Raw genomic sequence first — 115,915 nt, forward strand, 5'->3', positions numbered from 1 at the left:
AGAACGCTTGGACGAAAATCAAAAAATAAAAAGAGCGGACTTGTTTTGATACAGTGTGTCAGCCGCTGATATGATGAATGCCTCTCGCTGCACATGAAGGTGACTGGCGTCAATCCAGAGCGGTGAAACCCATGGGTGGGCACTGCAAATAGTGGGATGAAATTACCATGAAGGCTGCTTTGGGCGGCTGCTTGTCTGCATTGTGTCCTGTTTCTGTATAAGTAGAGGAGATTTTAAAAAAAAAGAAAAAAAAAAAATTTTATGGGCGCTCATTTGTTCGGGACCCTTGGCCTTCAGGGTCTCTCATTCCTCAGACAAGCCAAGAAATTTCACAGCTATGGAGAAGAGAGGGGGCGGGGATAATAACCCCATCACCATCTTTAACTAAACCAAAAACACACCCAGTATTTAGTAACGCCGAGCCTGCCTTCAAAACTAACTTCACTAACTTTAACCCTATGACATGATACTTGGGGTTGAAAACTGAGTCATGAGCAAAAAAAATGTGTATTTTGTGCGCACAAACTACAAATTCGTGTGCACGTGCGAAATTGCAAAAATTAGCGGTTTGTGTGGCCAAATTTGTCTGCAAAAATAACTAATTACGAACTGAGTAACGTCACGTTGAAAATACTCATAGGCACATATTCTTTATCCTCTGCATAGAAAAACAATATGACAGCAGCTTGCTCAGTGGCTGTGACAGTCTTTTTCGTGTATATCGTATGTACGTATACATATTATACTGCCCCCTGATGGATAAGGCACACAAACACAATCATGATGCTTCATTCTTTACGCTATTTATTTTCTTATCAGTCTTCAATCAATCTTCTTATGAAGCAAAATGCGGCCACACCGCTGTATTTTTATAAGCATTATTTCCTATGGCGGGGGGGGGAAACAAACGACTTAACAAGCCAGTGGATGGTGGTCAACCTTCGAGATTACATAACACATGTTTGTGCGTGTTGTTAAATGCATGCGAATCAAGATCTCAATGAAGTCAACTTTATTTTTTGGGGGGGGCGCGTTCACACATTCGTCAACCACGAGCCTCCTTCTGTGCGGGAGGAACATTTACACCAGGACATGCATTCTAAATCAGCTAATTAGGCAGACTTTACCCATGCACACATCCGGTCTTGATACCGTGTGTGTCATAAATTCTATATTTCATGTATGACAGCCTGATTAGACGCTGTGTGCATTTGAAAATGTCACATCACTACGTCTGTTCTCTTTCTTTTGTGTCTGTGCTTCATTAACTGTCATCCACACGCTGAGGATCTGCCTCGTGTCTTTTTTGTTCAGCTTTTTAAACCGCATCGCCGCTTAATTAGATACAACTTCAAAGTAACGCTCCACGCGCAGATGAAGCAGATATTTATATCTTACAGCGGCACCTTAAGGTCCTGGATATGCAATGAGAAGATAGCGGGGACGATTTAAGGGAACGGGAATCAATTGGGTGCCATCGGGTGGACATTTTGAGGCCACCAAAATATTTATTTCTCTCCCTTGCGTGGTGGAAAGACATGCATTTTAGTTTCACTCAGTCATTTATTTTCTACAAGTAATGCATTTTGGTTCATCTTTTAGCCAAGCCTTTACATCTGCTAGCTTAATGCTAACACGTAATGGGAAACACCGTAGACAGGCTAACGAATAGCACCAACGTGACGGTGTTTTAAGCAACAGATATATGAACACAAACCAGCCAATTGTAGACAAATAATAAAACAGCAATGACGCAGGCTTTTCTTTATCCTCTGCAAAGAATCATTAAAAATGAGTGACTACCTCCATGCATATACAAAAGTCTATTATGAAAATAAGAATGAATGGCATTTCCAATGATTTGATTTGGCAAATTTGGTTTAAATTCGTCGAGGGACCACTGTCATTATTTTAATCAACCAACACTGCTTGCAATTCATTGATTGTAATCTACACAAAGAAAAAAAAAACGCTGCTCAAGAATAACACTTTCAATGTGCAATGCATGGAAATCTGCTTTTTCTCTGCAGTTTTCATACATACAAAAGACCACATAAACACTTCCTCCTTATGCATCACCTCCCAACTTTTCCCTCGACCCGCCCGTGACTGCATATGCACGAGTTTGAAAAGCTGGCGCTCTACACACCCAACGTCTATGCATAGCGGTGCGCTATATTTACAAATGGAATACAATTGACCACACAAACCCAACATTTTTCAAGAGTGGCTATATAATGAATACATGTCAGTGTTTAACTTCTTGTTGACTTTTCCTAAACGTGTACAAAAAATGCTGCATTTTGAATAATCTTAATATGTAGCGCCGACCTCTCAAAAATAATCTTTAAACTTCAGCATACAACCGTGGTTTAAGGGGACTATTTTATAGAAAATTGACTGCTTGTTGAAAAATTGTTATGTCTCTGGAGTGCCTTTTTCTTGGTACACAAAAGGCCTATTTTGTGTTAAATATTGCTTACAAGTCCTAAATATGTGGGAGTGAGCACTTCTCCTTTGCCGAGATAATCCATTCACCTGATGGGTGTGGCATAAAAATGCTGTAGACAGCATGACGTGGGTGCCATAGTCTGCCCACAATAAAAGGCCGTAAATGGGCAGTTTTAGGAAATTATATACAATGCTATTTTGCAATACTAAGCTAGCATTAGCACAGTAAACAAGCTGACATTAGCCCTGGCGGCTACATTGGTAGCGTGACATATTCAAAATGAGGTAAGAACCCCTGTTTGTTTTTTTTTTTAAACATTTGACAGGTGGATATTCCAACATAGTTTCAGCAAAGCTCCAGAAGCCCAAAGTAGCAGGTCAATATGATTGTCTCCGATCGCTCGTTTTTCTCGGGCCTCGTGAGATTGTGCAAAAATTGCAAAACTTCCCTTTTAGCTTTTACTAAGAAATAAAAATGTCCTTAATCAGCTGTAGTAAAAGTTGCAGTTGTGACAAAAACACCTAATCCACTCTAATTGTATAACCTCCCTTGACCTTTTGATCCTGACCCCGTCGCTGTGTATTTTCAGCACTTGCCAATGCCGCATTCCATATTATGCAGGCCTCTAAAATGTTCTAACTGCTCAGCCCGGCATTTGCATTTTAAAAAGTTCTACTCTCTTAATAAGAAATATCAAAAGGCCAAGCGGGTCACACAAACAAATAAATGTACACAGTTTAATCTCTGCCGACTCTTGCAGCCAGCTGACTCGTCTTCATATGTTTCAATCAGTGGCTGAGCATGGCTGGGGTCAGCAGATTGCTTATGCTGATCCCAGTGATTGGAGTGCAGGTGATTACCATAAGCAATTTAAATTTTATTGATTTAACCTCTTGAGTGCAGTAATTGAAAAGCAAGGTCTCTGGTTTCCACTCCGTTTCCGAGCCGCCGCCGCCTCCTCGCGCCACGCAACTCTCTTTCCAAGTATTTCTCCGGCTCGCAGTTTGTCATGTCGTTTCGTCGCCCTTTTTGTTCGGTTAAGTCCGAGGAAGCGGTGGACGCGCCAATAACCGATCAGTCCACGGCTCGCCTCGGCAACAATGGCACTGTTCAATTAACAACGCGGTGTGGATAATTTACAGTCTCGCCGTCGTCGCCGGGTGGCAGAGGTCGCACGGAATGTCCGTGTTTTCTCCCTTTCATGAGAATAATTTTCTGATAATTCTTCCCGTGAATAGACTGTCATTACTAATCACCATCGCTAACACAAAAGCCCAATTTCTTACTTAATTACAGTTTTTATTTTAGATAACAAGGACGGCCTAATTGTAAATTACCAAGCGGAATTGACAAAAAAAAAAAAATGATATTGCCGTTTGCTCATTAAAATATTCCCGAATGTGCGGCGTATCTCCTTCATTATACTGAGCCATAATGGATGACTAGATTCCGCCGTCAGATCAATTAATAAATGTAGAAAACTCCACCTGGGAGAGACACTTGTGCTTTCTCCATTTTTCATCAAGCGCCCGCCATTCCTCACAGGGGATCACAATTTCTTGTTTTAATATTTTAGTGCTCTAACTTAAGCTTCCGCATTCTCTCCAGGTAGGACCACTAGATCATCTTGACATTTCAAAGTACTGAAACCTTTGGAGTAAAGCGATTTTTATTAAAATCTATTAACATAATTTATGCTTGTCAGGCGCCCCCTCCGCCGTGGGAGAGACTCATTCACCATATTTCACCCTCTTTTCCCGTCCGACGGGGACGCGAAGTGGCTCGGACACATTTGACATGATAGTGGTGATTATGGCGGGAAAGCAGTTGCACAATATCCGGTGACATCACTCACTTCCTGTTTCAACAGGATGGCCATTAACGCTGGTCAGACATTCCATTGGTTAAACTGTCCTCGAAACCAAGAGAGCATAAGTCACGCTATTTTAAAATTTCCCAATTATTTTTTTTTGAATAAGCGCACGGAAGCCTTGACCTTTGCTTTAATGGTGTCTTGAATTCCATCCAAACGAAGTAATTGAAGCACTGCATGCAATTTATGACCGGCTCAAAATCCAGTAAAATAAGCATCAATGGGCAGCATTATGAAGTAAACTCCGACCGTTCCTTTCAGACGCACGTTTGGAGTTAATGAGTTCTGCGGGAGAATAATCAATAACCTGGAGGGTGGCTAATTAACTGCTAATCATCTGGACCCATTTTGGTGAGGCACAAATGCGGCCATTATAAGTAGCCATGTTAATAATAGATAAATCTGACAGTTTTTTATTAGTGAAATAAAAGCCAGCTTATCAGCTGACAGGTCCAAAATTGCTCCGGGGAATAAGTGTTTACCCTTCAAAAAGATTCCCAATGCGAAAGCACGATGCTTTTGTTAAGTAGTTGTTTGAAGTAACTATGGTACAAGTACACATTTTCCGCAACATTTCTCCATCGGGACTGAGGAGACAACGGTTCTTCTGCTGCAAGACAAAGCAGTCTTCACTTGGCCTACTTTGCACGACCAGGTACTTGAAATAGTACCGGCTTTTGCCAACGGATAGCAAAAAATGTCAGGCCAACTGCTGCTGAAACCTGGCACAGCTTTATGTATTAACAAAAGCACGAGGCAGTAGAATGGCGAATCAGAGTATTAGAACACTCCAAGCGTGAAAACTAAGCTGTGCTTTTGCAGCGCTCACCCTGGATTGTGAGCTGAGACCTATTCAGCGCATTTTTGAGCTGCGTCAGAATCATTCACACTTGTACTTTACGTGCTCTATATGGGAATAACAGGCACTTGGACTTTTGTTTCCAACCCTCTGGCCATGCGGATGCGCCCTCACTCTCGTGCAGTGGTTGTTTCTGTCCACTGGAAAAACAATTCCCGTGCAACACCTTGTCGTCCTTACGAGGAAAGTTATTCGGATGTAAGTAACATTGACGATATCATCTTGCCAGGATTGTGGTGTGAAAAGATGCCTTAAAAGATGCTTGGACATGTTTCGTTAATATGAGGGCAGCTTGTTAAAGTATAACCACCTGGATCTTTGAAGCAGCGGTGCATGAAATCACCATGCATTTGGCCGCAAACAGATCGCCAAAGGGATTTTTATTTGGTCGGAGTAAGCCGCGCACAAGGTATTCAGCTTCGAGCTAGCTGCCTCTGTTTTGAAGATTCCCCATTTGTCATAATTTCAAGGAAATAGGCTTTCCATTGGTCAGAAGATTGTCAACACGGGAATTAATCTACCAATACACAAATGTCCCATTTTTAGCTAGCAAGAGTGGCGAACCATGCCCAAAGCACAAGAGCTAACAGTCGAATGAAATTTCAAACACTGCCTTGACGCTAGCGGCACCCTAATTGCAACATGGACATTGGTATCATGGAAGTAAGTTAGAACGCGAACGTGCAACCAAGGCTTTTTTGGCCTCAACATCCCCAAAAACTCACAAAGTTTTGGGCTACCCAACAAGACCCACAAAAATTGACGCGCTTAGCCTCAATTCCAGTTTGATTGGTTGAAATCTCAACAGGATGAATCCAAAATTTCAAGCACCCATGCCTTAAATTAATCACAAAGGGTCATTTTTGGGCGAATTCCAGGGCTTATACTTGGGTGGGACCAGCTAGGCTGACTGAGGACTTGGTTTTGAGAACGTGCTGCCAAGAAGCAAGTTCTAGGGCCGGTTTCATTTTCATTATGTTTCGGATGTTTATTTCAGTAGTATTACATCATGATCCACCTTTTAATGACTTGCCTGTGGACTCCTGAAGACAGCTCTGGCTGAAAACTTGACTTACAGTCCGTAATTGATGGCGTAATGACAGTTGGGGCTGCGTCTCATTGCAACAATGACGTAACGCATTATTATAGCAGTTCGTGTGTGATCATTTCAAAATGACTCTAGGCTGAATCGGCTCAGACAAATCTGCTCCCCCGTGCTGAGCGAAGACCGAGTGCAGAATGATGTCAATGTGTTAGCGGTGTTGCCAGCCCTCTGACATATCAGATTGGGGGTGGATGAGGGGAGGAATCCGTCAAGGAAACATCCCTCATACGCCGTGGAGATGTCAACGATGCCGCCGCTGCTGAGAGGGCGGGACTGCGATTGTGCACCTGGGGAAAAACTGCGCAACCCGCCGACAAAACTGCGACGCGAGCACAGCGAAGATACAGTATGTGATGGCGCAAACACATTTATTTGGCCCGGGAGTAGTGTGCTCTGGCTTTCACCTGGCGGAACTCGCAAAATCAATAATTGAACATAGCAAGGATAATAGCTACTACACGCGCTGTGCACTCTTTGAGCATGATGATGGAAACGTATTTGCTGGCAAAATAAATTGCGGCGGGTGGTCACTTGTCTGCACACTCAATGAAGAGTCATGATGCCCACGCAGAACAAAGCATGTTGCTAGTCTGTCACTGATGTCGATGCCTGGCAACATCAAAGGAGAGTCAGGAAAAGTTCCAAGAGAAGAAAAATAGAATGATTCTTCCTTGTCTTGAAAATGCCCCCGTGATGACCCTCGTAAGCTTTTCAAAGAGGAAGTCAGACAAATACCAATATGTCGGGTGAGTGGAGAAGTTGTAGCGCTGCAAAGTTTGTCCCTGTCAGGAACTGTCAGATGCTCATGCCAATGTGAGCAGGCGTGTTGTAATGGTGAGGCAGACACGAGTTGTCCTGCCACAGGATCTTTTTGTGGATAAGCAGTTTGATTCCCGTCAATAACTCTTAATCTGAAACTATATTGGGAGTAGGGTGTTACCAAAGTAACCATCTAAAGTCCCTGGCCACTCCACTGGTGCTTCAGCAGTTTTAAGATCATGGACGGATGGCAGCCTTGATGGTTACTGAGTTGTTCCTGAACATACCAACCAATTTCCTTTCATCGGAGGCTGACACTTTTAGCTCTTTTTCCAGGCCTGTGTATTTTGACTTGGTATCTGCTATGACTAGAGGAGCTATTAGAAGGGATCTGGTGGACATTTAGGTGAAAGGGACAAGACAAGAAAGCAAGAATCACAGGGCATTGAGGCCACCTATAGGGTGTTGAAAAGCCTTTCCTCTATAATATGACGGTATTTCCTTTAGCGAGTTTGGGTGCACCTGCATGAAATGCTGATGCCTCTGCCTTCCCTCAGGTCTTTCTTCTCCATCTTTTCCCTGTGGCAATGGATTCAATTTCCACAGCAGAAATCATTATTTGGCATCATTACCATTCCTAACTCTTTTGTCTACAGTCCCTTGTTTCCTCTCTCCATTGCCTGATTAAGTTTGAAGAGGGGAGAATGAATACCCTGCTACGCCAACCCTAATAAGCCTTGGAGTAGTCTCTATCATATTTTAAAGGTTCCAGTGTGGCGGCTGTCTAAAGGGATAAATCATGATAGTAACATAAAACTATTCAATGTTTCCAACAAGAGCCAGTTTTAATTATTGGTGGAAACTAGCTGCAGCAGATGTTCCAATTCCAACTTTATTAGCAATGGTAATGAATGTAGTAGGATGCTGACTGTGCCCCATATGTTTGCTGTAGTGAAACCGAAGTTTTAATACAGGACTGGTGAATTAACCCTTCAGGCCATTCCTAATTTATTGTTGTAAGACCGATACATCCGAGTAGAAGGTTAGTAGTATGGCTTGCTGTCACCAAAACCTCAAATATTTGCATACACTAAAACCATTGATGAAAGCTGCACACGCTCTGCAATCTGGAAAAGGAAGATTGAGGCTTTTGTGCTGAAATTCTGAAGGTCCCGTACACCGCAGATAGAACCAACAAATACATCAAACATCTTCAAATGGTGAAAGAGTGAAAACTTTGCTGGCTTCGCTGTGTTACAAGATCAGCACCAAGCCTTTCGCAAACCATCCTTCAAGGTGCTGTGGAAGGAAACCAAAGACGAGGTCGTCCCAGGCGAATTGGAGGCGTAACATAATAATGTAATGTACTGTACTTCCTCTACTACGCTCCTATGACCCTATACTAGATCATGGACAACTGGAACTTGACCTAGGTAGCCATGGGGCTTACTCTACCAACCCAATATTCATCTCTTTTTGACCTTATACTTCTAGATCAATGCAGATATAAACTAAAGAAAATCAGAATTGGAGTGTCGAAGAAGGCAAATCGTGTTGTTTATGCGATATCACCACAACACTGGGAAGCCTCAAGAGCTGTTTTCTAGTTTACTCCTTGTAAGTAAGAAGTTCTGGCCTCCAGTGCCATTGAACATTACACTGAATAGTCTGGTTACCTTTATGCATCTCAGTTTTTGAAAATGTCTGTATATGCGTTCGCAAGATTTGATATATTCCTGAAAATCCATTGCACTACAAGGTTAGTTGTACCAAGGAAAGTTTGGGCCTGACATATTCCATTAGTCTGCTTTTGGAGCCTTACCGGTGGCATTTAATGCATGGCAACATCTTGTGGTCACTAACGCGGACTCTTATCCGCGGTTTCTGTGTAACATATTAATTAAAGTTGAATCTCACTCCCTGTAGCATTGGGTTATTGTTAAGCAGTATCTCCCAGTGCAAAATGTATTATTCATGCTCGCTGTTTTGGTTTCTTTGTTGTCCCTGCAGGCAGGTCCCAGGTAAGTCCCGATGCCTCAGTAGTGCTTCATGCGGCTGGGAGGCCCTGGGGTAGAGCCTCTGGCGATGGCTTTAGCCTAGCTGCTCCCCGGAGACCCTCCTGCTCAAGCGCTCCGTTCCGTCTTCAAAGACAAATACAAACACTGCAGTCTCCCCATCTCCAGCTCCTGCGTCTCTCTTGTGCTTGCAAGAGCTCATACTGTATATTGTTCCCCTCCTGCTCTGCCCACATATTCAATCCAGAGTGAGTTACACCATGGCAAATTTTGTACGTGGGCGCCTTCTTTCAAATTGTGCAAGTGCGGTCAAGGGTTCAGCGGCGGAGGCGGCCAAAAGAAAGTCTTTTGTGACTTTACAGATGCAGAATTATCTCTGCAAACAAACACACGGTGTGGTGGGGACATTGAGTTTGTTGATGAAACATACCTGTAAGCTTGAAAAGTGGCACTGAGTTTATAGTTTCTGTCGAAGAATGTCAAAGTGGAGCTAGTGGAGTTATAACTAAGGCCTTGCCGTGGTTTCATTTTGCCTTTCAAAATACTTGGGGTTGGCGTAGCAGATTTCAAAATATGAATTTATTTTCCTTATTTTTCTCAAGCTATCGCTCCAGCCTGAAGCCAGTCAGACACTAGACACGATTTCAGCATGAAACTCTAAAACACGATCTCAGAACAGGCTTCTGGTGTCTCTTCCTCTAATAAACCCCACACTGTGACGGGTTTTGTTATATTCATGACTTTCAGAAGATACTCGGCGCTCCACCTTGGCCTTTAAGGCTATAGTTTGGCGGAGAATTAGCAGTGTCAGGTTCCGTAACGGGATGGTGAAGAGTAATTACAGCAAGGCCGCGGCCCCATCAAGATCCCCCCGCGTTGTCAGTTGGTCAGCGCTGGATTGGCAGCAGGCGCTCCTGCCTGAGAGTCTCCAGAGTACCCATTAGGATGGAGGCCCGGCGTCCTTATCAAGCCAACCCCTGTGCTCTTCCAGTGCACAATTACAGCATGGTCTGCACATTTGTGGAGCTCACTGTTGTTGTTAGCGTCACCTTAGTCTACAGCCTCCTTAATAACCGTAAGTCAGTAGTGAGAGCTAGCAGGGCCGCAGTTGGCAGGGTGAGACGTGCGCGGCGAGTTAATGACGAGAGTTATGGCTGTTGTGTGATGTTACATGGGAGCTGATTGGGAGAGAGACCGTGACCTTGTGTTCTGCAAGCTTTATAATTGTTCTAGGTTCACACGGATCAGAGGATAGCATTATATTCAGAACGTGTTTTGGTTAGGTAGTCTTTTCCCGAATTTTGGTCACAGCATACATTTGCTGATTGTCAAATCCTGTCAATATGTCAGTTTTATACAATAAAATAAGAAAGCAAAAGAAAAGCTTCTCCTCATCTTTCCATAGGGTTTTGCAAACCTCACTGTAACTTTTGCCGCTAGCTTACAAATATCTTAAGTGCAGTATATTCACTGCCACAATATTTCAAACTGCTATATCAATATCTACCAGTTGCAAAAGCTTAAACCAATTTCTCACTGTTCTAATCGGCAATTACTTTGAGGAGACAAAATGCCACTCCGTATGACCATTTTCCATTTATTTACATTTTATGTACCGTGATATCTGAGAGTCATCTCATTCTCTTACCTCAGGTGTTTATTTTTGCATAATTGGCACTTTAATTTCACAGTTGGAGATGGAAATTTGAATCACATCATTACCTAGTATGATGTATATAAATGCATTCACGGTGGTGATTCATTCCTTTCACCGTAACCTGCTCTGACAAGCTTGTTTCCACCCAAAAAGGAAGACAAATAGACAATATTATTTTTTTTTAAATGAAACTCAAATTACAAACCCCAATTCCAATGAAATTGGGACATTGTGTAAAAGGTCAATCAACTGAACTCAGCTTTCAATACAGACATCTGCGATATCCTGGTCAGAAAAGCTGTCTGTGTTGGGACTCCTCCCCGCTCACCGACTACTGGATAAAGACTTTCTTTTCAACCCACCTCAGTCCGTCAAAAATCAGTCCCCATCTCTTGGCCTCTCAAACACTGAGAACTAGCACTATACACCAACTGCAGACCCTCCCACTGCAACACCATCAGGAAAATTTGCAGTCGACAACAGTGGTATGGCTGATCAAGGGGGGGGGGGGGGGGGGGGCGAGTCTGACCACAGGGATGAGGTCTTGCAACGTCAGAGTGGTGCTCAGTTAACAACCTTAACTCTGAATACCACAAAGTCCACCTCCTGAGGGTGTCCAAGAAAAACATCTGCCAAAAACTTGTGAGCTTCCTCCGCTTGACCATCGAGAGCATTCCGACAAACTGAATCGCAGCGAGCTTCTCTCACTGCTCTGAGGCAAAAAGGAAGAGGATCCAGAGAGCGGTCAAGACGGCGTAGAGGATCATCGGCTGAGGTCATCACGGGTGACAATACCAACCCTGCCCACCATTTCCTTGGCCTGCTGCCGTCTGGCAACATTTCAGAGAAAGACACATATGAATATTAATATGAAGAACGCAGAGTGCGGTCTCGTGAACTTGTCAAGTATCATCTTCTTAAGAATGTTCTTCCTAAGAACGAGAGTGTCTTTGTAAATTGGAACGGTTGTGTAGTAACTACCCTCGACTCTGACATATTTCCGCGATAGCAGCACGAAACGCGTCTTTGGATATTTTGCGAGCCAAGTATCCAACCGATACAACCTTGGTTTAAAATAGCTGACAAGAACATCCGGATATTCTGTGCGTTCTTGGTTGATTGGAACAGTACTTGGGCCATGACTGAGGACGTGTCACTTCAGGACACTCAAGAATACAAATTGAGAAGTGGCAAGAGACAGAACTCAAAAGTTCACACACTAATGACATTTCCAAAATCAAAATTAGCGCAATAACCTCCAAGTTTTTTTAGAAGCCGTTTTGCTTTCTGTATTTTCTGCACTTCTTAATGCCGATACTGAAAGTTCTTCAGATCCTCCATCTGCCGTGTTTGATTACTCTCATCCTCTCGAGAGAAGTGGGGGAGAGAGGGAGAATCGCCTTTTGAGTCTCTTCCACCATTTGCCCGCAACAAAATAAGACGTTTCATTGCATCTAACCAAACGAGCTGGGTGGGAAAATTGCCTTTTCAATAATCTGGCCTGAACTCTCCCTACCCCCCCCCCACCCCCCCCCACTGCCTTTTTCATCCTGAAAGGTTTTCTGAAGGTTATTGTTAGGAATAAGGCAGCTCCTATACCCCCCGCAGATAACAATCATCTTTCCAATTTGTTTGAGATTAGGTCATACGGAAACAGCGCTTCATAAACACACAGGGTCGGCATCAACAGCCATGAAGGATGGCAGGGTGGGATCGCCGTTGCGCTGGCGAACCAGGAGGAAAACAAACAAAATTACACAGATCTCCATCACTAACAGGGGAAAAAAAAGAAGACTCCCGCCCCTCCTTCATTTCCAAAACAGCATGACCTGGCTAGAAGTTTGATTTGGATCACTAAACCCATTTTTCAACATAATTAATATCTGAGTGAACAAGTGAGAGCTTGAAATACGGCTCTATTGACTTTGGCGCCGCTGTTAGTGGTGGCCCGAGCGCGCGATGCGACAGCCCTCGTGAAATTACTTTGTTTCTTCCGCGTGATTTTATTCAGGCCTAGTATACAGACTTTTCGAGGGCTTTCCCATACTCTAATATGGATTTAAAAGAATGTTAATCCTGGCGTCAGGCTTAATTTGGGCATTTCCCAGACCCAAGTAATTAAATGCCCAAATCTCAAAACAATTATCCCGTGGTGTGGGGTGTGTACACAAGACAGTTTAGAAGTCACAAGACGGTCACAGCCGACGATAGCAAATGTTAAACGTGTTCAATAATTTCCAGTCACATTTTTTTTGTGTGGCCCACAACAAAGTTGACCGAGTTACAGAGTGTGTGATTTTGACATGAGAGGGACTGATTGGGAACAAGTCTGTAGTGTGCAACTGGTTGCGGTGAGTCTTCCTATCACGTGTGTTCCAAATTCATTCACCATAATTAAAATGATGAGAACATTTGAAGGGTTTGCATCCGCAACACAATTGCCAGATAAGTCAACAATTAGCCTAGCTTCTTGTGATTTTTCTCCCCCCCCCCCTCCCACTACTACATCTACACTACTACACAAAACTACAGCCACACACAAATTCAGAGCGTCAACTGATGGTGTTGACTATCTGGAGACATACGACCAACTGAGGGGAAAAGGAAAGCCCTTCCTTTTATAACCTCAGCAAGTCTGATTGCCACCAGGTGTGGGGGGGTGAACCCAGGTGCACTCACTATCCCCTGATGAGTTGTGTGACGCAACCTCAGGTTTAGGAACATAACAGTACTGACAGACAGCTAATTTTGGAGGACTTATGAGTAGACACATTCTGACTGTGTCAGAACATGGCATTTGTTAGTTGTTAAAATAAAAAATAAAAAACGTGACGAATTGAAAGGTTAGTAATTGCAGTTAAAGGATGACACCAGTCACTTTATATTATATTATCATAATTGTGTAATTGTGTGCCTAGTGTGAGTGCCTTACTTGACCGCCACATTTGTCACAGAGGATAAAGAATATATGCCTGTCAGTATCATTACATTGCCCGTTTCCATTTGTTTCAAATGTTCATGTTCAAATATAAGTTGTTTAAAGAATTATAATTACTGCAAAATCGATGCTAGCGATCCTAGCTTGTCGATGGCGTTTACAATTAAATATTAGCGTTAGCAAAAGGCAAATTGCGGTTGAATACACAACGTCTGATTCTGTATTTTATATTTAGTTGGACAGTAAACATCATTTAGGAGTGGCGTTAAATAGCCTGAAGTGATATTTGTGGCGTAGACACTGTAGAAACTTCACTTTTTAATTGTTTGATTTGAATAGTTGGGTCTCTGGAGTGCCTGCCCACCCGTGCAATTGAATCTTTATGGCCTCACGTTTTATGTGGGGTGGGCTGGCGATGTGGCTAAATGAGCACCATTCATTTGCAGTCTGGGTCAGTCGGTGTCTCCAAAAGGCTCCAATGAAGCCACAAAAAAATACTCAATATGCCTCCTTGAAGAGATTCATAGGTGCCCTCTGCTGGCATAAATCTGTCGATGATGATTCTACAAACCTTCCAAACTATTGCACGCCTGGAAAGCTTGTGGGGAGTGACGACCTGTTTAATTAATTGTATTTGTGACCACCAAACCACGTAAGCGCTGCAATCTTTTGAATATTTGAAATCACTTTTGCTGCTCAGGTGAGCGTTTGCGTGGGAGTGCTGTGATTTTCCTTGCATGGTTGACCTCCTGGACCGGGTCCTGAATCTGGCATCTGGTAGGAGTTATCCCGCTACTTCAAAAGAACGGAGTTCACAGACCTAAACGCTGCAATGAATCCCGATGGCCATGCGGCAGATCAGTTGACGGGGTCAGATTTGTGGTGGGACATTAATGCAATCAATGAGGCGCTAATTGCGTGTCTCGCTGACGTTCTTTCCATCCCGATTGTCAATACTCTGCCGGGTAAGGTTGTGACTCCATATTAAAAGCTTTTAATTGCCCTAACCTTCACTAATCCACAATGTTATTGCATGGCTATTTGCATGATTATGAAAGGTTTAAACAATGGAACAAATGCAAATATCACAGAGGATTAATTTAAAATGAAAGCGCAGTCTGCGGTGGGTTAACGACGGAAACGCAAACAGCCCGTGGACTTACGACAGATGGAGCAGCACAATGTCAACTGAAGTGACGCAAAGTGAAGCACTGGCCAACTACTTATTTACCAGCATTTAAAAAGTCCCCTACACTGTTTTGAACAACACTTTGGTTTTTATTGCCTTGTATTAATATCTAGTTCCGGAGACAGTTGAATAACCGCAGTCGTTTGGGAAAGCTAAATTATTAGCCATAGCATGGCATCCAAACAGCCTGAACAAGATTGTGCTGGAGACATTTCCATTTTTATTTGAACTCCAAGCGAATCATCGTTTGACTGACCCCAGTGCCGTGTACTCTTCCTGGGAGCTGACTAATTGTTCAAAGAGTCAAATTCGCTCGGGTCTTACACTCAAATCAGACCCAAAAATACAAAATCCATTATCACCGCAATAAAGAGCTAATGACCCAACAACTGGAATTTATTTGCCAGGGCGCCCATCTCCTTGAAAGGGCCAAAGGATAAGGAGTCATTAAAGCAGCGTTATCTGGTCCAGATAGCATTGGCATGTCTGTAAAGATCATTATTTTTGCCCCTGGAGCCGTTTGGCAAAGGAGAGCAGCGCTAACTCCAGGGTCAGCATTAACACAGGGATGAAGACGCTAACGATACACAGCCTGGCAGCTAATACTTTTTCTAAACGCTCTTAATGACTGTAGATTTGGATGTGGGAGAGTTTGTGTTTTTCTTTGTGCTCAAGCAGCTCACTTTGGCTGTGAGCGAGGAGGCACGGTTCTTGAAACGTTCTTTCTCTTCTCAAGGTTCCATCTCAGTTTTTTCTTTTTTTTCTTTCTTACCCTCTATCGCTGTGGCGAGAGGGGATGTGTGTGTGTTTTTCCAGAAGGACCTCGCGAGCTGTGAGTGTCTGATCATTATTTACAAGTTTTGATTTAAAGCATATATCATTTTTACCTGGGTTTTGACCAAAGTCATTTTTGGGCTCTCGTGACACACTCCTGGAACATGCTTTCTGGGGACCACCCCTCATTAAGTATACTGTATTTGGAAAAATCCCCCCCAAAAATGCACAGTATTTTGTTTTATTTAGATTTCATCTCAGTTTGCAATTTTTTGAAGTACATATTACATTTCCTCTGGTCACTGTAAGCATGCGCTGCTTCGCCACACGTAAAAAAGTAAGGACATAAATCAATTCGGTGTGACAAAACAACACTGATGCGGTATTCTATTTATCTGCGGGGCAAACATATATGACAAAGTGAGTGTGTGTGTGTGTGTGTGTGTGTGTAGTTCCCACACAAACTCCTCCTTTATTCAACCGCACGTCTTGTAATGGTGCAAATGGCCATCGCGCCGCAATGTATCATCGCTGTCACAAAAGACAACACGGCACTAATGATGCCAGGCTATCAGCGGTTGGATTCGGGGAGGGCGGGGGGTGCGGTGGGGGGGAGAGGGGGGGGGTGTCTAACATCTGACTCCGGAACAGCCGAGGCAAAATAACACATGACACATGTCTGCCATTACTGCGAATCCTCCCCGCGGTTGCCACACTTTCTTTTAATTTCGCTTGGCTGTAATCTCCCATCGACTCGAGTGTTTTCATCTACTAAAGGACTTTCAACAGCTTGAGCCTAATCAAAGAAATTCTCTCTTTTTTTCCCCGTGTCTCTGGATAAGGAAATTCAATTAGCTTAATTGGGCTGGATATTATCCTCTGTAATGTGATGGAAGCATCGCTTTCACCAAAACTACACAGGGCACTTTGGAAGCACCTTGCTAATTAGCGCAATAACTTTAATCCAAATGTTTTACCTCAACATTCCAGATGATTCCAAATTGAAATCCAGGTAATTAGTCGAAATAACCCCCACGCACGAGGAGATCACTCGACTCCATCTCGAAGGCTGCTGACGGCAAAGTATAAATGAAGCGTTCTGTTTCCTCATGTTCACGCTTGGCACACATTGGGACCAAAATAGACAGTACTGTTTTTTTTTTTTTGCTTTGTATTTTACAGCAAAAAAAAAAGGATTTTTTTTTCAGAAATGCACTGGTTACAAAAAGTTTAAACATTCCTGTTTAACTCGTTCACTGCCAGACATTTTCAGACCCTCTTTTCCCCTAACGTTTGAAAAAAAAAAAATATATATATATATATATATATATAAATACATTCCTGGAATGGCTGGACTGGGAAACGACAAATAAATTCATCAATGGCAGTGAATGAGTTAATTACCGGTATTTGTGATATACATTAAAAAAAAAAAAAAAAGGTAAATAATTTCAAAACTTCCAAAAGTTCAGATGACCTAGGGTTAGGATTTAGTAGATGCCTGGTGCTTTACCTGACCCCGACTGCTATTTTGAACTGTTCATAATTCCCTCCTCGCTTGAAGGTGACCTCAGTTCCAGCTGAAAATTCCAAAACATATGTTTGACGTCAACACGAACTCGCTTTTGGGACTGTTTTTCTTTAGCTGGAACTGGGGCCTTATAGAAGGAGGTGGGAATTATGAACAGTTCAAAAATAGCAATCAATACTAACACAAAATATTTTAGGCTTCTGCTAGTTCCTCAATTTTTTTCGATTAAGTAGCACAGGTCGGTCACATTAATGCTGGAAAAATGTTTTACATGATTCCTCTTGGTCTACTTTTGCGTCCCAAAAAAAAAAAAAAACGCATCCGCGCAAGGGTGCGTCGATTTTTAAAAATGTATTTGAAGCGCGCATATAAATAGGGGGGAGATTTGGATCCCCGCAACCAAGCATCTTAACTTTGAGATTTCATTGGGTTCCTTCCATCTAAGCAAGGCTGAATTTTTTTTTTTTTTTTTCACCCCTAGCCCCAAGCAGCAGAGACAACAAACTGAGGAAATTATTGCACTTCAAATCAGTCATATATCATAAGCTGCAACATGCTCTGTTGGTTAGGGTAATAGACAGAGAAAACTGGCTTTTTTTTTTTTGTTGTTTTTTTTTTTTCTGATGGCTGGTTTGCATCTAATGCTGTGCCCTTGAGCTAGATACTTAACCTTAGCAGCTCCAGCAAACACAAGGCCTTCTAAATGGCTTTCAAAGTGTAAACCTATCTTCAGATATAAATTTCTCCTGTCAACTGGTTGAACATTTTGCCCCCTATGAAATGACAGGGAAAAAAAAAAAAAAAAAAAAGACACCAAACTCTGTGTAACACAATAAAACTGTATTACATTTGTGCTTAAAATTATTACAATTACAGTATTTACAAGCGTTGTCCTAAAAAATAAACATCTCATGCTGGATGACACATAAAATGAAAGAATTGTACAATAGGCAAGCAAAAGGAAAATATTCTTTTTTTTTTTTCGTTTTTTTTTTTTTTTATGTACACCTACATTTTACAGAAGACATTTTGAAGTCAAGAATGAACGCCGAGCGCAGCTGGACAGTTTACTCGGGACGAGGAGGTCAAGATGATGAGGCCGCGAGTGGCGAGCGGAGTGGCGCATCCGCCATCGATTGCATTCAAGTATCAACGTGTTGAACGAAGCCAAATTCAGGACGAGAACTGCTTAAATAAATAAAGCGACTGAAAGTTAACCAAACCCCTTAAAGTCATTTCATACACCTGTACAACTGCTACAACAACAACAACCAGCCTCCTTGAGCGTATCTCCAGATTCCCAAAAGTTAATAAATACACTTCCCGTTTAAAAAAAACAAAAAAAAATGAGACTCCAAATACAGGTGGTCAAATACTGCTAAAATTTGATGGGAATTTAAGGAATGGAATCAAGACTAGTCCAGGCCGGTGATTTTACGAGTGTGAGGCCCGGCAGACTTTGTAAACCAATGCGCTACTCTGGCCCATAAGGCCCTGTCCCATTTATCGTTATTATTGGCTGTTAACTCATTCACTGCCATTGATGAATTTACACATCTTTTCACAGTCCAGCCATTCAATGCCAGGAATTTATTCATTTCCATTTTTTTTTTTTCCATTTTTTTTTGGTTCAAATGTTAGGGAAAACGAGGGTCTGAAAATGTCCGGCAGTGAGTGAGTTAAATTCAAACTGCTGTGCAAAAGTCTTGGGCAATTTGTTGTGGTTGGCTGCGACACTCGATATCGAATTGACCTTTTGAAAATGGAGGGATTCCGTTTTTGGGGCTAGGGTTAGTTGTTGTCAAGCTGCTTCGCGCCAGTCTGATTCTTGAAGTTGGGGTGTTCCCTTGATGCCGTAGTTTAAGAGCATCAACGTTTTAATACATTCTTCCTTGTCTAGTTAAACCCTGACATCGCATCTGGATTTTGGCCTGTATTAGCGCCAGTTCTCCCCCCGCCCCTCCTGCTAGGTGGCGATGATTGAAGGGAGGAGGATGGGAGTATACCGACAAACTTGACGTTCCGCTTACAGAAAATGTTTGTGGGGATGTCCGCTATGTATCCAATTTTTTTATAAAAACTAGAATGAACACAACAACGCCGAGGCCTTTTGCACAGAACCGTATACCAATCGCCTTGTCAGTAAAAACGAATACATTGGAAAAACACGACAAACCGATCAACCCGATGTTGACTCCACAGACCAAACCAAGACTGCATGAGAAAAACTCCTCCAAAAAAACGAAGAGCGATTTACACACGCGCACCCACGCACCCACACAAGTATTAAATTAGCATTTTTTTTTTTTTTTTCCCGAGCTCCTCTGTTGACACTTTACAACATCCAGTAAAAAGGTGTTTATCCCAAAGACACACTGATTGACAATACCTCTGCGTGTTTTCGATTCAAGTCGTCGGAACGCGCAGTCCTCGTCATAAAAGGTGACACGTGCGAATATCTGTCCAGCAACTTGCTTTGGGTTGTTCTGAGGCCAGTGTCTTTGTTTGCCGAGAGGAAAGAGGCAGCGCTTGTCAGTCACAAACAAACAAAAGGTTATTTTACTTCAGAGTCCGCTTCCGGGGGCCGCCGCCTGCCATGTCGCAGTCTTTATGGCTATTCTGTACAGTCGGGTATCTCCCGTTCCAGATGAGGCTTCGTTTATGTACACGTGGGGGACAGGAGCTGGACAGGAAGCGATAGGAAGTGCTTTTTGTTGTGTGATTGCAAGCGTTCCATCAGTCTTCTCCCACTCTTCTGTCTTCCTCACTACCCCCCACACCGCCCCCTCATACGAGGGTCAGCGGACCTGGGGGGCGTAGCCTTCCTTCATCAGGCCCTCTTCGTAGTCCGTCTGGCACAGGATCATGTTGTTCTTCAGGAAGAACTTGTCCCCCACGCAAAACCTGGGCGACAGGAGGGGAGAAGAGCGGTGAAAAAAAGACAACAACAAAAAAAAGCTGTAAGCTAGCAAGGGGACGCTGCTAGCTAGCGCTGTGCCAAACTCCTTCAGCTAGCTAGCGTTGTGCCAAACTCCTTCAGCTAGCTAGCTAGCGCTGTGGGGAAAACATTTGTAACCGTGCGGTTGGTGGCGGGGCGTTTCTTTGTTTAGTTCCCTTCCACCGTTAGCGAACCCCGTTCATCCCCAGCAGCCACACATCCTCACAAGTGGGGGTCTACCGTTATTTTTGACCTTTCAGCGCGGCGCCAAGTGGAGATTATGTCGAACGAGAGGAAACTCTCACCGAATTGTCCTGAGGGTCGCTTATCTCCCTTCAGGTTGGACAAGGTCGGCGAACACCGGTGCCAGTGTTTACCAGAGGGTACGGGGGCGGGTTTGTGTGTGTGTGTGTGGGGGGGGGGGGGGTGTTTCGGCGGCAGTTTCTCCTCTTGTTTGACTTTCAACGGATACTAAGAATACAAGAATTCATAGCTGCGAGCTGCGCGGTAGCTTGTGTACCTGACATGCTCGTCGTGTTTATTCAGCGCTGGAGGGCAGATCGAGCGCATGATTTGTTACATCCGTTTGGGACCAATTAACAGATAGAGCATAAAAGGTGAGACCGGTGCATTTTGGGAAAGAAAGCAAAAGGCATGCTCCGAGGAAGGGATTACGATTACTTAGGAAAACATTCGATGAAGCTCGACGCTCAGAACTGATCCAACATAAATCACCCGTCACGCTACCCGGCTCACAAGTGTGGACGAACCACCTTATAGACCACTAGGGGCACTAAAGTAGCTGGAATTGGGTTTCGGTGGCAATGACGACAACTAGTTATTTAATAATATGTTAAGTGGCGTACTCACATATTGACAAGTGGGCTAAATTTGAGCAGCAAAGGCCTTATTCTCCGAACTCTGAAGTGCACAGGCAGCTGGCTGACTCCAAAATATTGTGCATCGGAGAAATCCGAAGTCTGATTATCCTGTGTGCTTTGAGTGACTTTACCCTCCCCGATCCCAAAAAGTTGGCGCCGACTATCGTAAAGCGCGCAGCATTTACGAGAGGGAATCCTGATGTGCGTGGTCAACAGCTGCAATCGACGTGCAGCAAATCGGCGGTAGGGATCGTTATACGTGCGATGTGCTGTCTTGGTCGCCTGAAGTTCGCCGCACGCGATTTATTTCACGCTTTAACTCAAATTTCTACATATTGCTACTTGAAAATAAACGCCTCTAAACTCTATTATTTTTCTGCTTACACTGTGTCCACTCTCATAATGACCTCATGTCAACCTGTTTTTTTTTTTGTTTTTTTTTTGCACTCCTTCTCTCCTCCAGTCAAATTGTTTCTCCCCCTTTTCACCTCCCCGCGCTCGTTTCCTCTCCCCTATTTCACACAGACAAATTGTTTCTGCCCGGTGAAATGTCAACAGCATATGTGACATCTGTGCGCCAATTTTGATGAGGATATTACACTGGGGCCCATCACAGGCGTGTCTAATAAAGGACGTTTTGCCGCCTCCGACTATTTCCAGTTCCTGGAACAAACAATAGCCGAGTGTATTTTCTGCGGTTCTATTAGGTCAGGCTTGGAAAGTGGTTTGCTGTTACCGCAACTTCAAATATAAATAACAGCCAATTAGGGTGGAACTAGATTTATGACTAGCGGATCGTGATTTATGACTCGGACGCAGTTATTTGGAAGGAAAGTTCCAAATCCAGTAAAAATGGATAAAATACTCAAAGCGTTATTTGCTCACCATATTATCAGCCTTTACTAATGACGCTCATTTAAAGGAGTCCCTTGACATCATTAACACAATTCCACGCCGAGTTGTATTCCGATTATGGTCCATAGTCATACAGATGCTTAGCGTGCATGCAGTCATCGTCCTCTGACGCTGTCTTCATCCCTCCCTTTCGCTTTCTTCCCTCTCTTTACCGAGAGGTGAGTGTGACTAATGAGTCTTTAGAGACCTCTTGTTGTAGGGGGGGGGGGGGGGGGGGGGGGGAAATGGCTTCCACAGGCTCACACTTAAAAGATGCATTGCGATGCCAGCTATATGCCCCGGAGGCACGTGTTAACTCGAGTAGTCGCTTTCCACTCAAATGAGGAAACGGGAGAAAAAGTGAGCCGTGCCACATGTAGTTAGTGTTCGCAAACACTCAGCATTATGAATGGGAGCGCATCTCTCCGTTGTCGTCAGACAGCGCAAGGACAATCGTAGAACGTGCCTTGGAAAACTCTTGTTTTCGCAGTATGTTGAGGGTCATTAGTCATCTGTACTGTGAAGCGTGGTTCTATCACTTTTTGTATGCGAGCAGAGTAGCTCCTTGAAATTCATCTTGTTCCTTCAGTCAGCAATAACATGCCCACGCCGCAGCCCTGCCTCCAACCGCGTTATGTGGTACGCCTTGGTGAGGTCTTTCCAGCCCCGTATAACCATGTCCGTTGCAGTCGTTTTTACATTTTTTAATTGATTCTTTTGAAACTTTGCTCGTGTCCTGTTTAGTCTTTCTCAGGCCGTCTAATGGTTAGTTGTGCTTCTCGTTGCGGGCAAAAATCGGTTGGAACTCGGGATGTAACCATTGGCTCAAGCACCGATTCGATTTTCATACCCCGATTTTCGATTCGATTCGAGTTTTACAAAAATTGCTACCGTGCTTGTCTCCGTGCACTAGTGCGGTTCTGCGGCCATCCACAAACGCAATACGCAATGATGTTTGGCGCAAAAGCATCATTTGATCCACACATTCATAATGTGCTATGCATCTGGAATGAAAAAAACGTTCCAAGACGTCATTTTCTAGATGAATGATTCGATTAATCGAATCGATTAATCCTGATGCACAAGAGTGGAAAAATGACCATGACGCATTATAATAAACGGATAAGGAATTTCCGCACTCATTTACAGTTACTAGGGATGTAACGACTAATCGATTAAACCGCGCATATTCGCCCCGATTCGATTAATCGATTAATCGGGGCGAACCTCTTTCAAATCGATTTTCGATGAATCGTTACATCCCTAGTAACTGTAAATGAGTGCGGAAATTCCTTATCCGTATATTATAATGCGTCACGGTCATTTTTCCACTCTTGTACATCAGGACGAGGAAGGACGATTGTGTTCCCCGAGTAGTCTTCCCCGCGCAGGCTCCGGGTTTTCGACACCAATCATACACAAAGTGACAACTATGTCCCTTATTGCCTATTAGGCCGCTGTCTAACAAGCCCGACTCATGACATACAAGGCATCCGTGGCTGGAGCTTCCAATTGGCGTCAGTCTCTCCTTCCAAGGCTCGAGTATGGAAACCCACAGCCCCCCCCTACAACCCCACCCCCTTATCAGCACTGACCTTCGCCTGCACTGTCACCCATGCTGCTCCTCTCCGCTCTAACCTTCCTCCAGCCTCCCCAGACTGTGGCCTCCAGCTCATCAGGGGGAAATTGGGCCAGCACTGGATAGATGATGAGGCTGGACGACAGCCTCATCGATTAGCTGTCCCCCACGGCTGATCTGTGGCTAACTGCTTGCTAGATGGAGGCTCATATCTCCTTCCTTATTCCCAACACCTCTTTTCGGAAACAGTCGCCTGTTCCTTTTCGGGGTTTGGGCTTGCTCGCTGCCGCTCAGGTGGGGAGAATAACAAGGGTGGCGATTGGGAAGGTCACGACGGTAGATTTATGTTTGGTTTAACGGAGTGAGGCCGCATCGGCCGCAGACGCGAGGAACCAAGGCTGACGTAGGAGTCGACGTTTTCACTGGTGGACCACGGGCAAGAGGGTAGTCACCCCTCTTTACTTGATAACATTTCGGAGTGGAAAAAAGTGGGAGGCAAAAACAAAAACAAAAAAAAACAAAAACAGTTAAGCGTCAGATAAGCGGTGATGCTTATCAATTCATCACACTCGTCGTTGCTTTGCCTGGCAATACATAGATTACTGTCAATTTGACAGTGATGGTGACAAAAGAACAAAGGTCATGGTCACTCGCTCCCGTGCACTAATTGGCCCATCACTTAACCGAGGCCTTTAATAGCAGAGCACGGCGATGACTATTAGAGCCGTACAGTGATGGAATCAGAATAATCACCGGCCTCCGAGTTCTCTTCGGTTAGTTTGAATGCGCCCACAAAGAAACGGAAGACACGGGGGTTGATAAACGGGAGACTAAGGGGGGGGAGTCGGCTGGATGTTCATACGTGATTGTAGCAATTCAACCTTCAAACGCCAATTTGCGCGGCGGCTGACCTGGAGGAGCGACGGATAATTACAGCGCCTGACCCCTGCCGACCCGCCGATCGCCTGCTCTGTTTATCAGATTTCACATTTTCTGACGACGTTCCGCAGAGAAATCTCTGGGCCATTTGCGAGATGGATTAGATTGCTTTATTGAAGGGCCTGTCGGGGGAGCGGGTCAATGGAAGGGGAGGCGAGGGGTGGGATGGCTGGCGTGGGGTGGGGGGGGGGTGTCTTTCGTGTTTGTTTGAGGCCGGGGAAATGAGAGGGGACATAGCCGGTGCCAGTGAACAAGGCAAGCGGCGGGATCGGTATGCCAGACAAAGCGCAGGAGCCCATTTTCAGGCCATCCGAAAACAAGGCCGATAAACTATTCAGGAAAAGTGAGATCCCGAGAGAGCTGGGAGCAATTTGCTGAAGGTCAATCTATTAATCACACGATAAATGTTGAGCATTTTACCTAACCTAAACGTATTACTCTCCGCAAAGGCGTATTAAGGCAACGCAAACAACAGAGATAAGTTGGACCATTGGAACGATGAAGTAGCAAATTAGTGAGAATAAAGTTTTAAAATAAGGAGAATGAATGCATCACTTCTCAGACTGCTATGGGTAGAATCGTGATGGGATTTCACAAGATTTCCAATCTTTTATTTTTGGTTTCTTTTAACATGAACTTCTTTGTTGTAGTTTCATTTTCATGTGTATGTACTGTGGGTATCTGCACCTGCCAAGAATGCTGCCCGGATACGTCTGTGGGAATTTTTGACGTTCACTCTTTAAAACGATTTTGTTTTGACAAACGCGACTTTAATTTTCAATTAATAATCATTAATTGGAGTGTAGCATGGGCTAGGGTGGACCCACAGACGATTTTGATGATATCAATGATGGATGATTGGAGTTTCGATTCTCAGTTCCCGATTTTCAATTCGATTTATTAAAAACTGCTACCGTGCTGGTCTCTGCGGACTAGTGTGGTTCTGCAGCCATCCGCAAACGCAATGATGATTGGCGCAAAAGCATCATTTGATCTACACATTCAAAATGTGCTATGCACCTGGAATGAAGAAAGGTTTCCAGATGAAGTTAATCAACTCGATTTTTCGATTAATCGATTAATGGGGGCGAATCAATTTTAATTCGATTTTCGATAATCATTACATCCCTAGTCAAGATTATTACTTTATGATAGGCCTCAAGAAGTAAACAATTATGTATGGACTATAAAAAAAAAAAAATACATTTTTAAAAAAAAGAGAAAATAATGAATCGTCATGCTTATTGGAATGTGAAAAATACGTTCAAAATATTGTCAAAAAGCCATTATCTGTAAGTGTCCAAATATTTATGTCCATATACCGGCTGCAAAAAGCCAGTAACAAACTGGCAAACAAAAAGTCAAAGCTGACGAACAGCTTCAATTAAATCCGGTGCCACACCATAAACCGTGGCCAGACTCCGGCAAAAATTGTGATGGGCATCTAAATGGTGCCTGCGAGGCCGCGGTGGAGCGTGCGAAACACACAAACGTCAATTTTATTCAACAGTTCATCAGCCGCCTTAATGTAAAAAGAAAGATTTGCCCGCGCTTAAGTGGGTTTTAATGTGGGAGAGCAGGCTTGGCCTGCCTGGCTCTAGCTGATGAAGATTAGCTGACTTCTTCTATTAGGAAAGGCTGTCTGGTGCAGCCGGCTGAAGTGGCAAGACAATAACCAAGTGCTAATTGTGCGTAACCAGGTCTCCCGCCTTTTAGTATGCGCCGTGTGTCTGGCGAGTGCGGATGCTGGCAACAGAGAGAGTAATGTTCTTTGTGTCTGATTGTGCTTCTCGTAACCTTCGCAAATGCAAACTCAATTGCGGTCACCTACCGCAGCAGAGATAGCTTACGTTTCCTTGCATTGAATTACAAGATGCGGGCGCGGTGCACGGAACCAAATGTTATCTATAACCCCATGTCGGCATTCCGCATTACGACCACTTGCGCAATCAATTGAGAACAAATAAAGAGGGTCTTCCTTCACAAATATAGCAATCGACTTTTATTGAGACTGTCAGGGGGATATTGATACTGTATATCAATACGCTTACAATGATAAATATTTTGACACTGGAACCTCTTGAAATCCCACTAGCGCCTTCATAAAACCTTCGGTAACTCAACGAGTGCTTTTTAGATCACATTTTCAAGTTCTGAAGGGTCGGGCAAGTTTGAAATAAAGTCAACTATTGCGATTGAAAGATCCGCACGTTAACATTTTTAATCATCAAGCTAGTGTGAAAAAGCTAACCATTGCGCTCAAAATAGTTTGAGCAGCCTTGTCAGGGTTCTCAGATGGTGTTGTTTTAAGTTGAGACTTTGGTATTTTGATTATATCTTGACAACAGGCGCGTCTTGAGAATTTTCTCACGAGGCTAAGTTGTTAGCATCTAGGATAACTCCAAAGTAAAAGCCCGAGCCAAATCATTTTGTAATTGACGTTTTACGGTCTCGGTGAGCCGCGGCCGTTGTCGTTTCTCGGGAAAGTCGCACGGGTGTGAAAATGACACGAAGTTTCGACTTCAGAAAATGTGATGGAAGAATATGTACGGACAGCGAAAGGGGCCCCTCTAGCTTGGCCCTGCCTCAAACTCGACTGTCGTCGAACAAGATCATCATCTCCGGGTCCATCCGGGGTATCTCTCTGGTCACTTGTTAGAGTGATAAATCTCCCAATGTTCAACTATCATCGGCAGGGTTAGTACGCCTCGATCGTTCTTCCCCGAGCAGCCATTTGGCCGGATACAGGTAGCGGCGGGTAAGAGACGGCAAGTTCGGCCCGGTTCAATCACTCACCTCTGATTGCAGAGCTGGCACGCGAAGCAGTCCAGGTGGTAGACGTTCTCTTTGGCTCTCATCACCATCTCGAAGGCTGGAATTAGCTTGCTGCAGGCCGCGCAGTTCCCCGTCACGCCAAACAACCTGCGCCACATAGAACGGCTAATATTAGCGTCTGTAAAACGGCAACTTGGGGAGGCCTGCGCTTTCCGGGGCAGACGGGCACTTTTTCCAAAAAGAAATACGCCACCGATGAAATGACTGGGACTCCTATACAAAGGAATAATAACTCAATTACTATATACAAGGTATAATGATTCATTTCTGCTCCGCTTCTGACATTCAAGAATGAGGAAAAATCGAGACGTGTGAGGCACATATAACTTTAATCACTTTTTAGTGCCGTTCCGAATTCATACTAACAGTGGTTAACTTGTTTTTTTTTTTTTATGGCCTTATGAAAAAGCCCTGATTAAACAGATTGAAATGTTCCAAAAAAAAAAAAAAAAAAAACAAGAGCGCACCTTCGCATTTATAGAGTGATGCTGCATATATTACAGTTTTATTATGTCCATTTTCTATCTCACTTATTTTGTTCAGGGTCGTCATCAAGAGTGGGAGCTGAATTCGCAATCAAGTCAAGCGAATTCAACCGCTACCGCTTTATATGCAGGGTCATGATGGGGATCTAACAAAAAGGCGGACTTTGGAAATCATTTTTTAAAAGCCGCTTCCCTAATACAATTACAGTGGTGCCTTGAGATAGATCGCTCTGTGACCTTGTTTGTAACTCAAAACATCTTTTTCCCATTAATCTGTTCCACCATAAAAATTCTTTGTAATGTGTTTTTTTCCTAATAGGGAAAACAGCCTTCTATAATATTTTTGCATAATCAATCAGAATTGAAAGAAAACCTTTTAGTCCGCGTACACTTTGGCCAACTCGGCGCAGTACACAGACGCATGTAAAGAAGACGGTCACCGAGATTAAACCGTTAGCGGGGGGGACGACAAGCGATCCTGTTTAAGCTAGTAAGATAAACTACTTACTTTTGAGTTTAGGTTGACTTTGTGGTTCAAACTTAAAGCCCCAAAAAAAAAGAAAACTGTTATGCTGCTGCGTCAACACACCGCCGTACACTCCGGTTCTTCAAATAAATGAATGAATAGGGTTTTGTGAAGCACTTTGGACACCGCGTGGTGTCGATAAAGAGCTATATAAGTGCACGCTACAGGTTTTTTAAAAACCTATTAAGGCCTAAAGCGCCCGGCGAAACATCTCTCTAAAACCCAAGGGCGACTTTAGAATCACCCTCTAAAAACCTGAAGTTTTCCCGGAAATGGGACACCGCCAAAATAATTGATATCTCAGCCCCTGTAGCAGATAGAAACATACTTCCAAAATCATTTGAGAGCTTTCACACAGGCCTGAGTTTATTATCATTCACGGTTTCAATCAAAAATGTTCAAATAATGAGTCAGCGCAAGAGAAGCACTATTTTTTATGATAAAAAAAAAAATCAAGTGGACCATCATCTATTCTGTTGCAAAGCCTGTCGATATCGTCATCTACAAACATATACCACATATATATATATATATATAAAATATAATAATACACAATCGCGTCGTCAATATCAGAGTAGCGTCGCTTATTTCAGAGATTCCGCGATCGTCTGCGTCCGCCATTACTGCTCCAAAAAATCCTACAGGGCTCACGACACCGTCACGTGTATATTCCGATGCCTTTCATTGGCTAAGAGACCGGAGAATTGGTTAAAAAAAAAACAAAAAAAAAAAAAAAAAAGGAAAATTACTTATACACTTTCCCGGCTGTAAAAGTAGGAACACGCAACGTAGGAACGCGCTCCCGGCCTATAAGGTTGAAACGCTCGCTAACGTGAACTCGAATAGCAAACAGATACTTCCTGTGAGTCCTGTCTGCATGTATCAAAAATATCACTTGCTCATAGCGTCAGACCACCGCCACACAGATGCTATTCATTAGCCCATCCATGATGTTTTGTTAGCATTTAGCTAAACGGACTTAACTAGAATAAAGTGCTGGTTAAGTCTGACAAAACAGACAAACTGAGAGTTGGCAAATGGGTAAAACTACCTGACATGCTGATGCAGACTAGTATAGGTCGTAAAAAAAACTGGATTGGGCCTGGCCAAAGCATTAAAAAAAAAAAAAAAAAAATACAGGGCCACAGCTTGTGCCATTGAAATAGATGGAACATGGCTTCCACTACTGCCCAGGGAGGACCCTATTATTTCTCTGCCTGCTCCAGGGACTTTAATGGGAGTATTCATTAGGGATTCAGGGCTGTTACTACACAGCGACCTAGAGCAGGCTACAAGGGAGAAAAGGAATCTGATAACGAAATCATATAACAAAATAACCTATTAAGCAGACTTCTTGGGGCACTTTTAGCCATCGTTGTTAAAATGATAAAACGGCACGCCACTCTCGGAGTCTGTAAGAGATCGCAATCTGATAAATGATCTCGGGGCTTGGGATATGCGGCGTTGTTTATTAACCTTCAGAAAGTATGTTTCCCAGAGGCACAGGAAGCAGATAGATTGCGCCCTCATGAATACCTCCAGAATTAAGGGCCACTGTCAACACACCTTGAGACAGTGAAGGATATTGCTTGTAACGCCGTAGCGAGGTGAAAACAAAAGAAGGCCTCTTCCACGGATTATTACTGACTTAATTAAAAGAATTATGCCTCCTCCTTTGAGCCCTCTAAATTTAGATTTGTCTGCGTTTTTGTTTTTTTTTTCCTTTCCTGCACAAACGCGTATCGCCAAAAGGCGCTCGTACGAAATGGATGAAATGATGACTTCTCTCCTTACAAAGAACGGTAATTGATCTAAAAAAAAAAAAAAAACAAGAAAGAGCCAGAGATGATAGATTTAGTGCGAGATAATGAGCACGTGTGCTGGAGCCTAACAGCGGCACTTTGTGTTGCGGCGTACGACAAAGTCGCAGCGAGGCGCCGCTTACTCTGCAGGGGTGAATGTCCTTGTCTTCCACTAACCCGAATCATTTTCAGATAGCATGCTCTCAAGGCTCCCAGATTATAAATGATGGAAGGTATCGGCGTCCAAAAAGGGAGGTTAGAGTCTTTCGGCCTGTCGGATTGTATCAAAACGCTGTTCCGTTTCACCGTTTCATCGGCGGTGTCGGTCCTGAAATGCGTCCGGCTCGCTCTGTTTAAAAAGTCTGTCACGCTACTTTGCTTCCAAAGATCCTCGATAGACGTCCTTGTGCCCTGTTACTATTCCCCCGTTGCGTCCAGCGCTTGCAATCGATAACAAAAGACTCCTACTTTCCGCCGGGATCAGTCGATGTTGAAGTTAAAGCCTTAAAGGACACGGAGGAAACTTTGCTCGGAGGTCAGATTGGGAGAAAACGATTTGAAAATCGCTCGGTGATACAAAACGACATCACATGTGCCGTATTTACTCAAAGGCCAACACAGACGCATCTGCTGCGTTGGGAAGCCGCGCCTCAGTCGACTTTGCCTCAGGGTCAAGTGGCCCTCTGACTTTACACATCAAGTACCACCTGAAAAATACTTGGTTCTCCGCGTACCACCGTCACAACGAAAAAAGAGTTCATAAAATGCGACAGAGGTTTTATTCCTGAAGCGTATTCAATATTCGGTAAGCCGCCAAAACATTATGCACGGTTGGAACGTTAATATAGGAAAATAAAGACTGTACTTATATCACGATTCAATTCAAGGTAGTAATATTGATGTGCATTTAATGTGCTTAAATGCTTTGAAGGAAACGGTGCTTAAAGTTGAAACGCAACTGGATTGCGCTTGACTTTAAAAGTTAAACACGACTGAACTGTACTTCAGGAAAAAAAAAAAAACGGTCTCGTACTTGAGGCAGTGTCACAGCTCATTGCGTTACTGTCGTGGTTTTAATGTTGTCAATTTGATTTGTAGTTCATTCATTGATTCTTGAGCCTACTCTCACTTTAAAATATTACTGTACGGAAAGTTTTAGAATGGCAACAGTTTGACCCTGGGACTTATTTTCTGTTGCCGTATATTTTCCTTTGGGATAGACTGTCTTCTGAAAAAAAAAAAGAAAAAAAAAGAGAGGTTCAGATTAAAGTTCTAATTTCATTCCAAGAGGACACTATTTTTTTTTTTTTTTTTTTAAAGCCATCATTCTAGACTTTGACTTCAGCAGAAAAAATTAAATCTTTGATAATGTTTTCCAGCCTGTGAGCGGCATTTTTCTCGCGTCGGTGATGGATGTGCTTATTGGGGGGGGACTCATTGAAAAGAAAATGAGAAGCCAAAAGACCCCCCAGGTTCCTAAACAGACCTCCTGGCTGCTTCTCATCCACTTGTTTGCTGCATAATTCATTTGCTACCTATGTGCTACATTAACCACTGCGTTAAATGATTCAACGTCGCCTTCCGGCGTGCGCTCGCTTCCGGGGACAACACATCCGTTTGCTTCTCGAATCAAACCATATTCCCCCCCCCCCCCCCACCTCTCCCAACAAGCTGAGCGGCGGCAATACGAGAGCCCGATGACCATCTTTTGGACGGCGGTGGCAGCTCCGGTGTGGCGTACGCACTTCAAAGCGGCGGGCCGGCCTGCCTCGCCCTGTGGGGGGGGGGGGGGGGGGAAGATGGATGGAGCGTACCTGCCACTCGTCTTTCGCCGCTCCGCCAGTTTGATGTCACCGACGCTAATGGCTCTCAGGGGAGGAGGCAAATTAAGCGTGCTTTTGCTTGTAATGAATTCAAAGGCGCAAGCTCGCACGCAATCGGAGGATGACGGCTTAGAGGCCTTGCGCAACCCGGGACCCAAACCCTGCCATTCAATACATTTAGCTGCGCATTATAATTGCTAATAAATAAATACGTTTCTCATGGCCTTCTCTCTTATTCTAACAGCTGCCTGTTATGTCTCCAGGGCTGCCGGATAACAATGTAAAACAGCAGGCTTGACATACACTTAATATCCACGGCTGACAAGACAGCATGTATATTTAAAGGGGTTGGCGATACAGCCTGAAATTAAAATTCATGCCTTGCGCAAATCTGAATTTGAAAGGGTATTGATGCAGTCAGTGCTCAATACCTTGTATTGTCGGTCAGAAGGCGTTCACTGTGTATTAGAGCCCGGTACGGCTCAGTGGTACCTATTTGATGAGTGGAGAGAGAGAGAGAGAGAGAGAGAGAAAAAAAATAGATACCAATTAAATTATTCCACAAGGCTTTAGCCCAGTGGACCCCAAAACCCGATCGCAATCTACGAGGCACTCGTCTCCTTTGGCGAATGCACAAGCGGTGTCATGCCAAATGGATTGTTTCAGCTTTGGCGAACTAAGTGTGTCAAAAATACGACTCCCTGCTCATTACTGGAGTGTTGGGAATGACGTACCCTACGATGGAATATATTTATCCATTGGATTTGACTTGAAACACAAAAGTTCTGCCTTCAAACTCCGCCAAGGTGTAAAGATTGAATTCTGCATGTCGACGCAAAGGATTCCTGCCAAAAAAAGGCGTTCGAATCATTACGTATAGAACTGAAAGTACCGTATATTTACTTTTGATAAAATGTATAGAATCATTCTCTCAAGGCAAGTTATGAAACAACCCACAATTATTCACATCAACAGCAAAGCACAAACCACCCAACGAGGTGAAAACATCACTGATCACCTTCGATCCAGTGCTTCCAGCCAAAATTAAACAAACTGAAATCAAACATAAAAGAAAGACGATTACACATATACTTAAAGCAACTACATAACTATGCCTCAAAGTCTGCTAGCTTAAGGCTAACACACAATGGGCTAATAGCATCCGTGTATTTGAACGCCAACAATGGCGCAACACGTAAACAGACAATTAAAAAAAAAAAAAAAAAAATATATATATATATATATATATATATATATATATATATATATATATATATATATATATATATATATATATATGGTTTACATTTTGTAAAAAAAATAGATAAACCTGGCCACTGGTGTGTTTCATCGGACAACCTTACTATTAGTATTATTATGAATTATTATGACGGGTTGAGTTCCCGTAGCCATTTAAAATTCCAGCCGCAGCGTTCCTGCTCTTCCTCCTCCCCCCGATCTCCATCTTTGCCGTCCCTCCCACCACTTGAATTGCCCCGGCCCCTGCATGCATTCATCAGCTGCCGGATTAGAATTTGTTTCCTCACAAACCATTGATCATCGGCCTATTACTAGGCAAATGACAGTTAATTACCCACTACATTAACCACTGGGACCCGGGGACCGACTCTCCGTGCCATCAGTCAACATGATGAATGTGGCAAGTTCAGTAATGCATGGCCATTCCCTCGTCCGCCTGCCACGCCGAGAACAACCCCGGGATCTCACTTCCAGGCACCCAAGGAAAATCTATGGTAATCTGCATAATTACAGGCTCAGGGTTAATAACAGACAAATGATTTGTTGCATCTCAACATGGACTTTTTTTTTTTTTTTTTTTTTTTTAATGGGATTGCGCTTAGTCCATTTGCTGATGCGGCCTGTCCGTAACTATGAATTTACTCACGGGGAGTTTGTTGAATGAATTCCAATGATACCACGGTGCCCGGGTTTTTATAATATAGCCGCAAAGTAAAGAAAGTCAAAACAGGGCGGGTAGGAAGGGGGAAGGGAGACAGTTAAAAGTGGCAGATGTAATCAGACTCTCGCGTTCTTCAATTTAATACCCCCAGCCTGTGTGATTGTCAGTGATTAAACAACGTTTCGGGGCAAAATTATTTCAATTACCGTGGCCATGACCTGGGAATTGTCCGCGGGATAAGATTTTCTTCCTCGAGTGCCCCGACTTGCTTGGCTGCCAGCCTCTATCAGTTCTCATCTGCACCTGGACTCTGATATCCTAATGATGAATTATGGCCCGCTTTCCGGGAGTATACAACGCAACGTTCCCCCAGTAACTGTCAGCTCGGCGAGACGCCACAGAGCGCCACCTAATTAGCTCCCGTATAACCTCTACCGAGAGGTTTAACAACATCTGCTTTTCTACATTAAGCAACTTTCAGGAGATAAGCCATACGCGCAAGGTCATGTTCTTTGCTACTTTGAGCAAGTATTCCGAGTAGGGCCGTGCACGAATCGATGGTGAGTCGAACTGAGTAGCGGAAAGGCTGTTGAAACGATCACGGAATTTTGACTCAGAACACGTCATAACATATTGTCGGAGAGGAATGTTTGGATGACATGTCCCATTTTCCCATGTCTTCCCTATCTATGTGGGGAGTTCACATGCTATGTACGCACTACACTCAATCCGACGCCAGGAAGTACAGTAGTTATGGGAATATTTGGCTGGCTAACGTCTCGGCTGTTGGCCTGCTAACGCCATGCTAGCAACAAAAAACAAATGAAAGGGAGTTTTCAAGCTTGGTTGCCGGACCTGAGAGATGAACTAGCTTAGCGCTAGCTAGGATGAAGCTGGTAGCAACAAACAAGTTTAAAATGAACCAAAGAGAAAAAACATCCTTTGTTCTGCAGTTGGCCAGGATACGATGCAAGATTTTTCGTGCGCGTCCAAGCTCTAATTCATAGTGAGGATCATTGTTTCCAAATGTGTCCATAATTTCACTTACTAAAGCAACAAAGTGGCTTAACATCACTGACCCCGCTTTTGTAAACTAGTTTCACTTTGCAGCCATGCCGCTAGTGCAAGCAGTGCACATCGCATTTGGAACTACGGAAGCCCCCCAAAAATTCATCTTGACAAATTTTTAACAGAATTGATTAAATCACCCACCCCTACTTTGCATTACCATTTTTTATGCACAATAAGCATTATTGTGAGCAAAAGTCTCTCCTATCAATAGTGTCCGAAATGGGAAACAACTCAGCTCAAATCAAACGGAAAAACATTTTTTTGGCAAAGGCTCTGCCCGGATCCATTTTGAGGACGGCTAAATAAAAGATTCCGACCAGATGTGTTGCTCGATAGGCACTCTCCCAGTGCCTGCCCACCTGCTATACCATGTCGGGTGCCAGATAGTGGCACACACAAGCCCCGCAATTATCTGCACCAAACATGCACAGTCCCATGAGTCATTGCTCTTCACAGCTAATTTAACTAATCTCCACTGGAGGGGATGATCCAAAAGAATAATGCATCCAGGGGACTGAACAAGTAAGCATTTTAGTCCAATTGGAAATATCGGCAGCGGGGCCCACACAAAGACAAAAGGTGAAGAAAAGTGGCAAGATTATAAAGGCAGTTTTAGACTGACAGTTTTGAAGAGCATAACTCCATTGTATCGATGAACTAAAGTCGTGTAGTCTGGGTGTTTTGTAAACAATAAAGAGAGGAAATGTTTACAATAGATAGATTTAAGTAAGCCTGTTGTTTTAGAAATGGATCGCCGTAATGTCCTGGTGCAGAAGGAACTGGTCAGCCACAAAGTTAAGTTGCATACCGATTCATATTCTTACAATGTGTGACGAAGCCTGAGATTCAATCCAGAAACAACCGAATTGTAAACATTTTTGGTGAATAAAGTCTAATGTCGTGAATGGTTTTCGTACGGGGGAAAACATTTACGGGAACGCGTAGACTGAATCCAGCTTTTCAGTGGGGCAACTCCGTTAATGGGAAATTGCAAACGACAAAAACTTCCCTAAGAGCTTCAGTGAATGGCTTTCCCCTCAAATTAATTACGGCCGCACTTCAAACGCACCCTAAATGATATTGCCGTTGAGGGCCTGTCATTTTATTCCATCGGATGGCATTCCTTCCGCGCTTTTGGGAACCAAAACAAAGGAGCCACTCTTGACCTCTGCGAAACAAAACGTAGCCCCCTCTCATCGGGACAATTAAACCGGGGTGAAAACAGACCCTCCAATGTGTGTGTGCGTGACCCTCCTTCAGACACAATCACCGGCGCCCAGTTGACCCCTCAGCACTTTCAGATTACACGTGAAAAGCCCTCAGTAATTACAGGAAATTCACATTCGCACATTTGTGAGCTCGGTGCATTATTGGCGAGGTAATTGCTTGGCGTGTGAAGTGAGTGGTGACGTAGGGGAGGGGTTAATGGTAGCCAAGTTGTAAAGATACAGCATATAAAGAGTACTTTGCTTGGGGTTTAACAAGTAGAAAGCATCTCATTAAAAGTGTGAGTCAGAAACAGCGCAAGGAAATGTATTTTCATTTGATTATAAGACAAACCTGAATATAAATGAAATGGTTGGAATATTATTTGAAGCCAGAGGTCGGCATTCCGTCGGTCAGCCCGTCATGTTTTGCTGACGACTTGACGCATGACGGGACCCCTTTTTAAAACGACGGACCAACGAATGACGGAAGCGGGTTTTCATCCGTCATTGTAATCGTCACTAATCGCGTCCATCGGTGTTTTTCCGATGTTTTTTTGGGCCGCCGCCTGACGGACCAGCGGACTTCTAACGGACCAACTGACGGACGATTACAATTCAGTTCATCACAAAAAATGACGGACCGACGAACGATGGACCGGCAAATTGTAGTAAAATTAATAAGGTGGCTAAACAACGTGCTGTTTAAAGCGCTTAAAAAGTTGCAGAGAACCAGAAGGAAACATGTTCATTTGCAGCCTGCCCTGCGCCTTCATTGGAAAGTCGGTCGGGACTTTCTTGAAACCGGAAAAATGTATCATTTCTATATACGTAAAAGTAACTTTTTAGCAGATGGCCCAATGTTGTAGCTCGCACACATCTAATGTGGAGGATACATTCTCCCCGGCTGCATCTCGGCTAACTGACACCTTGTTGAAATGTTAACATGCATCAGAATGCATAAATATTCCCACCGGTCCCTTCAACCGAATTGTCATAGCTGTCCGTAGCAATCTCTTTACGTTCATTCAATTCTGTAATCATCCCTTCGGCAACTCTCCACGGGGAGGTACCCGAGTATGGTGTGTCGAAAAGGTCAACTTTTTTTTTTCTCACAATGTTCAAGCAATCGTCCCCATTTGACATGACGTCATTTGAGGTTGGTTCCTCTTTTGGAAGAAATCAAAGCCATGTGTACAAAGTGGAATGTTAAACTATGGACATGATGACATCGACAGATATGTTAGAGTGACTCATTACCGTCGTGTTTTTCACCGTAATGTGACAGTGAAACATTATGGCTGCCCCAAAGCGCACCTTTCCAATAGCGTAATGGCTTATTATTTCGAAGGAAAAATCTACCGATAAGGCAACAATGTGTGAAAGCCAGGCAAGCTGCGAAACAAAGGCAATATTGCCAATGAATAGACACGGCGCAATGCCAATTAAATTAATGAGATCATAGAAAGCCTCGCAGGTTTGGCCGAAAAACGGGAAGCCATTAAAGTCTAGGGGGGCTCTCGAGAGATCTGAGGTAGACCGGCTTTTAATTGTTTGTCTTAGGATAAGTGTTCGTCCTTTTGGAAAAAGTGAAGGGCAAATAGCGCTTTGGTGCGAATTGATTGACAATGACTTTCTGTGCATTTCTTTTGTCAAACATACGGAACAGAATACAAGAATAGAGAATTAGCCAAGCTTCTGGGTGACGTCGCCCATGTCACCGGCCAATCACAGGGCACAGAAAGGTAAACAACTATTCACACTCTCTTCGTAATATACAAATTAACATTCGTGTTCGTGGCTGGTTGATGTTCAAAGTGTTGACATGGAAGAATAGTTTCGAAGGATCAAAATCTTTGCAAGTCCTGTCTGTCCCACCCATTGATCAAGCCATCACCGGGGGTGGCTGAGAAATCACAGGACCGACATTTGGTACACTGCTGCGCATCCCTCTGATTGCCTATTTATCATTTTGCAGATTAAAAGCGCCCGGAAAACTGGCATAGGGCGCAATCAATTCGGCGGTAGCCGCTCTGCAGTCGCCGGCGTGCCCCCCCCCCCCAGCCTCTAAACACAACCCTTATACGAGCGGCATTGATTCCTTTAAACCCGCCCAAAACCAATAAACTTTGGACACCAATAATGAATCTTTGAATTATTTTCACTTGAATGATTCGCGCCGTTTCATTTCCAACGAGTTTGCCTGGGCAAACATTTCCGGATTGAAACCGGATCGCGTCGACACGTTATATCAACTCCGCATTCAGCAACACGTGCGGTAATAGACAGGTCCTGTATCGAGTGACGCAAGGTAGGACGTGCCAATGTTGTCAGGTGACCTAATGAAGTTGTTAATTCCTTTGTCGAGTGACTTGTTTGTCGATGTGGCCCAGCCAAGGGCACAGCAGTGTGTAGCATTAGCATTCTTGTCTTTCTTTTGGCATCCTCATGAATAAATCAGGCTGTTAAAATTGCCACATTTACATCTCATTTCACACAAGCGTAGCGCGGCAACGGGGACCGGCTCGACTCGGTAAGGCAAAGCGGACTCCTCCATTGTGGAGTGCGTTATCTGCCATATTCAGGTTTTACAAAGCCTCACGCGACTCCAATCCGGAGAGCGCCGTTATCGTGGAAGAAAGAGCAACATCAAAAACATCATAGTGCGTCCTCAAAGCCGCCACGATCAAAACAAAAATGGCCCGATAAGGTTGCTTCCCAACAAGTCGGCGTAGAATAACTCACCAAGTGCCTGATCGCTGGATCTGGCAAACATGCGGCTTGGAAGGTTGAGCGGGATGACGGTCGGGCATCGGGGGATGCACAATGGTGTCTGGCAGTTCCGCTAGGCCGCCCACTAATTGAGAAGTCGCTCAGGGGTTCAGCACAGGTCTCGCAGCCCTGCCTAAACCATTCAAATAACGCCTGTAAGTGGGGCTGACACCGACCAATCAGCAATTTGCAATGCTGTTTTCCACAGTTCTGCACCCGTCTCCCCGCTTTCACCCCGGCGCCGTTTTAACAGCTGCAACCGGCTACCATCGCCGCGGCCGGCGCTCGTCTCAGTGTCTTCCCCTGCCCACACCCCTACTTCATCTCCATAAAGGCCTCATTAACCAGCGGTGGCACACAAGGCCTCGCCACATCCACACACACACACACACACACCACGGTGTCGACACACATTACCACACTAATTGCCGGCAAACCCGAACCGACTGACTCGCGGATCAGGTTCCACCTCTCCCACACTTCCATAATGGGGCTTGACTCCCGCTCGCACACTTGCGCTAACAATACGAGACCTGGGGTTCACGTGACCTTTCTAGTGTAGAACATCACCTCTGATACCGGCATGGCTGTTCGAATGGACATGCAAAACAAAAGAGGGAAGAATAGTAGGTGTAAAGGATATGTATCATTTGGGTGTGAAATGCGTTGGTTTTTTTCGCAATCATTTATCGTTTTTTACCAGTTCCCGACCGATTCATCGACCAGCCGATATTAGTTCTTTTAAAATGATCAAAAATCGGCCAATTTTTTGCGACAGCAGAAAGTGCTTTGTTGAAATGCGCTATGTAAATAAAATTGTATTGTATTGTATCTTCATCAACAATGTCAAGGGCACGTCTGCTTTTTGTCACTGGCAGCGAATCAACATCAATGGGCGCAGGTTCGCAAGGGAGACGTCGGGCTCTCTCGGACGGGTTTAGGACAGCGCGAGGGCACATTTCCGATGCTTCCAAAACACACGGCCGTGAAACAAAATAAGAGCAGCCTATGCCAAAACTTGTGGGGATGGAGGCGGGGGGGAGGAATGCTGCGCCGCCGTGAGAGGTAAACACCAAGCCTGTTATCATCCTCTCACACGCTCGCAAAACAGACGGAGAAGCCAAATATGCGGTGGCGCTGCGTTACCGCCAAGGCTTGAGGCCCGTGACTGCAGACATGAGCCCAATTTCCACAAAGCAGTACAGTTGAGTTTGCTGCGGTATGCTTTGGAACTGCAAACTCTCATCTTGATGGGTTTCTTTTACAAAGGAGGTTGGCGATAGCTTTATCAGCTACTTCAGTAGGGTTACAAAACTGTCTGAGTTACCAACACACTTACACAGATTTCTACAGAAACATATATTGTTAGGCATATATTGAAACGGTAAGAGTCCAAGTTATCTACCGTGGTACCTCAACTTATAAGGGAACCGAGTTAGGCTTCCGTGATATAAGCCGATGCAGCAATTTTAGTTCCAAGCGCTAAATGTTGGTCGCCAACCTCAAAATAAGCCGAAGTTTCAGCATGAGGATAACACGTCGTGTATTTACCTAAACCATAACTTGGGAAAGTCGGCTAGCTTGCCATAGACAGTCGAAGGAACCTCAGCAGTACACATAAACAGATAATATAACAATACATTTTTTTTATCGTCAAAAGCGATTAAAATGGTGACTTTCTGAGTCAGGACCAAACTTTCATCTCTGGTGTTATTTAAACCAACTAGCATGTAAGATTTACATCTAAAAAAAAAAAACAAAAAAAAAAACTTAAACATTGTTTTTCCTCTCTATCAAAGAATTTACCATGTAACATAGTCCCCCAAAAAATGGGAAATAGACAAGACTTAAAACCCCACTTAATCTGTAAAGCATTGCCCAAGAGGAAACGGGATATTAATATATGCATGGAAATGACCTGCGGCACTGCCAGTAAAGAGGGGCCAGCAGAGGTCAAATAGCCGCCAAACTGCGCTTGAGTTTAATTAAAAAGACAAAGGGGGGCATAATTTTGGAGTGGACAGCGAAGATTACTGTTCAATGAGAAGGGGAGCTCAGCTCCAGCGCTTTCAGCGGGCCCGCGTCCCCCTTTCCCATAAGGCCTTGCGCCATCTTCTCATCCCTTTGATGTGAATATAGACCATTTATTAGGGCCAGAAAGGTTAATCCGGGAAGGAGAGAGGATCTCACATAGTCGGCACGGGCGGAAGAATCGGCACGAGTTGCCGCTGTGGAGGAAAGTTCAAATTCAGTTATCAGGTAATCAACTTCTCCCGTGTTTAATGAAAAACCTTGAAAGAGCAAAGTGGGACATGGTGGGCTTTGAGTGTTTAAAAACTTGATTTGCTTGAATGAGTTTAACACAATGGGAGTCAATATTCATTACGGGGAGGTCTGCTCGGTCAGAGGGGGTTCATGATTGGGACGGCCGCATGATTTACTATATTACAAAGTAACACAAGATGATGGATGTGTTCAATTGCACAAAGTAACTGACTCAATGAATTTTTCATTACCCTGGTTGATGTGTTTGGGACAGAGAATTAGATAAGGCCGCTGATGAAACAGAGCTGTGGCTGTGTATTAAAAGGCCCTGAGGGCGTCGCTTTCAGATGTGTTCATTTGGCACACTTCTGTCCAAATTTAAACAACCCCTGCTACATAATCCGACTGTAATTACCACCGTTTGGGTGGAAGGAGCGTACATACATAACTGGGAAATATCTTATTTAATAAAAGCGTATAGCACTGAAGGGAGCACGGTGGTTAGCTTGTCTACGGTCGAGTGTGGGTTTTCTCCTGATACCTTGGCTTCCTCCCGCGTTTCCAAAACATGCATGTGGGGTTCATTGAGGACTACATTTTCCATAGGTGTGAATGGTTTCACGATACGAATGAATATCAGTCATAAAATAAATCAAATAAAGGAAAAAGTGACAATATTCGACATTCTACATCTTGAAACCAGTGACTTTTACTTACAAAGTAGTTTACTTTTTCAGTATATTTTCAGTAACTTCCCCCCCTCAACCTCTCTCCCTTACACTATTATGGCGCACCTGCATGGGATGTGGTGGCACCCTGATGGCTGCAAAGTCTGGGTTGTTTCTGTTCCATTTTGTTGCACCCTGTGGTACCATGACAATAAAGCTAATCTGATTCTGATCACAAAAATACAATTGAGCCACTGAGAACTACAGTGGGCTAACTCCATTTTGAAGTAAAATAAGGTTTAATTCCATTTTAAATAAATAGTCGACAATCCAGTAGTGTACTCAGCAGTTTTTCCCGATTTATTAATGTAACACTGGGCCAACTCCCATTTACAGAATGGCCACACCTATGAAACCAGCAAATGGCAGTTTACATGACAGATTTGATGGCTGTTTGGAAAGGACAAAAATCTATGATTTCGGTCAAAACAAGTATTCTTAAATAATTATTCCCAAAAACTTAAACACTTCACCTCATATTCATCAGTTATGATCGATGCCTCGAGGTGGTGTCATCACCGCACAAAAGCCTGCGATAGATAGCAGTGAGACGGCGAGTGGGAACAAGCCAACCTGAAGATGCGAGCGGGGGGAAAAAAAAAAAAAAAAAAAAAAAAAAAGGAAAAACCTTGGAGAATTATATAAGTCTACCAAGAATACGTGACGGTGGGAAATCAATAGAGCAACAATAACAACACATAAAGGCGCGGGCGGCACAAGTGGACCATTACAGTAAACACCGTGTTCGGCTAGAGTGAGCCGTCTATTCACCGGTGAGTAATCATCTCACTGTCTAATACGCAACAGGAGGATCGGAAGGGAAAATAGTAGCCAAACAACTTCAGACTATAAGAAAGTTTGTGCTTATCACATGGATTCATTGCCGTCTGACCTAATTGACCACTTCAATTGTACGGATCACGGAAGTGCTGGTTAGGACGGATTTGGGATTTTGATCTGTTATGGGCGGGCCTTGATCATATGTACCGGTACGTCATTTTCTCAAATAGTGAGCCTTTATCAGTGTGTACCTCGCAGAAAAAAAATGAAAGCCTTCCTCAAATAGCGCCTCTCTTTTCCCATCAGAAAGCAGACAACAGCAACACCTTGATGTCTTGACTCCGCTACAAGGCCGGCAACATGACCAACCGTTTTGAGGCATTTGTGACCTTTAACGGAGCAGTATGAGAAAGCCGTTTGCAATTTTGTCACATTCAGCTCTATTAGAAACATTTGAGTATAAGGTAGGCTTCTATTCACCGCATTATTTCGATAAACGATAGGCCTGCATGACTTTTTCCCTTCGACAATCTTTCAGATCGCACCTCTCACTTTAACAGCCCACACTGCCAGATTCTCCTCTCAAGATGTGTGGGTGGAATCACGCAGCGGCATCTCGGGTGCCTTCAAATCCCGAACGCAAACAGGGGAGCGCTTTTTAGGGCTTTTGCACTCAGCCGTTAGGACATAAAGCTAATAGCTGTAATTGCCGTTTTACTGCATTCTGTCCTCAATCTTAACATGCAGCAATCAGAGCACCTTGATTGACCTTACAAAAATGTTGCAGGAACTCCCATAAAAGTTGTCATATCATTTCGCAACAATGGATGCCCATTACTGATAATATCTTCCGCATTTGTGTGCCGTGACCTGAAAATTCGTATTTAATCCAACCGGAAAAGAATCCGGGCCGTCAGCGCGGAAGCAGCGATTCCTATTATACTATTTACAGTTCGGCCATGCTTTCACAACCTTAATTATTTCCAGTGTAATCTCAAAGAGACGAGCTAATTATGCGGCGCCGCTAAAATGGTTATAAACCCTCATGAATTGCGCTAACAAGAGATATCCCATAATGTGTCTGTGATTAGCATTGCTCCCATTTTTATGTGCGCCGCTGCCACTGGCTCTGCACACATTTGAATGCTGCCATCAGAAAAGTAGCTTGGAGTGACCAAGCAGCCTTTTTCCATTGGAAAAAAAAAAAAAGAAAAAGCAATTTGCAAGTCAATCACTACCAAGGATATTATTGTTAACGGAAATTAATTAAATAAGCTAAAATCGAAAACGAAAATGCCAACACTGATTATTTTTTGCATTGCTGTGCGTACGTACAGAAGACGAAAGTTCAGTTCATGAAAATTGTGGTGAACACAGTAATTACTGACCTCTTGTTTTTTTTTTTTATCTTGCAAATGAAAAACTCATTTAAAAAAACAAAAAAAAATTACCAAACATCCAATGCAGATGCAGTGATTTGTCATGATTTCATTGCGTTGTGGAATATGTATATTCCTTCTTCTGAGAGACGATATGCAATCCGTTGGACGATATGTTCCCCCTTGTTTAGCAACAATGGCGAAAGTACAAAGAAAATGGAAAAGAGGCTTCCGAAAGTTTCTGGAAAGGTTTGCTTAAAAGCACCAGGTGGTGACATCTTCATTTTTCACAGCCCAAAAGTGAGGCTGCGCGGCTCTCCTCGCACTCCCCTATGCATTATTCTTGCTTTAAGCAGCACGTCTCCTCAGGGGGATGGCGGGGGGGGGGGGCGGCGGGGGTATTGTTTTACAACACACCCAGCTGCGGCCTACTTGCCTGGCCTGGGGTTCTTTTTCAAGGAGTTGTCTTCGCTGACCCTTCTCTCTGGCAGTTATTAATAATAACACGTGCCGGGGAATAGTTCACCTTGTAGCGCTGAGGCCGTTGCATGTATGTCTAGCCTCATACGGGGGGGGGGTCTCCAGGGGGGGGGGAGCAGAGCAAGAACGAGAAGGGGGTGGGGGCCGTTTGGGGGGGGGGGGGTCGCGGGGCTTTGAAAGGTAAAGCAAGCCAAGCTGAGATTGCACACAAAAGACATCAAACAAAGTTCCCCCCCCTTTGCATGTAATTAGAATCAGGTATCATCTACGGTCCCGCTAAAGCGATGGAGAGTCTGATTAGCGGCATCAAAGAAGGCCAAGAGGGCCGAGACTTCTGATGGAGGGCTCGGCGAGCGCGCCGAACGGGTGGGGTGAAAAAGATGAAGGCTAAAGACGCTGGAGTGCCGAGGCTGACAGACTGAGTGCTGCATTCTCCACCTCCAAGTCCCCATTAAAAGCTCGAGCAGGCGAAGCCTTTTGTGCATGCTGAGTGCTCCATTGTAATAACAAGCAGCCCAGATAGGATTCAATCTGGAGCCTCAATGAGGCTTTCCTGACAAAATTCTGCCGCTAAAGTGTTCAAAGCGCTCGACAAATTGAAGGCTCCCTTTTCTTTCCGAGCGCAAGAGAAAATATTTTAAGTTTCCCAGGAAGGCATTGTCGCGTCGAGGTTTTTTTTTTTTTTCTTCTTCTTCTTTCTTTTCAGCGGGAATTTTGCGCAGCTTGACATCCTAATTGATTACGCGGAATCCAAGCCGCAGCTGGTTTCATCTAAATATGGCCGCGGTGCGAGGACCGGTGTAAGTAATACCGCTGGCATTCACGGGCACAGCGGGCATCGTGACCTTTCGCAGAGCCGCGTTCGTCAAGACACAGATGGCTACCCTCCCAAAAAAGGGCAGAAAGAATATAAGAATGACTGTGTAGGTAGACGCAGAAGGAGGTAATGCGGCCAATCAAAAATGCCGCGTCGAGTCACGTGACCTCTCATGTCCGCGTACCAAACGAGATCTGCCACCAATACAGTAAATACTGGACATGGGGTTTTACAAATAATACTTAGCTATATTTATTCATTCATGTTATGTACCTGTGGCTGCAAAGCAAAGTGTGGAGAGTCTCAGTGCAGTAAATGAATGAGGAGATCGTCCTTCATTCTTGCCTGTTTCCTCTACGCATGTATTCTAAAAAAAAAAAAAAAAAAAAAAATAGGGAATAGATTGGTTTGCTTCTACAAGGGAGGGGCACAGTATGGGAATGGAAAAAAACAGCCACGTAATTAGAAGACATAAACGACAACGACTCAAATACTTATGAGAGGGGAGGTGGTGCCAAGCCGGGTCGGATGTGTGACGATGTGAGTGTCAGAATGTCAGGAAAAGCCTACTAGAACATCCGGACTTTATTTGAGGCTAGTCAGAGGCACTTTAAATGGTGGCAAGTGTGTGCTGACTCCCTTAACACAGGTTTTGTGAAAGGGTGTGTCGACTTTTCCTATTCACTGTCCGGAAGGATCTATTGCTTTTGATTGCAAAACGCAGCCTTCAACGCTAATTCAAATGCGTTTGACTCGGAAAACTACGTTTGTGAGTAATCACACGCCGCCGCCAACGGAATATCCCTTTTCTTATTAAAGCGATGACACATGTTCACGAGCGGGAATGTATCTAAATGAGATTTCCGAGGAGAATAGATGGCTTTGAGACAGGCTAAGCTTCTTTTTTTTTTTTTTTCTCTCTTCTCTGCCTGCCACTCCGTGGCGATAAAGGTTGACGTGATGTCACATTCACGCCTGACGCCGACATACAAATGCGTAATAAGCTTGATGCCAGATATAAAAAAAGCTATTTTGTACTTTTTTTTTTATTCTGAAGGAGAGGCATGTAAAAAAAAAAAAAAAAAAAAAAATATTACTTTAAACCATGCTCTACATTTGGTTATCGCTCAGCTTTCTAAAAAACGGAATAAATCCAGCTGTGTTGACTGGTGTGCGCGTTTGCTCGCGTTCACAATCTTAGTAAAACCACTGTAGAGGAAAATTGGAAGTTGGGGCGGGCGGAAATGAATGAATACATAGATAAATAAATAAAGCCTTCTCCTGGCGCCGTCTTCAAAATGGATGCTCGGAATTTACAGTTTTCCATTAACTGATGCCCAACAGCTTTTTTTTTTTTTTTTTTTTTTTTTCCCCCCCGCACGGCCTGGCCCTCCTGGCCTCGGTGGCGCTCGGATGTGCGCGGGAAGGCGTTAGCCGTTAGCGCCCTGCCTCGCCTGGCCTGAAAACAGCGCGTCGGCATAAACAAAGTGGCGCTATTACCTGGAATCGCCGACGGAAAGCCTGCAAAGGGATCGTTTATGGATACGGTATCCTCCATATTCATAGGGAGCAAAGTACAAATCAAGCTCTAGGAGATAATACCTGTAATTTTCTTTGCATTCCTCGCTGTGCGTCATATTCAATCGCACCGGGGGGACTGCAGAAGCCATAAGTATTATTCCCACTGTTTCTTTCTTTTCATTTTGGGGGGATTATTACTTCTCTGCTGGTTTTGGACCCCTGTAGAATTCTATTAACCCTTGTTATGTCAAGCTTAATAACATACAAACCTGCTAAACAGAACAGGAGCACCTGTGTCAGAATATAAAAATGGACAGAGTCTCAAATTGTGATTTCCCCCCCACCCCGCCCCCTCTCGCGTCTAACCCCGGGCTGACACAAGCGAGATAAACACAAGTCCAAATAATATACAGAAAGCGCTTTTTTACGAGCGCAAGCGCGTGTGTGAGGTTGCGGGGGGTCATGAATCTGTTGCGAGTCCTGATAACATAAATCATTCCATTTTAAGGCAAGGTGAGGCCGAGTCAATGTCGTGTCCTCCGCGAGTGATGGAAAAGTCTAAAAATTGCGGCATTCTTGTAATATCGCCGTCATTGATTGCCTCTGCGATGGAGCCTGACATTTTGTGCGACTCCGCGGATCAGATGGGGAGTGCTGCCGTTTGCCGGATTTGCCGCTCATTAGTGCGTGTTGGGGAGATGTCGCGACGGCCAACGTGGAATCAATTCAGTCACCTTGAAGATGGAACAATAACGTGACGGAATTGGCCGCAATACCTTGGGAAATGACGCACGTGTGGAAAATGACAGAAATTGTAAGCTGGCGGCTAAAAACATGTTACAAGACAGAACTATTTTTACAATTACAACTTATAAGTCACACTTTGCCTACAATTGGAGAACTTGAGCTGACCGGTGATGCGGTTAGCTTACAAGCTAGCCGATGGCTAGCACCTCCCGTTGCATAGATTCATTCCGGCGTCTTAAATTATTTTATTTGTAAAGGCCTTTAAATGTTGAATTTTTAATTCCGTGAAGCACATTAAGTTACATTGTGTATGAAATGCACAATAAAAAAATGCCTTAAAAGTTAAATACAACTGAAGTGTTTTGACCGAACTTCAGGTGCCAAGTGAGCCAGGGCAGTGTAAGTTCACAATTGATTGGGCCAATGTTATTTTGGCTTCCAGTATTAAAAAAAAAATAAAAAAAAAAAAGACAGAGTGGGCAAAAACAGCCCCTGATAAAACTGCTGCTACTTTAGCATCCACGCTAATCTTTTTGTGGTTTCCTCGCATGCTGTTGCTTTGGGTTTTTGACATCAACTAAACTACAACCTCTCAATGTGTCACTAAGACATATATATAGAATGCCATCAAGTATTTCCCCCAAATTGTAGCTGCCACAGTAAGAGCTCCAGGGTAATGCAGCAAGAGCTAAAGGTGTTTTATTCTTTCGATCACAGAATTCAAACTCAAGGCGACATCCTCTTATGTGGCCCGTGAAGGAAAATCGTGTGTGTTCACTTCATGTTTCTTTCAAATCGTCTTCACTTTTAACAAAACTGAGATTTTGGTTACGTATCCCTCCCCCTTTTAGATCATTGAAAAAAACGTTTTACTCGTCATTGATTTGAAAAAGTAGTTACCCGTCAATGAGTTTTGTATATGTGATGGTACAGTATAAGGCGATCGTACATTTATATAGGTTCACAGTCATAATGGCCCTCCAAGGGGAAACCATAAGTATGCCAAAAATGAGTCTGACACCCCTGCTTTAAATAAACCAAACCATGACAACCGGACGACTAAAACGCCAGTAAGATTGATTCGAATAGAAAACGCCGCAGTGTTTGTTCGACGCCCGGGCCGGAGGAGCGTCTCTTACCGTAGGTAGTCTCTCCGGCAGAGGATGAGGTTGGCTTTGGTGTAGAGCGTGGAGCCCACCTCGCCCAGCCTGCAGTCGCAGCAGGCGCACTTGAGGCAGTCTTCGTGCCAGTACTTATCGAGGGCCTTCAGTAGGTAGCGGTCCTTGATCTTCCGGTTGCAGCCGGCACAGCCTTTTGGCTTCGTGTCCGGCTGGACGGAAAGCATTTGTATACCTGCGACAGGGCCAGACACGAAAGCAAGATTCAGTGGCAAAATCACGACTTTTTTCCTTATAGTCGCCGTTCTAAAACCTGCCATCGCCAAGACGGTAAACCCCCGAGTCATAGCACGGCGAAATAATTCATGCCGACTAAGCTGAAGAATTTTTCATATCCGTTCGGTTGAATTTCCATTCAACTTCGAAATTGCTCATCTGTTGCTTTCCGAGAAACCGCCACCAACCAATCGGAGACGCGTCACGCTTTCCGCCTGTGATTTGGTTGTTTTTCTCAGGCGCTGCGGTTTCTTTGATCCAGATGGCATTTATCAGGTAAACTTCAAGTTACCAAATGTGTTTTTCCTGCCCGGTAAAGAGCAAAAGCAAAACGCGTGCACTGACAAAAGACAAAGAAACATCAATTCGACACTGTTTTGGAGCTCTTTAAGCGCAACGTGTGCCCGGTAACACCAAACGTACAATCGCAGCGATATGAAAAGATGTGGAAATCGGAGTGTGCGTCATCTTTCTAAATGTCAGACAAACAGAGCGGCAAACTCACACGGACAGAAAAGTAAAGCCGAACGCTTGAAATGGAAGGCCCACTTTGTTGCTTGTGTGCGAGGGAGATTGCGAAATATTGCTGAGGCAGCTAAAAAGAAATGTTAAAGTGATGTTTATCTGGGGGATGGCGTTCATAAATCCTGCTCTGTGTCATCACTTAAGTAAAGGACACCATGATGGAATATTAAGATTTCTCCCGACTTTTTACTGGTTTAACACTAAAACGTGGAACATTTTTACTCATATTTTCCACTCGCGCGTGTCTCGATGGATTGGGCCACATAGACGGCACATTTTTGGAGACTTGGTTTTTTTTTCTCGACTCTTTTTAAACGCGCTGACCTCCTCCGTATTTAAAGGGGCGTGGCTACAGACGAGAAGGCTTTGCTGCCCGTCTGCATTGTTTGGCCTGAGCTGACTGGGGAGAGCCTTTGTTGGTCCGCTGGGGACTTAAAGAAGAGGTGGGGAAGGGGAGGGGATGTGGGGGGCGCACCGGGCTGGAATTAGTATTCTCCCACTATTCCCCGAGGAGAGGCGTACCCCCGTTCCCCTTTGTCCAACATTCACCACACGCACACGCACTAGTGCTCAGTTGAGTTTGAAATGACGCCTTTTATGGGCAGTGCTTCCAGTATCACTAAGTGAAAGGAAAAGTTGTTCTTTTCTAGACTGACATTTTTTAGGGGGGGGGGGGGGGTCTACTTTTTTTTTTTTTTAACTTGAAATAATGTGTAAATTCAGGAAACTGTCACAAACTTTGTCTGGAAAGAGATGGAAATGTCAAATTGCATGTATTTGTATTCATTGGTTGTTATTGGCAAAGCAAATTCTACAGGATAGCTTTATGTAAATGTAATTTATAACTTCAAATATGAAGTCATTTTCACGACGAAACTTTATTGGACTTGCACTTTTAAGTGGAGATAAACCAAACTTATTCATTTCGGGGATGGCCATTTTAGTTTCCAGGCTTTTTTTTTTTTTTTTTTGCATTTTCAGCTCTGACAAACAGACAGAGAATCACTTAAAGTTCATAACATGCACCTAATGAAGGTGTATTTTCCGTGTCCTTGATGAGGCCAATTTATCGTAATAAACTTGTGCATTTGTAATCCCCCTGACAACATGCTACCACCCATCCATTTAGATTGAGTTTGTTTTGTTTTCAATGTTTTTGCCCTTACGAAATCGGTGCACCTTAGACCTTCGACATATGGTTTTAACCCCACCAACTTGTCTTGTTGACATTTTGAACAAGTTAAATGTGCATCTATTTTTGGCCGTGAGGTAATAAAAGGCCATTTTTATGAAAAGCAATAACATGCTACACTTAGTCTGTTAAGGACCATGCTATACAATATACAGTGTCACACATTTCTACTACAACTTCCAAGTAGTGTTTCTGTTCATATTCGTGTTTTGCTGCCCTGAATAACTTGCGCATAAAGACTTTTGCTGATAACCAAGTTAACTGTCCATATCTGTTTAAGCCTTATAAATAAGGTGGCAGCATCCATATAATTTTCTACTTCAGCTTCTGCGTTTGAGCCCTCAGGGAAAAGTCCGTCTTCTCTATTTCTACTCAAACTTGCGTGTGTTGCGGGTGGCTTGAAAAGCGTGCGCGCATAGTCGCTACCAAGCCGGGCTGCGGTGCGCCGGCGAGCTCAGCTCATTTGTTCCACCGAGTTGCGGCTGTTGATTTGTTAATTGGCTGGATTTAGAGAGCGCGCGGGCTTGCTCGCCCCCCGGTTCCTCTCGGCCGCTCCTGTTCAGCTGCACTGATCCGTCCTGCAGCCTCGTTAACACTACAAAGTCCCCGCTGCTCATTACCAAAGCCAGAAGAAGAAAAAGGGGGAGCCGGTTTCGACTCCCCCTGCAATCAAGGAGAAGGAGAACGGGAGAAGCATGGCAGGAATTCGACCACTTGGCTCTTCCGATTGCCGGTGGAAGTGCAGGGTGGGGGGGGGAGGGGGGGGGGCGCCTGAACAAAAGCGTCATTTTCCCATAAGGGGGTGGAATCACCGCTGCTTGGAGCTTTAATGATATCTATTTTATTTGCTTGCTGGCTAGCTGGGCTGCGCGTCCCCCGCGGTCACATGCATCATCACCGGATGGAGGACGTCGGAGGAGACGAGCACCCCCCACCCCCCAACCCCTCTATCTAAACCTCCCACTATTTGCTGACATTTCACCCGATCACTTTAATTACCGTTGCCATGGCAGCGGAGTGATAACGAATCCGATATTCGAACATCACGTTAACGCCTCGCGGGGAGGTTATTGGAGGGGAAATCGAGGCGAATTTGCAAATCAGACAACAAAGCTATGAAAAAGCCTTCTTACCGAAACTTTTCTCCCTTTTCTGCATTTGTTGAGCCGCTTCAGCAGCATGCAACCCGGTCCAGTCGAGCAGCTGGCTTTGTTTTACACGCACACATACACACGCGCGCGCGCGCGCGCGCACTCACACAGAGGAAAGGGGAGGGGGGCAATCCAGCCGATGAAAAGGGATGAGAAGCAGCAAAAAAAAAAAAAAAAAAAAAAAAATGAGGTTCCGATCAGTAAAACGCGGGATTGAAGCAAAGGTCGTCGAGCGTGGTGTTGGCGCGCAGGTTTTTGCCACCAGAGTGTGGAGCTGTGTGTGTGTGTAAGAGAGAGAGCGACAGAGAGAGGGAGGGGGGAGAGAGAGAGAGAGAGAGAGACAGAGAGAGAGGGACAGAGAGAGAGAGAGGGAGAGGGAGAGAGAGGGAGGCAAGTGACAGCACGACAAAGAGATGCTTCTCCTCCGCGGCGCAGCCACTATAATCCAACTGGCCACGGAACGTCTTGCGTGCGCAAAAGAGCGACGACGCACGCGTCGCGATCCACTCACCTTTCCCAACAAGTTGATTCCACGCAAATTCACTTAGTTATTCTCCATGCGCACCAGAGCCGGGCTACAGGTGCTCGCTCGCCTGCGCAGTTTTGCAAAGTGCGTGAGGTGTGTGGCCGACTTGTCCATATTATACATCAGTCAACACCACCCTCCCCCCCCCCCTCTCTCCCGCCTCCTTCCCACTTAGCCCCCACCATCACAATGAGACCGAACACGATAAGGTCATACTCGACTGCCCCACGCATGCTTTCAAAGTTCTGAGAAACTAAATGGCTGCACAAAGACGCAGTTTGGGTACAACTCGATGCTCGATTTAGCGTCCTGCCACGTTCATTAGCACCCAGACGACAATTTATGTTTCCCTCTTTTCGCGATGTTCTGACGCTGGATTACTGTTTCGGAAACTATAAACTCCAAATGCGTGACGAAATTACGCTCGCTATACGTACATGAGACGTGAGATTTACGTCTCGTCGATTTTGGATTCGGCATCCTGGCAACTTTATTAATGAGTGCCAGTTTTCATTCACACATCTTCCCATGTTTTTTTTTTATTTAATTTAAACCCTCACTTTTAAACTACGATAATAACTTTACATATATTCAACGTCTAAGTTATTGTCTTGGAAATTGCGCCAGGCATGGAGACAGAATGGCACTCGGATTTGAGGCTGAAAAGGCGCCGATAATGAGATGGGTCATAAAACGCTCTCCGCGCGCCATTATGAGTGATGAGATGCATTAAAGCTGACAGGGGTATTACCTGGCCGTAATTAGGTTTTGTCATGGATTGAATTATTTCAAGGCGGCCTATCTTGGTAATCATGCAATTTGCGGCGGAGCCGGTGCCCTCCCACCCGCCTTTCACTCACCGCGTTTGGCAAAATGATCACCCTTCGGAGCGACTGCAGAATGGACGAGGGTTTTAGTCAGCAAATATGTGACTATTTTAGATTTCCGGACGCACGTTGGCAAGTTTACGCGCATTTTACGCGCAGCCCAAAAAGGGGCGTTAAACTCACTCACGAGCGCTTGCGGTGTCCAAAATGAATCCGCACCTAAACGGCTCCACGGTTTGAGATATTTTACACTCATTGTTGCTGGTTTTAGCGCGAATTTTACGCGCAGCCTCCAAAAGGGGGAGTCAACTCCAAAAACACACACTCGCGTACCTTGAAGTGAAGCCAGCGGCGTCCAAAATCAAACCGAATCTCGTCACCGTCCAACTTTGTGACTTCCCAATGGGCGCGCGTCCTCGAGTTGTCCCGTTGTCCGTAAAAAAATTAAAAAAACTCCTCTCTCCGATCTCTTCCACCGTCTGGTTTCTCTCGAAGTGGAGCCGGCGCTCTCCTATTTAAGCCCCTCCGCCAGGTCCCCAGTCAGCAGCACACTCCAGCTCATCCAAGAAGCTGACAAGCACCGTTAGGGAAGGCAGCGCATGTTGCTCTAATGGACCTCATTAAGCTCTACTTACAGATGTTCTCTTAACATAATTGATCTGCAGCGAGTTGAGAGGACGGCAACCCTATTCCCCAGCCCCCAATTATGGCCCGGTAATTAGATCCCCAACCTCCAGTTCTCCACATTCACCCTCCTTACATTCCGAAATATCAAAGTATCTCTTTCTCTCAAAGCGCAGCTCCCCCCCCCACCCCACCCCCCACACACACCTCCGCCCCCCCCCACACAACCAAACCCCCTCCCACCTCACCTCCAATGTCTCCTCCTACCCACCCACAAGACTTTACTATATTGACAGTCAGATGTGCTAACCTTTTGTAGTGTGAAGCCAGACTAACTCCAGCTGACGGTGCTCACTCACCCCCCCCCCCCCCCACTCCCCCCTTGTCTCCCTGCCCGTAGGGAGTCAATGTGAGTGACACAGGAAGTAAAAAAAAAAAAAAAAAAAAAAAAAAAAATCGCATAAAGGGTTGTAATGATAATATCTGTCAGGGGAGACTTCCATAATGTCTTTTATCTGAAATAATTCCTCTGATGGCAACTTTGAGAGGAGAAGCTGGGCGCCGCACTGAAGATTTAAAAAAAAAAAAAAAAAAAAAAAAAAAGTGATCATGCAGCTTTTTTGTAATGCCAATCAGTGCCACTCCTATCGCCCGTCTAATTAGCCGCTGCGCTAAAACAAGAAATCACAAGGGAGATGCTAATGTCACGCGTTTGCACTTTTGAAAAAGCGAAGGAACTTTCCATAACGGTGATTTAGTGTGATGAAGATTTTTTTTTTTTTTTTTTTAGGAATAATGGCAAAGTCTGCACATGAGCATGGTGGATGAGAGCATGACTAAGCCCCAAATGATATTCATATTAGTTGCTGAAATGCAACCCTGTGATACCCCACATATCGCACATGCCAGAAACGATCAATATTATTGCACACTTTTTTACACTGTAAAAAACACAACTTACAAACACCGTCATGCGATTGTTTGTTGACAGCTATGTATGACACGTGGCACCTCGAAATAACCAGAGTGGTGGATTAGTTTTGATTCCCAAAAATGTGGTGCCTGGGCTCCCTACACAAGAGAATCACCGAATTACTCCAGTTCCAGTGCAGTTCAGTTGTATTTAACTTTTAAGTCAAATGCATCGAATCAATTGCAAATGCTTACAATGGAGCCATGAAATAAATCAGTCTTTAGTTTGAACTTATTTGACCTTATTGTTCGCCTCTATGATCAAATAATCCCAATCTTCCTTTCCGCAATCGTTTTCCTCACTCGAGACTCTTTTCAGGTCGTTTAGGATCTTAAGGACCGGACCCTGGTCCTTCAGGGCGCACACACGCGACCCGCTATTCCCTTGAGAGATAACCCAAGGGACCGTCTTCCGCTAACGACCGGCAAAGGCTCCCCTTAAAGACACGCTAAATAATTGCTACGACCTTGAAGTGGGGGTCAAGGGATCGGTAATTTTAATGACAATTTTCCCTCTTCCCCTCCCCCCCCCCGCAGGCCAATTTTGTCTTGAGACAGACTGAAGTTCCAGAGCCAATTCTTCACACACAAAAAGTCCCGAGAATTACCTTCCTTCAGTAATAGGTCAGAAGGGAACTGTGCAAATCCAAAGAGAGACGTGGGCCAAAGAGTACTGACCCTTCTTATTACTCCGCAGAGAGTTAGTGGCGATTACTTAATTCAAACGTCTATTCATTTAGTCGGAATATAAAACCGGAGAACATCAGCAGTCGGAAGAGCCGGCGCTGGCGTTCTAGGCCGTTTCATTCATCCATTTGACTCGGAACAGCAAATAAAATCCAGAGGCCGGAGGATGATTGAAACGGCACTTAAAATTCATACATGAGATGTGTTATTTCAATTAAATCCATCGGCTCAAATCAAATGGAATGTCATGAGATTTTACGATGGAAAATGATCCCTGTGACAAGACTCATCCAGAGTGCCTACAAAAAAAAAATTTAAAAAAATCTAATAGTAGCTAATGCAGTGGTTTTACATCTTTAGTTTTTATTAAATTGACATGACTCATCAATAGAGTGCTATAAAAATTGCCCCCCCCAAAAAAACACAACAACAATAACCTTTTGGCATTTTGACCATTTTTCATTGTCTGCAAATAAATGCTCAGAATATTTATATTTGGTAGTTCTCAGTAGTTTATACACTCAACCAAAATAGAAACAACCCTTTGTTTTTCCAGCTCAAACCCTGCAAGCGACAGCTACATGAGCACAAACGGTGCAGCAAAACGTAGACAGACAACATAATACTTGCAGGGCTATATTCTTTATCCTCTGCGAAAAAGGACTGCAGCTTCCTGAGCAATTGTGACCGTTTTCTTCATGCATATATGTATAATACTGCCCCCTGGTGGCCAATGCAAACATACATACACACACTATAAGGAGCAACACGGTGCCCCTCAAGCCTCCCTATTTAATTATGTTCTTATCTTATGTTTCATGAAGTAAAATATTGTAGAGTACTTTTTTTTTTTAAATGAAAAAAAACAAGTTGATTTTTTAAATTTTTTTTTATGGGGTTGATACAGATCCATTGTATAGTGAAAAGTTTGCTTGATCCACAAAGTTGAAGGCATTTTCATTCCTGTCCTACACAGGCTTTTTCCAAGGTAATGGCACTTTGATCCCCCAAAAGTGTTGATGTTGTCATTAACACATGCTACACTCCTGGATTTCATCTAAACATGCCAACGCGGATATTTCCCTTTGAATAATATATCTTCAAGCCTTTAATGATGATAACCTTGAACTGCGCAGTGCTGGTAACTGCTACATAATATCTATCGATTCCATCCGCTACGATTTCCTTGAGTAGCCCGGGCTGAAATTACTTGTGTGTTCCGAAACTGAACATCTCAAACAGACTGCTGTATACCTCAGCAGCAATCAATCAGCCTTAATCCAAAACCAATTTACTCCGCCTGAAGAGGAAAATATCTTTTAATCTCTCGCCGACAATCCCTGATTGCAGTCGGTTGACAGTCAAAGTGCGGCGCCGAGAATGGGACATTTATATTGGATTTGCGCTCGCCGCCGCGACACACACATGAATGAATAGTCAATTTAATACCTATGAGAAGTGTTCTCCCCTCGCTGAAGATGGGATATTGCTTCCCAGACGCCTTCTCCATAATCATTTGCCTTTCCTGTAAGACACTGTGACAAAAGAGACAAAGGTCATCACGGGAAAACAAACTCAAGGCAGAAAACCAAGCTATCAAACTGAAGATGACTGCACCTGAGTTTGGATTAGTGTCATCAAACAGCGTCTCATTAAAATCGAAATGACATGCTCAGCAAAATGCTAAATCTGTAAAAACAATTAGCATTGTTGATCTCGTGCGAACAATCTGCCTCGATTATGAGTTTGGGCCAATTTTTTTCTTCCTACCTCAAAGCTACTTTTCCCAAACTTGAGCTGTAGACCAAATTGGGTCACAGACCTGTTTTTTTTTTTTTCCTCCCGTTTGCTAATTGGCCCACTAAAATTCAAACCACTGCAAAAAGAGGTGATTTAATTTTGGCAATTAGATTCATAGATCGTTTGGTTGGTTCAGTTTGATCACAAGGTGCAGGATTGCAGATGATTGCTTTTCTATAGTGACCGTTAAACCCAATAACTCTCTTACATTACACATTTCATAGATTTGGGCTAGCGACCGAGGACGTCAACTCACGAGATGAACGATTAATGGTTATCATCAAGGGGCAAAGTCATTTTAAGTCTTGACGTTTTCTGAAGAACGGCGCAAAACAACCACACAGATTTGCCTGAGAAAAGCTATCAAATGCTAACAAAACGCCATAGACGGGCTACCAAGTAGCATCAGGTGTCGCGATGTACCAACCCCTCACGCAATGGACAATTGAACACAAACTGGAGCCAAACATGTCGGCAGATTATATTACAACACGCACATTCATATATTATTTATCCTCTGTGAAGAACGACCAATATTACTGCAGCTGCAACCATCTACGGTAAAAATAGTCAACATCCACAAAGCAGTTTGACACTTTTATCTATCGATCCTACAAAATGGCAGCAAAGCACTCTATTAGACAAGGTTATGGCCTGACATAAAGCTCCTGCCCTGACCTCAACATAGTTGCCACAAAAGGGCGTCAAAATCACATTGTTGTCCGACGCGGCAGGGATTCGCTGCGCTCGGTTTATTACTCTCAAAACAATAGTATATCAATCGATCATTTTAATCAATCACCTATACAAAATAAACGACCCCTGCTTCCCCTTGCTTCACCGGCATCCGATGATGCCGATGAAGCAAGTGCACCGTGACCTCCACCCCGTAAGGCCCGCCTCCTTTTTCCAACCTGAAGCTTTTAAGCACAAGCAATGCTTGATTAAGAGGAGCCTTGTGGGTGGCTGTTGTTTTACTCCATATTGATCCTCGAAGAACAACTTTCCATCATGCAGAGAAGGCCAGGGCCAAAGACGACAGCTAATTAAGATGGCTAATCACTTCATTTCACAAGGCTGCAGGCTCTGTCACTCTTCTTCCCTATAGCACCTGTTGTTTGGTATCTGTGAAATGATAAAAAAAAAAGCAAGATGGATTTCTTTCCCCCCCCCCCCCCTTTTTACATTCCTTATCAGCAGAGACGCTGAGAAACGGAGGTTTGTGGTCAGAAAGTTACATCCACTTGTCATGAAGTTTGGCGTTTAATTACTTGAGCTTTTTTGCAGGGTGGAATGATTTTACAGAGTAGATTGAAGGAAAACATAATTGGGCGTGGGTTTGAATTTTTTTTCCAGTCCGTAGGGTCAAAATTGTACACACAGGCTCAAACAGAAAGGAAATTGCTTTGGATGCTCTCCTAAGAAAATGATGGAAATTTGTATATTCAAAATCTACATAACAGATAGAGACAAATACTCAATAAATAAACAGCTGGATTTGCACAAAACAAAGATACCATCATAGAATTTTTACAATTAATACACCAATCGTGTTAACCAAGCAACAAGACATCAGTTCGTCATGTGTTCTATATTTTCTATGAGTAACAAAATAGAACTCAAAATTCCAGTTGTAAATTCTATTTAAATGTCTAAGGAATTGAACAGAAATAGGCCTAGCAATAACATTTATGGTGGACCGATTTTTCAAGAAGTGAAGTTCTACACCACTGTAAATTACAGCCATAATAGCGTAATTTTACGTAAAAAAAAAAAAATCACAATAAAACATTTTATCAAGTGTTATATGTGCCTTTCATATTCACGTGTCATCCACGTCACTTCTCAAAAAGCCCTCAAAATAAAGAAGTAAAGTGGAGGACTGAAGTCATGGGCAGAGGATACTGTCCGGAACAGTATGTAAAAGCTCAAAGGTAAGCAGAGCTGCATCGAGCTTTGTGCGCTGCACAGATTAGCATTAGCTAACAGTGTAAGCTTCTGTTGTCAACATACTGTAGTAGGGGGTTATATAAGTAAAATACATTTCCATTTAATCTTTCATAACAGTTTACAAAAATCTATTTCGCTGCCAATTTGAATGACTTTTATGTGCTGTATGTATTTTAACCGAATCATTAAGTACAGTTTCTTAATATTCATGTTCAAACTGTGTATAATGTTACAGTGGCTTACGATAATATCCAACATATTTTTTATGAATAAAATCGAATTTTTGGGGGAACACTCATCCTATGCTGCTGCGTTTATATTTTACATATCTGCAACCTGTGCACCTCAATTGGAGAAATCAAAAGATTTTTTTTAGAGGTTGAGGTTGAGGTGACTGTGCTCAGAATTAACCAATCACAATCTCTAACTCATCAGTCAGCGCACCTGCCACCGTTTAAAGTGCCTCTGATTAACTCCAAATAAAGTTCAGCTGTTCCAGTAGGCTTTGTGGTGACTTTTGATATCCATTTTACACTCAAGCAGACAAATATAAATTCACAGTTACACAAAGCAGCAGTCACGGCGAAAAGTATGATAAAACCGCTTTTAGGAAGTGTCAGTGAGCGCCGAAACATTTTACAGCTTTTCATGTGGCGCGTGTAGCAGACCTGAAAGGTTTGGGCGCGAAATCCATTGTGTCGTCAAACTGTAAATTAGGCGTGTAGATTATGCTCCTTTGGGGTTCAGAGCCCCTTAGGGATGGGAAAGGGGGGCGGGGGGGGGGGAACGGGGGTGTCATCTCAGTCACAGCGGAGGCTGACGCGGTTGATGTACAAAAAAACTCTGGGATCTTTTTACATCTCTTTCGATGTTCTTTTTATATATATATTTTTTTGAACAAGTCGTCCTGTTTTAATTGACTGCTGTCAGAGTGTTAGGTCGGTAGGGGGGGCTTTTGGGGCGGGGGGGGGGGGGGACCCTTGCACAACATCCCGCTAATCCCCATGTGATCATCAGCCGCGCACGGAACGCCGGCGAAAAACCTGGATCACCTTCCATTACATCGGCGTATGTCGTTTGAGATGCCATCTCCGGCGGTAACAAGCGCCTCGGAATACCTTGCGAGAGGGCGGGCTTGTTATAAAGTGAGAATTCCGCAGCAGGCGAGTCACCCCGGTCCTTTTCACAATCACTCCGGCTGAGGTATTGGATGCTGCTCTTCATGTCAAGTGGACTTATTCTGGTTGTTATGAGAAAAGGGGGATAAACATTACTCAAGACGCTGCGAGTGGGTTTTATGCACGGCGAGGCACAAAATTACAGCTTTCCACTTTTTTTTTTTTTTTTTTTGCCTCAATGTAATCGTATTGATAACCGCCAACGCCATCTGGGAAACCTCAGCCATCATTTATTTTGTTCTCTGACCATTCGGTAAAGTGATTTGTGGGCTGGGATAAACACAGCGGAGCTAAGCCCCGAACGGTACTTATGAAAGGAAACTGTTAGAGAATGATTTCCCTTCAGGATTGAGTCGGAATAAGACACTTTTGACTGCATTATTGAGTGTGTGAGCTGCGTGTGCGCTAGGCCGCAATATTGCACCGCTCCTTCGCTCGGCTCGACTCGGGAGAAAAAGGGGCCGTGCGTTTCTTAGCGCCCTAAGAAAAGAGTGTGGGAAGTTGAGTTAAACCGTGCCAAGTCGTACAACACACAAACTTAGCGAGAGATTAGAGTTGGAGTCACTTCACATCAGGCAGATCCGCCGGGGAGCTAATGGAGACAGGAGAAACAGGAAGAGCTGTCTCACTCTTATCCATCCGAGGGATTGATATGCTGCCGGGAAAAAAAAAAAAAAAAAAAAGGGAATCACAAAGGATCAAGCGTCGAGATCCAGGCTCGGCAACACATTGGGCCTGTCATCTTCTGTAGCCATTTTGAGATCCCACCCCCATCTCCTTCCCTTCTCTCTCGTCTTAGACTCCTTTAAGCTTGGCTAAGGGCTGTTTTCAAATACGTTCTTCTGATCAGTCGTGGGGGAGGATGAGCGATGGAAATCCGCCAAGGTTTTGGAAATCCAAAATAGTTGGGCGATGAAAAAGGAAAATGTGCTATTTAATGTCCTTACATGTCAGGTGTCGCTTGTCAACTCGCTACAGCTCTTTGTCTTGGGATGAGGATTTATTTTGGCGACGCATCCAATAAGTGGTTAGCGACCATTTGAGTGCAGGGTGGAAAATACGATCAGAAATGACGATCATTTCTGGATGGAAAAACTGTATTTGAAGACATTTTATAGACTTTTTCACCAAGAAACAACATTACAGAAACTAAGACTTTTGCAAACATTATGAAGCCATCTACTAGTTGCAAGTGCTTAGACCAGACATCCTTTTGGCATGGAAAAACTTTCAATGAGATCTTGTCTTGCAAGACAGGCTAAACTATACTGAAAATGGAGAAAACCTCCACCGGAAAACGCAGACACCTGAAAGTCTTTATTCAGTTCCGTTTCATTTGATGTATTTTTCGGATCAGTTAGGGTAGGAATGTCCAAATCCAGTCATGGATCACGATCGTTATCAGGCTTCTGCAGAGCTTGCTGATGAGCAGATCATTTAATTCAGGTGTGTTGGAGGAGGTTAAGATCCAAACCATGCAAGATAGTGCCCGTCAAGGACCTGATTTGGACAGACCGTGTGTTAGTGCCTCTTTCTCATGTGAGCCAAAGAAATACTGCTTGGTGCGTTTAAAAAGCCACATCATACAATGCCAAACATGAATCTGAGACAGACAAATTTCCCTGTTCCCACAGAACCCACAAACTCTTTTAAACTGACACATGAACAAAGCAAGTGGACCTTGAACCAAACGAAAACTCAACTTGGAAGTCAGTATAAAAGGAGTGGGACAATGCTTCAACTTGGAAGTTAAACGAACACTCAATGTCTTCATGACCACAAATACACAGCCAAAAACACACGAGGGTGCCAACTGATGGTGTTGACTCCCTGTAGACAAACTCCCAAAGTGAGGAGAAAGCACCCGCCTCATACCTTCAGCTATTCTGATTGCCATCAGGTGAGGGACGAACCCAGGTGCATTCAATAGCTCCTGATTAGGTGTGTGAAGCAAGTCTTCAGGACCATACCTAGAGACATTAAACTTCTTGCTTTTAGGGGTCTTTAACATGCTTAAAAGGATGCGGGCGGAGCTTTTGATTCATCCACCATGCAACGCGAATTGCAAATAACTGCGTGTTTACTTTTTTTTTCCCCTCCGCAAAAAATGCCGCGCCTGGGGTGTCCTCACCCTAACTGCGACGGCGTCGTGGAGAAGGCTATGAGACACCGGGATAATTGGACTCTAATGGATGTGAAAACAGCAGGATGCGCTGAATCCGAGTGATGAGCCCCATGTCATGATGTTTTCAACCGCCTTAGGTCATCTGTAATGATGCCCTTGTGGCATCCATGTTGATTTTGATGCGGTTTTAGGGGCCTTTACAATCTTCCTTTCGATTTAAGGCATCGGACACCGAAGGGAGTCTTTCTGCTGACTCACGGCCGATTCTCTCTCTCGCACTTGAAAGCTCCTCGGGTTGATCCCCTCACCACCTCTGCATCCACACAATATCAACAGATGGCTTCCCCCAGTCTTTTTCTTTTCTTCATTAGGACGCTTCAAAGGAAAATGTCCTGATGCCTTTCAGTCACTCTGTAAGGCACGGCGCGAGTAATCTGCGCCGTCTGAGAGGAAACTTCACTGACGAAGTTGCCGCGGAATAATTGCTTCAAACAAATGAGCTCTTGCGGGTCCATTAGGCAAGTATAGCGCTCGTCAAACAGTGTGCGATACCGCCGCCTGCTCTGGGGGTCTGAGTGAAACAGATGGGGGCACATTTTAAAGGCGAATTCCATCCTTTCCTGGGCTGCTATTGATTGTCTCAATTTACACCAACAATATGTTGATACTGAACAACAGCTTCAATATCAAGTTGATACTATACTGGCTTGTAATAAAGAAAAGGTGATTGGAAATAAATAAGAGTCCCTTCCAAATAACCTAACAATAGTTGAAATTGATATGTGAGCGTGTAGCCATGCTTGCTAATCATTTTGAGAGTTTCCCGTACTTGTTGTTCAGAAGCTGTGCCAGAATCCCGAGCTTCGATTATGTATCCTCTTTTATTCAATCATCGCATAGCTCTGCGGCTGACATTGGGTCAATATTGCAATTTCCTAGTAATAAGGATATGCCAGACAATCTGCACCAAAAGCTTCCAATAGTGCTGCCTTTCACTTACCGCATTTAATCCAGATATTGAGTGGACGTAACAATTACGTTACACTCTTTCTGTTTTGTTATTGTTTTCCATCGTTATACAGTATACGCCACTATGTCCCAATCATTGTTTAAAGAGTGCGCAGAAATGCATTTTTTAATCTAAAAAGATATTTGGACATACCTGTTTGCCGTTAGATTCATTGTCTTGACTTTTTTGAATCACTGTTATGTGCTTGGTGTTAACATGCTATTAGCATAAATGTTATGTTGCTATATTTAACACGTCTGCGAATTCTATCCTAAAAACTGACTTTCAGTCCTGTCATTCAAACAAGGAGTACCGATACTGTAAAAGAAAGTTGCCTTAAATGGGCCAATACGCATTTTGAGTCATACGGTAAGTGTATTATCAGATTTTGAGTTGGAGAGCGAATGGCACCGATTCAATTTAATGGAATGGCCCAAAAACAATTTATGCAGTCATTGGCGGGTCTACATGTCCATCATTCCGGGCAATGCCCACCATGCTGATTTAATTCACTCACTACGTGCATTCACATATGTCGCTGATTATTTTTGACTTATTTAATAATTAACCACTCTAGGTCTGTTTCCTTTGGCAGCATGTCGCCTCATCTATTCCTCTCGAGACGCAACGCTTGTCTCCGTGGATTACCACATTGTGCATATTTAAAGGCAACACCATGAATTAATCAATGCCCTACAACTAGACGTACTTATCAGCAGCCAGAGCTTGTGACAGACAACTGGATCAAACCCAAACAGCCCCTGGTCGGGTTGAATCAAACAAGTTTATGTGCTATGGAAATCCTGGCGCGATCAGCCTCTTTATGGGGGTTTTGGAAACTAATAATACAACTTTTCAAATTTGTTGTATGAGCAGTCAATCATTTGTTTTTATGACAAATCCTGCGCAGGAAAGTATCATAAATATGGAGTGGAATACCAGTTCCAGCCTGTGCCAAGATAGCTTCAAGGTACAATATAGCTTGTTACAGTTGATGTCTTTCCACTTCCACTGTGTTTATTTTGTAGTCTTATTCATAATTTGCCCGAGCATCAGAGAGTCGACCCAGCCTAGAGGAAGCAGAATTAAGATGACCGGTGCTAATGAGCAAACAGCGTGCGGTGACATGTGTGCTGGCAGCCCAAACTTACCATGGAGTCACGTCTAGGGAAGTTTTCCAGTCTGGCAATAAAGCGTCATAAACAGAAAAGTCTCCCTGTAATTCTGTTATATGTTTGTGTAATTCTGCTAAGATTCGGAGTGAGTGAGTTGGGCAAGCGCTATTCATTTGCAGTCTGGACGCACAGGGGGTGAACATCTCCTGATTTTGGAGCTAATTTAAGATCCAGGATTTTAGCTCTGTTTGCTCGTTCTCGAGTTTTGGTTTGGTTTTGTATTCGGGTTCCTGTCTGTCACGTTGGGAAGCTCTTCTTTGCAAAGTATAAGAGAAAAGTAGATTCTCCATAGGACTCCTCAGCCCAATTCTATGTGACATGGAGTGCATCTTCCACTTCAACAGTGATTCAACCTTTAAATTGGCGGGCTAAGAAGAAGTGCCGCAAACGGAATTATAATTACTGTTCTAATTTGGCTTTAAGAAAATCATGGTTTATGCGAGCGGGGGAAAGTTGCATGGAACTGCAAAAATGTAATGGAAGTCAAAAGAAAGGGCAGAGTCCGATTTCTCAAACATACATTATGTGTGCTGTCTATGCGGATCTAATAATGAAGGAACACTCGCTTCTGCCAGTATTGCCTCCGTGACAATCCCACTGTATCAATTGAGGCAATCAGAGTTTATTCCATAGGCCAGGCTAGGACACCAGGACCTTATTTCCAGATAGAGGCTCAGCATTATCATTCATATTAAACAATAACCCATTGGCACTTGCTCTCGGGGGAAACAATATCAAGGGGCAATCAATAATGCATCCTAAGTTCAATTTGAAATTGATATTTTGCTTGCAGTTAATATAATGTGGCCGCTCCGCCTCAGCAGTGTGAGTGTGGAAAAATTAGCCTAGCTGGCTAAATAATCAACCGCATAGCAGATACAGCATTTACCTCCTGAGAGGCTCGCTTAATATTTCAGGAAACATTAATTATAAGAGGAGGATAAGCAAATCCTTGTGAAGATAAGACGACGGCTATCGAGGAACTAAACGATTTTGGACCATCACATGTCAATAATGGGCAAGCGTATGCATTAGTTAAAATTCTGCTTTATTAGCCATTTACATAGAAATTGCCTTATTTTCAACCTGCTAAGGACTTCTTTGATGTACTTGGCTGGAAAAGGATGTGATATTGATTTGAAAGAGTGTAAGCTGTACTCACTATTGTGGCTTTTTTGACCTTATCAGAAAGTGTATGTGTGTGTTTGGGGGGGGGGCAGGATTTAGGGTAGTTGACTACAACTATGCTACCTTAAGCCCATATACCACTGAGGGGCGAACAATTGCGACTGTTGGCGAAGGTAGCGAAATGCGCGTCCACGTCAGAGTTCATCAGGGTTCGTTTGAGTTTGCAAATGTCCGCCAAACATTCGCCAGCCGTTTTAGTGTTTTCATTTGTGTATGTATATATATATATATATATAATTGTATAAAACTGAATGTTTAAAAAGTATCGATGTTAAATATTCATATCATCGTTGAGGTAGCATTATTTTTTTGTGTTGCGTTTTACATTTACGTGACCCGCAGGCCACGCCTTTTATATTTCCAAAATACATGTACCAATCCAACAGGCAGATCTTGTTTACTATTGATTTGGTTTAGCAAAAAAAAAAAAAAAAAAAAAAAAAGATATAACATAGTATTGAAATGTTTTCTAAATCAATAATGACAAGCAGATGCACATGCCGCTTTACCAAGCATCTATTCCCCATTAGTTCTCTTGTAGCTATTTTAAACCTGCTTGCAGTGTAAAAAGAATTCAAACATTCCCCGGGCGGTAAAAAAAAAAAAAAAAAGTGAGTTATAATGTGGCCCATCAGGAAGTCGCAAGGTAAATGAGCATGTGGCTGGAGATGTGTTAGCCATGTAAACAGTCGGACTGTTGACATGCAAGAAATCCAGCTGCCTCCACAGACCTCCTCAAACGCTTATTGATGAAAACATAATGGTGGATTTTGCTCTCCCTCTGTGGCTCAGTGTTGGCACACAAAGACCATAGGAATAATTATTATTTCAGGAGAACAAATATTACCCCTTGGGCTCCAATTATTTTCATGCATTGGCTCCTTCAGTGTCTATGGTTTTAAAAAAGAGTTTTTGCGTCAACCCTGTTTGTACAAAACAGCACATGGCGTATAATGGAGCAAAGTCACGGAGATGCATATGAAAGGGGACAGGAGGTGCTGCTGGGTTGGATTTTGGAATTTTGACAATTTGGAGTCTTTGTTTATCTGCCAGCTGAAATTAAGCATGATAAAAAATATTACACTTAAATTCCAACCACGTCGATGGTTTTATGACTTAGCCCTTAAGTAATTAACTTTGCACATTTGTTGCTCACTGCGGATGGTGTTATTGTGACACCAAAGCGGCAGGTCCTGAAATATCCCGGAACGTGTGTGTAGGGGTGTGCGTGTGTGTGCGTGTGTACTCAATACTTTAATATAAGGCTGGTATTGGCCAGATACCGATACCTGGTATCGGTACTCGCCCGTCCCTAGTTATGACGTGTATTTTTTCCCACACATTACATATTCTTTCAGCTGCATCCGAATCAGCGATCGACCCATTTAATGGGAGATATCAGCGTTGCAAAAACTCAAGCCAACTTACTTTTTTTTTTTTTTTGCACTGCGCAAAGACTGGTATCATCAAAGACAGTGTAAAGTTTATTCCAGCTAATTGGCAGCAACATAAAAGGGATATTGAGCAGTTTTGGAAAATACAGACCGAGAGAGAGAGAGAGAGAGAGAGAGGGAGAGAGAAAATAAATCACTCTTGTTTTTTTGTATATATTTTTAATCTGTTTTCTTTAAATGGCAAAAACAAAGCATTTGCTCATTAATGATGAAGGCGCTCCCATAACTCCCCTGTTGATTGACGATCACTGAGATGTATGACACCTCTCAACTTGTCATCGAGGAGTTATTTGTACTCTGCTGCGATCCATTCTGTGAGGAAAGACCAGATGTCCCGTCTTAATTAGGCCGGCAGTGATGTTTTTAATGACTTCTAGCCCATTACGTGCGAAGCAAGACTTTTCAGATCCTCCTCCTGTCACTCCTGCGGGCCTGCTGCTCTTTGTCTCGCGGCTCCGATGCAATTTTTGACACGTTTTGAAATCCTCCGAAGAAGCCCGGAGAGATGCGCGTGGGTAAAACCGAAAGACAAAGAATCCATTGTCGAAGAATGAGAGCCGGTCTCCCCAATGTCTCCGATGTTGTTCGTGCAGGCTTCATTTATCCAAATGTAGGCCCGCGTTGTACAATATATTTAATTCATGGTATATAAAGTTGAAAAAGTAGGCCATCATAGTTGATGCAGGATCTGCTGTGTGTGCTTCTTAAATAATAGTGCAGGAAAGGGAGGGAAAACGCCCTCCAAGGAATCTCTGTGGTTCTCTCTCTAAGGTTTCAAATCAGACAACACCTTCTTTTCCCTCTTTCTTCCCTCAACTCCCATCCCTCTGTTGGTTATTCTTCAGTTCCACTCCCTGACATGTTTCTTCTTCTTCTCCTTTTTCTTGGCAGCCAACGCGCGATAATATTGTCAGGCAACGTCTTCCCCTCTCATTCATTTTAACGGGATCACGGCTCCCGAAAAACGCTCACAATGAAATAAGCATCACAGAAGGCGGCTGGATTTCCCAGCCCCCGGATCAAATATGAATATATTTGCAATGATATCCCACCCTCTGGTGTGTCAATGAGTTACATCTTCGCAGCCGTGTCGGAGGAAGGCTGAGGTGAAAAGGCGAAACAATTCAATCCCAAAAAGAAGAAAACAACAAAAAAACAAAATGTGTGGCACCGCAAGGTAAAGACACAAGCAAGTTTCTGAACAAATGTTATTGCTCGCTATAATGAGGGTATAAAATGTTATTAATATTTTAGAACAAGCCCTATTTTTCATTTCTGAAACCCACTGTGGGGCTTCTTTTCAAAGGGTTTCAGTCAAAACCCAATGGGAGATTCAATTGACTTTAATCTTGCATTCGTTTGAAAATTTGAGCCCATTAGTTAACTTTGCCTTCTCGCCGCAGTTTTCATTGCATTTCAATGAAGCCGCTTTCCTGTGGTGTTAAAACACTAATAGTTGCTTCAAATAGCAAATGAGAGGGAGAGAGTGAATGGGAGCACGAGGGTGGAAAGGAAGTGGGAGATGGAAGGAGGCGAGGCGATGGTTAAGTTGTGCGGAAAAGTTCTGTTTGATGTGGACACTTCATTAGGTACACCTGCACGGAATGGTATCTGCCATAGAACGATTAATAGTGTAAATAGGGATGAATGGTTTTGAAAAATAAAGGAATTGTAATTTTTTTCCTCAGTATTGCACTTGCCAGTCATATATATAGATATATAGAAATATTTATTTATTTATTTGCAGCCTTCATGATTAGAAAATTACATGAATCGTTCCATTGAATTCGATGAACTGTTCAGCCCTAATAATATCAGAATTGCCACCATTTTGAAAACGGACCTATTCCTTGTCTACCAGTGCCTAATGTCGTGGCCGGTGAATGTATAAATATATGCGCTGTGCATATGTACAGTATACACACGATAATTGGGAATGGTGGCACACTATATGCACTCAAACTTCTAAGGAGCGTTGACATAACAAGGCTAATTGCTGAAACATATTATGGCTGGAACCCTGAGCGGTCAGAATGGTAATAATAATCAAATAAAGAATAAAAAGTGGGGACCTGAATTATTCTCTCTGATGTCAGGTAGACTTGGGAAATGAGAGTCTCTAATTGCCTCTAATAATCTGCTTCTCTGTTCCATTTCTTTCTGGACCCTGTCTAACCTGCTCTACTTTTATTAAAGTAGACGTGTGATTTTTTTTTTCCCCCCATGATTTAAAAAAGTTCCCAGGTGTCTTGATGACATATCTGTGATGAGCTTTTGTCAAGTACCTCAATATAAAAATATATAAATACAGAACACGAGAATTGGCACATTTCACTACATTTTTCCAGGGTTGCTAAAATGATTCGATTGTGAGCGGGCGGTACTATATAATGCATATGAGTCACACCAACAGCGGAGCCAATGCTGAGTACGGCTTTTGTTCCCATGACGACCAGGGGAGGAGCTAGGGACGGAGTCCTGCCGCAAATAGCGAAACTCCGTGGGTGATTGATGCCCTCAAAAGTAATTGCCTATAGATGCCACACCACAGCACGGCAATGCACTACTTGTCTAAATGAAGCTCCTCAACTCACCTCAACATAGTTCAATGTCATGAAAATTCTGCAAAGCACTACCTTTGTCCAAATGAAACTTCTCAAACTTATTTCAACATAATCCCTTGGCGTCAAGATGACCTGCTCCCCTGCAAAAATACAAATGATTGGCAAATACTATGTGCAGTAGAAGAAATAGAGGAAATGGCCACCAGTATGCTTGTGTAGTACTACTCATCCCTCGCTCGGGATAATCTTTCAGACACATCCGAGAATCAGGCTTTTGCTGTCTTTGATCACAAGGGAAAGTATACGTTGAAATTTGTACCCCGCTTTGCAAACTGCATGCTTGTAGGCTTTGAAAGCTTCCCTGCTGTAAACATTTCTCCAAAAGCTGTTATGCACGCTTTTCTAGTGTATCACACACACACACACACGTCACAATAGGTGTGATGCCTCATGGGGGTCAACAGATTGGAAGTCATCCATTCCATCTCTTGCCGTTTTACCAAATGTCATTATGGCTTTCATTACAGGCTAAACAGCTTTTTTGGGGGTAATGCATCCCAATTAATTAAAAAGTAGGTCAAGTGCCGAGCGCCAAAAGGAATGCCAAAACCCGCCTACCGTCATCCCAACTGCTTGCAAGACCTCCTAGAAAAAAAGGTGCAGGCAGGACGACTCTATCCGGTGATTTGTCACGCTTCTCAGCCCTAGCGCTGGCTGGCGTTTTATATGTAAGAAAGGAAATGATGAGAATGGCTCTTTGCACTGTGAGCTTCCTTAAAATGCTTCTCCCGCTACTGGGGAGCAAGGTTGCGTCAAAGCAAAAAATGAGTCAACAGATTTTTTTTTTTTTTTAAGCCAGAGTGTCCCATGTATTCGAAACGCTTTAGTGTCCCTGTGGGAGCCCTCTGCCTCGTTGCAGGTCCTCCATAAATGAAACCTCATTGTTTTTTTCCCTATGTTTAATCAAGCAGTCGCCCCCACTCTGTCCCCCATCCTCCCCAGCAAGCATCATCACAAGCCACTGACACAATGCCTGACTAATCCTACGCCCAGCTTTGGGATATGGCACCCACACAGTCAAATGAGCAAACAAAGAAGCTTAAGTCCGCTATACTGGATTAAGGAGTTATAGGAATAATGGCGGGCTATAGATACCCAGTCTTTGAGCATGGCTGCTTTTGGGGAACCCCGGGCACCCGGTCCCATCAAGCCAAGTGTCTCAGACTGTCTGAGCCCAGTCAAGCTGAGCCCATCTGTCATGACACTGACCTTTTAGCAGCACACGGCTTGATTATCGTTGCTTTCCGTACAGTCATCATTTGAAGAATCCTACAGTCAGAAGAGTGACATCAGGTTTTTCTGCTAGAGTGAGCAGCAAAAGCGCATTTGGATCAAGTAGCTTTCACTATTTCAAGTAGGCCTATTCAGTTACCTGAGTCACACTCCATACGTCAGTAAAAGTACAGATACGTATGGAAAAATACTCTGGTAATAACAGACCGTACTGATTCAACTTCTTTACTTGAGTAAAAGTCAAAAGGTACATGACAAGTACAGTAGAAGTAGAATCCGATTGAGTTGAATCAATTAAACAACTAGAAAGTCTTTTTTTTTTTTTCAAACACTTATGTGCAGTAAATTTCATTAGAATCGTTATTTCATTGCCTGTGTTTAGGCACAGTGTTATTCAAGCTTTACACGGTCAGGATTTTTGGAGCCGATCACAGGTCAGTGAGTTTTTAAAAAACGATAACTTCTCACCAATCAGAAAATGGACCAATCTATTCAATCTATTTGAACAACATTATTTACTGTACAGTCGACGCCCACTATTTGTAGGGGATTGGGATGGGCTCGGCCTACGACTAGCCAAAATTCCCGCGTAAGTGACGCCCACTGAAATGCAGGGGGAAAAAATAATAACAATAAAAACCCTAAAGAATGTCCCCAAAAATGCTGATACACATTCAATACACAGAAAATGTATGGAAAACAGCTTCATATAGCTGCCTTAATAAAGGCCGTTCAACTTAATGCCAAGAAACAATGCAAAATGTCATAGGTGGTCACGGCGTTACAGTAATCCTTGAAGCAACGGATATTTGAACCAAATATGTAGACAGACAATATAACAAACACTGGGCAACCAGTGTGGTGGGCACCCATCACAACAAAGTGTGGACGATGCAGCAGGTGGGATTTAATATGGACTTTTCAAAAGAGGCACTTTTTGAGGGAGTGTGCATATTCCGTACTGCGTACGTGCCAGAACTATTTCTGTTTGTATATCCGTCCATCATTTTATGAGTCTTTAAAGGCTCAGTCACAAGACCCTAGGGGAAGGGGAAAAAATGAAGGCGAAGGCACAGGGCAAAGTTGCAGTGCGGGGGGTCTGTATCGAACCCGGGCCATCTACCCACCATCCCCGCTGCATCCAATTTCAGCACCAACGTTTCCTGTTAAACCCCATCAAACAGACACACGGCAGCACAAAGGAAAACCTCATCTCCACGGGAAACTAATCCGCCGGTGTGCGCTGTAAGCCTGTCAGTTTTTTTCCCCTCTTTTTTTTATTGAAAGAAGTCATCACTCATTTCGCCAAAGATTAAAAGTATAGCTAAATTGAGAAAATCCGCTTAGGAATTCTGAATTTAAATACCGAGTTGGAGGGGCAGCCAGGAGAGATGCCAAGCCTTGTGGGGAACAGACAGGTATGTGAGGTGAGATAAATTGAAAATATACATATTTGTTTTTGTAGTTGGATTTTTCATAACCATCAGGCTGTTTTTTTTTTTTTTTTTTAGAGAAAGCAGAGGGTGGAGAGGGTGGGGGGAGCTGGAGGCAGGAGGGCTCCACATATGGCAGTTGTGGGAAGCAAAGAGAGCCTCACCTCACAGGCAGGTTCCTGATTGGAGATTTCGGCTGCAGACACACGCATGTGAAATGACTTCCTGTGACTTTAATTGCCTTGCTGTTGGCAACAAGGTGTTTGAGCAGAGGGATGCCAGTGGCTTACCAGCTTGGCCTCGCAGGGCAGGGGAAATGTGGAATCTCTATGATCGGCAGCACACTGTGGCGCAGTTTCGCCGAGGTTCAAGACTCTATTCTGGAGCAGAATAATCTTCGATTGCAGATTGAAGACAGAAACATACAATGTCATGTGGCGTCATTTTGGGCTTGTTTTTCATAGAAGAGACAATGCAAAGTACAGGTGCATCAACCCATCCATTTTCTATAACATTTGTCAGGGCTGGAATCAGGTGTGTTGGAGCATGGAAACATCTAAAACAGGGTGGATAGGGGTTCCCGAAGACCTGATTTGGAGACCACTGATTTAGACTCACATTCACATCTAGAGTATTCAACATGGTTTGTGGAATGCTGGAGGAAACATAATTATTCCAAGAAAATTCAGGCAATCACAGTGAGATTTGAATCTAGAACGTCAGAAATCCGAGGCGGACGATCTACCCACTAGTAGACCTTGTTGCCAAGTCACGTCCAAAAGGTAAGTCATTATTAGAGTCCAAAGACGGAGCTGAAATTACTTCACTGGCCCTCTTTGTTGGTTTTGTTTCTAATGTTATTCTCCTTAGGCCAAATGGCAATTTTTAGGGATTTTTGAGATTGAGAAATTTACCAAATATTAAGCCCATCTTCCAGCAAGACATGTAGACTGCCCATTGATTGCCTGAACAGTGACGGAAAAGCCAGCCAACAACTGTGCAGTCACCTTACGGTATGATACATAAGCCACAGTGGACATGCCGATTGAGGATTATTTCAACATCTTTTTTAGGTCCCAAAAACAACATCTGAAGCTAATCATTTAGATTAGGGTTTACAATAACAACTCTGTATGTCTTTGTGTTAGTAGCATGCTTGCAACATGCAAACGAACGATCTGGCTTCACCCCTCACGTGTGCGCAGCGCTATCCAAACAGACTGACATCATTCGGTCTGAGATATTTCATGTAGTATCCACAGAGCCGGCGTCTTAGGCGATAATTATGTCAGCTCCCAGACCAAATGATGTATTATTTATTTTTCAGTAACTGGCTGCTCCCTCTCCCTCTAACGACTGGCTGAGATGTGTGCCCCTGGAGTGGTCATTAATCTGATATCTGGTCAGCCCGGGCGCAGCCCCTATGATCCCGACCCAATCTCAGATCCTAATCCAAGGAGGAAGAGGGCTGCAGGCCAGGATTTGGAGACCCTGGCTATCTCTCTCTCTATAATTGATAGGTTTTAGGCGATTATACCCTTCACATGATTATGATCTATAACGATGTATTGATTGGAGTGTTGTGGTATCTAACCAGGCTGCCTTTCACACCACAGACAGATATCCTTTTCTCCCTGATCATCTAGTATCTAACTACTGTGTACATAATGGTTTGGAGCTATTTGGGGTCAGCGGAATGCCCAAAGTCAGGGTTGCTGGTCACTTTTCAAGAAAATGCCATAATAATAAAAACAACTGTGCCCTTAATACATTCATGGCCTTATTTCAGAGAATTATTTGATGCTGTAAGACACCAGAATGATTTGTGGCGAATATTTTGCGTCTTGCGCCAGCCTAACCGTCATTTTAAGAGACAGATGTTGACCTTCTAATCTCCTTGGTATTTAGGTGGGTCAGTATCATTAAGGCGCGCTATAATGCACCTTCCTCTCTGAAATGCTTTCGAGAAGCAGACATGACATTTCTCAGAGAGTATGATGATTTGCAGGTAAGGTAACATTTATGCTGCTACATATTCAGGTTAAACCAGGTAACACAGTGTGTCACATTTGTCTGAATGCATGGACATTGCAAAGGACATTGTTATTTGGAATAAGTAAGTATATGTATCAAAATAGATTGAAAGAGCAAATTTTGTGCCTTCACTTGCCTCACAACCGGGTATGGCTTTCAGTGTTGCTGTTCTTACTAACATCCCCACTTTCTCAAGACTACAACATTCTCTCTCGCAATTCATAACCTATCCAACACATATTTTCCCCCCTTCTCCTTGTCACTTGTTCTTCATCTGCCAACGCAGCTGCTCCTTATCTTCCCCAACAATGCTCCCAGTTTAATGGCCCAATCCATCATAACTTGGACTTTAGTAACTCAGAGTTGGTATTTCCAACGGCCAATCTAAACGTGTCCCAGTGCATCTGCTTGGGGAAACAAGGGAGGCGGCAGCCAACTGACTTGCCAGTCTCTGAGCACAGTTCCATTCCAGAATGGGAATAACAAAGGCAAATCAAGATGGATCTAGTTTACTGTTGGAAGTGTCTGGGTTTTGAGTGCTGAATTTTTGCCATGACAGATAATTTTCTTAAATTTTCACAGTGTAATGGATTCTAGAGATCAGTTCCTGCTCTGCCTTGTCTTGCCGGTGGATGTTTGCCTGTGTCATGCTAAGAGATTCTCCATTACGCTTACAGCAAAAAATGGAAATCAGTCCTTTACCTAAATGCCCCGTAACCATGCAGATTATGCTAACTCCATTGTACTCCGCCCACAAAATGGTCTAATTGAGGCGAAAATTAACTAGGGCAATTAAGTTGGCTTGTTTGCCAGCAAAGCAATTTTTGTACTCCTTCAAAAGATAGCAATCGTCCCTATGTTAAGGGGGGTTACACCCATCCATCCATCCATTTTCCAATCCGCTTATCCCCACAAGGGTCGCGGTGGGTTACATATAGTACATACCAATTCTGAACACCTTTTGACACCTTTTGTCTGTCATAGTATTAAGATTAAGCAGTGAACGGTAGCACGGTGCCACAAGGCCATTAATACAGTTTGTAAAAAAAAAGAAAGAAAGAAGAAGAAAAAAAGAAAAAGTAGTAGTAGTAGTAATAGTAGAGTAAATAATATAGACTAGGCTAACTGTTAGCTCTGGTAACCACACTGCGGTGGCAAACCCATTATGTCAACCCCAAACCCAGAGCCTATCAAAAGCGTTTCACATAACATGTAAGCATTAATACAGCTAGCTTTGTTAAACAAACTTAGATGGAAAAACATTTTGGCGTCTAAATATATAACGTTGAATTCAGTCAGTTTTACAGTAAACATCAACTGGGAGTAACAATTACAGTAAGCAAGAGAATCTGACAAAACTATTTGATACAATATCGAGATAAAAGGCCTCAAATAAATATTTTGTTTTAAATAGTTTGTGTGTTATAACAAAAGTTAAATGTGTTTAGAGCATGTGAGAGAAGTAAGCAAATTCTAAAATATTTTCATATGGTCTCTCTATATGTATTCTTTCTTTGCGCTACGGCACAGATAGGAAGAGAAGGAAGAAACTTTTTACCGTCTACGTGTGGAACAGGCAGCTCAAATGAGTCAGGTCACTTCAGTCTTCATGCATCTATTGTTTAGACGAGTTGACTATTTTCATCTCCAGAAAGCATCACCCCAACAAAACTAGTTACACCAGCCTATTATGGCCCTTCTGTAGCATCATGTCTTGGATTTCTCCTCACAAAATGCATCCCTTCTAGCGGTGAAGGCAGGAAAAAAAAGGGAATTAAAGAAAAGCAGACAGAAGCACTTCGAGTTCATGCCAGCATTATGGCACATTTCCATTTTTCGCCTCCGTCTTAATCTTCATTGAGTGACTGTCATCACCCTCCGGCAGTAATTAGGCATGGGCTCTGGACAACAACAGACGAGCGGGTCTAGCTCTCCTTGAGAAGCAAATTACCTTTAGCTTATGGTAAGCAATATTCCGTGCCAGGCAACTTTTACTGCTGATTAGCAATTAGCCCAAACTAGCGGCAGCCGAAGCGCTAATGTTTAATTTGCTCCTCTAATGATATACGGCGTCAGGGTTGCATGAGGTGGGGGTTGGATGGAGGTAGTCTCGGAAACGTATGGATTTCTACTTAATTCCTTTTCATTTATGACCTGACAGGCCCCGCAGGTAGGAAAGGGAGGAAATTTCTTAGCGATTAGTAATGGCTGCTCCTCAAAGGGGAGGCAGCAGGCGAATGCTAAGAAGGTACACACACACGTACAGAATTACTGTCTCATTTCTGGGCCCTTCCCAGCACATTCACTTGCTCAATTATTCACAGTGAAGTTTGAATAATAACGCCGTTTTCTCTGCGAAAACAGAGTGATTACTGTGCGCATCTCCTCCTTCTGTTCGGGGGAAGCAGTTGTTGCGAATATGAGCGTACCTGGAGAGCTATTACAGAGAGCCCTCTGGTAAATGGATTGCAGCACACTGTCATGATGATAATGTTGTTTCACTTACGAAAGCCTGCGGTCGGCGCGTGTACCAGGATGAAATAAATAAAGTGACATTAATGGGCATCTAAGTGTCTTAATGAAGTGATCCGGTAACGCACGGCAATAAAGGTGATTTGTTATCTGTAGAGGCAGTTATTACCGCTGCAAAACATGCAAGTGCAACGGCGGCAGGCATTGTTTTCACAACAGTTTGTTAGCTGAATTACCCTAAAATTACATTACTGATTTCCATGCATGTTTGTGGACAGATGGCACACATACATACAGTAGAAAGAAATAATTCAGTGTTGATGTATGTCAGACAACAAATTGGATAGGGGAATTGACTTTCACTGTCTCTATGCGATTGACCCGTGCCCAGTCCAGGGTGAATGACCAACCTCTGCTGTTCAAGGCTTAAACTGTCCCGCAGCACTAATGAGGATAAGTGGTGTAGAAAATGGATGGATGGATGAAATCTGAGACATGCTGCTACAAAAAGGCGACAACAGGTGTGTGGAACTCTAGATTTACTAGTGTAATTACACTCAGATTTTCCCATAGAGTTGACACTTACTGAAGATGATAGTCAACTAGATTAACTGTTTGAAGATTGGCTGGTGGAATCAACCAATCACTTCCCCTGCCTATAAGACAAGTAGGTAGGACAATGATAGCCAATCAAGCACTACCGAAAAATGGACGGATGGAATCTTTGGTACACTCTTACTCCCATTCAACCACCATGACTCGAGGGAAATCCATGCACAATTGGTACAGTACATTTTGATTCAACATCGAGGACAAACTAAAGTCAACCGCGATTTCACATCACTTGTGTTCCAGGTTTTTTTCCATTCATCGTACCTTAACGTTTGTTATGAATGGTATTTGGCAGCGTGCCGTTTTATTGTTTTTGGCTTATTCAATCCATTTTATGAACAAAAAAGATGCGTTCCTTTGCCAGGTATTTTGCAAACCGCAGTCTTTCCATGTCGGTGGAGGTCTGTACTCTTCTAGGTGTTTGTCATTACGTTTAAGTTTTAACCATCTGGTGCAAATGCATGTTGTCTTTCAGTGGTAAAGGCGCAGACACGGCAGTTAAAATAAGCTCTTGATTTCGAGTGATGTTCTGTAAGAGACTGCTGCTCCTAATACCTTGTTTACTGCAAAGACTCTGGCCATGTTTGCAAACACAAGTAGGCAGTGTCAGAGGAGGCTCCAGCAGCTCCCGCGGGGCCACCATAATCTAGGGCGGGTTCCTCTTTAAACTAAAATGTGCTGGGAGGCTGGACTCGACAAATCAGGTGCACTGGACTAATCTCCGGTGGGCTGTGTCTGGAACAGGGGCTTGTTAAAAAGTGCAATGGGCGCAGTGGGAATAGCCCCTCTCCCCTCGGGGTTAGGGACTCCTCCTCTCTAATGAAGGTGCAGGATGAGGCTCGTTATGTGCTGTTGCCTGTTATTCTGTTGGCTCGCCCTCGACTTTCTCACTCTCGCGCTACCGACGGTCGTGCGGCAACAATCAGAGCGCCATTCTGGGCCCTCTGTTGTGTTTCAGTGTTATAGATGTTTCAGAGGGGAGTGATTTAGAGGGGTTGAGACAAATGGAGGGAGTCGGGACTGCTGGTGAACATCCACTGTTTGGACAGCTGCAGTGTTACATAGGGGCGATAACAATAAGACTAGCCTAGCGGGTCATTAGGGCTCTAACGGTGACAATCACTCACCGACTGCCCTCGGACCTGTTGGAGGATATTTTGGAACAGTGGACCATGGGAAATCAGTAGAGTCTGTACAGATTCTTTGTTTATGCACTTGACAAATTAGGGATGGGCTTGATAAAATTGCTCTTCGCTACTACTTGGCAGTAGCCAGCAGAGGGCACAATAAATTCTGTCCCAACTAGTTTGCTGCCTCAGTAGCCTGCTGCGAGAAAGTGAAATGTAAAGAACCAGGACGAAAGCTAAGTATGATGCAGGACCATTAGACTAATAAAGGAGGGACTATATCAAACTGTCATAAATTTCACCCTTGGGGTAGCTTGGCGAAGCTGCGAGTATCATGACAGCCTCACAGAGGTCCTGGGTTCGAAGCTTGGTTAAATATTACAAACAAGAAAGTCCATGATGGAGCTGATGCGAGTAAAACGGTAGAAACTGTGAGAAGAATGCTTGCTTACAGTACTGTCATCGATTGTTTACTTTGGTGCATTGTATCCCTATTCAGACTCTGGAAATCTCTGTTAAATTTCCACTACTGTGTATGGAGCTGTTGTGCAAGCGTTTCTTCTCCATCCCCTTTCAGAGTCAAGAGACACAAACTTTCTCCAACCCATGCATCGAGTTTGCCCAGGCTCTGGGGAAAGACAACATGGAGGAAGCCCTCATCTCACACACAGAAAAAAAAGACTGACAGGTAACTGGTTCAAAGCGTTCTACATCTTTCCTCTAGTGCAGAATTTCAATGCTACATTTTTGTTTTGTTTTTTTTCAAAGGCCGTTTTTTTCTACGATTCCGTGTAAGCCCCTCAAAAGATTCCACTGCCCATTTGTGAATTGAGATAAACATAAAAACATGGCAGCAACACCATGCTCGCAGAATTTTACTGGGACTGCAAGAGTGTTTCCTTTGTTCCATCCTTAGAAAGCATGCATGGAAAAAATATTAATTTGCTGCACACATGGGAATTACAAGGAAATATTCCTCACCATATACGCAGGTGTATTCCTGCATATCACAGGTTTATAAAGGTGTTGCGAAAAAGCCACTGGTGGCTTTGTTATTGACATAGTAAGACAAGTAGGATAGATACAGTTGGCTGGATTACACAAAGAATTCCAGTCCAAACTTTGTAGAGAAGTGGTGTGCAAGTCTAAACAGAATATATTACATTTTGGTAAGGATCTCAAAAAAGGTGCAGGTACAAGAGTTCATTCTTACTATTTCCCATCACAATAGCATTATTAGAACAGTCGCCAAAATCTTAATGTCACTGCCCACTTAGATCTTTTCTGAATCAGGAAGGTGCTTGTTCCCATGAATAAAAACTGTGCTTTAGAAGCAATAGCATAACCTGTGTCAGAAAATGTGGTAGTCGACCATTAGCCTATGCTCGTGAAGTAGTTTAATTTACAGTAAATATTTGTGGTACAGACGTTTTGAGGATCCGAAAGAAGACTCAACACCTAAAGGACAATAAAATACAGTAGGATTTGATCAAATAAGGGTGCACATATAACATGACTTAACCTTACTGGTAGAAATTGTGCAACAGGATTTGTAACTGTCATTGAGCACAAAAGCCTCAGAGAAAAAGTTTCTCTCTTAGACCCTTCCATCCATCCATTATCTATACCGCTTATCCTCCACAAGGGTCGCTGGCGTGCTGGAGCCTATCCCAGCTGTCTTCGGTCAGGACAACCTGAATTGGTTGCCAGTCAGTCGCAAGGCACACAGAGACAAACAAACATCCGCACTCACAATCACACCTAGGGGCAATTTGAAGTGTCCAATTAACCTACCATGCATGTTTTTGGAATGTGGGAGTAAACCGGAGGACCCGGAGAAAACCCACGTAGGCACGGGGAGAACATGCAAACTCCACACAGGTAGGCCAGAGCCGAGGTCGAACCCACGACCTCTGAACTGTGAGGCGGACATGCTAAACAATCGACCACCGTGCCGCCGACTCTCTTAGACCTCTGAGCCCAATTCTACAGCCTGTAACATTGTCTTGAAAGTGTTCTGTGTATGGAATTAGTGGATTGTGTCTTTTACAGGACTGATGGACTTAGGTCAAAAGAATGTTACTTCCACAATGTCAAAATGACAAAGAAATAATGTAGAACAAACGATGGAAGCTACGGCTATATCTGTTCTCAAAGCAGGTGGTGAACTACCGCATCACCTTCCGATCGATATTAAGGACCAACACTGCTCCTGTAAAGCTAACTAAGTCTGTGTGTCCTATTCCAATCATGAAAAAGCCAAAAAGCAATAGGCCTTTACAAACATTTGATGATGCTGGAGTTGCAGGAAGCACAGAATGACCTTGTATGTGTGTGTTAATGTATCCTGATGCACTCATCAAATCCACTTTGCTGCACCAACAGGAGTAACCATCTCCTCACCTCAGGTTCAATCCACCCAGAGCTGTGTTTGACTTCAGGGGTCAAAGCTGTGGGGGCCATCTTTGTTATCAGCTGCTCAATACCCACTGGCTGCACCTACAGAAGCTCGGGATAGGGGTACGAAGTGATAAGGAAAGGTCAGTCTGCTAGAGCCATCTGCATGCCGGGGTTGAGTCAATATGTCTGTTAGGCAATAAGTTGAACATGAACTGAGACAGATATATGACTTTGAGTGGTTTACCCAATAATTCAACTGTAGAAGCCTTTATTCTTGAGCCACAGTCTAATTTTGCTCAGTAAAATTACCCAAAAATGGCCGCTTCACTGTGTTAGGTCTACAAAATTCAAGAGGGCCTTTGCACCATATGTTCAGTCCCTAATAATAAATAAATACACATGAAAAATAAACTAAGTAAAATGATAGAAAACCCTCCAAAATGGTTAATGTAACAAATAAGTGTAGATGTATTTCAACATGAGATGAATACATCAAATCATAAAAATATTCTAGGTCCAAACTTTGCATTTAAATTGATGTAGTTATCATATTTCATCATAACGCTCAGTGTGTTTGTGGAATGTAGATGTTTAACGGCCCAAAACAAAGTGCTCACTCCCCCAGGTCTATGAATCAACATTAACATAAGATTTACTCCTGTCTGTGCAAGTCCAACCATAAACACCAGTTTCCAGTATCCGTAGTATCAGTTCGTTGGTATTTTAGTGAATCTGTGCTGTGTGAATGTACCAATGGGAATTAGCGTGGATCTTATGGTAATTAGAAACCAAACAACTGCTACTTTACACACAAAGCGGCAACACAACCAAAATAGCTTAAAACAAAGGACAATAAAACTGTAACTGTTCAACCAAATTATGCAATAACAGATATCCACTATCTTAATGCTAACATACAATGCAAAACAGGTAGGCCTAAATGATGATTAGCATAGATGTAGTACGGTAAATATAATTCTTAACCCGCTACTTTATACACAAAGCAGCAACACTTAAAAACAGAGAGTGCAAGAGAAACATTATATATTAAACCGCCAAACCACCTGTTAGCATAATGCTAACACGTAATGAGAAAAGCTATAGACGGGCTAATGAAGTAACATAGGTGGGGGTTCGTAAGTATTGATTTATTTATCCATCTTAATGAAACAGAGCTAGCTTCTGCTAATGAAATATCTTAGCAAATTCCAACAGGCTGACGTCACTACTTTTCCACAAGAACCCCCCCACCCCACACAGACCGATGTACCCCCAGCCCCTCCCCCACACGCTGTGTTATTCCTGATTAACCGTAAACGAGCAAATATTTTCCCAGTGTTCGCCAGGTTAGATCCCCATTTAATTAAACTGGCTCATTATGTTGCTCTCTGATTAGTGGAGGAGAATCAATTATTCAATTCACAAACACGAGGCTGCGAGGAGCTGGAGGTGCACAACGAGCTGCTCATTTAATTCCAAGGACACTAATTAGCTACAAAGCAAGCAGTAACTTTCCCTCTATCCCCCCTACCCTCTTCCTTCTTTTCCAATTATCACGCAGGCAGGACACTTAAAGCATGCGAGGGAGAATCACAGGCCCTGGCCTTGGGTGGTGCTTTGTAGGAGGGAACAGCGACGCAAGATGGGCGTGGCGGGTCAATCTCAGCCTTATTTACCAGGATTCTCCTGGAGTTAGAGAGGTGAAGATGGAAAAGCAGGCAGCGGGGAGCATATTTGCCGATATGTAGATCACGGTGCCCAAGCTTTCAGGGAACCACCCTGGGGGATACGCCGAGGGCCGCTTTACTTTTGTTCTCTGCAATCAAACGGCGGGCAATTATCCGAATTATTGACAGCAGATTTCTCATTTCAACTGCAAATTAAGGCTATCAATAAAGCTTTCTGATGCAAAAGTGACTAATTAACCAACAGAGTGGAGCCTCTGAAGCCTTGATATAAATAAATAAATAAAAATCTGCAGTCGGCTGCACGTTGTGGAAACACAGGGGAACTAATTAGTTTAATTATCAAAACAGCTAATTAAAATTACACAGTTGCCTAATTAGTTCTGTGCCTCTTGCTGTCTCCTTCTCCCCCCTTCTTTTTTTCTTAGTTGCCCTCTCACTCTTTAATTGACAGGTTGAAGTTAAATATAAAATAAGAGGAAATAAGGGAGGCGAATGTGTGTGTGAGAGAGCGAGAGAAGTTTGACTGTAGGCGGCTACAAACAGCTCCTGCTGAATATCTCCTCCCGTGGCAGAATCCCTAACAACCGAATAGATGGCTGTCGTTCCCCTTTCAGTGAGCCCGTCCAAATTCTCCTCCCATTAATCTGTCTCGGATTGAAGATGCACAGGGTGGGTTGAAAAATGAGAGGTCAAAGCCAAACAGCAGGGTCCCCAGAAAGTCCCAGTTTACAGCTTTAATGCGACTTTCAAATGACACATAAAACGACGGATTGACTGGAGACGTCGCAGGTCTGGCTGCCACGGCGCGAGGTGATATGCGCCGTTTTAATGATTGCCAGCCAAGCGCCAAATACTGTATGGATGCCTGATTTGTATTCATTTGTAGAGCTCAATCAGCCACACAATAACAAGACTCCTTTTTGTTCACAATAGGCAGCAGGGTACAGTGATGCCTTGGGATACGAGTTTAATTCGTGCCGTGACCACGCCCGTCTCTAATCATCTTTTTTCACTGGAAAGAATGGAAATGCCAGTTAATCTCTTTTTGCGAGGAAAATAGCACTAAAATATTTACTTTACTAATGACTGAGCCCGTCTCAGTTATTTTCTTTGTATGCTAGCCTTCAGCTAGCGGAAGGCAAAGTCTGTCAGTGGGCTGTAGAGCACTTAGCCAGTATAGCAAGGTCATATAGTTATGGTTATATACCATGCTAAATCGGGGTACACAATACCTATTTTATAACGATTTTTAAACATTTTAAGGATATCATGGAATAGTTCTGACAGGTGTTCAAAAGTAAGACAATATATTAATTATATCCTCTGTTTTCATGAGAAACGTTGTTTTGACGTGTTTTGATTCCCATACATGTTTCATGTACGGAACAGGGATAGAATATCATCTGAGTCCCGAGCTGCTAAAAAATTTACAGCAGCATCTGCTCATAGCTACATGGGAACAATGTCGCAGATGGTAAAATGGCATTTTTCTCAAACAAAAACTCTCCTGAACTAAAATGTAGTTGGTAAGTTGTAATGGGAAAATACACCATAAATTATGCGGATAACATAAAACATACGGAGACAAGCATATTCCTTCATAATGTATTGACTGTATTCACATTTGCTGATACAGTAGACAGACAAATCATTTTATATATTGTGTATATCTGTGATTGACTCGTGAACGATGCAGGGTGGAGGACCAGTAGTTGGTGCCTGCGCGTGCAGAATTTCTTTACAAAGTAACATTGCCTACGATTGCCTACTAAATATGATTTACACATCATGACGCCAACAGAAAATTATTTCACGTAGCAGTTTGGGGGGATCCAGAAATGTCATACATAGTCCACGTACCATAATCGCCACTAGTCATAACTGCTCCCTGGTTAATTGTTTTTTTCTGCCTTATAAGACTCCAATATATCATGTCATATCACTTTAAGTTCATAATCACAAAGGAGTCTCAAAGGGCTTCACTGGTCCAATCTTAAGTATTAAGATTTGAACATTTGTACAGAGGTTAGGGTTTAGGGTTAGGGTTAGTGTTAGGCTGTCAAATCAGCGTAAGGAAGGAAGTTTCGCACGAGTAGGAGATTTTGGCAGAACAACACGCCAAAAAGCAGGTATTGGCCAGTAAGGCCGTGCAAAGGCAAGCTGTATACTAACTGTGGTTTAACCAAATGCAAGAGTGTATGTCAAACCGTATCTTAAGTATTAAAATTTAAACATTTCTACAGAGGTAGTCACTGTAATTACCACGGGCATGGCATTCTAGAGTACAGAATTTTGAGACATTTTGAGACAATAGGAAGTAGAAAGCATCTGCCCTTCCTGGATAAGCCGCATTGGAAATGAATTAATGCTGGCACCAGTGGTAAGCCAGAAGCAAAAGTAGTTTCTTTGCATTTGTATAAATGTACCCTCAGACTACCAAACATATGACCTAATGGCACACCACATATTTCATTAAGTAGCTCAACTTCATGAACACTGATGAAATCTATCTTGAACTGACTTCAGCTGTTCTCCGTCTAGTATGTGGGAAAACTTCCCAAGATCTTAATTGGATCATGCAATATCTGAAAATGGAAGCATTGTGAATGCCAGCCGGTATCGATGCGCAGCATCTTCCCTCCTCCTTAAAATCAGACAGCCCTAAATAAGTGCCCAGAGAGGTCTGAGGTGTTGGGGTGTATATATATATATATATTTTTTTTTTATATATATATATATATATTTTTTTTTTTTGCTCAATCCACCGCCTCCAGCCATAGAAGGTCTTCATCGGCAGCCTCCCAGCATGTAAATGGTCCGCGTGCGCTCAAGAGTCAACCCGGAGCCTTTTCGGCCAGGGGTATTTTTAAACACACTAATCAGGGAGCTTATTATTTCTCGGGTTCACAGAAAACTTTGAACCGCAGCCTCTCCTGGCCTAAAAGATTCATGAAAAAGAGGCTACTGAGGGACTGTCTCGAGGCTGCAGAGGTCAGAAATTGGTGTTATCCCCGCGGCAATCCCAGAAAAACAAATTACGTGTTAAGGGCGGATTGCTTGTACATTTATTGTATATGTTTAATGTAGCATGCTGTAGGTGAAAGTGATTTATAACTGTCGGGGGGCATATTGACATACAGCCAGGCTGGGGATATTGGATTTGTTACCTGCTCCATTAAAAAAAAAAAAGCTGTGCAGTGTAAAGTAACCATCTATTAATGTTGCATGGAAAAACATGCCCTGCGGTGTAATTGGTCATGCTAATAAGTGATACATTCAAATGAAGTCGAAGCTTGGCGGTAAACGTCTCTGTGAGGGATTAAAAAGTTTCCTGTGCATGGAAAAACCTACTTTAAAATGAATCTCAAGATGATGTAACTTTATTTAGGACGCTTTTCCTGCGTTGTTGTAGATGCACTTGTAAATCTCTGCACCTTATTAGATTGCTAGTGAATACATGTCTTGTCAGGAAAAGGGCCGCCTTTTGTATATAAAATGCAATCTAGCCGGGGCCAGCTGGTGAGGGAGGCATGTAGATTACAGGGTGAATTGCCTGCAAAGCGCTGTTCGATTTGAATTGTCAATGCGGCGCCTCCATTTGACTCATACAGAGACCATTTTGGCTCAGATAGAGCAAAGACAGATTCCATCAGGTCCTTATCTGTTACAAGTTGCATTGCTTGCAACCGGATTCAATAGGCACCAATAATGGTGTTATTTTTTCAACATCGGGATACCTGGGTTTTCTGCACTGGTCAGCAGCGGGGTATACGAGTATGAGAACGCATATAAAACATGCCCAACCTTCCTTCACTCCCCGCTGTCTGACGGCCGTGAATGGTGTATTATTCTGATCATTTTTCTGACTTCCTGGAGGAAAAAGTAATTTTATCTTGTAAAGGGGTGTAGTTTTTTCTGCCCCCCTGCCCCGCGAGTGGTGTATATTGTTCTGGGATGAAGAAGTCTTTCCCGCCGCATCAATACATCATCGCAGCCAAGCGCAATCACTGTCTGCCAATTGTCAGTAGAGACCAATTTGGGCCGCACACACTCTGACCGTGACATTTCAGAAAAATTAATCCCAGTGTAAGCCCTCAAAGAGAAATAACTCTGGCCCAAAAAAATAATTAAAAATAAAGTATCATCAAACATCTACAGAGGAACTGGCGGTACAAGGAAGAACTTTTTCACTAAACGAAGGACAAACAAGCAAAGCTACATTTCTACCAAGTGATTCAACGACTTGCGGACTACACAACGACAAGTCATGGGGCCAAAATTGAGCATTTTCCAAATATCCTGTGGTTTGGACTGATTTTAGAGAGATTTTTCAATCTGTCCAAGTAGTCTGGTCTGACGAGCCCTTATGTTGAACCTGTTCAATATTTCTAATCACAAATCCTTATGTGGGGTCAACATCAAGTTTGGTGGACATGATTGTGACATGGAATGAAAAAATAGCTAATCAGGAAGCGATCTGAAGCTTGGGCTGTTGTCAAACACAAGTAAAGGACAAGTTGAGTTTCTATAAGGTGCCTCTGAAGTTATTCACCAAAATGAAAACAGCACCTCTTCTCATAGGTTTGGTCTTGGTACTACGACAGACATCTGGTTTGGGGGAGGAGACCCGTGATTGTCGGAGGAGATTAAAATGTTTTTATAGTCGACACTATGATGATGTCATTGAGATTTTTTAGCAAGCAACTCGCTGTCCGTGCCACTGTTTGCCTTCAGCTTTCAAAACATGGGCCCACCACTCTCATTCAATCATCTTAAGACAGCTTCACTGCCTCCAGCCAGTTAAGTCTCTGGGCTTTTTCTTTTTAAAATGGCTAAAAACAAGGTGGAAGGATGCTATAACTAAACAGTGTCTGAAAGCTTCGGAAAGCCAGCCAGGACAGGGGAGGGAAGGGCTATGCTTCAGTACAATACGTGAAAACTGACCCGTGGTGAGCGTGCTCTTAGTCTCTCGGGGTGACCATGAGCCGTCAATCTCACCAACGACATCAGTGTTTGTCGCACTAGCTAACGTGATGATGATCTGACAGGTGTGGCGGAGAACGAGGTGGCCTGTAAAACCACCAAGGAAGTGCTTTCAAAAGAAAGAAGGCTTTTACCAACCCGGCATTTGGTAATTTGGGTAATAGCCATTTCTACACCGTGACAGAGATTGAAAGGATGAAGGCTTTTTTTGCCCATTAGGGCAGCAGCAACACTCACAGCTACACAATCCCGAGGTTATTAGTGAGCTGGAGCACTCTGAAAAACAACACTCAACAACATGACATTTCACTGAAACGTAAGCATACCTGCGATGGTGCCGTATGTGCAATGTCAAAGCTAGAAAGATAGTCAAGAAGGGGATTTGACCAAGCCTTGCTCCTTAACTTCAATAAAAGGGAGCGCTTCATATACATATTTTCTGTTTTAAGTTCACAGCTTGTATTATTTCTGCTGTTATCAGGGCGAATGAATGCGCGCACCTGTGAGGAGACTCTCGGCGCAGTCAAACTCCCTTCATTGCGAGTTCCTTTGATTCCTTAAGATGCCTCGCAAGCTTCGTTTTGCAACGGCAGAGAAAGAAAAGCAGCCGCAGACCGCATCTTATTTACATTTCCTTTCGCCTAAACCTGATGTGTTTCGGCGAGGGTGCAGGGAAGGGCAAACACAAACAAAATATGAATATGTTTCAATGCCAAGGTTCCGAGGCCTTGGTAAACGCTCTGACAGGTGGGAAGAAACGGCGATAATGAGAGCGGAACTCCTTTCCAAGAAAGCGGCATTGTTTTAATTGTTCAGACCGGAGAACTGTCTGTTTTTCCACCAGCCAATGCAATAAAAAAATCCTGGCTTTTTCTCGGCAATGTGTTCGAGCAATTATGTACCAACCCTGTAATTATGCATATCTTTTGGAAACATGTTAAAGCTGTATGGAAATGAGACAGGGCCGCTTAAACAGCAGCACCACCACCACCACCACCACCTCGGCACTGCATTGTTTGATACTTAGGCAGTTTGTGGAAGTAACTGGGAGTTTAAGGCTTTGTCATTTGGTTCTTTGGTCTGTGCTCAGACAATTGTACCTAAGCAAAAGTTACACTTTGCCAACGTCTGGCAGAAGACCCAACTGGATGAAAGAAAACTGATTAGGCTCAAGCCTGCCATGAACTTAAAAAAAATAAAAAATAAAAAAAAACTGAAATAAACATCTTCAGTTGAACTGATCCAAATTGAAACAGAGTTTGTGTGACGGTTTCGTACGCCCCAGGAATGATAGTTTCAAGATTTTAGATTTCTTTGAACCAAACCATAGTTGTGTGAACATTCCCTGCAAAGTACGAAGGGAAGACGGGGACATCATTCAGGATTATCTCTCGGATTCACGACTGAAACACTCACGAGCAACTGACGCTCTCACACAATATTGAACAACTGAAATGGTCTCAAACAAACTAGATTTCTGCCACATACACTGCCTTTCACTAGTACATGTAAGCATGTAATTTTCCCTATTTTGTGATAGTCTTATATTGGAGTGTGAGTGAATTATTTTAGTAGTGCAGTGTGATTCTGTCGTGTGAGAGCGTTTCAGTCCTATGAGATGGTTTCAGTTGCGTGTATTTCAACGGTGACTGTGGCAGGCATGTACGAGAGTGTTTCTGTGTCCCAGTTGCCGTTTTATGAGAGCATTTGAGCTGCATGAGAGTGTTTCAGCTGCATGTGAGAGGTAATGCTAAATTAGGTCCCAGCCTCTCACGATGAGACCTTTCCTCAAATTTTGACTGCTGTTGCCGGTGCAAAACCATTGAGGGGGTCCAGTTGGGCCAGTGTGGCTGCCTGCTCATGGGCAGCATCAACTCCCTTGTAGTTGTTTAGGGCCTCTGTACAAATGCATCATTAGACCTCCTCCGCATTTCTACCCCCGCCCCCATTCAATCTTCTCTCCCTTTCTCCTTTGCTCATCTCTGCATGTGTGAGGAGGTCCCACCCTTAATTAAGTCTGCTGGGGTTTAAAGTGTTGAATCTTGTTTAAAGCCCATCTCAGCACATTTAAAAGGACCGTGCGAGTGTGTAGGGTAATCAGGACATGCGTAGCGGTTGGCTGAAGAGATCCTGATTTCAGACTTGATTCCCTCACCGTTGTTTTTCAGTTGTTGTTTTTTTTAAATCCCTCTCCACATCCAACAGTCGGAAAGTATCCTAAATGGTGTACAGTATGTTTCTTTTGTAGCGACCGGAGACTCCGAGTGCTCACAATTACCACGAGTTAATCTTATCACAACAAAAATTCAATTACTTTTATCAAGGTTATTTCATAGGCTCAGTGGAGCCCTTTTTCTGCTGGCCATTGTGCTCCTTTGCATGCGTCTCTCGCTGCAAATAATTGAGCGCCACGTTTTACCCGCAGAACGCCGCGTCCCGAGCCGCAACAATGCGGCGTGTAACAGCTCTATGAGAAACCAATAATGGGGGCATTACTGCGGTTCGCCTCGGGCTGAGCACCTGTTAGCTACCGTCTCACCGTTCTGTGCTTACTCTGACATTTAAAACGGACGTTTTTCGGTATTGATAACAGGTTAGTGGCGGAGCTGCAAGCCAGGAGTCTGATGAAGGCTATTAAAACGCTTGCAAAGTGGCGAGATTCAAATCGAAAAACTGCCGCCCCCCTTCACACACTTCCGTTTTTTTTTTTCTGCTTGACTTATCTGCATTCGTTCCCCCAGACCCTCATCGCAGAGGATTCTGGGTAGCTTCACCCCACCCCACTTGCCTGCCCAACACACCAATTACCACCGAATGGATTTTTTGGGGGAGTGAAGCAGAATAATTGTGCAATTATCCGGGTGAAATGGGAAGTCTAATGTGTTAAAGTAGGATTTTAAAGCAACTACCAGGTGGTGAAAAGGGGAACGATTTGACCTCTATCCAAGCCATACACCACCACCAAGATAAATAAACAGATATGAGCATAAATATGAATAGCTTATGGGAGTGCCTGCCCAATGAACCTCAAACAGGGTGCAAGCTTTGGGTCAATGAGAAAGCTTATTGAAATTCTGTTGATCACAATTATGTCTCGAAGAGATTATCCTGACGATTATCCTCTGGTGAGGGGTTTGTTAAGAGATATTTTTCCTCCCCAATTTGTTGAGAATTTACCAGACTGACATTTCTTATTTTTTGGATGGAGAACGATCAGTATTCGTTGGTTGAGGGCAGCCTTGGGTCCATTACGGTGTTGGGTAGTCTGGTTTCTTTTCCTGACTGGTTTTGTAACAATAAAGTGTTCTCCTGAGTCATTTGGTAGCCGTCCGCGGGATAGTCAGATGGTGGACTGCCACCATCTTGAACCGAGACGTTGTGGGTCCCGGTTTGTCTGGAATCACCCCAAAAGACTGGTTTCCTGCAGCCTGGTCACCTGGAAAAGGGATCTCTGTATGCGTTCTCCCTTTTTTTCACTAAATGGGCTTTTTGAGTTTTTCTTTGCCTGGATGGGGGTTATAGACCAGGGGATGTTGTTGATTTGTGAACAGTGGGCCTAGCTGCGAATCCCCTCGAGACTGTTTGCAATTAAGGGATATACTGTATACTGTAAATAAACGTGACTTATCACTCTCCGCTAATTAGCCTGGTCATCTGTTATTTGCCAACAGATCTTTGACATAGATGTGTTCTAATCATATCTTGAACAGCATACATGTTTTTGTGTCACCTGGAGAGCAAACCCATAGCCCCCCACTGGGAGTTCTAGCAATTGACTGGATGTTGTGATAAGAAGCCAATTAGCCACAAAATAAATGGCAGTTTTGTCACATATATGATGGCCAATATTACTTCACGGGCGTACACAATAGGAGCTAGGAACCGTGTGGTTGCAAACACGTCATTGCAGACAGCATTTCACACTGTAGTCATTATTGATATGAAAAATGAGGGAAGGAAATCAGTGGAAAGCCATGAAGGCATTTCCCCCCAAATAACTCATTGCATTGACCCTAATCCAAATCCACTCAGAAACCAAGCAATTTCGCACCGCCATTCTCCAGACCCTGCTAACTTGTGAAACACGGGGGAAGGTGAGAACGGAAGGAGGTGGGAGGGGGGCACAAAATGAAAATTCAAGGGAAGGGAACATAAGATATGTTGTCTGCTTTCAGCAGTTGTTAGAAAATAAATTGCTTTTGAAACTTGAAATGTTTACCTCAATTGAGAAGCGTTTTATGCCCTTGACAGGAAATTATTTCACAGCCTCTCTGGCAGTTGCTCTTTCCAATGGTAATGTTTCCTTAACCCCAACAAATAACTTAGCCTTCACATTTTGCTCAAGTATAAATAGCCCGCCACATTCATGTTTGGAGGTCTTTCTCAATAGGTTCCTCAAATAATTTCCCTCCTCATTTTAGAGCAACAGGAGGAGCCAAATAGAGAGCAAATGGTACATGTGCGGTCCATTATTCAGTGTGAAATTATAGGGAGGGAAGGAGGCAATCAGATATGGAACGGAGACAAAATCACAATCACAACAAATAGAAAAGCAAGAGGAGGTGAATGTAATATAGGTTATGGGTTACAGGAACAGGAGTAGGTGGGTGAAATGTTTGGTCAATTAAAGATATTACAGAAAAAATATCTGCAAGATTTCAACTGGCATTTAAACTTGGTCTAAATTGACAATATAGAAATACCACCAACTTCTCAACAATCTTTTGTTATCTGCTATTTTCAGAAAATTTATGACTGAGCTGATAGGAATTGACAGAAATGTCCGTACATCGGGCGCGTTGAGCAGTAAATCACGTCCATGAGATAGGACCACCTCCTCAAGGCGGGCTCATTTCAGCAAGGCATCTACCCTCAAAGCTACAAAACCGACGGCATTTTGACATTCTGTGCAACTTTAGCAACGTGTTTTCTTGAATATTATAAAAATGACAATCATCATTAAAAAAGCACCTTATACCTGTATACCCAACCGTGTAACAACAGTTCCACAATAATAACAAAATGACAACATGTAATTTCCTATCATCCTTCTGTTGATTTTACAGTAAAACTTCAACATTTAGTCCCACCTTTTTATTTTGTTGATAAAGATGCTGAGTGTTCCAAGTGCCTCTCCAGCCAACACGCACACAAACCAACAAAACAAACCCATAATGGAGGCTCTCAAAGCACCAAGCGACAAGATTACCGACCTCTCTCGGCCCCCCCCCGCCGATGCTCCCGGTTGAGAGGGAATAACAATAAACACAAATATGAGGTGAAATAGAGATGTCAGGGCCAATTAGGTTGAATGTTTTCATTGCGGCAATCGCCTCCAACAAAGAGGCTCCTGTAGCTAAATGCCATACGCGGATACAAGAGTCCCTCGCATTGTTTGGAGTGAGGCCTGTGATCTGCAGTGTGCTCCAACAATGCTGCAAGCTACAAGTGAGCTTTAATTGTGGGCTGACAATGTTCGTATCAAACCACTGTAGTTGCAAATGACTTTTGCACCGTTTATTTGCCACACAAAAATCTAACAATCTGTGTATTGACCGTACAAAAACAATGTTGATTATACAAAATCATCTCTGTAGATCTTTGACTATCAGTATATGCATATTCATTGGTCAATGTACAATTTATTGTTATGCAATTTGATCACGGGCAACCAAATGTCTCACTTAAACTGATTTGAAAAATTGACTTTGTTTAAAAGCAATTCTCCTCCTTCTCGTGGAATGGACTGGTCCATTGGAACAGTTGATCAAAACTATGTAACTAATCAGAGCCAGACGCTCTTGCCAGTTGCATACGCACTGCTGTCAATGTGCGGAGAGCAGTCGAGATGGCGCGGCGAGTGATGATTTCATCACAAAGATGTGAGTTTCGGTTGAGAGTTTTTGGACCCTCATCCAAGAGTTCTTTACTGGACCCTTGGTTCTCAAAATCAAGAGCTAAGATTACTCATTCCAGATAAGGAATATGGGATTATTGTGCTCGACTCACTCTGAAAAAGGAACAAATCATAGACTCTGTTATATTCACTTAGTGCTGTTAAGTCAGAAGTGGTTTGTCATTGAAGATGTCTTTGAAGCATGCTTCTTGTGAATAAGCTCGGCATGCCACGTAATTAGGCCATACATTCAGATTATAACTTCACCGTAAACTTTTGTCAGGCACATTATAACCCGGTAATTTCAGCCACCCAGGAAAAGCGGCAATAATTATGATTGAATAGTGATGACTACTGTCATAAAGCTATGGTTGTCTGATCAAGTTAGTTCACCACGACTAACGGCGGCAACAATGCTGGGGAGCTGGCGGTGACTAATTAGCACACCCATAATGTTTCCCCCCTCTTAAACATCTCCCTGGAGGCTGTTTTGAATCATTATGCAAATGATGTTGTCAAATGTCAATTATCGTGAGCGGAAATCCTGTGATTTATTATTTTGAAGAGTTGTTGTTTGCAGGCAGAAAGTTTCTTTGCCAAGTCATTAAAACTGTGTGGGAGACAAAGGTGGCTGAAGGGGAACTGAAGAGCAGACGTACGTTTAATGGTGGGGGAAAGACCTTGCTGTTTGGAAGCATATATCACGTGCAATGTAAAACGTAACTTTTTTTTTTTCATGTTCAACTGGATGGACCCAATTTGAGGTTTCAGACCATGCAATTATCAATTTAGTCAACTTATAAAAGACCAGAGTGCCAATTTTCTACTGCAATTTTGTAATTGCTGACCACACCACTCAGCCAATCACTTCTCCAAATGTCAGAAGCAAATGAAATTAGACATTTTAACATTTAACAGCTTTGTGTATTAGGCAAAATAAGGCAGCAAAACTTTGACCCCAAACCCAATGGCCATCATGGTTAAGAAAAAAAAAAAAGCTTTATTATTGGAAAGCTATTCACAGAAGAATAGTGTCTCTGCCACTGCCCTGATGCCCTCGGAGTCAAGTGGCTTACAATCCTGGTGGGCCTCGACCGGACAACACCTCTTGCGTTTGCACAAGGGTTGGTGCAAAGGTTAAAAGCATTTCAGTGTCAAGCGTGTAGTTGACTTTCATGATTATGTGTTCCCGCTAAATGCCATACAGTGAGTGGTATGAGGGCTGACTGCAACATTAGGTCCATTCCAATTACAGTATTGCAATCAAGACAGTTCCAAAGCACTATTTTCTACATTGGGTCTAATTTTTGTCGCCTAATAAAAATGTCAGACTAAAATCGTTTTCCTGAATTTCATTGTCAGTCTGCAAGCAAACTTCCACTTCGTTGTGTCTTGTGTTTCTATTTCTCCTTTCCGCATTGTATAATTGTGCCATTCTTTCTATTTGATGAATTTAAGGACAACATCTGTGCACAATATTAGATTATTAATATTAAAATATATATTCATATTAAAAAATATATCCAAATGAACATTGTGCGACGCCCCCCCATTGTTGTATTGATCTTTTTTCCTCATCAGCTTCCAATTTAAACAACCACATGATCTCAAGACTGTCTGTGCCGATTTAGTGGACCCATGGCAAACATGCATCCTCAGCATCTTATTAGAGGAGACCTTGATATTTGATTTAAAATGCCTAACAGAAGTTAGTCCACACCCATTGATGCTCATTAGACTGAAAGGTGCTTTATATTCGAGAGCTGATATTCTGTTGATGGCCTTTTGAAGTCATCTGCGGTTATAGTTTTTGGTTGAAAAAAAAAAAAAATAGGTACGGTCAACGCTTGGGAGAGGGTACGGTCTCCGATTGGATAACAGCGGGGTAGCGAGGGGACTCAAGGGACCCCATAGAATCAGAACAGAGACGGCTGTGTTCTTAGTGAAAGGCGATCCTTCAATGTTTAATCAAAGGCCATTTCTGGCACTTTGTTAGATTTCACTACACTCACCATTTTTTTTTTTCACACACTTATGTCCTTCAAAAGGATCAGAACAGTGGGGTAATAAGAACCGTTGCCAAGTTTGATCATGAGTGCTTAAATGAGTTTGGCCCATTAAATGTACCTCTGGATAATGAATAAACCATTCATCTTACGGTCCTGGTGTGATCTCTAATTAGGCCATGTGAGAGGAAATTCCACTGCTGCTCCATCTGCGGGCACGCAAGTACCTCAAAGTTAACAGCATGCGTTCATAAAGCTGAAATAATAACACAAACTTGTGTGTGCTTTAGTAGTTGTCACCGGGATCTAATGACAATGATTTTTAAATAAATCAAACATTTGAGACGGGTACACATTAAAATAACCGGGCCTAATTTCAGGAGTTATCCTCTCTTCTGATTATCTTGACCAATTCCTGTGGTGTGAGGTGTCTCAAGCTTTATATACGGATATACGGTTTGATCTGTTCTGACGTTTAACAACAATAAAAACCTATATATATATATATATATATATATATATATATATATATATATATATATATATATATATATATATGTAGACAAAGGTATTTAAATAAGAAACATATTGAAAATGTCATGTGATTCCTCAGTTGTCACTCACGCCCGTTATCGGTTCAACAGGGTCTTCATTCAGTTGAGTGTTATACTCGGGTTCCACTGTTATTACTTCACCTTTTCTCATAAAACCTGATTTTTTTTCTCAACGTAGAAGTGGAAGGAAGAAGAGCATATTGAAATTTGCTTTTGATACGCTCCCACACACTTAACCTTAATTCCCCTGGAAACATTTTATGAACCTTCATGAAGAAAATGGGGGAAAAAAAATCAGGCATAATTAAAGTTATAAATGTTTTTTGGCAGACGGAGTAGCTCAGTGTGATTCCTTCCAATTTCAGCATTTGGCAGTAGCAGAGTCAGACTTGCCATAGGTGACTACTTAGCCTCTAAATCTCGCTAGCTCTATGTTTGAACCCATCAACTTTTCCATCTCAAGAACTGCATGCTTTAGATGGTTTCTTAAAAAACGAACGAGACATTCTCTCTACTCAGTATGGTAAGAAACAGTCAAGACTGATTATGATCATATGATGACATGCATCAAATCTAACCCAAACAACTCGAGTCAAACCTCATTGGGCAAGGCACAAATGATCCCTAATGGCGGATGGTGATACCATTTATCTTTCAAAGTTTGTCATTGTGATCTAACAGCACCTGATTGAAAGCTGCTCATTAGTAGCTTAACATCTGTTCAGGCTTTCAACCTGACAAGTGTGTGAAAGTAATTTTTCAGAGAATTGCACCACATATTAGTTGCTTCAGTACAATTTTGGAATACACATGTACACACACGCGCATACACACACACATATATATATATATATATATATATATATATATATATATATATATATATATATATATATATATATATATATATATATATATATACACACACACACACACACACACACACACACACACACACACTTCCGTGTCCTGTCTGCTTTCTGGGTCCAAATTCTGTTCCTCACGTGACAAGAGGCCTACTATGCTACTCGATGTTAAAATTGGTCAGAATGATGGTGGTACTTGAAGAACTAAGTACTTTTTAGATGGTGCTTCGTGTCAACAAAATAAGCTTGAGAACCACTAAACTAGACAATGAAGACTAAATAAAGTGTTTTTTGGGAACCTGACTTAGTTCTGCCCATCTCCTTTTAATTCCCCATCAGTGTTGGGAAGATCACAGTTTCCCCCAAATTAAACATCATTCAGTGGTAACGCATTCAAGAGATTCCAATTAGCCGAAAAGTGGTTCTTCATGATTGTGTTTTTCCCACCAATCCCTTTCCCATTCAAACACTTTAAAGAAAGCCTTCAAGGGGAAAACCAGCCCTCCCCATCACTCTACATTAGTGGTTGTGTGCGTGTCGTTGCGAGGGAGTGCTATCAAGTGGTATAAATCTTTAATTTTGGAGATCCGTATTAATGGCCGAAACAGCCTCAGATCTGTGTTCCGCTCGCCGCTTTCATCCTCCCGGCTGGAGGAATTCCGGGGGAGGCGGAGAAAAGTGGGGAGGGTAGCTAGGAGATCGTTTGCTCCCATAAGTACACAAAATTAGCTTCTTATCGGTTGATCTCTGTACATGATCCTTTGGAAATTTGCTGCACGTCCAAGGCTGGAAAGTTGTGTCCCTGCTGGCTCATGTGTGTGGAGGAAGCTCTAATTAAATCACTTTTCAAAGACAATAAGGCCTGAGTGTCTGCAGCTTCCCCCGTCACCCTTTTCAACGATTTTTTTTTTTTTTTTTTTTTTAACATCGCAGGTCGGTGCCATGAAGGAAATTAAATTTTCGTTCATCCCTTGCGCACACTCGTGTTGCCCGTCACAATGTTTTATCACAATTGAGTGAGGTAAAATAAATGGAAGAAGGAGATGCTGGGAAGCACAGCACAGAGTGAAGTACTGGAAAGTGGCTTTTGGCTTGACATGAGTTTGTTATTTTTGCTGAGAGAGAGTGGCTTTCTTTTCATCTGCATTTGTTTGTTACTAAGTCACTGGTTTATGGAAAAAAAATACGGATAAAGGGACTTGCTATGAAATGAATTCCATCCATTCAGTCGAAATGTGGGTTTTTTTTTCAGTCCACGTGCATTTTTTCCTCAGTCCACAATTTCACACAGTTTCCAGGCGTTTTAACAACAAATGTCACCTCTATTTGTGCATCTATGCCAATGACATATAGTAACAGGCAGAACAATTAAATGCTCTTCCACTGGATGGCAGAGGTACTATAAACTTATATATCCACCTGTTGTCATTCATACAATGTAATAAAAGGCCATGGTGTTGCATTGAGCTGTCATTTCAGGTTCGTGGTGCTGCTATTTTGCAGGTTTTTTTGGTACAGTTAATAACTATGTGTCTAAGTCCCGTTTATATTGGGAGAATTTCCACTGTCGGCCACTCGATGGCAGCACACTAGTTTGAGACGGCGTAAATTTGAAAGAAGAAGAACAAAAACAGGAAGTAATTCAACACAGCCTAGTTTTTTGCTGAAATGTATTCAATGTCATCCTTTGTAATCCTGCTTTTTCCACCTACAGAAAGTGATTGTAGGTTCAGTTTATTATGTACATCTTTGGGCAGGATCATTGATATATATTGTGAGATAGGGTTGTTAGAGTGGGAAAAATGCATTTGTTTACTGTAAACAGAAGGATCATTACACTGTTGGTGCAATATTTTCGTGTTATCCATTGCTCTTGCACTCTTGTTTTATTTAACCCATGAAGTCCGGGAGTGCATTTCTACCCTTAAATCCGGGAGAACGTATGCGTCATTTTCTTTTTTTATAATATATGTTTGCTAGACAAAGACAATATTGACGTCTTTTTAACAGAATAGAGGGTAGTAATTACCACTCGATTTTTTCAATATTAAAAATAGTGCTTCTCTTTTTTACATCTTTGATTGAAACAGTAAGGATGAATAAACTCACGATTGAGTAAAAGCCACATGTCTAAGCTCTCAAATTCTTTTGGAATGATGTTTCTATCTGCTACAGGGGCTGAGATAATTAGCTTGTAGGTGTTGAATTTCTAGCAAAACTTCAGGTTTTTGAGGGTAATTCCAAAAACGATCTAAGGTTTTGGGGAGCTGTTGAGCTAGGCGCTTTAGGCATTAATGGGTTAAAGACATTGAATAAATTAAAATGCCGTACATGCTATTAAAAAAAACTTGCCTAAGGAGCATTTCTATATCGAAAATTTCACTTTTGCGGAGGTGGTCTAGAACTTCCACGATGGAAGGGGGATTATTCCAAGTCTAAATTGAAAGTCAAGGTACCACTGTGGTTCTCTACCGAGTGATGCAATCAAGCAGTCGACATGCGGTGTTACTTCCCAATTTGGGCTAGCCCCAGTCCTTCTTCAGGCTGTTTCCTAATGTTGCCATCCCCCCACCCGTATTTCTCCGCTCTAATGAGTCAGGGCTGCGGAATTAGGCCGGGCGCCGCCTGTTAATGGGGCCTGCGAAAGCCGGAGAGTGACTGAACCTCTCGTTAGCCGAGCCGGCTGCTATTGATTGCGGCGGGCCACTGGGGGCTTCCTACCTGTGGTTGACTTTGTATTTTCTGCAGGAGTTGTAAGGGTCTGCAGAACAACAGGGACCACGCACATCTCAAACAAGGCCTATGAAAAGCCTATCAATTAGGCTTTGAAGGTCAAGCAAACTCCCCCCCCCCCGCGTCTTGCTGAGACTTGAGCTAGCGGTATCTCCTCGTCTCTCGCTCTCCAAAATACATCTGAAGACTCCATTCAATTAAATATCTCTCGGCTCCAGCTGCTCCCTAAGTGAAAGGTCAACTAAGTCCAGGAGGCTAAAAGAGAAAGGCACGGCTTCTTCGCTACACACAACAAAGGCTCCCCCGAGCAGGCGCTCTCGTTGTTAATGATACCCACTGGTCAATCCCTAACTAGCAGTGACAGTTAGCCCCACAAGCACCACTGCAAACCAGAGCCGATCGATCAGGTGAGGGAAAAAAAATACCCGTAATGATAACCCGCAGACATAATGTCAAGTCCTTGCACTGTCCCAATTGGTTGACATTCAGGTAGATAGCCGGGCAGACATCAAAAGCTAAAGGTGCAGCAGCAGAGCTGTCTTGCTCTCCCGCGCCCACGGAGGTGGGTTAACCCTCTCGCATGAACTCTAATTATCCACATTGTGGCCTCCGGGAGTCCCAGAGGGACGGCCAAGCGAGACCGACGACACGCACGCTGGCTCGCGCACGCTCACACACTCAATAACCATCAACACAAACAGTGCCTAATTGAGTCAAATTGGGACTCATTACCTCGGCTTTAGAGCAGTCATGTTTAAAGTGTGGGCGAGTGTGTGAGTGTGTGCAAAAAGGGTGTGACAATAGTCCACTTTCCAAGGCACCTGCAGAGTTGTGAGTGATGCTGGGCAATGATTTTAAATCTGTATATATCAATCACAAAATATTTCAATGAATTCCTGAAACAACGGTAATAAAGTTCTCTTTAAAAGATGGTTCCATTTTCTCCAAAGTATTGGAGTGGATGACTTAAAGTAGGTCTGAAGACGTCTGCGCCCGATCCATTTTTCGTCATTGAACCCCTCGTCTTTTTTGGATTAAAAACCGGACAGACGGCCTGACTCCAGCGCTGGAGAAGAAGTGCTGGCTCGGCCGCCCCGAACACCCGTCGATAGGCGCTGGAGTGGCAGCCAAAGCGGCACTAAGACAGGATGGCTGTCGCTGCCTCACCGATTAGAGCGGCAGACTGCATGGGGGATAGAGAGGGAGACGCTAAGAGATGTCAGGATCCCTTACACAACGCTCTGTATCCCCGTTGACCCTCCTTCTATTGCCTAAATGAACAGACTAAAGGTGATCATATTCCCCATACTATCAATACTAGCTGCTCTATGGCTGTACTCCGATGGCCTTGTGACCTTCTTCTTTAGTCTGTCATCCAACGCACGTATTGGAATTTTTTTTAATGGGTAAAGTCCAACTTTAGTTCAATTCATTATATAATTCTATAGCATCAAATCACAACATCTAATAATACATATATACTTATTATACTTGAACCACACTCTTCACACTGAGGCCAACTGAAGTTAGAGCCACTCGCCTCCAGTGTAGATTTTCAAGTTTAAAATCACCGTAACATCTATGCTGATGTATTTATTTTTTGCCTTTAGCTCGGATGTGATATTTTGCATTATTCACATCATAACAGTACGTAGTTGTTCCCACAAAGCAGAGAGAATATATGCCTCTGAGTTATTTTGTATGATGTGTTTAAAAGTATAATGTGTGATAAAGTAGCAAAAATGTGTCAGTTTCACCGTAAACTTTGAGATTGACCATTTGAAGCTAGCATGGGGAAAAGTCTTTTTATTTCCTTATAGTGATGTTATGTGATAGTCTCCTATTTCTTGACCGCGAGGACAGAATAGAACAGAACAGAACAGCTGCTACCGTTTCAATCTAACGCTCATTATCAAATTGTCACTTTTCTTCCGTCAGTTGAAAAGCGTTCTAAGTTTTGCGCACTTCTGTGAGAAAATGTTTCTCTTGCATCAAATATTGCAGAAAAAACAGATATGCTTGTTAGGTTAATTGAAGATTCCAAATTGTCCATAAGTGTGAATGTAGGAATACCGTAGGTCTGAACTCGATTACGAGTTGCCGACCTTCCATGTTGAAATACGGATATTGTATTTAAAAACTCAAACACTCCGTCGTAACTAATAAGATTCTTACTTAATCATCGTCTTCAAAAAGGCAGTTGTTCGACAATGCGATAAATATTTAAACAATTGAAATCCTTAGGTATGGTCCAAGTTATATCATTAGAGCGTAAAAGTCAATCCGTCGAAATTATTGATTTTAGGATCATGCTGAACTCCATGTCAAAGACAATAAATGCCTCAGAGCGCTTTGATTTCTCATTATATTCATGTCTCCACAGTTCTTCTAAAGTCAATATCACATGTTCTCAATGTATGGCTGCGGACAACGATTACCTCCCGACCCCATCCCCTTATGGGAATGTTTAAAATGACAGCGGGTCTGGTCATATATTCTAATATCTTGTAAAGAGAGTCTCATTTCAGTGAACACTAAATCCATAGCTGGATTTGGATTTCGGGAGCGTTGGGAAAACTGAGAACGTTGGAACACGGACTGTCTCATATGGCACTTTCATGCTGTGGACAGACGTGTAGACGAGCAGAGCTTGAAACAAATCTTTGTGTGGTTGTGTGTCTATTTTCTATAGCATTTGTCTCCAAATTGTACAACTTTTTGAACTTTTAGGGACTTTTTCTGGATTAGAGCATTTAATGTTCTACCCAAATGTCCAGGATGTTTTTTGTCACACTCAAAATATTGAGTCAAACTCTACAAAAGACAAAACAACCAATTAAATATCCCATCTTCTTCACGTTCCTCCCTCCCCCCTGAATTCCAATTTGTCCAGAGTGCCCGAAATGTTCATTTATTTCAGCGTTCCCCCGCATGTAATTTACAGGTGCCGCACTCCAACTCGTTTATTCCTTTGGCGCCTCAACTCCTCGCTCCGTCACTTTGATTGAACTCGATGGGATTACAACAGACTTAATCGCTCCTGGGTTTGTCCACTTATTACCATGTGAACCCCTCCGGTTCAGATTGTTTCCAGGCCTTCCTGTAAAGATTACCTGCTCTTGCCGCAGAATTGCTCCATTGTCTCGCATGCGGGCAGTAAATGAAACGTGAATGGCGGAACGCCACATTGGTGGCTAATTGCTAATGGAAGTTTATGTAAATCTCTCAGAAAGGGAACACCAGCTCAGCAGCTTGTGATATTATACCCAGAGGTGGGCAATTTACAAAAGTTTACCGGTCTGCCATCCATCAGTAGCCTGAGTACACGTCCGTCATCCGTCAATCCGTCATTTTTTCAAGCCGAACCAAACTGAAATTGTCTGTCGGTCAGCCCGTTAATGTTATTTTAACCGCACTTCCGTCAGTAAACATCAAAGTTCCGCCAGCCCGTCAATTGTCAGTGGATTAAAATGCTTCCTAGTCCTTGTGCAAACTGAAATACGGTTGCCATTAAAATAAATGAGTGTTTTTGCTTTGAATTCCCCTTCTTCTTCTTCTTCTGTCTTTTAGATAGTGGCAAACAACTTTTGGTACATTGCTGGCATTTTCTGAAATGGGTTGTGGGCCTTCAAAATACCGTTTCACAACCTCCTAACCCTACTCTTTCCAAAAATAAAAATAGAAATGTAAAACTTAACTCACAAGAACTTCTGTCTAAACTGTCTCTGTATTCAAAGCTACTTTATTACTTCTTAGCTCATTAATAGTCAATCTGACTAACTCATGATTCTCTCTCTGGTGCATACCGCCACCTGCTATACATATAAGCAACCCAATGTCGTTGTACTTTGAGCAAAATGACAATAAAGGTATTCGTATTCGTAAAGTCAATGCGGTCTGGGTCGTGTTTCCGTCTCTCATCAGCAAAACGGGCGTCCGTCAATGATGGTTTTGTGAGGTCCGTTCAGACTTGGCGCATGGTCCACTCTAAGAACATCAGTGCAGTGTTAAGATATGGGTGTTGTGACAATTTGTATATCAGAGATGGGCAACTTTGGTTTCATCAGAAAATCTCCCCAACCTGTGGGAAAATGTGTTATGATCTGATGAAGTCAAGGTTGGGTTTGCCAGCCTTGCTTGCCTGCAGTTCCAAAACAATGCCGAAGCCGGTGCAAAAGTTTGTTGCATAGCAGCTGCTGGCAATGAGACGTTATTTACGCACCGCGCTCCCGTCGAGGCTGTTTTTGCAAACACCCCAACATTTCATTTTTGAGACGTGCGAGAAGGTCAGGCAACTATTGTTGATAATTAACCCCCAGTGTCAACACAATAAAACATTGCCAACAAAGCCTCACCTCGGAGCGACACTGACTCTTAAACTTGTACTCATGACCCGCAGCCAACAATCAACATCATCAATTCACACACATACACTTACACACAAAGGCATACACATAACAAGTCAATGGGAAAAGGTCAGACGTAGCACTTTGCGAAAACCTTTGGTGGTGTTTTGCTTCGCCACTGTGGGAGCGGTGCATTGAGGGACTGTCAGAACTAACAGCGCACTGCCAACAGAGAGGTGCGCAACCTTTAGTGTCCTGGCCTTAAGGAGCACCAGCACTCTCACCTTAACATTGATTTTAAAGGCCATGTGTACTATTTACACTTTACATTTACTCTTCAGTTTGCTGTCTGCTCAGTGGAAGATGTGACCGGCATATTTCTAAGGCAAACAATGCACACATAATATACAATCACCCAAATATCAGGGCGAAAATGCAATCTTACAAACACAATGGAACATAATCAGTAATTGCTAATCGGGACGAATTTGCGTTCCAAATTCTCATCAAAGGCTCGATTGGCGGATGTGTCTAAAAGATTATCCTGACCGTGTGAGGTAGTTATTTGCGATCTGATCCATAGTTTGGACACCCCTGTCATAATACAACTTTATTTTCATGTATTCTTTTTTTCATTATTTTTGTATTATTGTGAAATATAATGGGATAATATAATTCTTTTTCCTCAAAATTTGACATTCTTATTGACAGAAATCTGTTCAAACAGCCATGTACTTTTTTGGACGCTAATAGTGACAGAGTGACACTTCTGCATTCAAGTCAAGTCATATTTTCTATTATATCAGTTACAGGAAAAGCGGAAAGGGGGTGGGGGGTTTGGGGCACACTAACTGGCCATTACATGAGTTTTATTGAAAGGCCAATATCAGCGCGGTGATAAATGTCTCCCGACAACATTTTAGGTGGCCCGGCAGGCGGCTCATTTGGATGAGGAGCTGCATACAAAGTTCAATCCCATCTGTCTCCGGCACAGTCAATACTGGCGCAGCAAACACTCATGCATGACATTTGCAGTCGGCTCCGAGACACAAATCATCCTGTGGGGAGTCTTATAATTAGGAGTGTTTTGCATGATTTAGTCAATCAACAGTAGAAAAAAAAAAATAGAGAGGACGGGAGGGGCGAATATCCACAAGGTATTAATTACTGGTGTGCACTATTTTGTGTATCCAAAATTCACTCGAGCGGGACACATTTACAGTCCACAATAAAACATGAATGAGCTTCCAGGGTGGTCTCGCGCCTTGAGCCAACGCCATCGGCGAGGCATTCCTGTGGCTCTTTTTGTTTTTTTGTTTTTTTTACCAGCAGCCCTCCAGCCAAGATGTGGCGCCTTTACACAAAGTGGACGTATTGAATATAAGCGGGAAGGAGCAGTACACAAACAGAGATCTGAATCAAAAGGCCCGTCAGCATCCGCCGAGATGAGTGTGCACACCTTAATCAACACGAGCTTGTATATTTTATTTACAGCCTATTTATTATTGAGATTCAAACTTTTCCCTTTCTGACTTGGTCTCAATGAAGGTACATTTCACGCTACCTTTGAACGCAAGGCCAATGTTCGGCCGGGGCGCCATTTATGGTCCGCCGTCCATTTTTTTGCGGCCTGCAAAAAAAGTGAAAATGTTGCTTTGTTTTCTATGTAACTCTTTCTTTTTTTTAGCTTTTATTTTGATGTACAAAGTATCAAAGTTGAAAAAAGTGTTCCTTGGATCGTTCTAACATGAGCTCTTCTTTTTACTCCTCCCTCAGGGATTCCATTATTCCATCATCCCTTCCCCCAAGGTGACATCCAGGACTTTCAACCAGTGTGGCTTGGGTAATGTAATTAGCCGTTAAAGTGAGACGTCCTAAAGGTGACATGCTACGACAAACTTCATCACACGGCAGCCTTAAGGCCTCCCCTCGCCCCGCAATCAAATGGCAGTATGTCGACGTCAAATTACACAGATTACAAGTGTAATCGCGGCCGGTCCGGCGGCTGTCAATCAGCTCGCGGTGGTAAAAGTGTGTCATCAGGTGGTCCGAGCTGGGCTAAGTTGTGAGAGGGCGAATGAAGTGAAGCAGAGACGCTTTAATTAAAACTGTGACATTGTATCATAAAAACCAGAAACCTAATCGTGATGGAATAAGTATAATGTAATTATCAAGCCGGTTATAAATAGCTTTAATTTCATGCTTTGTGGAAATGAAATGGAAATGGCATGGAGGGGTGGCCATATGTGGATGTGTTTGTGTGCGTGTGTGTGTGAGTGTGAGAGGAGGTAGTTTACCGAGCTTGTCGCCACCCTTCTGCCAAGTGCCAAGAGACAGGAGCCAAATCCAATTTCTCCTCTCCAGGTCACACGTCTGTCCACTCAGCCATCCTTCAAACTTCTCTCTATTTGTCACCCTGCTCATTATCATCCACCCTGCTACATTATCTGATGTGACTCTCCTTAAAAAAAAAAGAGAGAAAAAAAAAAAAGCTGGGGGGTTGTAAGGAGACGCCTGACAGCTCCCGCCCCCCCCCCCTAAAAAAAAAGTCCCGAGAGTTTGTCATCTCCCCCTTTCCAGATGCCTGATGATCCTAATGAAATCTAATCTGCACACTCAAACCGCAGCAAACTTGCGTTTGGAGTTAGGTTGCTGGAAGTTTTTACTGCACGCCGCACACTAGGCGATTGCCTCTCACACATACAGTAGAAACAACCCGCTGCTACAGAAAAACAGCGGCCCCCGGTGTTCTTACGGGGAAACGACGTTTTAAAACATCACATAGTGTGCTGTACGGGTATGCTGTACTCAACATGTCAAAAGAAAAAAAAATCTGATATTCCAGGCAGCTATAGTTAGATATTAATACTACTACTACTATTACTACTTATAATAATAAGAAAAAGAAGAAGGGGAACATGCGGAAATTAAGGTGAGCGTGTGGATATTCATTGACTATACTTGCGTGGTTCTGTCACAGAAACTCTCCACGCTTTGCTTTTTAGCCAAAGGTACATATAAAATGATGTCATTTTCAGCGTTCACACGCAATTCCTCCAGAAATTGCCCATAGTCTCGTGTTATCATATTATTTCCTTTATTTTTTTAAATTTAATTAATTGGTCTAAACCACATATTGAATTCGCATGTTCTTGTATCAGGCTGTCCCGAAACTCGCAAAAAAAAACAAAAAATAACTGCCGGGACTGAGACGTGTGTGTTTCAAACAGCATTACTGATTAGCTTGTTGGAGGGTGCGAGGAAAGAATTCATAAGGAGGGTTCACAGGTGCGAGGGGTGAAAACCCAGCCGCCTGAGAGCCTAATGATCTGAGGGGTCCTTGAAGTAATCTGCAGGGAGCCCCAATAAATGCAGGACCACACCAAGAGAAAGCATGGCGGTCACGCAGAGCGCTGAAGAAGGTGTTCTTTTTCTCCCTCCTTCCCCCCAACAATAAAAGCGCTTGATGAGGTTTGCTCACTGCAAATGAAACCAATAATTATTACGCGGCCGCAAACAAATGCATTCAGAGTTTTAAATGAGGTCTGATTGAATCTTTCTCACTTTCCCGCGGTGGCTGTGATTACTGCATCGTTTTGATTAGCACAATGATTGCGGCGGGTTCCAGTTGTAATCCTTCAAGTGGAAGTGCATCGCTAAATGTCTCAATTGCGCTCGCTGCGTCAAAATGATGTCTGTGACAATACCAAAAAGCTCAGAATGTGCCGATGTATAATTAGGGAGCGGAAACCTCGGTCAGAGCAATTTTTTTTTTTTTTTTTTTTTTTATGGGGGCTTTTAAGGCTGATTTTTTTTGAAAGACAAATTGCTTAAAATGAAGGTTACAGAACCAGTTATTGTGCTTAACAGAAATGCTACAAAAGGAAAGAAAAGAACTAAAAAGGCTTGTGTGTGATAAAACAGCACCGTTGAATTTTTTTTTTTTTTTTCACACATTTAAAGGTCAGTCATAATTATAGGTGCAGTAATGGATTTTAAAGAATAAAACTGAACGAGCACAAACGCCCACCGCTTGAAATGTGTATTTGTTGTTGAGGGTGAAGACAAACTGCAGTTCAATGTCTAAAAGAGACCAATTGTGAGTTCAAGCAACATTTGCTGCAAAATATTCAAACAAACATCGAGTGTCTTTTGTACTCGAAGGGTACAAAGGTGCCTTACGATACTTTACAAGAGACCCGATTAAATTTTGCGTTTTTAAAAGTAAACACATAGCAGCAAGTCTGTTTAGCTTAACGCTAACAAACAATGCAAAAGGTCATAAATCGATTAGCCAATAGGCAGCGTTGCTGTGTTACGACACTTTTACACAATGGATATTTGGACACATATGGTGGAGCAACACATGTAGAAAGATAACACTGGCAAAAAAAAAAAAAATCAAGTGTCCAAGATATTTTATATACAATCCGTTATGTTTTTTGTTTAAACTGGCTTTTGTTTTTGAACATTTAATTGAGGTTACAAGATACACTGATGCTTTGATGACACCTGATTTTTCATTTGTTTACTCATAATATTGCATAATTCTCTTAATATTTGCTTGATTTTCCACATTTGATTTTCACAGAAAGCTCTCTGCGATAACAATTGCCATCTTTCACAATATTGTGCAAAAAAAAAAGGAAAAAATGGACATGCTTGAAAAGACAGATATAAACTAATCAAAGTTGTAGCGTAAAGAGAATACTCTGCTTACCTCTGGGTTTTGACATAATAGTTCGGTATTAGTCCAGTCCTGAGAGTGGCGGATCTTCGGCTAGCCTAGCTACCAAGTCATGGGTGGAGATACATAAAGGAGCTCCTTCAGGGTTTGAGCCTGGAAAACAAAGATTGATTCAATTTACATTTTTTTAATAACAACCAGCAACACTGAATGGCTTATATTCGACTTTGGAGGTTCCACTGTAATTTAAAACTAATTTTGGAGAGGGTTTGTGTTTTTATCACGTCGTATTAATTTCCCCTGGAGTGACATTTTGATAGGAGCAGAACAGATGGGAAATCCAGGATTGTCCTGGCAAAATTCATCATGAAAAATGCACCCGACACCTGTGTAATTTACCTAATCATCTTTTCCTAATAAGCTCCCCCCCATTAATTATGCACGACTTCCACAATGCAATCAAGATAAAAGTAAATCTGATGACTTAATACCCTTCAAAATAATTACCCCCTTCTCCTCAAGTCATTCAGCAGCCCACAACCATCTCAGGGACATCTTTTATTCTCATATCTTCCACTCCATCTCCGTCAGGATTTTAATTGGTTTTAAAAAGCAGTAAATTTGGTCTATTGCAGATTTTGCTGCAAAATAATTCCATATTTTATTTAATTAAGCATGCAACTGTGGCATGCTGCTCATATTGCAACATACAATTATTTTTCAGAATTGGGTTTTGGCTGAATATCATCGTCAAATGTCCAAAAAGGTCAAATTTGAGAAAAACCTGCATGCGAGGGTTAAATATAAAATATAATTCTTGAAGCAGTTAAAAACCACTCACTCATTATATGAAATTATCTCCAGATCATTTAAACCCTGCAAATGACCCCCGGAAAATGCAAGACGGCTCTTTCAATTTGCCCGCCGCCCATTGCAGCGTTATTCGGCGATGTTGCCATGGCGACAGAGCAAGCAACATACACGAGGGGTAAGCGACTGCGTGAACACAGCACTTAGCTCCACTCGAGGCACTTTACAGCATTGGCCCTCGTTTGCAGCGTCCATGCATCTGATGGCCATGAGAGGCCGCGGCCTGCCTATTGGTTGGTGATGCGTTCAAGGACACATAAACAGAGGGGGACCGGATCAAAGAAGCGCCGCATGGATTAGAGGATGGAGGAGTCATGTGGCAGAATTCAGAGCAGTTCTATAAAGAGAACATCAAACCTAACGTAACCCCAACATCACTTTGAATCTCTAGTTCAAAACCCTCACTCTCGCTTAAAACCTTACTTGTGGGAACACTAGCATAAGATAATACCCTACTTTGAAACCCTAACCCTAGTTCAAAATGCTACTTTAAAACACTTCTTTGAAACCCTAACACTAATTTAAAACCCTATTTTGAAACCCTACCATAGTTCAAAATCCCACTTTGAAATCCTAACACTACTTTAAAACACTAACCATAGTTTTAAAACCCTAACTTCTATAAAATCAGATGTCACACATTCTGACAACTGGATTTTGTAATCCAAATGTGTAACCTTTGTTAAAAATTGTCACCGTACTTGGATACGCAAACCCTCCTTTGAAACCATATTTTGAAACCTTAACCCTATTTTAAAACCCTAATTTGAAACCCTCACCCTAGTTTGTAACTCTTTTTAGAAACACTAAACCTAGTTTAAAACCCCACTTTGAAACAATAACCCTAGTTTAAAAATATTGAAAAGTGGAATTATTTTTTTCAGCCTTCACACAATAAATTAAAAGCGATGTTTGTCATTTACCAAAAAGCGTTGGATAAAACGCTCTGTAAATCTGTCATGCGGCAGTGATGAAATAAACGCTTTGTTAGTAATGCGCTGTTTGTCATATTTACAAACTGAGACGCGAAAAAAAAGAAAACATTGAAAATATACGGTGAAAAGAAAATCAATGGGAAGTTTTAATGGGTGTTATGTGGGTAATGATAGAGGGGGTTAAGAGGCGAGGGCGCGGGTTAATGGCACTATCAGGACACAGACCAAGTTAAATGCAGAGGAAAGGTCCACCACCAGAGGTTAATTAACCTTTCTAAACCCAAGGTGTCTGGATGCACATACATATTGAATGGAAGCTGCCACAAAAAGCTGTAGGTCACCGCTAATACATTCCGCAAGTTACAATTAAAACATCATCAGACTCGCGTCTGATCTCCATTTAAGAGCCATTTATGAAGCCGCAATTCAGGAGGCAATTTATTACAGTCAAAAGACGTCTGAATGGGGGGCAGTCAGGTTAGCAGATATGCAATTGCAGTCATTTCAAAAGCAGAAAACCGGGAACCAATTCAGGCGGTGAGGCATTTACTGTGCTTTCCTTTTGCCTCTCGATGGAGTCAATGAAAGACGCGCCAGATCACCGCAAAAGACATTAGGATTCTTTTCGCATTGCGTTGTTCTTGTTTTGCATCGCAACTGGAATTGACGTGGTCCAGGTGAATTGGCAGAACACATTTTAAATTCATATTTCGCGACACACGGTAATATTAATGCTAATAAAACTAAGTATACTGTTATGTATTACTGTAATAAACACTGGGAAACACCATTTGAAGTGAGGGAATGACGTTTGTTTTATCTTGCACTCTACAAATACGCCATGTATTTAAAAAAAAAACTAAAACTAATACTAAAACTAATAAGAACTAAACTAAAAAGAAGCATTTTCGAAAACGATTATAACTGGCCAAAATGGAGCCCACTCCAGTTTTCATAAATTGCGATTTATTTCTATATTTAATTATTTTTATCTATTTATTCAAAAAAACGGTTGTTTTTGTGGGCACACAGCCTGTTTTGCAGCCCTGAATTCTTGAGCAAGTCAACATGAGATTCAGGCGCACGCCGACAGCAACATGCTCAAAACGGCATCTTCTCTTTCAACCAGCTAGTACAGCAGGTTCCCTCAGCGACCGGTATCCCGGTTGTCGGCGCCGTGTTGGTGAGCTCCCCGTGGGTTGCCGCGTCCTCTGAAGCCGAGGCGACATCGGGAGCTGCATTTGCACATCTGGTTTGTCGGAGGCTTCCTTGAAAATAGATGGCGGGCTGTATATAAGGTATCGAGGAGGTAAGGCCTCCTTTCCCCACTCCAAACAAAGACAACAAAAGAATTCCCACAGGATAGCGACCGATTCTGCCTACCTGCATACACTCGCTCACTGTTTCAAGCACACACACACACACACACACACACACACACACAACTTCAATGATGTAACAAACCTGCAAGGCTTTCCACCCCCACCACCACTACCCTACATTTCCAGTATTATTTTTCCCCCTGCACTTTTGATTCACTTTAACAGAGGAAGTTTTCCCGAGTGCGTCCCACCCTTTTCTTGTAACGTGTCAAGCGCATCCATTCCCGAACCGTCCCACGAGAGTCTCCACCCAAAACCTTTCGCCGCACCCCTCCTCTCCAGATGAAGCTTATTCCCCCAGCTCGCGCTTTCCAAGTAATTGCCCGGTTGCTCTACAAGTACGGCTTTCTGGGCTACGCCGGTTCACGGATTTAATTTGCGGGTAAATAGATTTTCTGCTGAGTTTAAAAGGCACCGTGCCCATTTGGAGGGGGGGTTGGTTTGGGGGAAGTATATTTGGGCTTTTTTGGAGAAAATCATTCGACGAAGGAAGAGCAAGTTCATGATGCAAAACAAGCAGAAGGTGCTGACCTGACAACTTCTCGCACTTTGAATTTCTTCTCACTTGATGTGGCAAGTTTCTCGCTCAACAAAGTGTGGTTAAAGGTTGGAAAAGGAAAACTAGAAAGAAAGTAGTTTGAACAAGAGAAAGTTTCATGCCTCCACGAGCACTAAAAGTGGTTAGTGGAATGGAAAACTTCTACTGTATATGTTAGCATGTACGTACGCATTTTAAAAAGTTTAAACCAACCAAGTGGTATTTTGAACTGTTCATAATTCCCTCCATCTTATAAGGTGAAGAGAATTATGAACAGTTCCAAATACAACTTTACTGCATTATCTCATTTATTTATTTTTACTTCCCTTCTCAAAAACATGGGTTTTTTTTTTCAATTATGTCGGTGAGTTTATAGGTCACCATTGGTTTTGAAAGTATTCATCATTCATCATTAGCTTTTTTGGATCACAAAAAAAACTCACATTCAAACAGGGGTGTGTAGACTTTTTATAACCACTCTATTGACATATTATTTATATAGTACTTTTCACAGATAGGGCATACTGTATACATCCCATTTGTTTGTCGGAACTACTATATATTTCAATAGTAACAACTTCCAACCTTTGTCAACTATAATATTTATAGATTGTGGAGTTTTGAAATTTTGACATACTGTTACAGGCATATTGTTTTTACATATTGGAAACATAAGAATAATATTGCACGGAGGAAAAGATTTCAAATTATTGTCCTTTCTTTTTTACCTCGAAAGATAATTAAAATAAAAACAAAAAGAAATTTACAAGATTAAAACAAGGATTTGGCTTAATTAACACTAGTTTTGCACCAATTAATTTAGTATGCTCAGATATCAAATCATCATGCATCTGTTAGCTCATATAGTCATTCATGTTTGACATTACTGTAGTTCAATCAGGCAGACCTCATCTAATCTCCACCTAGTGTATGGCAAAGTCTTTAGATATTCATTATTAGCTGTCTTGTGTAATTATTAAAACAGAGATAGCGCCACAGTCAGATGACCTGCAGGCTTACAGCTGTTTGTAGAGATGCAGGATGAATCCCGAGGGCCTCCACATGGCTGCTCGGAATATAAAAAGAAAAACTCTTTTCTCTTTTTTTTTCTCTCCCCTAAAGCATCAAATAGCCCGTTGTTGGATTCATCTGATGAGAGCTGAATGGCCGAGAACCATAATAGGTACAGTATATCAAGAGCAGCGCTAACAATGTGTTTGGGGGAAATAAGCGATAACAGAACAACCGGGCTGCCTTTGTGAAAAGTAAAATAAAAAGGGATCGTCTTTGAAAATAATAATAAAAGAAGAAATACCTCTGGAGAATAAGCCAATTATAATGAGATAAAAGAGCACTAAAAATAAGGTGGCGATGAAGACGGGTACTTGTGTTCATTCCTCTTCAATACTGGCTCTTCAAGGTCAGTGTTATTTGAATGTAAATTGTCATAATGCTCCCGTCTATGCTTGCTTAAACACAATATTTAGAATTCTTTGATGACCATCAAGTAAATGTTGAATGATTGTATGAGCAATAGAAACTCAAAGATGCGCCAATGAGGTTGATTAGGGCATATTTATATCCGTGTCATTGCAGCCGTTTGCCAAAATACAAAAAGTTAATTTTATTTCTCATTAATGTACACTCAGGACCCCACCTTGATAGAAAAAAATCTGAAATGTTTTGCAAATTTATAAAAAAGGAAAAAAATTGAAATATCATGTGGTCAAAAGTATCCAGACCCTGATGCATTTTATTGAATAGAAGGACCCTTTTGACCTAGTACAGCCATGATTTTTCTTGGTAATGATGGAACAAGTTTTTCACACCTGGATTTGGGGATCCTCTGCCATTCTTCCTCGCAGATCCTCTCCAGTTATGTCTGGAAGGTGAACATTGGTGGACGGATATTTTCAGGTCCCTGCAGAGATGCTAAGTTGGGTTTAGGTCAGGGCTCTGGCTGGGGCAGTCAAGAACGGTCACAGATTTGTTCTGAAGCCACTCCTTTGTTATTTTACCTGTGTGCTTCGGGTCATTGTCCTGTTGAAAGGTGAACCTTCGACCCAGTTTGAGGTCCTGAGCATTTTTCCCGCAGGATATCTCTGCACTTGGCCGCATTGATCAGACTGAGTACAGTTTGGCAGATAGCGAACAGTCCCTCAAAAAGAGTCAAATGTTGCTGGTTTCAAGCCGTTTATTACACTCCAGTTGAAGTTAACTGTAAAACTAAACACACAAAACAAAGAGAATGACATATAGTGCACATTGGAACATAAATCACAGTACTTCGTTTTATTTCCCGAACGTAGTTAGCTCATGGCTAATGCACAATGAGAACGCCATTCACTCGCTAAGGAAAATTAGCATGGTAATCGCAACACTTGAATCTCTCCCTCAAACAACGGGCACTTATCCACAAACGTTGCAGGAAGGCACAGAGAGAAGCAGCCAAACAATACTTACAAGCATATACTCTTCCTAAGATGCAAAAAAAACACGTTTTATAACTACTAAACTCTTCTACTCCTCAATGTAACAACACTATCTTCTTCTACTCCTCATTACACGTATCTCAATACAAGGATTCACACTGTCCCCAAGTGGCCAAGTGGTGCACAGCTTGAATAGCGCCCCCATTAAATGTACACACAAACACAGGGCAATAAGTAAGGTTTCGAAAGTATCAATACTTCATCAACATATTTTGCTATTGTTATAAAAAGTATCGCGATACATCACAAGAACGATATTCTTCCCAGCCCTAATACAGTCGTAACTCTGCTGTAGGTAACACCTGCTTTTATTTGGGAAGCATGTTGTCTTTCAAAATCAAATCCATCTGCGCAAAACACCAAAAATGATGACGTGTGAGGTCTGGTCAGGTGTTATGAAAATGGTTCGATTAAGTTTAGAAAAACATTTTAGGTTCATGATATGATCACTGAGCACAGTTCCGTTGCATTTAACTTTTAAATTCAATACTTTAATTGCATTTAATCTTCATGAAGTTTTTGTTTGTACATTAAATTTGTCGGAATTTGATTTAAAACACTGCGGCTTTGCTCATTTTGCTTGTTTGAATCACAACTTTCCCTGTTTGACAAAGGACATTTTAAAAAACAAAAGCCCCAAACAGTGACTTGTAATATCGTCATGCAGCCTGCAAACTCACTGGCAAT

At 42.9% G+C, this 115,915-nt stretch overlaps 1 protein-coding gene across 6 annotated transcripts; it reads right to left on the reverse strand.

The window, feature by feature from the left end:
• Positions 1-17,977: 17,977 nt before the first annotated feature.
• Positions 17,978-115,294, reverse strand: lmo3 (LIM domain only 3). Of its 6 annotated transcripts, XM_086022525.1 has the most exons (8): positions 115,200-115,294; positions 114,755-114,962; positions 114,566-114,657; positions 109,045-109,164; positions 56,888-56,973; positions 48,680-48,893; positions 27,180-27,305; positions 17,978-20,056 (listed from the first exon to the last, which is right to left on the reverse strand). In XM_086022525.1, the coding sequence occupies exons 5-8, from the start codon at positions 56,952-56,954 to the stop codon at positions 19,951-19,953; spliced, it is 513 nt and encodes a 170-aa protein (XP_085878651.1). In that variant the 5' UTR covers positions 56,955-56,973; positions 109,045-109,164; positions 114,566-114,657; positions 114,755-114,962; positions 115,200-115,294; the 3' UTR covers positions 17,978-19,950. The 6 variants fall into 6 exon arrangements, with proteins under 6 accessions (XP_085878651.1, XP_085878652.1, XP_085878653.1 ...); XM_086022526.1 differs by lacking the exons at positions 114,755-114,962; positions 115,200-115,294 and having other exon boundaries at positions 114,566-114,668; XM_086022527.1 differs by lacking the exons at positions 109,045-109,164; positions 114,566-114,657; positions 114,755-114,962; positions 115,200-115,294 and adding an exon at positions 106,622-106,755.
• Positions 115,295-115,915: the final 621 nt, after the last annotated feature.

This window comes from Filicampus tigris, chromosome 22 (assembly GCF_054856515.1).
Source record: "Filicampus tigris isolate MCC_2025a chromosome 22, RoL_Ftig_1.0, whole genome shotgun sequence".
Classification (NCBI taxonomy): Eukaryota; Metazoa; Chordata; class Actinopteri; order Syngnathiformes; family Syngnathidae; genus Filicampus; species Filicampus tigris.

Bases quoted from the DNA above. Each gene is read 5' to 3' on its own strand.
- lmo3 (XM_086022525.1), bottom strand. From the start codon at position 56,954: ATGATTATGGAGAAGGCGTCTGGGAAGCAATATCCCATCTTCAGCGAG. The intron at 48,894-56,887 runs GTATTAAATTGA...GCCCTGTCGCAG, and splicing joins GGGGAGAACACTTCTCATAG to GTATACAAATGCTTTCCGTC. The intron at 27,306-48,679 runs GTAAGAGACGCT...TATGTGGCGCAG, and splicing joins TGCCGGAGAGACTACCTACG to GTTGTTTGGCGTGACGGGGA.